The sequence below is a fragment of the Ascaphus truei genome, chromosome 9 (genome assembly GCF_040206685.1).
Source record: "Ascaphus truei isolate aAscTru1 chromosome 9, aAscTru1.hap1, whole genome shotgun sequence".
Classification (NCBI taxonomy): Eukaryota; Metazoa; Chordata; class Amphibia; order Anura; family Ascaphidae; genus Ascaphus; species Ascaphus truei.
In genome coordinates, this window is record NC_134491.1 from 26,778,113 (window position 1) to 26,900,008 (window position 121,896).

A 121,896-nucleotide genomic window follows, 5' to 3' on the forward strand; every position below is an offset into this window, starting at 1 on the left:
ATAGACAGCTTCCATCTCAAGGATGGTTCCCGTTTAGGAAACAAGGCAGGGAGAGAGGGGCTATATAGTGTAAAATCGTTTAATAACAATGATAGTAAAATACCTTACAGGTAAAGCACTCACACTTTGTAAGTGGGAAATCTGCAGTTGAGAGTATTATAACTGAGTCTCTCACACGCAGTGCTATACCGAATCCAGCACCGGCGTTCACCCGCGATCACTTCCTCATCACGTGGTCATCGCGTAGTCTCGCGGGATCTCAGCTCTAATGCAGACTCCGGCTCCGTGGTGGAAATTCAGTCTCTCACTGGATCTTTCACTGCTAGCGTACACCCTACGCGTTTCTCCAATGCGGCTTCGTCAGGGGCTATATATATATATATATATGATGTGCGGCTGGAGACCGGCCGCAATGATGGGCAGTCTGCCAGTCAAGATGACAATAAAGAATGTCCAAGTTGAAAGAACCTTCTTGCCTGAGAGTGGAGTCATTCAGAGACTCCTCCCTGCTGTCATGGGGACCTGGAAGAGATGGAGGCGCTGTACCAGAAGTTTTCCTCACGTAAGGGGCCAATATGAGATTGGGGGGGGGGGGAAACGCTGTTACATATATATATATATATATATATATATATATATATACAGTGGTCGACAAATCACCAAAAAGTCTACTCGCCGAACAAAAAAATCTACTTGCCACCTAGTACCAAACGTGTATATATATAGCCCCTGACGAAGCCGCATTGGAGAAACGCGTAGGGGTAATCTTTTAACTGAAAAATAGCCAGACTCATTTTTCAAAATGACTTGTATATGAATGAAATACTGTGTGTGTGTGTATGTATATATATATATATATATATATATATATATATGTAACAGCGTTTCCCGCGCCCCCCCCCCCCCCCCCCCCAATCTCATATTGGCCCCTTACGTGAGGAAAACTTCTGGTACAGCGCCTCCATCTCTTCCAGGTCCCCACGACAGCAGGGAGGAGTCTCTGCATGACTCCACTCTCAGGCAAGAAGGTTCTTTCAACTTGGACATTCTTTATTGTCATCTTTACTGGCAGACTGCCCATCATTGCGGCCGGTCTCTAGCCGCACATCATCAAGGTTGCCCACCTCAAGGAAGTCCCTGGACACCACTCCTAGTCAGGGCCCTAGAAGCTGTCCTTGCTCTTCCCTTACTCTCTAATAGAGTAAGGGGAATAGTCTGCCCACCTCTCCCCTAAGGGAGGGCCACAATCCTTGCCAGAGCCCTGGCACTGTGTTGGGTCAGACAGTCTCATTCAAGTGGGATGAGACACTCACACACTTCAACACTAAATTCAGGAAGTGATGCGTACTATATAGCTCCAGTAGGCACCACCCCTGTATCACTGTAAGTGGACACAGAGCATGATGTCACTTCCTTCACTACACAATACACATCACAGGGGATGAGGGCAAACCTCATGATTACTCCTGGCAAACCTGCCCTTTTAACAGGAATTATTGCACAGGAGGAGAGAGGCATGTAACCCCAAAATTACACAGGGCTACATATATATATATACACACAGTATTTCATTAATATACAAGTCATTTTGAAAAATGAGTCTGGCTATTTTTCAGTTAAAAGATTACAGTTCTCCTGCTCTCAGTATATAGACAGAACATTCTATAGCAGCCTGTGAAATGTAATATACCGTTATGGGCTATCGAAATCTCTGCTTTCTCAGCTCCCCCTGGCTCTGCTTCTGTAAACCAGCTGCAAATTATAAATGGGACATTTTCTTTTCCAAATTATTCTCCATTCAAATCACTTCGGGGGAAAATGAGTTGGCGTTCAGTGAGCGAGGTTTCCCGGGGTGATAAATTGATTTATTCGGATAGGAGAGTTATATTCTTGGCTCACTGTAAGGTGTGGTGCTGTTACATTCAATGAACATGCTGCACTGTGGCGAGTATCTCTATAAACTGATAATGAACGCATGTTGCGCTGTATGATGATGCAGAGTATCTACTGTATGCACTGATAATGAACACTGCTCTATAATGCTGCTAAGCATCTATACACTATACATGTATGATTAACACTCTGCGCTGTATAATGATGCCGAGTGTCTATACACTGGTAAAGAACACGTTGCACTGTATAATGATGATGAGTATCTATACACTAGTAATAAACATGCTGTGTTGTATTATGATGCTGAGTATTTATACACAGTTGTATAATGCATCTACACACATTCACAGTGACGGATTTCATATTAGGCCCAATAGACCCGGCCCTAGGGCGGCGATATTTTTTGGGGAAATGTTTCATTTTTCCCCCCTCTTTTTCCCCCTATACCGAGGTCTCTTACCGTCTCCTTCGCGCCGCCCTCCTCCTTCTGTAGCATGCTGCGACTTCCCACGGTGACGCGTTTTCATGGAAACGCGTCGTCACGTGACGTCGCGGTGTCATCTGACGGTGCGACGCTGCAGGAGGAGGAAGCCCGGGCGACAAAAAAGTAAGTGCCTATGGACGGCAACATTTTAAATCTGCGACTGCACATTAAGGATGACTACACCAGATCAAGTAATCAAATAAAGCTAGCAAGTGGCTTACTGTATAAGTGTATTTGTTTGCAAAGCTGTCTGTGAGTAGATTTACTGACTATGCACATCTTTGACCCGGCTATGCCACGTGTGCTTATTTGCATGTTATTTCCCAGAATCCCTTGCGGCAGTGGAAGCACTGCATGCTAGGAGATGCTGGTGAAAAGCAGGGTGGCAGACCTGTCTGCGACATGTGAATGTGCTCACAAGTGCTATTTTTATGGGAAGGGGCTGACGCTTTAAAATGTCATTCCTTTCCTGCTCGTACAGGGGGACATGAAGATGAAGGAGATCTTGAAATACACGCACCATTTCCTGCAAAAATTCTGCGCGGGGAACCCAGAGAACCAGACCCTTCTGCACAAGCACCTGTCCTTGTTCCTCTCTCCGGGAGTAAGAGAAGCAGCAGAACCGTACCAATCCCACTCTTTCAATGCAAATGTGCTTCCAGAACGCAGGCGTCCCCTCCCACTCCCTCTGCAAGCTTCTTCTTGTTAAAGTTGGTGGCAGGGTGGGATTTTCAAAACAGTTGCACAATTTCATGTTTGATTTTCCACACTCCCTAAGGCTATAGCACTCTGCATCTTGTCAATTCCCTTCTTGTATTTTATTTATGCTGCATTCATTGGCTGGTTGATATAGGTGATGTGTTGATAATAAACAGGCATACCCCGCATTAACGTACGCAATGGGACCGGAGCATGTACGTAAAGCGAAAATGTACTTAAAGTGAAACACTACCTTTTTCCCACTTATCGGTGCATGTACTGTACTGCAAACGTTATATACGTGCATAACTGATATAAATAACGTGTTTGTAACAGGCTCTATAGTCTCCCCGCTTGCGCACAGCTTCGGTACAGGTAGGGAGCCGGTATTGCTGTTCAGGATGTGCTGACTGGCGCATGCGTGAGCTGCCGTTTGCCTATTGAGCGAGATGTACTTACTCGCGAGTGTACTTAAAGTGAGTGTACTTAAACCGGGGTATGCCTGTAATACCAGGGACGTGGGTAGATGTGTCCACACTTGAAATTCCACCCTCTCTATGGGTACATCCCTCCAACTCCTTTGTTTGAGTGGTGGCAGTGTGGGATACTTGGAATTGGTGGATCGATCTCCCTGTTTCCCTCTGCAGCTCCAGGAGGCAGAGACCATGCAGCACATCTTCCTGAACAACTACCAGCTGTGCACAGAGATCAATGAGGCTGTTTTGCAACATTTCATCCACTGCCTGGCCACCCATGGGAGGCACGTTCAGTATTTGGACTTCCTGCACACCATCATCAAAGCCGAGGGCAAATACATCAAGAAGTGCCAGGACATGATCATGACAGAGGTAGGGTCTGAGCTCCATTACCCAGCATTATATTTGTATATGTGTTCACTGTAAGCCTGGACTTTCCTCTCCATATTAAACCTATTGACCATTATATTGAATTATTTGTCTAAGTGGGTCTGCATCTTTTACTGGGGAAGTAACAAGGCATGGGGGCAGGGGGAGGTGGATGCTAGGGACGAGGAGGCAAAGGAGCGGGGTTGCAAGAGAGAAAGGTGGGGAAGGGGAGGTGAAAGACAAAGAAGGGAAAGGAGAGGGAGACAAAGGAGGGAGAAGAGGAAGGTGAGAGAATGGGAGAAACGTGAGGAAGTCCTTGAATAAAGGGGTAGTGGGTGCATGGAGGAAGTCCACTGCAATGGGAGTAAAATGTGCCCCAACTTCCGCAGCTGACCAACGCCGGAGATGATGTGGTGGTTTTCTACAATGACAAAGCTTCGTTTGCATCCATGCTGGAGATGATGGCAGCTGCCCGCGAGGGGGTGGAGGAGAATAGCCCACTCATGTACCACATCTCGCTTGTTGATCTTCTGGCGGCCTGCGCTGAGGGAAAGAATGTCTATACCGAGATCAAGTGCACCTCCCTCCTACCTCTGGAGGATGTGGTGCGGATGGTGACTCACGAAGACTGCATCACGGAGGTCAGTGTCCCAACCCAGAGATGGCTGCACTAATATCAGGATTCCAGCCCAAAGGGGGCTGCCCTGATGTCAGGTTCCCACCCCAGAAGTGGCTGGACCACTTTTAGGACCCACCCCAGAAGTGAATGCACTGGTGTCTGGATCCCACCCCAAAGGTGGCTGCCATGATGTCAGGATCCCACCCCAGAAGTAACTGCACTAATATCAGGATCCCACCCAAAGGTGGCTGCCCTGATATCAGGATCCCACCGCAAAGGTGGCTGCCCTGATGGCAGGATCCCACCCCAGAGGTGGCTGCCCTGATGGCAGGATCCCACCCTAGAGGTGGTTGCCCTGATGGTAGGATCCCACCCCAGAGGTAGCTGCACTGGTGTCTGGATCCCACCCCAAAGAGGACTGTCATGATCCCACCCCAGAGGTAGCTGCACTAATATCAGGATCCCACCCCAAAGGTGGCTGCCCTGATTTCGTATCCGACCCCAGAGGTAGCTGCACTTGTGTCAGGATCCTACCCCAGAGGTGGCTGCACTGGTGTCAGGATCCCACCCAGAGGTGGCTTCCCTGATTTCAGGATCCCACTCCAGAGGTGGCTGCACTAATGTCAGGATTCCACCCCAAAGGTGGCTGACCTTATGTCAGGATCCGACCCCAGAAGTGTCTGGAGCACTTTTAGGACCCACCCCAGAAATGAATGCACTGGGGTCAGGATCCCACCCCAAAGGTGACTGCCCTGATGTCAGGATCCCACCCCAGAGGTGGCTGCACTGGTGTCAGGATGCCACCCCAAATGCGGCTGCACTTGTGTCAGGATCCCACCCGAGAGGTGGCTGGACCACTTTTAGGACCCACCCCAGAGGTGGCTGCACTCATGTCTTCTTTTTCTCAATGTTACAAAAGTGCTTTATCCCACAGGTGAAGATGTCCTATGTGAACTTTGTGAATCACTGCTATGTGGACACAGAGGTGGAAATGAAGGAGATATACACCAGCAACCACATCTGGACTCTGTTTGAGAACTTCACCCTGGATATTGCTCGTGTAGGTGTGAGGGAGAGCGGGGAAGCCACAGTATTCCCTGCATAGGGGTATAACTTGCCTGCGGGAGGTTAGAGGGCATACGGGATGGGCAGGGGGGCAACAGCTTTCATTTTTAGTGCGGCTTCAGTAAAGTTTTAGTGAAGTAAATGTATATTTTCTGTGCATGTGTGTGTACTACATGTGTGTGTGTGCGTGTGCAGCAGTGTGTCTGTGTGTATATCAGTGTTAATGTGTGTGCATTAGTATTTTGTATGTATCAATATTAGTGTGAGTGTATCAGTGTGCTAATGTGTGTGTATATCAGTAATAACGGCACTTATTCTATAAATTGCAATAGCTCTGCACGAACAGTTTACAGAATAAGAGCCAGTGTGTATGTATCAGTGTATAAATGTGTGTATATGTGAGTATTAATTTGAGGAAAGCAGTAATAATGTGTAAGTATCAGTGTGTTAATGTGTATCTATCAGTATTAAGGTGGTTGCCTCAGTGTGTTAATGTGTGTGTATCAGGGTGGTTATTATTACACTGCAGTATGTTGCGTGCCCCTTTTGGTTCAGCTCTTTACTTGCTAAACGGTTTCTCCACGTTCCCCATCTCACCTCATACCGTTCATTCCCCTCTCCCAGGTATGTAACAAGCGAGAGAAACGCTTGCCGGATCCGACCCTGGAGAAATACGTCCTGACCGTGGTCCTGGAAACCATAAGGTCCTTCTTCAACTCCCCGTTCTCTGAGAACAGCACCTCCCTGCAGGTAAGGAACCATCCACACCTAAAGCAGGAACTATCTGTGACTAGCTAAAAAACCAAGAAATATACTGGGCCGTATTTACTAAACCGTGTCAAGCCATTAGGCTCATGTTTGAATGGGCGATAAGGCGCCTTGCAATTTAACACTGTTTAGTAAATATGGCCCTTTGTCATAATCAAACATTGAAGGATTATGTCTACCCAACTGGTGATGTTTCTTTACCGGAAGTCAGCTTAGGGCTTGTTCACCTGAAGAGGCTGTAATGTGTTTTCCGGGAAGGTGTTTTAAGGCAGGAGTACAAAATTTTCCCTGTGCGCACCCTGCCTGCTCTCCTCTGCGACTCGCGCGTCCCCCTCCCCCCCGTCACCACTCGGCCCCGGTGTCAAAGGACACGCGGGGTCATGTGACGTCACGTTGCCATGGTAATGTGATGTCACGTGACCCCGCGTTGTCATTTGACGCCGGGTTACCATGATGACACGTCGCTGGATAGTAAGGTAAGTGTGTTATAGAGGCCTCGCGCGGTCCCCATGCATTTAATTTAGATGCCTTGGAGGAGAGTGCGGGACCTCTATAACTGCCGCGCCCCCCTCTCCCCCATAAAATCTTGCATCCCCCAGTTTGCGCACTCCTGTCTTAAGGAATAGCATCGCTTAGTAAATATGAGCTAATGTCTCTCACTATCCAATGAAGAATGATCTCTTACCAACCAATGAAGAGATCATCGTTAGCCAGCCTTTGAATAATCATCTCTACTCAACCAGTGACCATATCATCTATTCAGGACTAATGAAGTTTATCTCTATAATAAGGAATCCTCTCCTCCAAACTGTTAATGGATCATCTCCATTCAACCAATAAATAGATCATTTCTAGTCTACCAAAAATCAGATCATCTTTACTCAACCACTAAACAGATCATCTTTACTCAACTAATGAACAGATCATCCTACTCAACCAAAAAACAGATCATCCTACTCAACCAAAAAACAGATCATCACTACCCAACCAATGAACAGACCATCTCTATTTAACAAATTAACAGTACATTTCTACCCAACCAATAAACAGGTAATCTTTACTCAATTTTTAACCAGGTAATCTCTACTCAGCCAATAAAGAGATAATTTTAAACAACCAATGAAGAATAATTTTTACACATCAAGACAAATTTCCCTAGCCAATTCCAATCTGGCTCTCGCCCCAAACACTCCACGGTAACTACCGTGCTAAAGGTTTGCAATGAGATCCAGTGTGGAATGGAACTGGGACAACTCACTGGTGCAATATTCCTAGATTTTGCAAAGGCTTTTAATACTGTTGATCATGGTATCATGTTTAACAAACTCCAGAGCTCTGGAATAGGGCAGCATGCTTTAAACTGGTTTAATTCCTAACTATCAGGTAGATCCCAACAAGTGTCTATCTCAGGCTCTAACTCCAACCCCCTGGATATCACCTGTGGTGTCCCGCAAGGCTCTGTTCTGGGGCCCCTACTCTTCTCAGTGTTCATCAATGATCTTCCTATTGCTTGTAAGGGAGCTTCAATACACATGTATGCAGATGACACAATCTTATATGCACACAGCCATAGCCTCTCTGACCTTGAACATACGTCAATCTGACTTTTTGAGACTTGAAAATTGGATTTCCCAAAAACAAACTGTTTTTAAACACCGACACATCTATAACAATGGTATTTAGGACCAAGGCTACATTTTTAAAGCTTTCAATGACTGAGCTCCAAATCCGAACCAACGCTAATACCACCCTAGCTCCTGTTACTAGTTTTAAATACTTGGGCATATGGTTTGACTCCCATTTAACATTTGGGATGCACATTGATACCCTGACATCCAAAACCTATGCCAAACTAGGTGTACTTTATAGGAACAAATCCTCCCTAAGCCTGCTGGTCAGAAAGCGTATCGCACAGCAGATGCCAATGCCAATTATCGACTATGGGGACATAGTATACGGCTCAGCACCCCAAACCCACCTTCGCAAACTTGATACCCTCTACAATTCAATATACCGTTTTGTTCTCGAATGTAACTACAACACACATCACTGCGAAATGCTCAAAGAACTAGATTGGTCATCACTTGAATCTAGGCGCAAAGTTCATCTTTCCTGTCATGCCTTCAAATACTTTCGGGCAATCTACCTGTCTATCTGAACAAGCTCCTCACCCCTACCACATGCAGCACTTATCATCTGAGATCTGACTCCAAAAGACTGTTCATGGTCCCAAGGTTCAGCAAAAGTATCTGGCTGCTCCTCCTTCTCTTACTGTGCACCCCAAAACTGTAAAAATCTACCGAAGTCTCTCACAGCCACCACCAGTCTAAGTCCTTTCAAAACTAAAGCTATCTCACATTTTAATCTGGTCTGTAACTGTTACATACGCCTATAATATATATTATCTTTAAATGTGTATGCAATATCTTGAATATAATGTATACCCAGTTCACTTATGTAAGTATGTATATGTAACCATGTATTATTTGTCATCATAACTTTATGCCCAGGGCATACTTGAAAACGAGAGGTAACTCTCAATGTATTACTTTCTGGTGAAACATTTGATAAATAAATAAACAATGAAGAATAATTTTTACCCACCCAATGAAGAATCATCTCTACCAACCCAATAAACAGATACTCTCTACTCAACTAATAAATAGATAATCATTACCCAACTAATAAAGCATCATCTCTAAACAGATTATGTTTACCCAACCAACAAAGACTCATCTTTTCCCAACCAATAAATACATAATCTCTTCACAATCAATGAACAGATCTCTTCACAACAAATGAAGGATCATCTCTACCCAAACTTTGAAAGCGCAATCTCTACTCAACCAATGAACAGATAATCTCTACCTAACCGATAAACAGATCTATACTCAACCAATAAAGAAACCTCGACTCAACTAATGACCAGATTATCTCAACTCAATTGATGAACAGATTATCTCTATGCAACCAATAAACAAATGCTCTTTATTCAACCAATAAACAGATAATCTATATCTAATCAATACACAGATCTTCTCCACTCACCCGATAAATAGATCATCTATATCCAACAAATGAGGGAGCAATATCTACTTACAACAATAACCAGATCAACTTTACCAAGAAATAAATAAATATCTGAATCAAACCTAAAGTGATTATCTTGATAGAAGACACAGCGGTAAATCACGCTATTGTCACTCACTCTGACGGTTCTATCTCCCACAGACTCATCAGACGATCGTGGTTCAGCTTCTCCAGTCCACCACACGGCTCCTGGAGTGTCTGTGGCTTCAACAACAGCACAAGGGATCGGTGGAGGCCTGTATACGGGCTCTGGCCATGGTCGGTAAGAAATCTCGACTAGAGTTTTGTAACCGTGATGAACCAGAATCCTAAAACACTGGGGACCATGTTTACTAAGTGATAAGATATTTTCCAGTCCCTTTACTGCTCCCTCACAACTAATGTCTGCATTAACAGTGTCTGCCGCCAGTGCTCACAATCTTATTTTGGTTCCTGGGGCACATGGTTCACCCACTTCAAAGACAAGGGGCGGTACCAAAGACAGAGAAGCCATGAGTATATCTGCATCTCTTCCACAGCTCCCCAGACCTGCTTCATTCACCCCATTGCCACGTGTAACACAGCACTTGGGACGCAGGCAAGGATTCTGGATAGGCACATGCAAATGAGCACACTGGGCGCATCACTTTTATCGGAGTGTTTCCCAAGAACTTCCACCTGCTGCACTACACAGCTTGTACAGCGCAACCTGGGTCAAAAAGTGTCTGTTCTATGCGTCTGGACTTCTGGAGCCTGGTCACTGATGCTGCGTTGTGAAGCTGGTAGTGGTGATTCCAAAATGGTGGAATGGCTGTCTCTGAGTGGGTGCTCTAACTCTGAATCGTTTTTGACCCAGGCTGAGTTGGACAAGCTGTGCAATACTACAGGCGAAAGCTCTAGGGCAACACCCATGGTTTAAATAAATAGGAAACTAAAAGTGACGCCCCCAGTGTGCTCATTTACATGTTACTACCCAGATTCCTTGTCGGCAGTTTAGTCAGTATGTGACACATAGCAATGGGCTGAACGAAAAAGGTTTAGGGACGTGTGAAAGACTTGGAAATACACTCATGGCTTCTCTGTTTTCGCTCCTCTCCCAGCCAAAAGTCGAAGCATTTCCCTCCCAATGGACTTAGACACGCACGTCAGTTCTCTGCTGAACTGCTCCACTAGCGCCCTGCAGAGGAACCTGTCTACATACAAGACCACGTCCACTCGGGCCTTCCCCCGTGTGCCCGCCACGCCAAACCAGTGGGACTACAAGAATATCGTAGAGAAGCTGCAGGTGGGTACTGTGAGAAGGGAAGTCCTGGAGGTCCCTGCCATGGAGGGAAGGCTGTGGGGAAGTGATGGAGATGCCATTTACCTATTAATAGTATCGCCATCTTCCTGTGTGCTTCTGGACATGGGACCTCTAAGAGTTGACACCGAGGTCTGACCAATGCTCTGTGAAGTGGTATCATCACTTTCCTGTATCCTTCTGGAGATGAGACAACTAGGACTGGATTAGTGGTCAGATCTCATCTAGAGTCCAGTGTTCCATCTTAAAAGTCAAATATCCAAAAGATCATAGGGAAGGTGGGGATACCATTTTACAGACCTCACGTAGAATCCTGTGTCCAGTCATAGGGGTCACATCACCAGAAGGACATAAGAATTTACAGATCTCCAGTCAGACCTCAGTGTCCAGTGCTAGAGGTCTTTTTTTCAGAAGGTCATAGGCGAAGGTGGTGATACCAGTTTAGATACCTCACCTAGGTTCATGTGTTTAGCTCTAGAAGTCATATCTAGAGGTCACATGTACAGTCCTGATCACATCACCTCTTTGCGTATACTAGTCAGACCTTATCTAGAATCCTGTGTCCAGCCCTTGGGGTCACATCCTACTATCTAAAATTGATGCTGCGGGGGCTCAATAAATCTTCTAACATTCCTTTCTCTCTCTTCCCTTAGGACATCATAAATGTCCTAGAAGAACGGCTGAAGCCCCTCGTAGAAGCGGAGCTGTCCGTTCTCGTAGATGTTCTCCACCATCCTGAGTTACTTTTCGTTGAGGGAACTGACGCCCGGTTGCGCTGTGAGAGTGGGGGCTTCATTTCCAAGTAAGGAAACCGACTATGGAGTCTGCACAGGGGGCGGGAGTCTGGGACTCTGCCATTACACCCCCAGTCCATCTTCGTAACACAGATAGGATTTAGAATGTGAAAATGCCATATAACCGCTTCCCTGTCATGTTTAATGCCTGCCTCGTAGTTCAGGATGTTTAAGCTCAGCCCCGAAAATCAGAAACCTCAATACGCTGGAAAGACGAATCCCAAAGAACATACAGTGCAGGCTGTTCTCGTTGGGGATTAGCCCTAAATGGGCTAATCTCAAAATTGGCTGAATTATAGGACAGTTTCTTATGGGAAATTCACAACTGAGTCCATGTTTAAGAGGCTCTGCGACAGAAGATTATTTTACGGGGATGTTTCTCTGGGGTTGGAAACTACTGGCAGTGGAGTTTGAGATTAGGGTGAAGAAAGGGACTGTGGGCAAAGGGAAAGTAAATGAATTTCCATAGGGCTAACAGTGAGTAAAAAGGATTTCTATGGGGACTGGGGAACTCACTGGAATTTAAATAGGGACTAAGGGGGCTATGCACTAAGCAGTGATAAGTCGTTTTAAGAGCGCAAAGTGCTTTTAGAACGTGAAGTTCCGCCGAGCGCTATTCACTAAGCCGCGCAAATAGGCACTTTGCGCTCTAAAACTGACTTTTTCCTGGAAATTTTTCAAAGTCCAACTTTGCTCGTACGATCAGCTGTTTGCGCTGAATCCTGCCCTTCTGCGGGATTCACTAAGCAACGCAAACTGATCGTACGTTAAAGTTGCGCTGAATAAAGCTCACCAGCTAAAGGCTGGTGATAAAAAAAGCTGGACTTAGAAAAAAAAATTTGTTTACCTTTTTGCAGGCGCAAAACCTATACAACAGGCCGGCGGGTGTCCCCAGCTGACCCCGCGGGGGTCCCCGAGGGAGGCCAGGGGTCGCGCGGGTGTCCCCGGCTTACCCCGCGGCCGTCCCAGGGTCCCCGCGGGCCTGCGGTATCAATGTTGTGCCTACAAAAATACTAAACATTATTTCTAACTAAATACACCCCCCTAACACATACAGTACAATAATGTGCAAAATAACTATTATCCAGATATGGATAATAGATTATTTGCCCATTATTAAACTCTGCATTAGCATACCTAAATAAAGTCAATAAAAACAGCAGCCAGCTAATCCAATGAATACAAGCAGTAACAACATCAACAATGAATGAATGAAACCATTAACCAATGAAACCAATTAATTCCTAAACCAACTCAAAATGAATAGTAACACTAACCAATCAAACCAATGAATTACTACAACATTAATGAATGTAAACATTAAATGACAAAGAAATACATTCAAACAATCTCTGAAAGAACCATAAAACGCATTTGCTAACATAATACAACATTAACTACAAACGAAAACCACTCGCAAACATTTTATTACCATTAAGCAGGAAAAATACAAACAATTACATCCACATAAGAAACTGACATTAAAAAATCCAACAGCAATACCAAGCCAGAAATGCCCCAAATATTGTAATAATAATGTATTAATCTGTACCCTAAAGTGGTACAGATTAATATATTATCAGTCAATGTGCCTCCCCCAAAAAATCAAAAAACACATCCAATGAAGAAACCTGTAAAAAGAGACATTTACAAACATTGAATATCTTACTTACCGTTAGAAGCGGTGGCCCTCCGACTCCCGGGGAAACAGGAAGCTCACGTACCTTGAAGGCCTCCAACAGCATCCGATGCCATCCGCCATGAAGATCCGGCTCAGGTACCCAAATCTTCTTTTTTCTTTCTTTAATCACCTTCTTCTATCTTTATCTGTCACCATTTCTTGATCTTCTTGATCTTCTTTATCTTCTATCTTCATCTGTCAATCCAAAAAACACCATGGTAAATCCCAACCGATGTTGTCTCGTTGTCTTCTTGGGCTCAAATGAGGCGTCACGGCCTTAAATAGGGCTTGTGACGTCACATTTAGCCTCAAAATGGTTAACAGCCACCTGATTGGCTGTTCAAACCATGTTCCGACTTAATTTTTTTATTTTTTACATGACGTCACTTAAAGGGAATGATGCCAGCCAATCAGAATGGCTGTGCTTCATTTGCCTTTAAGATGACTTCACTAAATCCAAGATGGCCGGCGTCACATGGTATTTCAGCCAATCAGAGTGTGGAATTGGTTCCCACGATCTGATTGGCTGAAATATACCATGTGACGCCGGCTTCGTCACGTCATCTTAAAGACAAATGAAGCACAGCCATTCTGATTGGCTGGCATAATTCCCCATAAGTGACGTCATGTAAAAAAAAAAAATTAAAGTCGGAACATGCTTTGAACAGCCAATCAGGTGGCTGTTAACCATTTTGAGGCTAAATGTGACGCCATAAGCCCTATTTAAGGCCGTGACGCCTCATTTGAGCCCAAGAAGACGACAAGACAACATCGGTTGGGATTTAACATGGGGTATTTTGGATTGACAGATGAAGATAGAAGATAAAGAAGATCAAGAAATGGTGACAGATGAAGATAGAAGAAGGTGATTAAAGAAAGAAAAAAGAAGATTTGGGTACCTTTGCTGGATCTTCATGGCGGATGGCATCGGATGCTGTCGGAGGGCTTCAAGGTACGTGAGCTTCCTGTTTCCCCGGGAGTCGGAGGGCCACCGCTTCTAATGGGAAGTAATATATTCAATGTTTGTAAATGTCTCTTTTCACAGGTTTCTTCATTGGATGTGTTTTTTGATTTTTTTGGGGGGGGCACATTGACTGATAATATATTAATCTGTACCACTTTAGGGTACAGATTAATACATTATTATGACAATATTTGGGGCATTTCTGGCTTGGTATTGCTGTTGGTTTTTTTAATGTCAGTTTCTTATGTGGATGTGATTGTTTGTTTTTTTCCTGCTTAATGTAATAAACTGTTTGCGATTGGTTAATGTTGTATTATGTTGGCTAATGCGTTTTATGGTTCTTTCAGAGATTGTTTGAATGTATTTCTTTGTCTTTTAATTTTTACATTCATTAATGTTGTAGTAATTCATTGGTTTGATTGGTTAGTGTTACTATTCATTTTGAGTTGGTTTAGGAATTAATTGGTTTCATTAGTTAATGGTTTAATTAATTCATTGTTGATGTTGTTACTGCTTTAGGTATGCTAATGCAGTGTTTAATAATGGACAAATAATCTATTATCCATATCTGGATAATAGAATTTTGCACATTATTGTACTGTATGTGTTAGGGCGGAGGGGGGTGGGGGTGGTGGCGTGTATTTATGTTTGTTAAATCTTTTTTTAATATACATGTGTTTCATAGTGTAGATGTGCAGGGGGTCTCCGGAGCTGAACCGCATTGGTTTCAGGTCCGAGGACCCCCTATTTCAGGAGATACTGGCCCCGTTATGGGGTGCCGGTATCCCCTGCACTTTCAAGCGTCTGCGTCACGTGACCGGGACATTGGAATTCTGCAGGGGATACCGGCACCCCATAACAGGGCCTGTATCTCCTGAAGTAGGGGGTCCTCGGACCTGAAACCAATGCTGTTCAGCTCCGGAGACCCCCTGCTCATGTACACTATAATTAAAATGTATTTATTTCGTGTACGATCGCCTGTAACAGCCTTGCATGGAGATGCAGAATCTCCATGCAAATGTCACAGGCGGCTTATTTTTTTTATCAGCTAGCGTACGGGAAGTTTCAGTGCGCTAGCAGAGGGAAAAAACCTTGCACGCACGATAAGCCAGATTTGGGCACGTCTGATAGAAAATAGGCTGAGGGCCTTAGTGAATCGCGCCGCCGGCTTCATTTTTTATCGGACGTGATAATTTTTTTCAGACCGACGCGAAAGCTCGGAGCTTAGTGCATAGCCCCCTAAGTCTAAAAGGGTAGTAAAGGGTATTTCTAAAGTGACTGAAGCTATAGGGGAAGTAAAGGAGATTTCTTGAAGGGGGGGGGTTATGCAAGGCAATGTACACAAATACTCACCATTAGTATACAACATTGTATGTTTATGCGTGCTCAGGATATGAAGGGACTTTGACGAATTCTGTAATGCTTTCTTTTCTAGGCTCATCCAGCATACGAAAAATCTAATGTCCAGTGAAGAGAAGCTGTGTATCAAAGTCTTACGGACCCTTCAGCAGATGCTGATGAAGAAAAATAGCTACGGGGAACGGGTGAGATGAAAAGATATGGCCAAAGTGACCTAATAACAGTGATGCGTTGAATGGATTCAATGTTACTTGATTACAGTGATGTTTAATGGGTTAAAGGGTCGGTTCCACCTAGGAGCAATGTGACCTAATGACAGTGATGTATTTAATGGGTTAAAGGGACTGAGTTATATGCATTGTATATTCTGCAGAGGAGATAGGTGTTACGAGTTCTGTCCCTTTTATTGCAAATTCTATATATGTTGCTAAATGAGTTTGTGGATTTATGTATATTGAAGCAGCAGGGGAATCAATATTATTATAAACGGCCCATGGCTGTGTGTGTGTGTGTGTGTGTGTGTTTGTGTGTGTGTGTGTGTTTGTGTGTGTGTGTGGGTGTGTGATCGGCAACCCATGCTGGCAGAGGATGTGACATTAAAATAAATCTTTCCCAAAACTCCCATTCTTGCGTTCCGGCAACCACCAAATCTCAAACAGAAATTAGTCAACAGAAAACTTCTCAACGAACTTAAAGACACTGATAACGGCACAAAACCGTGCAACAACACACGTTGCAAACTCTGCAAACATATAGGCCAGGATCCCACAGCCAGTCACAACCATGGAACACTCAATGTTAAAGGATCATACTGCTGCACATCCAGGAATGTGGTGTATATGATTCAATGCAACAAATGTGGCCAAGGATGCTACATTGGGGAAACCAGACAAAAACTTCAAGGCAGAATGAATATGCACAGACACTCTATACTACAGCACGAAGAAGGAAGATACTGCTCATCTGTGGGACATCATTTATCACTACTAGATCATTCCATAAATGATTTAAAAAACAATATAATCAATGGAATGTTCAAACGCACCCAAGAACGGAAAACATTTGAACTCAGAATGATAAGACTCTTTGACACCAAAACAAGTGGACTTAATGCAGACATGGGGTTTCTCACACACTATCATAATTTGTTGTAATGGTCCTCCCTGCTATTGTGCCATCCTATAACTTCCCGCCCATCCCCACAAGCATCCCCCCCCCCCCAGCATCCTCTTCCCCCTCTGTGCTGCTGTGTATGTACTGTACACATGAATCCCTAATTCTCACCTTCTTTATCTCTGTTTTACCACCCTTCCAGTGCCTCTCTGTTCTTTATTCTTCCTTTTTTTTCCAATACCTGTCTAAGTCGTAGGAAGAGAGGAAGAGAGGAAAAGAGAAAAGAGAGGAAAACTCTTGAAAGCTTGTCCTATGACATAAATTGTTAGTCCAAATAAAAAAGGTATCACTTAATACTGAAGAACTCATTTATTCTGCACTATATATATATATATTCTTCTGGCATATATATATAAATTAAAAAATGAATATACGATACCGTTCTGTGACTAACGAAATGCTTTTATTTGTGCGAGATTTCGAGATACACTGAGCTCTTCTTCCGGCGATGTTACAATGAATAAAGCATGCAAGGTTTAACTTACAAACAGTGCATCTTGGAATGTTATCTGTGACTGAAACCTATCACTCCCCCCTGTGCAGTGTGCGATTTATGACTTGAAGTGTTAAATAGTCCCTGATTGTTAGTGATGTAAGAGTGTGTATTTGGGTGTGTGTATGTATGTATGTAAATATAAATTTATACAGCTCCCACAGTGTATACAGCGCCTTACAAAAGGTGTGTGTGGAGTGGGAGTGTATACCAATGATGTGGGTATGTGTGGAAATGTAAGGCTGCGCTTATAGTGCCGGCGACGCAAACGTCACGGCGAAACAAATGTATTGCCGCCGTCTCGTGCGCTTATAGTAGAAACGGCGCGATGGAGTGACGGCTTGGTCGCGATCGCTGTAAACCAAGTCAATTAGATTTTTCCAGCAACCGCAGCGTGATGTCACCATCGCCGGCACTATAAGCGCAGCCTAAGAGAGTGTTGCATTACTAAAAGTGTGTGTATATACTATGTGGTCCCTATTGATATATAGGGATGGAATTACATAGAGTATATGTATGTGTAAGAGATAGCTGTGTGTGTATCCATATAGCGCAGTATGTATAGACATGGCCTTAAGCACTCATGGGAAGAGAGTTCACTTGTGTCAGTAGTGACTCATGAAACTGCGGTCTCGGTTTAGTGTCCCGAACTGCTAAGTGTCCCGAACAGTTGCATACATTTGTATTAGTATTGTACATAGGCCATGTCAATACATACTGCGCTACATATGTATATATATATATATACACACACACACACACACACATCTGACTTAGTATAGGGGTGAAATCAAGAAATGTTGATTTCAGCGGTCAGCAAATGTATTGTGTAGAATGATATCTATCCTGCAATAAGATCTGCTCGCTAACCTTACTGCAGCATTAGTATGCAGGGCAGCATGTTCATTATCAGTGTATAGAGATACCCTGATCATTATATCATTATATAGCATAGCATGTTCATTATTAGTGTATAGATACTCACATCACTATACAGTGCAGCGTGTACATGATCAGCATATATAGAATCCCAGCATCATTATACAGAGCAGCATGTTCATTATCATTGTATAGAGATACTCAACATCATTATACAGCGAGGCATGTTTATTATCATGTGTATAGATACTCATCACCATTCCACAGCGCAGCCTGTTCATTATTAGTGTACTGTATAGATGCTCAGCATTGTAGAGCGCAGCGTGTTCAGTCTCAGTATATAAATATCCATCATTAATATACAATGCTGCCTACAATTCCCATGATCTCACTCCCTTCCTTTCTCTCTCCCTACATCTCCACAGGGAAATTTGCTAAGGAGAACCCTTCTGAGTAATTACCTGCAAAGCAAGAAGTCAAACTCTAAAGGCGAAATAGCTGACAACTTTGCCACTGGTAATAATCGCTTCCCCTCTTAATAAATCAATACCTTTTCAGACCCTCTTAAACTGTGCGCTGCCAAAGAGCCATGACTCTGATGTATATACCCTGGCGTACAGCCACTAATGAACGGTAGGATCATAACCGGTATACACTGTGTTCAGGAAAAAAGCAACCTCTTTCGTTTATCATCATATCGTATATATTTCTCACTCAATCCCCATGAACATGTGCACAATTGTAGGTCTGTTATGTGCAGTAGATTCACACTATACAAGAAGCACAATGGAGTCAATCAATTAATGTCACTGTATTATGTCACAAGTACGAGTTACACTGCAGGAGGTTCATGTTCATTGAACGAGAAATAGGAGTTTTTCCGTTGTAGCTCTTAAATGTGTTAAACTGCTGTAATCTTAACCCGAAACACTAAGATTACTATAAAGTTTGAGTGCAAATTTGTGTTCAAAATGTCCTCCTTCTGCTGAAACGTGCGCCCGAAGACGAGAACGCCACTGTCTGATTGTGTAATCGATAACGCGCTGATCCAGTTGCTCCCACTACTGAATGATACAAATCAGTCCTCCTAGCGACCATCCCTTCATTAGGAAACATTTTATCAAAGCGTTTTGGGCCGTAGTTCCTGCTCTGCCTCGGGCACCTTATAACGTGCGTATCTTCTTCGCTAAACACCATTTTGTAACTATACACTTGATGAGGTCATCATACCGTGACCAATTCCAAAGCATATTTATTCAATTATCAAATCATTCTTAAATGTAATAATCTACTGTGACAGACCTATAATGGTCAAATTTTCATGAAAAGGAGTGATTATTCTGCAAGATATAGTAATGACCCAAATTATTGAGGAATCAACCAGGAGAGGGGCAATATTGGATTTGGTCATATCAAACAATGTAGAAATAATAACAAATATTCAAGTCCTGGAACATTTGGGTAATAGTGATCATAACATGGTCTCATTTGAAATAAATGATCAAAAAACAGATTACTTGGGTTCAACAAAGACCTTAAACTTTAGAAAGGCAGATTTTAATAAACTGAGGTCTAATCTACAAGTAATACATTGGGATGATGCTTTTGCAGGGAAAAATGTAGAATATAACTGGGCAGTCTTTAAAACATTGTTAGAAAAGCACACTTATCAGTGTATACCCTTGGGTAATAAGTATAAAAGAAATAAGTCAAAACCAATGTGTCTAAATAAACAGGTAGGGGAGGAAATGGACAAGAAGAGGAAGGCGTTTAGATTCTTTAAGTCAGAAGGGACGGAGACATCGTATCAGAATTATAAGGAATGTAACAAAAATTGCAAAAGGGCAATCAAATTAGTAAAAATGGATAATGAAAAAAGTATTGCAATAGAAAGTAAGGTCAACCCTAAAAAGTTCTTTAAGTACCTTAATAACCAAAAAATGAGAAAAGAAAATATAGGACCCTTTCAGTGTGAGATGGGCAGATATTGGAGATAAGGAAAAAGCAGGGGTATTAAACAAGTTATTTGCCTCTGTGTTTACCAGGGACGAATCAATTTCAATAGTAGTGCAGCAAGAGGAAGCCACAACCTCCATATTAATGAACAATTGGTTAACTGAGGAAGAAGTTCATAAGCGGCTTGAAAAAATTAAAGTAAATAAGGCACCTGGCCCCGATGGCATACATCCAAGAGTTCTCAATGAGTTAAGCTCAGTAATAGACTAACCATTACATTTAATATTCAAGGACTCCATTTCCACAGGCTCAGTACCACAAGATTGGCGTAAAGCAGATGTGGTGTCTATATTTAAAAAAGGAGCTAGATCACAACCGGGGAATTACAGACCTGTAAGCCTGACTTCAATAGTGGGGAAACTACTTGAAGGTGTTGGCTGACAGGTCCATAGGGGGCTTACTGGAATGTCACCATGTTATGATGTTCTCCTTGCAGGTCAGGACCAGGACTGGTCCATGATAGCAGCCATCCAGTGCAAGCTGGACCGAGAGGGAGCCACCAAACTTGTGTCAGACCTCATTATGAGCTCAAAGAACGATAAGATCTTCCAAGAGAGCATCCTGCTGGCCATCAGACTGCTGGACGGAGGCAACACAGAGATACAGGTACCCCACCCAAGAGACTGAGAGGGCAGGGACACTACCACTGATGGGATAAGATGGCATCTGATGCAGGGGATTCCAAAGGTCAGGGACACTATTGACCCTATCAACTTTTAGGAATCCTTTCTGTGAGATTCCCACCTATCACATTAGAGGGAGGTACCACTGACCCTATTAACTTATCAGAATCCCACTTTAAAACCCCAACTCTCTCTCCCCAGAATTCCTTTTACAATTTAATGAAGGGTGACAATAAATCAGAGAAGTTCTTTAAGGTTCTGAATGAAAGGATTAAACGTGCCCAGCAAGAAATAAAATCCACCATGTCCGTGAATATGAGCGATCTCGGGGCCAATGAGACCGGAGAGGCGAATGAGGAACTCGCCCCGAAAGGTAACGAGGGAGAGAAGAGGGATCCAGACTTCACCTAGATCCCGGTGCCGTGTTCTAGAAAGACATACCAAACATGAAAACGGGGCAGTGGGAGAGAAAGGAGAGCAAGAGGGGGAGAAGGGGAGATAAGAGAGAAAGGTGGGAGGTGCTTGAGGAAGGAGGGAGGAGAGAATTTGTGAGGAAAGGGGGAGAGGAGGTGGTGAGAGTGGTAAAGGCTGATCCTCTCACTTTATTTCTAGGCCGCAGCCCTCACTTTGTGGTGCCCGGAGCCCACTCGCGGGCCCTCACTGGGGGACCCTTTCGGAAGGGGCATGAAGGGGCAGAGCACGGGGAGAGTAATGAGGTGGGGCCCGTGGTGCTGATCATGGAGCCGATCTTAAGATTCCTGCAGCTGCTGTGTGAAAACCACAACTCGGACCTGCAGGTGAGCGACCTTTCCCTATAGAAACCCCCAACACTTCCTCCAAAGCCCCACGCCATATAGACATCCACTTTACTTCACCTCAAGCTCCAGGCCCTATAGAAATCTATTTTACTTGCCCTTTAGCCAAAGTCTATATATAGATATAGATTTCTATAGGGACTGGGGCTCCAGTCCTTCTTTTGCCTGAAATTCTGCTAAGTTGATAAACTAACTAAAATGTTGACATCCCCCCCACCCCCACCCCCCAGAATTTCCTGCGAAATCAGAGCAACAAATCTAATTACAACCTGGTGTGCGAGACCCTACAGTTCCTGGACATTATGTGCGGCAGCACCACAGGGGGTCTCGGCCTTCTGGGACTTTACATCAACGAGAAGAATGTGGCGCTCATTATTCAGACCCTGGAGACCCTTACGGAGTATTGCCAAGGACCTTGCCACGAAAATCAGGTACCACCCACCGGAAAAACAAAGACAACGGGGCGAAACCCAAATGAGACTTATCCGATGTCGATCATGAATACTGCAGAATGAATACTCCCACTTTTTGACTAAACATATAAAATAGTGAAAATATCACTACACTAATTGTTTGAAAAAAAAAAAATATATATGGATGGGTCGTACATATATTCTTTAAAGAACCCCAGTAGATGGGTGCAGCTCAGTCTGCCCAGTCTAATCTTCACAATATCCTAACAGAAGGGCCACAACCCAAATGGGAGAGGGGTTGTTTTGTGGTAGAAAGGGAAAAGAAAAATACTAATAATGTAATAGTTCACAGTGTTTTCGACCAATTATAAATCTCTATGCACACATACTGTATATACCAGGTTCTGTTTGTGTCCAAGAATATTCTCTCTCTCTCCTCTGTCCTATATATTCTACATCGATATAGGTGCAATCCGTGTAGCCTAATCTGATTGTTTTTGGTAAAGTAATCCAACAGAGATCTGCCTTTTGTTTCTCTGGAAATGAATTAAACGTTTCAGTAAATTCAAGTTACACCCCGATTTTTTAAATCCCACACCTGAATGTTTCCATGTCGGGTCATAACGTTTGCTTCTTTAATATATAAAGGAAGCATTAAACACGCATACAATAATCCTAATAAATGATTCCATATAACAGGCCCCATGGTGTCCCTCGGTGTGATACCACGGTCAGTGCATGGTCAGTGCATGGTCAGTGCATGGTCAGTGTTCTGCATCCCTCTGCTGCCACCTCCAGTGATGTCATTGATGACTCTGCCTATGAAAAGACCAGCAGGCGGGGGGTATTTGAAATTAGCGCTACATATTAAAGCAGTAGGACATGTGTTTGTTTTTTCTAATAGGTGGGACGCAGAGGGTCTCCGGAACGGAACCACGTTAATTTCAGCTCTGGCGAGCCGCTGCTTCCCGAGACACTAACCTCCGTAGTGGGTGCCAGTAGCCACTCTGGAGGTTTAAAGCCCCGGTCACAGGGGCCCAAAAGGAAGCCGCAAGGGATGACATCATGGCTTCCTATTGGCCCGTGTGATGCGGGGTCTTTAAATCCACCATTGTGACACACAGCTGGAGCTGCTACTGACACCCCCTACGGAGGTACGTATCTCAGAAAGCAGGGGGTCCCCGGAGCGGAGAGTAACACGGCTCAGACACTGCTTCAAACCTAGAATGCTAGAAAGAATTTAAAAAAGGAAAGCAGGATTGCCGCTTTCTGATCCTGCTCTTTCCATCCTGTTTCTTTAGCAGTGATATATCCCCAGTGATATATCCCCACTGTTAGAAGTCCTGTATCTTGTTGTTGTATAGAAGCACATAGAAGTACTGTACTGCTGCTATATCATCTAGTTACAGTACATCTCACCCTGCTGTTCTATAGGCAGAGCTGAAAGTTATGGGATATTACATGCACTTCTATGACACCTGGAACTCCCTGTTATCAAAGTGGCAACATCACTTTCTATTCGACTTATTTTTTTTAAGGTGTATTGTAAAAGGAATATAACATCTGGAATTGTATTTTTAATTAATTGTTTTTGTCACCTGTTTTTGTTGGTAGAGCTGCATAGTGACGCATGAGTCTAATGGGATTGACATCATAACCGCCCTCATTTTGAATGACATCAGTCCTCTGTGTAAATACAGGATGGATCTGGTGTTACAGCTAAAGGTAAGTTACAGTGAGAGGTTATATGAAGCAATACAATGAGTTGTATGGCGCAGTTGGGCAGCAGTAATATGGAACTAGTAAATCCTACCCTATGTGAGTCTTAAGACTTCTCGTTCTGACTCTGTTACAGGACAATGCCTCGAAGCTGCTCCTCGGCTTAATGGAAAGCCGTCACGACAATGAGAATGCGGAACGGATCCTTCTCAGCCTCCGACCCCAGGAACTGGTGGGTAGGACACAAAGCCGGAAACCTCAGCACAACCCTGCACATCTTTCCTCACTTCACATCTCACGCTTTGTTTCTGCTTGGTCGGCAGGTGGACGTCATCAAGAAGGCGTATCTTCAGGAGGACGAGGGTGACAGCTCTGACGTGTCACCGCGTGAAGTTGGACACAACATTTACATCCTGGCTCTGCAGGTCAGATCTCCCAAAGTTGTAACACATTCTTTGTAGGAGCCCAACTTGTAGTTTGAAGACATGGGGCTGTATTTGCTGTTGGAGGGATATCATCTTGTGTGACTCCACACATGCCTCTTTTCTAATGCACTTTTTCAGTCTGCTGCACTGTTTATGTTCCACGCTCTTTCCCTCTCTCACTTCCCTGGGTGGGTATTAGCAAGGATCAACCCTCGTGTTATAACCTTTCTTTCGTCCCCCAGCTGTCCCGTCACAACAGGCATCTCCAGCATCTTATGAGGCCGGTCCGACGGATCCAGGAAGAAGAAGAGAGTATTTCCACCATGGTACCTACTTCTGGCATTGTTCCTCAATCCAACCGTTAATTATCTTTCTTTGTATCTCTCCATTTGTGTGTATCTATGTATTCACTATTGATGCCCTCGCATCATCCTATGATAGCATTGTATGTCATCTCTGTCACTGTCTCCTCTGCTTCTTCTTACTGCGAGTGTCCCATTTTTCTGCCCCTGTCCCTTTTCCACCACACTCATTAGACCATCAAACAGCAGAACCTGAAAGACTGCCTGAATCCTCACATTTCTCCCTGAATTTCCAGCTCGCTTGACAGCTGTGAATAATTGGAAGAGACAAAGTTCATTTCATTTATTAACTTAAACTGTGAAACAGTCTGAGCGTAAGGCAGGCCTAATTGCCAACATTTATCAGGGCTCTGAAATTCACAGGAATGTTGGATTTCTTTATGTTGATTTATTTCTCCTTGGATAATCACAGCTATAAATAAAATATTAATCTCCCTGCTACTGACTTGGCCTGTAATGCACCTTACATGTCAAAATTAACTATTTCCCTGCTCCATAAAACTTCTCCCTATAGGTCCTCCCATTGCTCCATATAACTGCGCCCTATAACTCCTCCTATTGCACCATATAACCTGCCCCTATAACTCTTCCTATTGCTTCATATAATCGCTTTCTATGTCTCCTCCTAATGCTCCATATAACAGCTACCTATAAATGCTCCTTATTACACTGATGCCAAGATACACATTATGGAATGTCCTCTCTTGGGGTTATTTTGACCTTGATCAGTTCTCAATATACAGACACTGTTCTACATTGGATTGAATACATGGCATTGTTTTCCAGCTGAGTCTGAACAATAAACAACTGACCCAGATGTTAAAATCCACAACGGCCCCTGTGCAGGAGGAGGAAGAAGATCCTTTAGAGTATTATGCCAAACATACTGCACAGATTGAGGTGGGTATTTTATCACTCATTCCCCCAAAAATCGCTCCCTATAACGGTCTAGGACATTTGGTCACGGCCGTTTCACCGCGGCCATATGATTGCTGGCGTTTAGCCGCTGCTCACCTCGCCGTCGGGACACTCATGCGCCACACCACTAAGGTAAGTCACTAACCTTACCCGTTACCCTAAAACCCCCTATAATTAAACGCTACTCCCACCCCTAAAAACCTAAGCCCCTTACCCTAAAACCCTTTCCCTTAAGCCCTTATCCTAACCACTAAAACCCCTAAAGTTAAACCCCTAACTTAAAATGTACCTTCTCATTGAAGCGGCGGAGGGTCGCCCTGTGGGGAAATGGTTACGGCGGGACGATGGCGACCAAATGTCTCTTTCCGCCCTATAGCTCCATCTGTTGCTCCATATAACCGCTCTGTAGGAATTATACATAACATCTTGTGTGATGATAAATGTGTGACTGTAAATATATATGCACACGCTTTCACACACATGGAAGGAGAGAGATCTCGAAAATCAATGTGCTTTCTTGTGCTGATAGGGATCCCATCTGGTCAAAGTTAATTGATAGCAGCAACATGTCCAAAGCGCAAACTTTATCAGGATGTTACATGAGAAACAGAAAAGATATATTAATGTTTTTTGCACTATATATATATATATATATATATATATATATATATATATATATATATATATATATATATATATATAGTGCAAAAAACATTAATTGATACCACATATGGGAATGTGGTCTGCCTCATACATATAGATCACGTCCATATACAGTATAGCCATGAATAACACGAACACCTTCCTGCATTCCATTTAATCTAACTGTAGAATGCCAGCTATATGAGGAAATCTGCAGAGCCACATGTACTTATATTGTACATAGATATTTGTAACATCACACGCTCTCTATAACTCCTCCTGTTGCACCATATAGTCGCCCCCTTTAACTTTATGTATGGGAGGTTATGTCCCATTATGACATTAAGTTGACAATGAGACATCCAATCATAATCTACATTTTTGGACAACTTGAGTTCCAAGAAGGCCTCTGGTTTGTCTCTCATTATGCATACGAGTACCTATAGGTGATTTACATTGTTTCCCTCAGATTGTCCGTTTGGACAGGAGCATGGAGCAGATTGTGTTCCCAGTCCCGTACATCTGCAAGTTCCTGACGGAAGAGACCAAGCACCGAGTTTTTACCACCACGGAGCAGGACGATCAGGGCAGCAAAGTTAGCGACTTCTTTGACCAGTCGTGTTTCCTCCACAACGAAATGGAATGGCAGCGAAAACTGCGCAGTAAGAAGCTAACAGCTGGACGCTTAACATGGCCAGAATCTGTCGCTGCCCCATAAGGAGAAGGACCCAACAATGATATGGCTCCCAAACCTAGAGTCTATGTGGAGCACTCGTACACCCAAAAGGGGGACTTGATAGGGTCTAGAAGTTCTCGGGAGACCAGCCATAGTCTAGAAGTTTTCGCATTCCAAAATGAGATGTTATTAGGGGCACCATCCAGAGTCTAGAAATGGTCCTTCTACTCCAAAATGAGATGTTGCTATGGATACCAATCAGAGCCTACAGGGAGTTATAATTTTCCAAAATAAGCGTTCTAGCTGTGGGTTTTCTGCTCCAAAATGGGATGTCGATAAATGGACCCACCAGAATCCAGATGTTGTTTGTTTCGTTTTAGACAGGTGTTGGTGAAAGGCACAGTCAGAAATCAGCAAGGTTCTTCTATTTCAGTATAATGTGTTGAAAAAGAGGTAATTAATGAAGGAGTTATTGTGCATGTCACCTCCTCATTTTCCATTAGGTATAACAGGTTTCATGATCCATCGTGTTTGTTAAAAAGCCATCTGCCTGCCATCTTGAATTGGAAATGTAACTTCATAGTTTGGTTTCGAAGAGGGGGGGGGGGTGCTCTGGAATCCCCATCAACTTACTCCCAAGCCACCAGTACCAGATGTCATTGTAGGAACTTCCGCTCTTCCCTTTTAAAGCTCACCTCTTCAAGGAAGCCATTTTTATCACCCATGCAATATTGTTTTGAGGACTTGGAACTGTTGAGTTGCATATTATAATAATGTACTTTAGATTTGCAAGCCATGTCTGCCTCTCCCCTCAGGTATGCCGCTGTTGTATTGGTTCTCTGGCAGGATGACACTCTGGGGATCCATTTCCTTCAACCTGGCTGTCTTTATCAACCTGATCATAGCTTTCTTCTACCCATACGTGGAGGGCACATCCATGGGTAAGATATCAATGCAAACCTGTAGCACTAGTCCCTGAACAAATTCCCTTTCCATTCCCCTATAGCTCAAGACCCTATAAAATTCCCCTTTTCCCCCCTGTAGCCACAGTCCCTATAAAAATTCTCTTTATTACTCCTGTAGCCCGAAGTACCTATTTAAATTGCCTTTAGCCCCAGTCCCCTTTATTTCCCTTATAGTCCCACACACTATAGAATTCCCCTTTACTTTCCCCTCTAGCCCCAGTCCCTATCAAAATCCCATTTTACTTTCCCTATAGTTAGAGTCCCTCCAACGGTTTCCAATCCCAGAGAAACATCCACAGAGAATGGCCACCACAGTTAATTTCTGACGTGCTCCCCCTCTTCCCTCCCCAGGAGTTCTGGATTCTCCTCTGATCTCCCTCCTTTTCTGGGCCATGGTCTGTTTCTCAGTTATGTCACTGTTCACAAAGCGTTATGGCCTCAGGCCGCTGATTGTGGCTCTGATCCTGCGCTCCGTCTATTACCTGGGGATCGGCCCGACACTCTATTTACTGGGAGCGCTGAACGTAAGATGTCTATCTATAAAAAGTCCAGAGTCCTGTGTCCTGTTCTGGATCTCAAGTCTCTATAGGGACATGGGAATGTGGTGATAACTCTGTGCAGATCATAGAGGGCGATTATAAGTGAGAATGGAGGCAGAACCTCTCCTGCTTCCTCTCCCCCCTGCTCCCCTCTCTCTCCCCCCCCCCCTCCCCACCCTTTGTGTTCCTCCTTCTCTTTCTGTCTCTCTTCATCATATACTGGGGATGCTGAACGAAATATATTTATCTAAAAGTCCTTGGAGCCCTGTGTCCTGTTCTGGAGCTCATGTCTCAACAAGGATATGGTAAGGTGGTGATACCTCTGTACAGATCATGGCAACATGACAGATAAGAGCATGACTTTCTTTTCCTCGCTCCCTCTCTCTTCTCCCTTTCTCTCCACCTTCCTCTCTGCCCCTCTCACCCTACCTCTTTCTCTACATCTCAAACTCTTCCTCCCTCCCTCTCTCCTCTCTCTCACCATTGCAACCATTGTTTCCACAGCTGACCAACAAGATTGTGTTTGTGGTGAGTTTCGTGGGCAACCGTGGCACCTTCATCCGTGGGTACAAGGCCATGGTCATGGATGTGGAATTCTTGTACCATGTGGGCTACATCCTAACCAGCGTTCTGGGTGTCTTCGCGCATGAGCTGTTCTATAGCATCCTGGTACGTAGTATGATATATATATATATATATATATATATATATATATATATATACCAATTGTAAAAAGGAGATCGGTGAAACAAGAAATACAATGTCAGATTAGCAGATCCTTTGGAGCACATTAAAGAAGCTGCAGTGGTATAACCAACCACAAGGATACCTACAGAAAAAAAGACAAAAGGAAGTGCAGGCTCCATAGCATAAATCAGTATTAATCTGAGGCAGGAACCGACGGACTACACAATCCATTCCCCAGGTGCCCAGCTGCACGGCTCTGGACTCCCACTCCTATCTGGTGACGTCACCCGCACAGAGATTTTCTCTGACATGTTATTTGCACTCTCTTGTGAGTGCAGGTCCTAAAGATCGCGGTTCTCTCCTTTCTTAATATTAAGTCCCATTTTTTACATAGAGTTATGCTATGGAGCTTGTGCTTCCTTTTGTATCTGGATCTTTTTGTAACTTTGCGTGTGTGCATTATGTATACTTTTGACACTGCTATTGGCTGGATGAATTTGCACCAAATTTGACACAAAACATCTCATACCTCCCGAGATGTACCAAGTTTGGTGCAAATGCATCCAGCCAATCACAAGATATGAGCGTGTGTTTGGTAGGTGACCTTTTCTAAAAAAAAAGGGTAATGTATGGGCTACTCGCCTATAACTATGTATAATATAAATATATATATATATTTTTTTTTTTTTAAACACCTGTGACCTTCCACCCACCAGCTGTTTGACCTGATATACCGGGAGGAGACCCTGTTTAACGTGATAAAGAGTGTGACGCGTAACGGACGCTCCATCCTCCTGACTGCGCTGCTAGCCCTCATCCTGGTCTACCTCTTCTCCATCGTGGGCTTCCTGTTCCTCAAAGATGACTTCATCATGGAGGTGGACCGGCTGCCCAGTGGTAAGGGGAGCCGACCAGACAAGCCAGGAGCTGTTCATGACAATTTTAGGAAGAAGGCAAACTGATTTTTTCCCCCCCCTAATATATCAGGGTGCCCCGTTCAGGACACTCAGGCGGGAAGATATCTGATTAGTTCTCATATTTCGAAGCATCAGCTATCAGGACGTTCCATTAATGGAACTTTTAGGCAGGAGAGATCTGATTGCCTGGGGGAACACTCTGTTATGAAGGATTGGTTTGACGGTGGCCAATCAAAATGCTCTGTTTATGGAATGCGATTCATATAAGTTTAAACAGTCACTGACACCCCCCTTTGATGGGATAAAGTGTCTCACGCAGGGGATCCTATAAGTTAATAGGGTCAGAGGTTCCTCCATCTGATGGGATAAGAGGGTGTGTGATGCACAGGATTCCAATGAACTAATTGGGTCAGTGACACCTCCCTCTAGTAGTATTATTTGGGCATGATACATAGGGGATTCCTATAAATGTATGGAGTTAGTGACAAATCCCTCTGATATGATAGGTGGGCGTCTCACGCAAGGGATGCCTATAAGTGGGATAAGGGGGTATCCCACACTGGGGATCTTATAAGTTAATAAGGTCAGTGACACTTCCCTCTGATGGAATAATAGTGTCACACAAAGGGGGTCATATAAGTTAATAGGGTCTGTTTCTTCACAGCTCCCCGCACTTTAGCACAGTCTATGCAATCAAACCCTTTTGCAGAATCCTGCAGCAGCGACCAGACAGACTGCGCTTCTGGAGTTACGACACTTGCTTCCCCAGAGAGTAAATATTGTAGGGATCATTCAAAAAGGTGTCTTTTTGGGCAACTTTAAAAGAAAAATCTGATTCTCCCTGTCTTTTCTTCTCTCTTCCTCTTTTCTCACTCTCCTCTCCCCTCCTCTTTCATTCTTTCAAACATCTCTCTTCATCACTACCTCTCTTCCTATCAGCCCCCTCTCTCCCTTACTTTCTCTCTCTCCCCCAGTCCCTTCACCCCTCTATTTTTCTTTCTCTCCCGCGCTCTATTTTAACTTGCTTCTCCTTCCCCTCTAAACTATTCCCCTTTCTGTTCTCCTATTTAGATGACGACGATAACACAGAGAGAGCGTGTGACACTTTACTCCTGTGCATCGTCACTGTACTTAACCACGGGCTGAGGAATGGAGGCGGCGTGGGGGACATCCTGCGAAAACCCTCCAAAGATGTAAGGGAACCCTAAATCTGTCCCACTGAGATACCGAGCCCTGGAAACCAGGGGGCATGTACAAGTTAGTAGTAAGGAACAGATCCCATATCAGTGCATTCAAAACCCTTTGTGGTATTTATGAAATAGTATAAATGTTCTTGTGTTGTTTCTAAGGCTCCTCCTCATGTTAGAAATCAAGGATTTCAATTGTATAAAATCAATCAATAAAACATTACTCCGATATACACTGTGACTGCAAGAGATAAATGACTGCACACTAACAAGTGGATAAGTCACATGACGGATTAAGCCTATTGTCACAGATGGCTTGAAGGTGCATTAAATGCATATAGTGCCGTTAGTGAGCAGGTATGAAAATGAAAATCAGTGGTACTGTGACAGACAGCTATTTTTTCTCTGCAGCATGTATAAGTTAAAATGGCTGCCAGCGAGGTGAACAGGAACTGACCTCAGAGGGCACTTTCCTCTGATACAATGATCAGGCGTCTAACGCACCGGAATCCTACAATTTAATAGGGCTAGCGTTGCCTCCCTCTGATGGGATAAGAGGATGAGTGTTTCTGTATGTTTTGTCCCGCAGGAGTCCCTGTTTCCAGCCCGTGTGGTGTACGATCTGCTCTTCTTCTTCATCGTCATCATCATTGTCTTGAACCTGATTTTCGGTGTCATCATTGACACGTTCGCAGATCTGAGGAGCGAGAAACAGAAGAAAGAAGAGGTGCTGAAAACCACCTGTTTTATCTGCGGTGAGAACTGACCCTGTAACTCTCCTCTTTTGCCCCATATAAATGTTCCCTATAACTCCTATTGCTCCATATAACTGCTCCTTATAACTCCTCCTATTACTCCTTATAATGGCTCACTAGAACTCCTCCTATTGCTCCATATAACCACTCCCTGTAACTCCTCCCATTACTCCCTATAACTCCTCCTATTACTCCCTATAACTCCTCCTTATAACTCCCCTCCTTATAACTCCTCCTTGCCCTATAACAACTCCTATTACTCCTTATATTGGCTCACTAGAACTCCTCCTGTAAGACCGGCATTAAACATGACAGGGAAGATTTCTATTGCTAATACTTTCAGTTAATGGGACACTTGTTGCTTTATAAGATTGTTCTTTTCTTGTTTGTTTTTCTTAAAGGGGCTGCAGTGTTTCCTCTTAAAGTTCGGGCTCTGTATATAGCACTTTCTTCCTGTGGGTTTTTTAAGAGGAAACCGGAACTGTTCGGTTTATTTTTAGAGCTCTGGGTAAAGAGATTAACTCGCTTAGTGCTGGAGGGACCTGCGGCGAGCTGCAGATTAGAGTGTGAGCTTGGTGGGCGAGAGAGTCATTGTCTGGGCGTAGATGGACCAAGAAATAGGAGAGATATTTAATGAATGGTGTATAATGACATATCTTTATTTAGATAATAATAAATACAGAGACAGACAGATAGTGTAAACAGGTACAGATAGATACAGACAGACACACCAATAGAAGGATATATACTGTAGATAGATAGATACATAGATACACAGATGGATGAATAGTTCGATATTTATATAGATATACATATCTATTTATCACTGTGTCTATATCTGTATATCTAATGTTTGTGTATCTATCCAATCTAATTAATAATCATCAGTCTAACAGTTATATTATATTAATACATTTTAGGTCCTAATAAGACAATATTATATATATTAAAATACAATATATAACTCCCTAGGCTCATTTGACTTCCATTCAGCAACTAATTACATTTATCTCATACTATAAACCTCATTGGATGGCATTTTACACTTTATTACAAGAATATACTGGGAATCTGTACCAGAACTGTTACGGAAGCCTATGGGGCATACTCCTAACATCCACCCACCAATCCTATTGGTGCCAGCTGTGCGGCTGGACCAAACTCCACGCTATCTAATACCCCTAACATCCACACCCCCAAACCGGACCAAACTCCACGCTATCTAACACCCCTAACATCCACACCCCCAAACCGGACCAAACTCCACGCTATCTAACACCCCTAACATCCACACCCCCAAACCGGACCAAACTCCACGCTATCTAACACCCCTAACATCCACACCCCCAAACCGGACCAAACTCCACGCTATCTAACACCCCTAACATCCACACCTCCAAACCGGACCAAACTCCACGCTATCTAACACCCCTAACATCCACACCCCCAAACCGAACCAAACTCCACGCTATCTAACACCCCTAACACCCACACCCCCAAACCGGACCAAACTCCACGCTATCTAACACCCCTAACATCCACACCCCCAAACCGGACCAAACTCCACGCTATCTAACACCCCTAACATCCACACCCCCAAACCGGACCAAACTCCACGCTATCTAACACCCCTAACATCCACACCCCCAAACCGGACCAAACTCCACGCTATCTAACACCCCTAACATCCACACCCCCAAACCGGACCAAACTCCACGCTATCTAACACCCCTAACATCCACACCCCCAAACCTAATGGGACAAGTTGTGCGGCTGGACCATACCCTGAGGCACACTCTCTCCCACAATGAGCAGCCGCTTTACCTTTTGTTTCAACCTTGCCTGTTACTCCCTGTACGCTCTCGGGAGCAGGGCCCTCATTCCCTTCTTGTTTGTCCTTATTTGTATGTCATTCAGTTTATGTAATTGATGTCACCCTGCATCCCCCCCCTCCTCCTACCCCCCCCCCCCCACTGTACCGCACTGTGGACAGTGGCAGGCAGATTTCTTTTTTGCACAAAATTAAATACAATTCTAAGTTTTATTTTTATTTTTAAACAACACAATATTTATCAAATATATTTTAATATTTAATATTCCAATTTCCCCTGGTTGGAATACATCTTTATTTTCTAACGCTGCACCCCTATACATGCTGCTAGTATATATACATATGATGTGTAGGAGATGTGCAGTACACACACGGATGTGATGTTTTTTTATCCCGTTGATGTGGTATATTCCCGCAGGGCTGGAGAGGGATAAGTTTGATAATAAGACGGTGTCCTTTGAGGAACATATAAAGGAGGAGCACAATATCTGGAATTATCTGTCTTTCATCGTACTGGTCAGAGTGAAGAACAAGACAGATTATACCGGGCCGGAGAGCTACGTGGCACAGATGATAAAGGTCAGGACCAGCCGTATTATATCATTAGAACACGCTTATTCTATGTAATATTGTCAGAACACGCTTATTCTATGTAATATAGTCAGAACACGCATATTCTATGTAATATTTTCAGAACATGCTTATTCTATGTAATAAAGTAAGAACACGCTTATTCTATGTAATATATTCATAGCACATGTATTCCATGTAATATAGTAAGAACACGCATATTCTATGAAATATAGACAGAACACGCTTATTCTTTGTAACATTGTAAGAACACGCTTAATCTATGTACTATAGTCAGAACATACTTATTGTATCTAATATTGTAAGAACGCTTATTCTATGTAATATAGTCAGAACATGCTTATTCTTTGTAATATTGTAAGAACACGCTTAGTCTATGTAATATAGTCAGAACACGTTTATTCTATGTAATATTTAAGAACACGCTTATTCTATGTAATATAGTAAGAACACGCTTATTCTATGTAATATAGTAAGAACACGCTTATTCTATGTAATATAGTAAAAGTACTGAAGATTGAGCATTTTATTTACAATAGTGAAGAGGTTAACTGTATTATCTGTATGTTTGCGCTTGTTTGGTATGTCATTTATATCACTCTGTACCCCCATTGTACCGCGCTGCAGAATGTGTTGGCGCTTTACAAATAAGCTATTATATAAATATATATATATATATATACACACACACATTACCATCCAGCAGGGCAGGAGAACAGCAAAGGAAAGACAGCACTCAGAGGTAAGTATGCAGAAAAAAATGTATTTAGAACAGACACGTAAGACCGATGTTTCGATCCCACAGAGGGATCTTCTTCTTGGGGATGTGCAGTGAAGCCTGTGCCTTACCGTGACTATATACTCTATACCAACTTGCACCCATCCCCTGGAATCAATGAAATCATTCATTAGAACTGCGTGATGTCTCTCCTGCTCTCCAAATTGCTTTCGTCTGCCATTTTGGATTAGCCGTGTCTGCGGTGTGTGCTCCGGAGCGCGCGTCAGCTGTTGAATGTGGTAGTGGATCGGGCGCTGCGTCCTCCGTTGCCAAGGCAACCTGGAATACTTCGTATACACCGCGCAACACAGTCTCAGTGCGGCCAGCAGCTTCTGTGGAAAGACGTCATAAAGCATACAGCCCGCAGTTCTATGCGAAGTACAGCACGTGCATACGAAGTATTTCAGGTTGCCTTGGCAACGGAGGACGCAGCGCTCGATCCACTACCACATTCAACAGCTGACGCGCGCTCCGGAGCACTCACCGCAGACACGGCTAATCCAAAATGGCAGACGAAAGCAATTTGGAGAGCAGGAGAGACATCACGCGGTTCTAATGAATGATTTCATTGATTCCAGGGGATGGGTGCAAGTTGGTATAGAGTATATAGTCACGGTAAGGCACAGGCTTCACTGCACATCCCCAAGAAGAAGATCCCTCTGTGGGATCGAAACATCGGTCTTAGGTGTCTGTTCTAAATAAAAAAAAATCCGCATACTTACCTCTGAGTGCTGTCTTTCCTTTGCTGTTCTGCTGGATGGTAATGTACTCTTTGTACATTTTTTATGGGATTAGCACCAGGCCTTTTGGATTTCTACATTGGAGTGCTTGCCCTCCTGTCAACAGTCGTCCCGTCCCCGCCTGTCCACTGTCCCCGTCCCCTCCTGTCCACTGCCCCCCCTCCTGTCCCGTCCCCCCTCCTGTCCACTGTCCCCTGTCCCCCCCTCCTGTCCACTGTCGTCCCCCTCCTGTCCACTGTCCCGTCCCCCTCCTGTCCACTGTCCCGTCCCCCTCCTGTCCACTGTCCCGTCCCCCTCCTGTCCACTGTCCCGTCCCCCACCTGTCCACTGTCCCGTCCCCCTCCTGTCCACTGTCCCGTCCCCTCCTGTCCACTGTCCCCGTCCCCTCCTGTCCACTGTCCCCTGTCCCCGTGCCCTCCTGTCCACTGTCCCATCCCCTCCTGTCCACTGTCCCGTCCCCTCCTGTCCACTGTCCCGTCCCCTCCTGTCCACTGTCCCGTCCCCTCCTGTCCAATGTCCCCTCCTGTCCACTGTCCCGTCCCCTCCTGTCTACTGTCTCCCCCACCCTCCTGTCCACTGTCTCCCCCCCTCCTGTCCACTGCCCCCCCACCCTCCTGTCCACTGCCCCCCCACCCTCCACTGTCCCCCCCCCCTTTTCCCCCACTCTCCCCCCCCCCCCCCCCTTTCCTAGCGGGAAATTTAACTCACGGGCAACGCCGGGTCTCTCAGCTAGTATGTATATATATTTTATGCATGTGTTTATTTTAATATATTGATATATGAAGCTACACATAGATGTGTTTCTCTCTATCTATAAATCTATATAGTGCGCATATAGATAAGTGTGTTTATACATCTATATGAATTTGTGTATCTTTTTATCTATATAGTGCCCCAGGGATGTAGCCCATCACAGCAGTAACACACTTGACATACTGTATAGCACATAGTGGGTATAAGAGCTTCAGACATGAAAGTAACAATAGGAAAGGGAGCCCCTGCCCTGAAGAGTTTGTGTGTATATAGATTTACATGATCGGCAGAGAATGTCTGTATATGAGTCTCGTGTCCTCTCCTGCAGAGTATGTCTGTGTACAAGTCACCTGTCCTCTCCTGCAGAGTATGTCTGTGTACAAGTCACCTGTCTTCTCCTGCAGAGTATGTCTGTGTACAAGTCACCTGTCCTCTCCTGCAGAGTATGTCTGTGTACAAGTCACCTGTCCTCTCCTGCAGAGTATGTCTGTGTACAAGTCACCTGTCCTCTCCTGCAGAGTATGTCTGTGTACAAGTCACGTGTCTCCTGCAGAGTATGTCTGTGTACAAGTCACCTGTCCTCTCCTGCAGAGTATGTCTGTGTACAAGTCACCTGTCCTCTCCTGCAGAGTATGTCTGTGTACAAGTCACCTGTCCTCTCCTGCAGAGTATGTCTGTGTACAAGTCACGTGTCTCCTGCAGAGTATGTCTGTGTACAAGTCACCTGTCCTCTCCTGCAGAGTATGTCTGTGTACAAGTCACGTGTCTCCTGCAGAGTATGTCTGTGTACAGTCACGTGTCTCCTGCAGAGTATGTCTGTGTACAAGTCACGTGTCTCCTGCAGAGTATGTCTGTGTACAAGTCACGTGTCTCCTGCAGAGTATGTCGGTGTACAAGTAACGTGTCTCCTGCAGAGTATGTCTGTGTACAAGTCACGTGTCTCCTGCAGAGTATGTCGGTGTACAAGTAACGTGTCTCCTGCAGAGTATGTCTGTGTACAAGTCACGTGTCTCCTGCAGAGTATGTCTGTGTACAGTCACGTGTCTCCTGCAGAGTATGTCTGTGTACAGTCATGTGTCTCCTGCAGAGTATGTCTGTGTACAAGTCACGTGTCTCCTGCAGAGTATGTCTGTGTACAAGTCACGTGTCTCCTGCAGAGTATGTCTGTGTACAAGTCACGTGTCTCCTGCAGAGTATGTCTGTGTACAAGTCACGTGTCTCCTGCAGAGTATGTCTGTGTACAAGTCACGTGTCCTCTCCTGCAGAGTATGTCTGTGTACAAGTAACGTGTCTCCTGCAGAGTATGTCTGTGTACAAGTCACGTGTCCTCTCCTGCAGAGTATGTCTGTGTACAAGTCACGTGTCTCCTGCAGAGTATGTCTGTGTACAAGTCATGTGTCTCCTGCAGAGTATGTCTGTGTACAGTCACGTGTCTCCTGCAGAGTATGTCTGTGTACAGTCACGTGTCTCCTGCAGAGTATGTCTGTGTACAGTCACGTGTCTCCTGCAGAGTATGTCTGTGTACAGTCACGTGTCTCCTGCAGAGTATGTCTGTGTACAAGTCACGTGTCCTCTCCTGCAGACTATGTCTGTGTACAAGTCACGTGTCTCCTGCAGAGTATGTCTGTGTACAGTCACGTGTCTCCTGCAGAGTATGTCTGTGTACAAGTCACGTGTCTACTGCAGAGTATGTCTGTGTACAAGTCACGTGTCCTCTCCTGCAGAGTATGTCTGTGTACAAGTCACGTGTCTCCTGCAGAGTATGTCTGTGTACAAGTCACGTGTCCCCTGCAGAGTATGTCTGTGTACAGTGACGTGTCTCCTGCAGAGTATGTCTGTGTACAGTCACGTGTCTCCTGCAGAGTATGTCTGTGTACAAGTCACGTGTCTCCTGCAGAGTATGTCTGTGTACAGTCACGTGTCTCCTGCAGAGTATGTCTGTGTACAGTGACGTGTCTCCTGCAGAGTATGTCTGTGTACAAGTCTTGCGTTCCCTCCTGCAGAGTATGAACCTGGACTGGTTTCCTCGTATGAGAGCAATGTCACTGGTCAGTAAAGAGGGGGAGGGCGAGCAGAACGAGATCCGTGGCCTGCAGGACAAGCTCAACTGTACCATGCGCCTGGTAACACATCTTACGTCTCAGCTCAACGAACTCAAGGAACAGGTACAGCTCCTATATGACCTATAATAGGCTCATAAATTTGCTACCTAGAACACATGCTGCTCTATATAACTAACCATATAACTCCTCCTATTGCCCCATATAAGCGCTCCCTATAAGTCCTCGTATTGTCCCATATAACTGCTCGCTATAAGTCCTCGTATTGCCCCATATAACCACTCCCTATAATTCCTCCTCTTGCTCCATTTAACTAATCTGTGTAACTCCTGCTTTAAGTGTGAAGCCCAACAACAAATGAAGGGCCAGATGTTTAATTCTACTGTACATTTGCTGTTCCCAGATGACAGAGCAGCGGAAGAGACGTCAGCGCATGGGGTTTGTTGACGTCCAAAATAACACGGGACACACCACAGCCAGCAGCCAGATAGCACAGAGCCAGTGACAACAGTGATACTGGTACACTGGTAGTGAACACACCGCACTGTTTAATGATGCATAGTAACTCCATACACTGATAATGAACACGCCGTACTGTATAATAATGATGAGCATCTATACACTGATGACGAACAAACCGTGCTGTATAATGAGGCTGAGAGTGTGTGTTTGTGTGTGTGTGTGTGTGTGTGTGTGTGTGTATATATATATATATATATATACTTAGTTAGTTAAGTTATGGTGGGTAAAAAAAGTGACAAAAACCCTCCACAGTAAAGCATATAGCAAATGGACATATTACTGTATACTCATTTGCATGTCTTAGACAGGTGTGCAACCCCGCCTTTCACCATTACCCACCATAACTTAACGAAGTATGGTGAAACCTATCCCTGCTTCATTTTGCAAAGCCAGTATAACCAACCCCACACTGATGAGACCCATTTAGGTTGAAACGGTTGTCTGTGGGTGGATTTACTGGCTATGCATCTTAACCCTGGCTGTGCTGAAAGCTGTGATATGCAACAAGCATTAGCTTACAGGGGACCGTGTCATATGGTTTTGAAGCAAAGGGTGGCACTGTGTGCTCATTTGCATGTCATTTCCCAGAATTCCTTGCTGCAGTGGAAGCACTGTGTGCTGGGTGATAATGGTGAAAGGCAGGGTTTACCTGTCTAAGACATGCAAATGAACACACAGTAATATTTCATATATATATATAATATATATATATATATACACACCGATAATGAACATGCTGCACTGTATAATGATACTAAGTATCGCTATAAATTGATAATGAATACTCTACGCAAGGCCTGCACAACTCTAGTCCTCGAGGGCCGCAAACAGGCCAGGTTTTCAGGATCTCTACTTCAGCACAGCTGGCTCAATTAAGGGCTCAGTCATACTGAGCCACTAATTGAGCCAGCTGTGCTTAAGTAGGGATATCCTGAAAACCTGGTCTGTTTGCGGCCCTCTGGGACTGGAGTTGTGCAGGCCTGCTCTACACTATATAATGATACTGAGTATTTATACACTGCTAATGAGCATGCCGCACTGTATGTTGATGAGTATGTCTATATAAATTCCCTATAGACAGGATTTTGGCATTGGAAAAATATATATTAGGATGTTAGAAAACTGTATTTTTCATATTCCGCTTGGATACAATGTTTTTTCAAGTATATTTTGTTTTACAGAGAGTATATAGATCATTTACACTACAGAAGTAATGGGAATATACAGCTGTTGATGTTTTTATTGTATAGGGTGCAAATAAGTTATTTTTGCTGGTAGGAATTTGAATTGTATATTTAACTCATCCTATTGCTCCATATAACCGCTCCCTATAACCGTTAAATTCACGTCTCCAAACATATCAAAGTCCTAGGTAAAGAATTTTAACCTAGTTAAAGTGATGTCTTTCACCAAATATTTACTGTTTTAATTGTCAATTTCTGTGTCTTTATGCACCATCATTTCAGATTTTTACTGTAGAAAAGATGTTTTCATTAAATAAAAAACTGTTGCTGTTTAGCCCGAATTTTTTAAAACCTGCAATAAAATTTTGTCTGTAGAATCGTTGGAAACAATGCTGAAACGGTCTTTTTCGGATTATGCAATAGCAATAAATGTGATTTTTTTTTTGTTATTCAATTAACCCAGAATAATTTTCAGAGTTTTTAAATTTTTCAAGGTAAAGTTTAGATCATCCGTGTTCGAGAAATAAAAAATTTAGATCAGGGGTAGCCAACGGCTGGCTACCCCGAGGGGGGGGAGGGGGCTTGAGGACTGGAGTTGAGCACCCCGGCACTGTGGGACATTCCCCGCCCTTATTAACGTTCTATAGTTGACCGAAACATTGGATTTTGTGCTATGGACAATATACTTTTTGATCCCCACTGGTACTGTCTTCTTCATCGCATCATTCTTTGGGTGAAGTATTTCTTATGACGTGTGAGATATATATACTGTATACAGGCATACCCCAGTGTGTGTGTGTGTGTGTATATATATATATATATATATATATATATATATATATATATATATATATATATATATATATACACAAAAGAAACACACAGCGCAATTCTAAACAATTTGTTCCTGTGGGGGTAATTAATCACACCACTATTAAAAGAGCCAATATTACAAAATGAGCTACATACCCTGGTTAACACCTAACCCTACACACTGCAGCCGATTTAGGTCTGCGGCTCCACGACGCCGCCTTTTGAATCTGGAGAAGAGTGACCTAAGCGCAAATATGACAGGGAAAGAAGAAAACACAAGAAAAGATCATAGGGCAGTATATCTATAATTATATGGACTAAAATTGGTAAGCTATATGCTTACACAGCTGCGACACGTAAAAGCATGTAATCCTCTCTGGGACTCGCCACCGTAGCTTTAGGGATCTTGTTGTTGGACTGCTGGATCTCCAGATTCTTCTCCACAAGAAGTCAATTACAGCTGCTGCAGGAGCTCCTTGTCTGGGCACTTCTGTGTCTCTGCGGATGGATCTCACACAAGAGGGGAAGGGGGGGGAGGGAAATAATGGAAGGGAACAAGATATGTGTAAAACCTATTTAATATATTAAAAAAAACAATAAAATATGACTGATCCACTCACATTGTGTGAGTAAATAGCAAGCAGTTGAGAGTGTTTTGCGAGTCTCTCACACTCGTGTAGATTCGCCGGTTGCCAGTCCTCTCCGCGATCTCCGTTACTTCCGTACCACGTGATCGGCCGTGGCGTGTGACGCGGCTAGTGACGCGGCTCGGCACTCGCGAGATTTGGTGTCTGTCAATACAGTGGAACACTGCCGGAGCTCCTCGCGAATGTCTCTCCACTCAGACCTCCTGGCGTGTCTCTCTCTCTGCTGCAGGTGAAAGCAGAGGGGGCTTGAGGACTGGAGTTGAGCACCCCGGCACTGTGGGACATTCCCCGCCCTTATTAACGTTCTATAGTTGACCGAAACATTGGATTTTGTGCTATCGACAATATACTTTTTGATCCCCACTGGTACTGTCTTCTTCATCGCATCATTCTTTGGGTGAAGTATTTCTTATGACGTGTGAGATATATATACTGTATACAGGCATACCCCAGTTTAAGTACACTCGATGCATGTACTGTACTGCAATCGTCATATACGTGCATAACTGATGTAAATAAGGCATTTGTAACAGGCTCTATAGTCTCCCCGCTTGCTCACACCTTCGGTACAGGTAGGGAGCCGGTATGGCTGTTCAGGACATGCTGACTGGCGCATGCGTGAGCTGGCGTTTGCCTATTGAGCGAGATGTACTTACTCGCGAGTGCACTTTAAGTACACTCGCGAGTAAGTACATCTCGCTCAATAGGCAAACGCCAGCTCACGCATGCGCCAGTCAGCATGTCCTGAACAGCCATACCGGCTCCCTACCTGTACCGAAGGTGTGAGCAAGCGGGGAGACTATAGAGCCTGTTACAAATGCCTTATTTACATCAGTTATGCACGTATATGACGATTGCAGTACAGTACATGCATCGATAAGTGGGAAAAGGGAGTGCTTCACTTTAAGTACATTTTCGCTTTACATACATGCTCCGGTCCCATTGCGTACGTTAATGTGGGGTATGCCTGTATATATATATATATATATATACATATACATATACATATATACATATATACATATATACATATATATACAGTGGTCGACAAATCACCAAAAAATCTACTCGCCAAACAAAAAAATCTACTCGCCACCTAGTACCACACGTGTGCTGCTTGGGCCAATAGGAGCTCGGCACGATGTTAAATGCACTCGCCCGGGGCGTGCAAACGTATAGGTTTGTCGAACACATATATATATATATATATATATATATATATATACAATGTCAATAGCGTGGTAGTTTGCACTCACGGTTTGTCAATGGAGGCAGATGCTCGTCCCATAAATGAATGTAGACATATGGTGGCCAGGGGGATCCTGATGACAAAGAGACAGCGCACCGCAGCATAAGTGAAAAAACAAAGTGTATTGTAAACACGGGGCAGCCGACGTTTCGGTAAATAAATCATGACACGGTGTAATATGCCATGTGTTGTTGTTCACCTGAGGTTGTATTTACCTAATTTTTAGACCTGCTAAGGAACAGATGATTGTTATTATGTCCTGATATGTAAAACCATGGAATTCAAAGAGGGTGTACTTTCTTTTTCACATGACTGTATACATGCGTGTATATGCACGGAAATATGTATATAGATAGATATGTATATAAAATGGAAATAGCCGTGTTAGTCCAGTTGCGAAAGTGCAGAATAAATGAGTTCTTCGGTATTAGGTGATACCTTTTTTATTTGGACTAATTTTATTTGTTAGTCCAAATAAAAAAGGTATCACCTAATACTGAAGTACTCATTTATTGTGCACTATGCAGTATATGTGTGTGTGGGTGTGTGCTTTTTGGTCCCAGTTTAAATGCCTGCCCCCGGACTGTATATATTACCATCTTTTACATTGTGGGGTTATCATTATCAGGCAACTGGTGTTAACCTGAGTTATATATATGTAGTTTTTGCTGCCGACGGTTACCGTGGATTACACCCAGAATTAACCCTTTGTGATATGCTTATCAACATTACCTTGGACACTATACTGTACTGTACACGTATCTTTATGCTTATCAACATTACCTTGGACACTATACTGTACTGTACACGTATCTTTATGCCTCACATGTTTTTGGGAGCATTATTCTCTCTCCAATCTATGATACTATTTACCATGGGACTGTTTGCTGTTGATTCAATTTAGGTCTGGAATTTTTAGGGGTTTTTCTACTCCCATCTTTACCATCTTTTGCCCTACAGGCTTTTTGGGTGATTATATTCCCATGTCGCATGTTCCCACCATATACTTTGCTAGGTCGGAATATTATTTGACCGGCCGGTCTCATTTACATGGGGGGGGGGGGGGTGGGTGTGGGTGTGGGTGTGGGTGTGTGTAAATAGATATATATATATATATATATATATATATATATATATATATATATATACACACACACACACACACATATAGATATATATATACACACACACACCATCATCACGCAATCCTAGGCGTGACCTGTGTGTTGAAGGGACTCTTTTCCAAACAAGTTGCTGCTAGTGAGAGAGGAACGGAACGCCCTGCTTCTACTCTTCTGTTGAACACGGCGGAGTATACATACACATACATACACACACACACACACACACAAATGTTATAGATATATATATATATATATATATACACACACACTATTAAACTTTCCGGGTGTTTGAATATTTTCAGTGAATAATTCATCGGTTTCCTTAAAAACACTAAATATAGTTATTACTTATTAAACTAATTGTGCGGCAGTCATTAGCCATAGTCATTAGCCATAGCATCAACAGGGTGAAAACTCCAGTGTCTATATATACAGTATACAGCCTGATCACAGAAAAGATTAGGTACAGTAACTATTCTGCAAAGGGAATAGAGACATCAAAAGTTGAACTTTGTCTGGAGAAAACCAAACAGACTTGCTTTACTTACCGAATTCCAAAAACAGGTTAAACAGTGGGAGCTGGTGCTTAACCAACGTAAAGAATATGGCTAACTAGGTCCATTACCACAGTAACTGCAAGAGATCCAATAAAGGATCATGGAGAACAGCTAGGGCAAAAATATGCTATATAAAAGCAGGCTGCTGTCCTGAAACGTTAAGTCCTGTTTTATCTTTTTGCGGGCGATTTATATAGAATTAAAATGGACATTTAAGCATAGTTTTGCTTTGATTGTGTGCTCCATGCTCCTTTTTGGGGATCTTTTAAGTGTGTGTGTTTGCCTTCTATTGAAGAATCCAGTTATGGATTTTGTATAATACACATCTTTTGGCAATCTATGGTCTTCGTGTGCAGTGTCTATCCCTCTCAGCCTGTGTTCTGAGTGAACACACACACACACACACACACATTGTGCTGGCAACAGTTCAAAGGGTTAAAGTGAAAACCTTTTGGATGCAAAACCCAGACGGAGGGTATAGGAAGCAGCTGTTTAATAGGACATTGTGCATACACAGCAGACAGTGTGTACATATACAGGAAAGGGAGTGGAATTGTATTGTTCTAATAACAATAGCGTCATTCTTTCGCACCGTCCTGCTGGGTTTTCGGATTAAATCTCTCTCGGAATCGTTTCCACATTCCCTTCTTCATGTCTTCCAACTCTTTCAGGCTATCTGCCGGCACAAAAAGGGAAATGGTAAAATGTATATTAAAAATCCCACCTCAATTTCATTCAAGGAATTGTTCCTAAATTCTGCACTCAGGCCAGAGGGAGGAGTGAGTGAAAATTCTGCGTGCAACCTTTATTTAAACAGGATTCTGGTTAAAATAATATTATGTTTATGGAGAGATTATATATATATATATACACACACACATACACACGTGTGTATATGCACAGATATATGTATCTAGATAGATATGTATATAAAATGGAAATATCCATGTTAGTCCAGTTGCGATAGTGCAGAATAAATCAGTTCTTCAGTATTAGGTGATACCTGTTTTATTTTGACTAATGCCAATGCGATTCCCCCCATGTATAGGCCTGATAACCTGTTCTATGGCTTGAAATGTTAGTTGTATTGTTTGTCTTTATTTATATAGCGCCATTAATGTACATAGCGCTTCACAGTAGTAATACGCGACAATCACATAAATAACAAATATAAATAACAGGTCATGGGAATAAGTGCTTCAGACATAAAAGTAACATTTAGAAAGAGGAGCCCCTGCTCCGAGGAGCTTACAATCTAATTGGTAGGTAGGAAGAAGGTACAGAGACAGTGGGAGGGCATTCTGGTAAGTGTGTCTGCAGGGGGCAAAGCTTGATGTATCATGTGTATAGTATTAGCTACGGTGCTACTCATATGCTTCTATAAGCAAGTGTGTCTTAAGTTGGGTCTTAAAGGTGGAGAGAGAGGGTGCTAGTTGGGTATTGAGGGGAAGGGCATTCCAGAGGTGCGGGGCAGTCAGTGAGAAAGGTTTAAGGCGGGATAGGGCTTTAGATACAAAGGGGCTAGAGAGAAGACATACTTGAGAAGAACGCAAGAGTCGGGATGGTGCATAGCGAGAAATTAGGGCTGAGATGTAAGGAGGAGCAGAAGAGTGTCAAGCTTTAAAAGTGAAGAGGAGAATTGAGTGCGAGATGCGGGATTTGATGGGAAGCCAGGAGAGTGATTTCAGCAGGGGAGACGCTGAGATAGATTTAGGAAAGAGTAGAGTGATTCTGGCAGCAACGTTTAGGATTGATTGTAGGGGAGACAGGCGAGAGGCGGGAAGGCCGGACAGCAAGAGGTTACAGTAATAAAGACGTGAGAGAATGAGGGCCTGAGTCAGAGTTTTAGCAGTCGAGCAACAGCGGAAAGGGCGTATCTTAGTTATATTGCGGAGGAAAAAGCGACAGGTTTTAGAAACGTTTTGAATGCGAGAGGAGAATGTGAGAGAGGAGTCGAGTGTGACCCCCTAGGCAGCGTGCTTGGGCTACTGGGTGAATTATCGTACTTCCAACAGTAACGTGGAAGGATGTAGTAGGGTAAAGAGAATAGTCCAGGCACACGGTTTTATCACAAAGAAGAAAATTTAATCCAGCATAAATCCAACGTTTCGGCTGTGTGCAGCCAAAACGTTGGATTTATGCTGGATTAAATTTTCTACTTTGTGATAAGACCGTGTGCCTGGACTATTCCCTTTACCCTGATACCACTTGGGGACCTGGTAGGACGACCCCCCTTCGTCCGTGGGCACCGGCAGGTGACATTATAGTGCTTCATTGATTGTGTGCCAGATCACCTCTTTCTATTGAAGGAGGTAGTAGGGCCAGGTTTGGGAGGAAGTATGAGGAGCTCTGTTGTTGCCATGTTAAGTTTAAGGCGGCGGAGGGCCATCCAGGATGATATAGCAGAGACATTCAGAAACTTTGGTTTGTACAGCAGGTGTAAGGTCGGGGGTTGAAAAGTAGATTTGTGTGTAGTCAGCATAGAGGGGATATTTAAACCCAAGAGATGTGATTAGATCACCTAGAGAAAGTGTATACAGAGAAAAGAGAAGAGGTCCCAGGACAGAGCCCTGGCGTACCCCCACAGAGAGATCAATAGAGGAGGAGGAGGTGTTAGCAGAAGAGACACTGAAAGCACGATGGGAGAGGTAGGAGGAGATACAGGATAGAGCTTTGTTCCGAATACCAAGAATATGGAGAATGTGAAGGAGAAGAGGGTGGTCCACGGTGTCAAATGCTGCAGAGAGGTCGAGTAATATGAGCAGATTGTAATGACCTCTGTCTTTGGCAGCATGGAGGTCATTAGTTATTTTAGTGAGGGCTGTTTCAGCCGAGTGAGCAGTGCGGAACCGAGATTGAAGAGGGTCTAGGAGAGAATAGCTGTTGAGAAAGTGGAGCAAGCGAGTGAATATAAGACATTCAAGGAGTTTAGAGGCAAAAGGCAGGAGGAAGACAGGTCGATAGTTAGAAAGACAGGTAGGGTCAAGCTTGCTGTTTTTGAGTAATGGTATAACTGTTGCATGCTTGAAGGAGGATGGAAAGGTACCAGAGTAGAGGGAGGATTTAAAAATGTGTATGAGCGTAGGGATTACAGTAGGAGCAAGAGGTTTTTAGGAGATGGGAGGGAATGGGGTCAAGAGGGCAAGTGGTAGAGGGAGAAGAGGAGATCAACAGTGACACATCCTCCTCTGAGAGTGGAAAAAGAGTCAAGGAAGGCAGGAGGAGAGTTAGGAAGCGGTGTAGGATGGGAGGAGGAAACAAAGGGGATGTTCTGACGTATGGATTCCACCTTTTCCTTAAAATAGTCAGCAAAGTCTTGAGGTTAGATGGAGGAAGAAGAGGCATTTGTGAGTGGTTTGCGTAGAGAGTCAAAGACAGAGAAGAGTCGGCATGGGTTAGACTTGTGCGTGTCGATTAATGAAGAAAAGTAGGTTTGTTTACATTGAGAGATGGTAGAGTTGAAACAAGATAGCATAAATTTGTAGTGAAGGAAGTCGGCGAGAATGTGAGATTTCCTCCAGAGGCGTTCAGAGGAACGAGTGGAGGAACGCAGCACGCGCGTGTGGGAATTTAGCCAGGGTCTGGGGTTAGGAGGGCGAATACGGCAGAGAGAAAGTGGGGCATGTAGATCAAGAGAGGAGAATAAGGCAGAGTTGTAGTTCCTGACCAGGTTGTCAGGGTCTGTATTCAGAACTGAGAGAGGAGAGGGTGGAGCATAAAGTGGAATCAAAAGGCTGGTAGGTTAATAGAGCACAGGTTTCTGCAGAACCAAGCGGTAGATGGAGGTGGAGAAGGGGAGAAGCGAGAGAGAGAAAATGAGATGAGGTGATGGTCAGAGAGAGGAAAGGGGAAAAGGAGAAATCGGAGAGAGAAACGTTTTTAGTGAAAACCGGTCTAGGTAGTGGCCATCCTTGTGGGTGCTGGCTGCAGTCCACTGTTCAAGGCCAAAAGAAGAAGAGGTTAGAGAGAGAAAGCGGGAAGCCCAAGGGAGAGAGGGGTCATCAATGTGGCAGTTGAAGTTCCCAAGGAGTAGAAAAGAAGAGTCTAAGGAGAGAAAAAAAGAGAGCCAGGATTCAAAGTGAGAGGGAAAGGCAGAAGGGGGATGAGTAGAGATAGGTGGGCGAAAAATGACTGCCACGTGGACAGGGAGAGGAGAGAAGATCTGGACAGTGTGAGCCTCAAAGGAGGGAAAAGAAAGAGGGAGGAATAGGAAGGGTACAGTAGCGGCAGAGAGAGGAGTAGCCCCACGCCTCCACCCCCGTCATCAGGGCGCGGAGTGTGGGAGAAGGAAAGGCCACCATAAGAGAGGGCAGCTTCCAGAGCAGTGTCAGACTGAGTGAGACTGTTCTCAGTTATAGCAAATAGGAGCAGAGAGTGAGAGAGAAAGAAGTCATGCACAGAGAGGAACTTGTTAGAAAGGGAGTGAGCATTCCAAAGGGCACAGGAGAATGGGAGAGAGGAGGGAGGGTGGCAGGGGATGGGTATGAGGTTGGAGGGGTTGACACCAGAAGGAGTAGATGTTGCATTTGGCAGGCGAGGACAAGAGCATGTAGGAATAATACAGCCTCACCTGTTGCCAGCACCATGCGATATTCTTCCACGGTAACCTCAGTGAAGCTTGTATCTCGGAGACGTGGGTACTTAATAGTGAAGAGACATAAAGAGCGCATCGGTTGTTATTAAGATGGTCACCGTGGTGCAGGCCTCTGGCAGTGAACAGCTAAAATGCTTTACAATATTTTCTATTTACAATCTCCCTCTGGTGGCCATTGATGTGAAGACATGTGTTACAGATCCCTTCTGTGTCACCCTTTGTTGGGAAGGACAGACACCATGTCCCATAGGTCCCCTCTGTGTATCACCCTGAGGGGGAAAGACAGAATCAATGTCCCATAACTTCCCTCTGTCACTGTCTCTGAGGGGGAAGGTGAGAATCCATGTTCCATATGTCCCTTTTGTCTGTGTCACCGTCACCCTGTGGTGAGGGACAAATTCTCTGAGTCACCCTGTGGTAGAAGGGACAAACTCCCTGATTTACCCTGTAGTTGGAGTGACAGACAACCTGTGTCACTGTTACCTTGTCTCTGTAGTAGCTGCTGTTAATCCTGCTCAGACTCTCATACATTTGGTCACAGGCGTCTGGATCAGAAACCTGCAGAATAAAATATATATTATGTTTGGACGTGTGCACGTATAGAGGGAATTACTAACTCACCCAAGGCAGCAACCGGGATAATCATTACAGAGGTGAATGCAGTGAGGAGAAACATTACCACACAGGTAAGAAGCATCAAAAAAAGTGTATTCAAGTCCACATAATCCAATGTTTCTGTCCTCTCAAGGGACCTATATTAGGCCATTTTGCTGCCCTGGGTGATGTATGAGTGTATATGAGAATAAATGCAAACAAAAATGTGAAAAAGGTAGGCACACCTTAATCAAAATACATAAAGTTAATGTGAGCATGTATGATGGATTAACCAAATATACATCACCCAAACAGGAACTCTGGTAAGAAGGCCCCGCACACTGGGTATCCATGAGGAAAATAAAAAAAGTTTCCATCCGCTACGGGACATTTATTAGGGACCAGCAGGGCCACTGGCAACATTCCCGCAGCCCAGACCTAGTCTCCACCTGGGCACCTCCTCCCACCATCAGCAATCCCACAAGTTACCATTCTCCTACACTCCCCACACTCACTCCCCCCCTCCCCGATCATTTTACCTGAAGGGCTCCACGGCGGAGTGGAGCAGGTCGGTGCCCTGCAGCCGGAATGCAGACGTTGGACCCGAGTTCCGGGCGGAGACAACTTCCGGCACTAAATAACAATCTATGATATCAAGGCTCAAAAGAAACCATTGCTCAAAGTCTTTGCTAGTTCCGAGACAAATAAAGCTGTTGAACAATGCCGTACCCAAATAAGACTAAATTAGAGCAGCTAGACAATGTCTTGTACGGACGGTTTTCGTTGAAACAATCGGAGGGGAGTCCCTGACTTGGCACCAATGCTCATTGAAAAGGCGAAATATTTTTATAAGCAAATTAAATTGACTGAACCATGTGCATTTTCAGATGGATGGCTTGCATGTTTAAAACGTCTCATGGCATTAGAAGGCTAGATGTGTCCTGTGAACAAAAATCGTTCGACCACGAAGCTGCAGAAAAATATTGTGTAATTTGTAATAAATTAATTGCTGAATATGAGCTATCCCCCTGACCAAATGTATAATCCAGGTGAAACTGGCCTATGTCAGCAACGTTGCCTAATTCTACCACAGCCGGTGCGAGCGGATCTAAGGCTGCTGGTTTTAAGCAGAATAAAGGTCGAATAACTGTGTTTACATGTGCTAATGCTACAGGCACGCATAAAGGGAAGCTTTTGGTGATTGGGAAATATAATCGTCCTAGAGCTTTGAAAGGTTTTGCACATTTACCTATTGTTTACAAAGCGCAAAGTAATTCATGGATGGACAAAGACTTTTTATGAATGGTTTCATTATGTTTTTGCACCCTCAGAGAAAGAAAATGTTCGACAAAATACGGAAATCTGAAGATAGCAAAGCTATTCTTTTATTAGACAAGTGTCGCGCTCACCCTCATGAATCCGAGTTGGTGACCGGTAATATTTTTACCATCTTCCTGTATGCCAATTTTACCTCATTGATCCAACCTATGGACCATGGACCTACGGTTATCCAGAATATGGAATGTTATTACAGAAGAGATTTTCTGAGAAAGTTAATCAATCATGAAGACCCTATCCAGAACTTGTAATCTCTTTATAAGATAAAAGATGCCAGGGCTTGGAGAAAATTGTGGTCCAGTGTTATGTTTGCAGGAGTTTTCTATGATGGAGAATTTGTAGGCTTTAACAAAAGACCTAGAAAAAATATATTAGCACACATTCTTGATACGGTGAAGGATATTCCTTCTACAAACTTCGAGAATGTGAGATAGAAGAGTGGGTTCAAGCCGATAATGAGTTGGGAGTGACATGTTAGTGATGCATTGTGAATTAAAGTGAAAAAAGGCGCTAGCTACTTAACATTAAGTGACAATAAATGCAGTGTAATAAAATAGTGAGCTAAATAAAATAAAACCAAAAAATGGTATACAGATAATATAAAACCCTGCTCAAACCCTCTGGTGGAACTCCGGAACGGCGAGGGGAGGCGGTGAGAGCTGCACAGTACCCACAGATTTCACACTGATTGTGATAAATGCTTACTTTTAATTAGCACATTGTAAGTGCACATTTTATATGCTTATCAATTTTTACATAAAGTTTATATCAGATCGCGCTATGTAGTGCTGTTTTTCTCCTCTACATATACCATCTCCCAACTGACGAGACGTGCCTGGAGGGAATCCCACACACCAGTATATCCTTATGGGTAGCAGCCCTATCTGCTAACTGCATTTAAAACCACAACCATCTTGTGAGTATATTCACCTTTAGAGCCAAGAATATCAACACATCATTGGTCTCCTCATTCAAAACGTCTGCACTTAAATTGTTTTTTATTTGTCTTTTGTTCCCCACATGTGCTCCCCCTGGATTGTCTGAAAAATGTTAGTGATGCAGAAATAATAGTGTGAATCCTGAAAAGCCTAAGGACACTGGGGAAAAACGCTGAAGATTTTATTGAAGAACAGAGACTAACTTGGGCTAATGCTGCTTCAGCTTTTGATACAATAACTAAAGTTGCAGAAAGTCCGACTTGTTATTCTGCACAAAAGGTTATACAATTACTCTACTTTCATGCAAAAAATAAAAGTATGTAGGCAAGCTGATATCAGGGAGTTATTCAGAAAAGCTTCCAGGGCTTGTCATGGGGCCAGTGAACATTCAGCCCCCTCAGCATCACTTTCTACAGCTATACTTGGCCCTGAGGCACTGCCTCCTGCATCTCCAACTAAACAGTACATGGTGTACAGCAGTGTAAATAGTTATAGTGTATACTGGGTGTATGACGTGCTACCCCATACTAAGTGCAAGATTTCTCTCCACTGCATGTTTATACAGCACCTCAGCAAAGATTACAAGGAACATTACAGTTGTACTTGATTGGCGAGTACCTGTATACTATGTTATACTTTATATGTTATAATGTATTGTAATTCTTTGAAAACGTGTAATATAGTACAGTATGTATAACTCTGAGTTAGAATTTTTGCTTATCCGGCACATGCCAGATAAAGATTTTACTGCATCATCATCAGCCCTTATCGACCAGTGCTAGATGGAGAGAGAGTGCGATGGAGAGAGGGGGAGATACTCTCTGTCAGAGAGGAATGTGTAGCACTAAATAGACTCCACTTCAACCATTTTCACCGTATTGTTAAACAAAAATCCCATTCCCCCACCCCCTCCTTCCTCTCAACCAATCACCGCACAGCTCCATCAGCCAATCGGAGGAGCCGCCAGCACCCTGCTACCAATCATTGCGCGATATTGGTGCCTTTCCCGCGAAGCGATGGACAAATGGGAGGTTGCCGTTCACCGACCTGCGTGTTCTCGCCTTCCCGGAAAGCCTGAGCCACCCTCTGCCGCAGAAAGGCGCCCAGGTCCCTGCCCCGCTTTGTCTCATCCAGCGGCCATTCTTCGCACAGCTTCAGGAAGCGCCGATATCGCGAAGCCGCCATCTTGTCCCCGATCCTGTCAACCCTGACAGGACGGCCAATGGCGAGGAGGCGGGGCCAGCAGACATCCAATCAGGGGAGATGAGGCCCAGTAAGCGGTGCTGACCGAAGGCGTGTCGTCACCTCCATGGGTGGGGTTATGTCAATGAGATTGCTTAATATTAAGTAGGGCCTTAAAGGCGAAAGCAATGCATTTATTGCCCTTAGTTGGGGAATTCTATAGTTAGGTGAAATTTATTTTCTCCTTCCAGTTATTACCCTTGAGCCCTTTTTAAGATGCTACGTCCCTATATATCCATATAATTGCACATATCTGTTATTAATTCAATAACAAATAATTATCAAAAATGAGGACCAATCCCTGAGTCTTCCCTATAGAAATCCCATTTACTTCCTCTATATAAATCTCCTTTACTTTCCCTCTAGGGCCGCACTTATAGTGCTGGCGACAGCGACGACGCGTGCGCTTATAGTAAGCGCGACACGGCGACTTGGTCGCGATCGCTGGAAGTCACTTCAATTTGATTTTTCCAGTGACGTCAGCGTCTATATGCGCGGCTTAACTCCAGTCTACATAGACATCCCCTGTACTTGCCTTATCACCCAAGTCCCCAAATAAATCCCCTATAGTTGCCATCCCTATGAAAATCCATTGCACTTCCCCATCAGCTCCAGTCCACGTGGAAAAACCATTTGCTTTAATTATAGCATCACCCTACAAAACCCCCCATTTATTTCCCCTATAGCACACGTGTGTGTGTGCGCGTGCGTGCGTGCGTGTCCGCAACTGGCCACCTAGTTGCCTTGCCTCCCCGCAGTGCACTATAAATGATCACTCACACATCCCAAAACCTTGGCACTATGCCCTAAATACGCTGGCACAGCCAGGTTAAAATGGAAGGTTTATACTTCGAGAGTACCATGTCTCCCAGAAGAATATACAAATTAACAACAATATTGCAAAATGTGTCTAAAAATGAAAAGTAGTAAGTTCAATAAGAGCGCAAAGACAGTACTTTTCGATTTAATACAACAAAAGGCATTACAGTGCTTGTGCAGGAAAAAGTTTTACAAAATGACAATGAATACGATCAGACCGTTTATAAAATAAAAGGGCGCAAAGCAGAAGACATATACATTACCAGCGATAGTTCTGTAGTAGGCTCCTTCACCTCCACAGTGTACCCCCAATATGAGTCTTAGAATCTGATTCTCAGACCTGAATCTTCTTACTCAAAAACTCTTTGATCTAAGAGAAAGTCCAGATCCCATGACAGGCCCGTAGGGTTGTGTTTTGACAGTCATTTGTCACTTTCCTTTGACCAGGGACACGTTTATGACTGGATAAACGGGATAGTCCAATTCTTTAATGTCCAATGTAGTCAGGGACTATAACATACTGTACTTAATAACTCTCTCCCAGTAGTTAACAGATTAATGGTACCCATACTCAGGGGAACCCCATGGATGAATACATATTACATGTAATAAATACCCTTGCTCCCGTGAGAGTGAAATAGATCTTTTACTATTTGTCATAGTGTAATTCTATTCATTTGATTAACTTGTACAGAACTTGAATTGTTTGAATTTATGTTAATTTGTAATGGTAAATAATAATAATAATACCCTTTGGTCTCTAGTTTCAGTGAGGTTTTATGACTGGTCTTTGAAGCTTACTGAGCATTTGATAGGATCTTTCAAATTAGCACCTCGGGGTACCTGCAGCCCATCCTATCGGCCCCTCCTGCACTCGCGATCACGTGAACGCTCCGTTAATGATGAGTGAATCGAAGGGATTAGTCCTTCCGTTCCACTTACTGATAGATCTCAACCTAGAAAAACGGGCAGACCATTAGGACGTAGCAACTATGTCATGGGGCCCCTGGAGTACCAGACCCTGTGACCATTTGCGTCTAACGGTCACCTGAAAGGTTAATATACAAAGTTAGGGAAAGTTTGTCCCTGATCAAGCACACAGCATTTCCTTAATTGTTTGATTACCGGACCAACAAATTAAACAATGAAACCGTAACTTTTTATAGCACTGCTAGGCTGGTGTATGACAAAAAGTACATAAAGTAAGATGCTTGGAAGCCATACGGAACCTAAAATTAAATATTAACATGGCTCAATCGTGACACTTCCCATATAGCCAAAAAACAGGGTTCTGCAGGCACGCTTCCTAAGGCTTGTAATATTGACCAGAGTCAATGCACTCACTTGGCGTTGTCTGATTAGGATGGGAAATGGTGGTAATACAAAAACTACTCACACGGCCACGTGGAAGTAAAAAGTCCTCAGAGGTTTCTTTACTCTGTCCCTCTGTCTGTGGGGGCCTGCGCTGAGTCTCCGATTGAATATTCCCACAGGTGGAAGCCGTCTCAGGATGGTCTCCCAGGATTAAGCAAGATGCATAGAGAGCGTGTTTTAAAAATCAAACATATAATATTTATTTACAAAGCACAAATACACACTCACATGTAAGAATCACCGCGCTGGCCGCAGCAAAGTCCGTGCGAGTTGCGGCACCAGACGTTCCCGCGTCCGGTCTGCAATCTTAGGCTGCGGTCCCAGTCACCGCCACAGCGCCAGGTTTTCAGGTCTTCACTGTGACATGCGCGCCCGGCGGGGGGGGGGCGGCGCGTGCACCGCGCTACACCGCGATCTGGGGGGAGAGGGAAGGTTTACGACGGGAGGGGGCGTGGCTGTGGGTTTGCGGGGGCGTGGCCATGACGTCCCGCGGCTGGTTCGCCCTTATTGGCTGAACCGCCGGCGGGGGCGTGGCCACGCCCCAGTCGCAGATGTCGAGGTCAAATTCGCCTGCCTCCCTGAAAACCTGGCGCGCACCGCTGGGGAAAGGTGCGCGACAAGGTAGGGACTGGGACCGGCCGGACTGGAGGGGCGGGGCTTGATAGCACAGCGCACGCCGAGCTGTGCGCTGTGGCGGTGACTGGGACCGCAGCCTAAGAATGCAAAGCTGGAACGCAATCAGGATGGACACCTACGGCGGCCTCCGAGGATCAAAACAGTCCCACAAATTCAAGCAACGCGTTTCGCTGATTGGTTCAGCTTTCTCAGACTCAGTAGATCTGAATGACGTCCCTCTGTCGGTTTAAATACCCTCACGTTGTACTCAGAAGGACGCCAAAGCTGCAGCCAATCTTCTAATGTCACATTTTGGCTGATAGTCTCTCCACAGAGGACGAGTGATAATTATTTAATAATTAACGAACCAAATGTCTTGGCCACAGGCTAGAATGTCTTAGTACATAAATGATTCATAATGCACAATTTTAAAATGGCTAAATAAGCACCCTAAAACATAGAATAGGAGGAGTTACAAGAAGTGGTTATATGCAGTAATATGAGGCGTTATTGTACGATTTTTTTTTGGGGGGGGGGGGTAATAGGGGCAGTTATAGGTAGTGTTATATGGAGCAACAGGAGGTATAGGGTGCAATGGGAGGAGTTAATAAGCGGGTAGATTGGGCAATAGGGCAGTTATAGGGAGCAATAGGAGGAGTTATTAGGGAGCGATTATATGGAGTAGTTGGATGAGTTAGAAGTAGTAGGTATATTGGGCAATAGGAGCAGTTATAGGTAGTGGTTATGTGGAGCAAAAGGAGGAGTTAAAGGACGTTATTATATGGAGTTGTAGGAGGAGTTATGGGGAAACGATCAGAAAATGTAAAAGAGTGGTAATATAATAGAAACGCATAAAAATGCTATGTGATAGGTCTGGATTGACCCAATGTGGTTAAATTGTGTAGACAATATATAAATGTTAGTGCAAAGTAAAGCACAACAAATACATGACAAACCACAGTGCATAGACCAAAAATCGTGAAATATATTTACCCAAAATCGTGATATGTAATACAAACTTCCCTATGGACACAATGGGTCTGCTGCTGGTCATATAGGGATGTCAAGGCATCACCATCTACATAAGCAAAGAAGAGAAAGAAAGTGCAGGAACTCTCACCAATACAATACATATCTTATCAAAATACTACATGTAGCGCACTTTCCCCCACCCCATGGGAGATATGGTGGCTACGGTGTGTGTGGTGCGTTACCTGTGGCTCACAGGAAGGCAGAACCTCCGCTTCTGGGAGCCTGGGGTGTGTATGATCCGTCTGGTGACAGCGCCTCCACCTGTACTGGATCCTACTATGTTGGATAACCCTGTGACAGGACCCAATACAATAATACACATACTGAATAAAATAACAGTTTACTGTATGCATAAGAATAATAATATACCGTCCCCACCAACTAGGCCTTGTACGACCGTACCCTCACAGTGTCCTCCAACTCAATGTCCACACCTGATGGATTATCCCCCAAAGTACTGAAGGCCCTTGGGCACCCAACCACCCTGGTGTCCACAAGCAGCAACCCACCCAAATGTCTGAGACAGCGCTGCCCACAAGTACTGTGTGTAAAGTTGGTGCACTTGTTGATACCTGCCGGGTACTCCAGCATCCGGTAGCGCCACAACGGAAAGATAGGATCCACTGATCCAGCGATGGTTGCTGTCAACGACGACGTCCGCATCCACGTGGGGTGACCTCCCACGTGGATGGTATCACCATTGAAGATAATCTCTGATCTGCAGAGTGATCTGGTCCCAGACCACCGGATCATCAGTTCGCCGTCTCGTCTTGGCTGTGTCACTCACATTGGTCCTACAGGGGCAGTGTCCCTAAATACTGGGCCTGTCCCTGCAGCGACCACAAACTGAGGGGAGTCAGGCCTAAGGGGGTCTCTGGCCTAGTGCAGGGGTCACAGACGCCCTGCACCTACACACCCTACCCCTTCCTCGTCCCAGATCCAACTGGCGTGCTTCTAGCGCGCGCAAAGTATCAATATGTAGAAGCAGGGGATTCTGGCAGTCCTATTGGCTAAGCGTAGCCATCTGACTTGCAATCCCCAGTGCATTCTGGGGCTTGTAGGCCCCGCGGACCCTTCTATTGTAATGGCCGCCTCGCGCGCCTGACACTGCACATGCGTGGCATCTTGTGCATGCGCAATCAAACCCAAGATCGCGGTGCTCTGCAAAGGGAGCTGCAGTGAGCCTCTGGCGACTGGGTCGCCTGCCGCAACCTCCCCACGCTCCCCCCCCCCCCCAGCCTCTGCTGCCAGATACAGCTGCAGCCAGAGGTAAGGGGCAGAGGGGGCACCAGGGGTGACCCAGGCTATATACAAAATGAGAGGTCCTGCGCTTTCTTTCTCTTTTCTTTGTTTATGGCGAAGCATTGACTGCATAGACTTAGGGTTGTCATATTATTAACCCCGTAGATATCAGGGTCTCCTATCAGTATTTGGGGATTTGTTAGAATACTGTGCCTATAAAGTGGCTAACAGTGCAGTGTGCCGCAGCCTCAAAACCCAGACCTAGTAGATTTAGGGTCAGCAGGCATTAGAATTCACAGCCGGACTCAAACGAGTTCGTCAATGTAACAGGATCAGCCGTCTTACAGATGCTATAAGCTGCCATCACACTTGCTGAAGAGTCAGAAGGCTGGTACATCTCACTCAAGCCAAACAGCCACCGCAGAACTCGTAAAAAAAACCCCAGCTGATCCCCCATCAATCTTCCAGCCAGCAGGGAATCAATATCCTAAGAAGCAGACCTCATAGCCCAAGTTCTGCGTGTATGGGATTTTAAATATATATATGATTTTTATGGGATGGGGTCGGCAGACGGCAGGTATCCTGGCTCTGCTGTACGGGGTCTGATTTGGGATGAAATGAATAATCTAAGATTCAGCTCTGCTCAGCAGCTGTGGTGGGGAGGAAAGTGAAATATAGGACTGGGCAGAAATACGTAGCAGCTGGAAACTGAGGGAATCAACAACAATACTTTCTAACTCTCTCTCTCTCTCTCTCTCTCTCTCTCTCTCTCTCTATATATATATATATATATATATATATATATATATATATAGCAAATGGAAATATATATATATATATATAGCAGAATAAATGAGTTCTTCAGTATTAGGTGATACTTTTTTTATTTGGAATAACAATTTATGCCATAGGACAAGCTTTCGAGAGTTCTCCTCTCTTCCTCAGGTCAACAATACTGATTAACACAGGAATCTATGGCTAAAACAGTGTTTGGGAGAGCAGGGGGGGGGGGGGAACAACAGAGATGTACTGTAGATAAGGTAGGTTTGAAGATATGGAAGGGTGACAAGGAACAGCATGGAGGGGGAAGGGGATGCTGTGGGGGGGGGGGGGTGGATAAGAAGAGAGGCAGTTAGGATGATTACAAACAGTTGTGATAGTGTGTGAGAAACCCCATATCCGCATTAAGTCCTTTTGTTTTGGTGTCAAAGAGTGCTCTCCCAAACACAGTTTTAGCCATAGATCCCTGTGTTAATCAGTATTGACGACCTGAGGAAGAGAGGAGAACTCTCGAAAGCTTGTCTTATGACATAAATTGTTAGTCGAAATAAAAAAGGTATCAACTAATACTGAAGAACTCATTTATCCTGCACTATCGCAACTGGACTAACACGGATATTTCCGTTTTATATATATATATATATATATACATACAGGCAGTCCTCGGTTATCCAACGGAATCCGTTCTGGAAGTAGTATTGAATGGTGAAACCATTGTAAAGTGAGTCCCATGTTAATCAGTGGCAGTGAGCGTTGGATAACGCATTCCGGCGTTGGATAACGCATTCCGGCGTCGAAAAACGGCCCAAAGGGTTGCATTGTATTTTTGCTTCAAAACCATTTTAAACATGGTTCCCTATAGGCTTAAGCTTGCTGCATGGTTACAGCTTTAAGCACAGCCAGAGTTAAGATGCATAGCCAGTAAAACAGACAGACCCACCCACAGACAGCCGTTTCGACCTTAATGGGTCTCATCAGTGTGGGGTTGGTTACACTGGCTATGCAAAAATGAAGCAATGAGGATGGGTTTTACCATACTTAGTTAAGTTATGGTGAGTAAAAAAAGTGACAAAAACCCTCCACAGCATTGTCATTTCCCAAAATCCCTTGTGGAAGTGCTGAGTGATAATGGTGAAAGGCGGGGTTGCAGACCTGTCTAAGACATGCAAATGAGCATACAGTGATATTTCCATTTGCTATATGCTTTGCTGTGGAGGGTTTTCGTCGCTTTTTTTACCCAACATAACTTAACTAAGTATATATATTGATCCATTGATCTATTGATCACTATTGATCCATATACCTCCTTTTTCCTCCATATAACCACTCCCTAAAATGTTGTTTTATGTGTATGTCTGTGTGTGTATATGCATATATATATATGGAGTGGTTATATGGAGGAAAAAGGAGGTATATGGATCAATAGTTATAGGGAGTGGGTATATTGGCTAATTGGAGTAGTTATATGGGGAGTTTTTGGGATGTGGTTATAGGGGAAGTTACAGAGTGTTTATATGGGGATAAATTATAGAAAGTGAATATATGGAGAGATAAGAGTTATAGGGAGTCTAAGACCGTACTTTAAAGGTTATTTTAGTACATTAAACAAGTGTTAATTTTTTTTATTCCCAAACACCTATATGTCCCATTTTGTGCATCCTAAATACTTATACTGTATATGATCATGTATTGTTCATTCATTTTAACAATCGATTCTGGATGTTACAATGGATTAATCACCGATTTCTTTAATACACATTCTAGTGGGAAAAGATACAGAGTCCTGTGATCTGTTAATCCAGTTAGTCTATTAATCCACATTGGTAAAGGGTTCAATCACATAGTCTATAAATCCAGATTCCAAAGGGGATACAATGTAGTTCTTTAATTAAGATTTTAAAAAGGATAAATCCCAGAGTCTATAAATCCAGATTCCAAAATGGACAATTCCAGTGTCCTTTAATCCAGATTGATAAAGGGTTAAAGGGGATACATTGTCAGTCTCCAATCCAGATTTTAAAGAATGTAATTCCAGAGACAATTAACCGAGATTCAAAATGTGGGGAAAAGATCTGCTGTCCTTCATCCCAAGGCCTGACCCATGTAAAATGCAAGGGGGTGAGGAGGAGGCGGGGGTTACACCGTCTTTCGAACCCTTTGTCATTTTTCCCCTCTGATGCCATGGAAGATCCTCACCAGGTTCTCCAGGCCAAAGATATATCCCTGGTCCGGTCCCTCATGGGCAACTGGACTGTTTCTGGACCCCTCGAAGGTCGTGTGAGCGAAGTCAATCATCCTCACATCCACCTTGTGAGGGCTGGGCCCCTGACACGCCAGCGGGGCCTCTACCTTCTGAAGGCAGCCGTGACCACCTCTGGTGTTGGCATCTTCTTTTCCGTCATAGACAATGAGAAGAGAGCTAGAGTAAAATCGGTAGGATCCTTGACCTTCTATTACAGACTTGAGAGATATCAACTGGAAGATGATGGAGTCCAGAAGTTCTGTCCTGAGACGGGATCCATTGTGTAGATATCGGTACAGAGCCTGCCGGAAACCTTCCGTGGACAACGTTCTACCGTAATACTTATCCTTGCAGAGGAACTGGCCAGTGCCTGCTTGATAGACCTAGGAAATTACAGAGAACCTGCTAATTAAAGAAGATTAAGGGACAATCCCTCTTATCAAGAGAAAGATTCAGGGTTATATGTAGTAGGAAGTGCTACTTTATAAGACACATTGTGGGTCGTAAAGAACCTTATGGCCTCATTTACAAGAAAGGCCGTAAGAGCCATAGTTACGAAACCATATTGCGTAGTGAATATTGCCCTCAAATTCTGCTAAAATGTCAATCATCTGAATATATTTTCAGTGGGTTCTGTGAAATGTATTGTTATCAGATAATTATTGACTCAAGTGTTTAGCTAGTTGTTCTGTGGTGTCTATGGAATTACTTTGTATGTCACTAGGTTGTTTTGGTCCTATGTTGGACTGACCTTAACCCATCAAATGTTACTGTCATTTGGTCACTGTGCTCCTACATGGGACTGACCCTTTAACCCATTAAACACCTCACTACAATTAGGTCACTTTGCTTGTGGGACTAACCCTTTAACCCATTAAACATTTCACTACCATTTGGTCACTTTACTCCTACGAAGGACTAACCCTTAAAATAACATGTTCATGGTCATTACAGTAACATCCTTAATCAAATGAGAATCTGAGAGAATTTCGAGTGATAAAAGGATGTATTGAATTTAAAAAAACTGACCCTACAAAAGACTACTTGGGGGGTGGGGGGATCTAGAAATACTACCCAGTAGTCAGGGGGAAATGGGGGTATTTTAAATGACTCCAAATTCTCATTCCTATTTAATACATTTACAAGAGTGCCTGGTTTTTACTTCATACCAAAAATACATAAAGACAGTGGCGTTGTTAGACATGCGCAGGTTCCTGGGCCAAAAAAATTCAGGGCCCCATTATAAGCTCTCTCCCCCTCCTCCAGCTCTCCGACTTCCCGACTCTCCCCATCCTCCTCCTCCAAGCTTACCTCTCAGACAGGGTGGTAATAGAGGCAGGCGGGGGAAGATAATGGTACGTGGTGGCAGCGGGCCGCCAGCATTAAGCATTAGACCAGCCGGCTGCTCTTCTGGCTAACGCTGGCGGTTAAGTATTAGACCAGCCAGCAGCTCTTCTGCCTAACGCTGGCGGTTAAGCATTAGACCAGCCGGCTGCTCTTCTGGCTAACGCTGGCGGTTAAGTATTAGACCAGCCGGCAGCTCTTCTGCCTAACGCTGGCGGTTAAGTATTAGACCAGCCGGCTGCTCTTCTGGCTAACGCTGGCGGTTAAGTATTAGACCAGCCGGCTGCTCTTCTGCCTAACGCTGGCGGTTAAGTATTAGACCAGCCGGCTGCTCTTCTGGCTAACGCTGGCGGTTAAGTATTAGACCAGCCGGCTGCTCTTCTGGCTAACGCTGGCGGTTAAGTATTAGACCAGCCGGCTGCTCTTCTGCCTAACGCTGGCGGTTAAGTATTAGACCAGCTGGCTGCTCTTCTGGCTAACGCTGGCGGTTAAGCATTAGACCAGTCGGCTGCTCTTCTGCCTAACGCTGGCGGTTAAGTATTAGACCAGTCGGCAGCTCTTCTGGCTAACGCTGGCGGTTAAGCATTAGACCAGCGGCTGCTCTTCTGCCTAACGCTGGCGGTTAAGCATTAGACCAGCCGGCTGCTCTTCTGCCGAACGCTGGCGGTTAAGTATTAGACCAGCCGGCTGCTCTTCTGGCTAACGCTGGCGGTTAAGCATTAGACCAGCCGGCTGCTCTTCTGCCGAACGCTGGCGGTTAAGTATTAGACCAGCCGGCTGCTCTTCTGGCTAACGCTGGCGGTTAAGTATTAGACCAGCCGGCTGCTCTTCTGGCTAACGCTGGCGGTTAAGCATTAGACCAGCCGGCTGCTCTTCTGCCGAACGCTGGCGGTTAAGCATTAGACCAGCCGGCTGCTCTTCTGCCGAACGCTGGCGGTTAAGTATTAGACCAGCCGGCTGCTCTTCTGGCTAACGCTGGCGGTTAAGCATTAGACCAGCCGGCTGCTCTTCTGCCGAACGCTGGCGGTTAAGCATTAGACCAGCCGGCTGCTCTTCTGCCGAACGCTGGCGGTTAAGTATTAGACCAGCCGGCTGCTCTTCTGCCTAACGCTGGCGGTTAAGTATTAGACCAGCCGGCTGCTCTTCTGGCTAACGCTGGCGGCCTTCTGCCACCGTTTACCATCATCTCCCCCCACCTGCCCCTATCTGGGGGAGAAGAGAGATGGATCGCCAAGAGCGCAGGCCCCGGGCTTAGCCCGGGCTATAGCAACCCCCCTACATAAAGACAAAGTTTCCTCCAGGAAGACCAATAGTTTCAGGTACCAATTCAGTCGGTCTATGACATTTGGTCGTGGCCATTATGCTGCGACCAAATCTCCGCCGGCATTTAGCCGCCACTTACCTTGCTGCGGGGACATTTTTCCAGCGGCCGCTTTGCCACCACTGTAAGACTCTAACCGTACCCTAAAAACCACTAATCTTAACCCCAAATACAAACGCTGCCCCCTACCCTAAAAATCTTAACCCCTTACCCTAATACCCTACACTAAAAACCTTAACTCCTTACCCTATTCCCCTACCCTAAAAACCTAACCCCTTTCCCTAAAATCCCTATCCTTAACCCCCTACCCTGTGAAAAAAACAGTTAAATTAATTTATCTTACTGGCGAAGCGGCCAGCGGCTGAGTGTCCAGCGGTGGCGGCGATAGGGTCCCTTGGCGGTCAGAAATCGGCGTAGACTAGGTTGCAGCGAGACAGCCACGACAAAATGTCCCATTCCGCAACTCAGTAACCTCCAATTTATCTCCTATAGATTATTTTATTCAAGAACATGTCATCACACTTCCATCCTATTTGAAAGATTCAACCCCAGTTTTCAATTTATTTATTTTTTTGAAACATCCCTGGGAAATAGAGTTCTATTTAGGAGACTTGTGATGCACATTCACAATATACAATCATAGAACACGAATAAGGTTGCGCAGCGATTAAGAAGGTCCTTTAAAAAAAAATTGAACTGGTGTATGAGCTTCTACGAACTCACGCAGGTCCCCGTGGTCACACACAGTGCCCCGCAGCATTAGGAAGAAGTTACTCCTCCAAGACGCCCACCGGTGACGAGCAATCGATCAAGGAAGGGCTACAGCGTCAGGGTGGTGTTTGAATTTGCCCGACGCCACCGGAGGACAAGCGGATATCCTCAAAAGACTGCAGCACGCTGCGATTTTACTCTGAAGTTCTTGTGAGTAGGGTTTTGGTTTTACACCAACCGGACCAGTGGCTTGTTAATGTTCTTATTTGTAATTTTAAATTCATTGTTGTATTAAATTAGCTCTATTTTAGTCAGCCGTATTTGTTCTTTGTTACTTGTTGTTTGTTTTTATGTTTGCGATATATAGTCATCATGTAGTAGTTTGCACAATGATATGTTTTCTTTTCATTTTTTCACATATGAGATACCATCGGGCTGTGGAAAATCTACTTTTCTGGAAGTGCAAATATTGAAGCTATCCTCTTTCATCTTACTCCAATTGGACTTAATATTGACTGTCTTTGGACATTTTTTTGGCGCCGGTTTGTATTTTGTTTTTGTCTGTCATCTACTGATTTTGTTTTGGGTCAGTAATTCCTGGCAGCCTTGCCTTAGTATTGTTAAGGTATTTTTTGAGTGTTTCCCAATTGTTTTTCACTGTTGTTTTTATTTATTAATTTGATGTCATTATTTAGCTTCTAGCGCTAATCACACCATCTTTCTTCTTCTTGTATTATCTCCTGGAATGCCTGTATGGTCTGCAATATGTAGGTCGCACAGTAAGACTGTTACGTGTTAGAATCTTGCAAAACAAGAAATATCACAATAAGTCTGATATCACACACTGTCTTTTTACATTTTAAGAAGAAACATAACTCGGACCCCACAGGACTTAATTTGATAGGTATTGACTATGGTCATTCTAACTGGAGAGGGGGTAACAGAACTAGAGATCTGTCACAGAGAGACGGTACCCAACTGGAAGAACCAAAAGATCGTATTGGAATGAACATAGATATTGATTTAAATTAATTTTAAGAGCAGTAGGGTTGTATTATATTGATAGTATACTTTTAAGTCTCTAAGAGAGTCAGTATTTCATACATATTGTTCTCTTCTCCCGAGTCTGAGTTATGTGCCAATTGAAGTTTGGTTGTGAAGTTTTTCCTATGGCAGATTTCTCTTTGATAATATAGATTTTAATAAACAATATAGTATATATTTTGTAGGGCATTTTTTTTTTCAATCAAATCATTAAAAAGTATACATTTTGTGAATAAAGATTTTTAATATATTTTTGTGAATAAATATTTTGTTAACAATAGAAATTTCATTTTAAAAAGATGTATAAATATATCAACTTATTAACTATAATATACAATTATTTTTTATATAATAAAAAAATATTCCTATATAATAGTTGTTTTAGCAAGGAACAAATCTGCTTATGGATATATATTATATATAACAGAAGTTACATTTATTTTTAAATTTGTGTTTTCCCAGTGATTCTTTTTATTTTTTTAGTATAGTTATATGATTATGTTTTATAGACACTTCTGTACTTTATATATTCATGTGAAGTATGTATATTTTTGTTACTGAACATTTTTTATATGGTATACATTACTTAGATATATTTACGAACAGTGATACAATAGAACATTTTATACATGCATATATACATGTGGATAGCGTTGACACTGTCGTCGGGTCTAATGAAAGATTGACAGAGACTGCTCTAGTTGGTAATCAGTGAAACGCGTAGGGTGGATCATCACCCTACCCAAACTCAGTGAGACTGTGCCAGCCTCACAACAGTCGAACCGGAAGTGATGGGAATGATGTAGGACATGACGGAAGGAGTGCGGAGAGGGTGAACTACAGCAGACGTCTCGGCTGGGACCTAGGAGATTAACTTTGTTCAGAACACATTTGCCAATGATGTTTGTGTGTGTCTCTGATTTAATCTTCTAAAGGAGTAAAACAGAGTTATGGTATGTCTGTTTTTTTAATTGCTCTTTTGGAAGCATAGAAGATAATAATTTCATGAAGAAATATCTTTATGAAGAGCCTGCAATCGAATTTCGTACGTGGGAGTGTATCACTTTTTCAACGGAATCCAATATAATTTGATCGCACTATATATTATCTGTTTTATCTTTATATATTCTACGGGCGAATTGCGCTCCAGTTTCATGACCATCCTACAAAAAGTATTCCTATATAACATGATATAATTACATGTGAAACATCTATTGAAAAATATTTCTAGGGGACTTCTGGGACACAGCCGGCTAAGATGGCTATTATGTAGACGTGCTCTTGAGTGGGTTTATTGAATCCTTGCTCAATCTATGGTTTTGATCGCCATCTACTTCAGCCTTATATCGCAAGAACGAGCTAAATATGTACTCTTTCAGATCATATCTATATTGTGAGAGTTGAACAGCTCTATTCAGAGAAGCACTTTGACATTTTATGACCTACAGAGACCTATGCCAATTTGAAATACTCATCCAAGTGATCTTCCTTTTTTGACAACCCTCTTTTCTGTAGATCCTAACAAAAGTAAAGGCTTAACCTTGAGCAGCCTACACTGAGTACCTGTCACCTCTCCAGTGTAACTATTAGATATACTATGATCTACGGAGTTTATTATTGCATTATTACCCCTCCTTGCTGCTGTAGCTCTATCAAGCAAAAACATTTATATTGCTGTTATTTCTCCTGCAACTTCAATACCTGGTGAACATAAGGACTCTCAGTTTCAGCCGGGCAACGTATCTTCTGAAGAGTTTCTGAGTGGTGAACCCCTAATCCAGCATATTGTTAAGAAATACTTAGGGGAATTCAGCCTCAACAATAAAGATACAGCAGATGGGAGGAGTCTCTGTGGATTGAAGGGACTATAAATATAGGCATTTGGAAATAGGAAAATATTCCCTGATAAAGCTAATTACATTGGCAAAATGCATTGGAAGGAAATAGGCAACAGAGAGCCGATCAGATGACCGCTTGAGAAATATACAGCTCGGATATCCGACAGAGAGGCTTGGAACTCAGGTCTGGTGAGGTGCAGACTACACATCCTCAGTTGGAGGGGACAGAATGAACAGTTATGCTGCTGGAGAGCGTACGAGAAGAGACGCCATGAGGAATACGAAACTGCAGTTTGGAGCACTCGATTCATGTTCCACCCAGCACACTTGAGTACGAAAAGGGGATTTGCAATCCCACAAGGCTCATCATTGCCATGCCTTGACATCAAGTTTGTTTGTGAATGAGATCTATTTTTGCTACCAATATACTATTTGTATATTACATATTACATTATTTTTCTTCCCCCCCCCCCTCTTTTCTCCCATTTATTTTGTATTTTATATGTGCACCATATAGCGCACTCTATGGGACTTTTCAGCTCTACTTTGAATGACAGGGCTTGGCTGTCGGGGCAAACTCTTCTGCTCCAGAGGAACGGCTGGCCCAAAATGCACCAGGTCAGCATCAGCTGAATAATCGGGTAAAGCCTATCTCTTCTCCTGTGAGAATAAATAACTTGCACAGTATCAAAGCATTTCTCTGGAGCGGATTTGAGAATCCTGCCAGCAAGCATGACGGAGCCAATCTATGTTATACAAAGCCTCCGGAAGGAGGACACGTTCCAAGTCTGCCCACCCCTACAGCCATAAAGCAATAACAGCCATTATATACAGTAGGAAAACCTATTTGCTGGAGCTATTCGCTGGATCAGGCCTTCAATATAAGCCGGGCAGAGATCAGTCTCATAATGAAACACAGTCTTGCTGAGGGGTTTGATTCTCTGAGGAGGGTGTTACCCCCTTTTTTTTTTTTAAATGACAGTGTCCCAAACACCTCAACTGCTATCTGCTCCATTTTCAGAACTTCGCCGATGATCTTTTTAAAAGAAGGACAAATTGGGACCTACACCTTTTCAGCTTGGCCAGGAGTTGATTCCAACTTTCACTCACCTAATGTTTTGTTTACTCTTTGTGCGTGATGGCCTGGCATACATTTACTGATTTCCTCTTAAGAAATCATATTTCAATAGTGGTCACTAAATAGGGTTGCCAGCTGGCTTCTCCAGAAATACTGGACACAATGGTGAAAGGTGTGACGCGCTCAAGAAAAACACACACACCCGCTCGTCTGTCCATGCTGTTTCCTCCACCCTTGGCTCCTGACACCTCTTTCTGATTGGCTACAATACCCAGCAGCAGCCAATCAGAATGGAGGAAGCTGCCTAGATCCCTAAAAACAGCCCTGCTCTCTCCCACGCCCCCCCAAGCAGGTCAGCTCACTATGCCCAGAGAGGTAATACCGGACACATACATGTCCAGTATTACCCCGAATTCTTTATGTTGGGCGTCACTTCTCTGGGAGGTTAAGCCTGATCTGTACGCTTTCATATTACGGTTTAAATCTCCTGCATATCCACTCTTTTTAGATAGGTAAAATCTCTAACTATATGCTCAAAGCAGTTACAAGTTGTGCATTCAATGTACTTCTCCTGAACTCAATATCTATCCCAGAGCATACTTGAAAACAAGAGGTAAAACTTTTTATAAATAAATAAATTAACATTAGCAGTGCCTAAGAAATTATGCAGAAACCTGTCATATTGGATTTACTCTCTTTTCGGTTATATACAATTATACAATGTATAAATATAGCTCATGTGTTTGTTTCCAAAATGTTTGTATACTCTGTCTGTTAAAATCCATGTCAGAATATTTGTTTGAAGAACCAAATCTTTTATGAGATCACCTGTTTTAGATCACTGGCCTACTTTAGGGGAATATTTAAGTAATAATCCCCGAAGAACAGGGCATTACTGGCCAATAATGCCCTGGCTGGAAGAGTTGAAGGCCCGAGGCAAAGCCGAGGGACTTTAACCAAGCCAGGCCATTATTGGCCTGTAATGCCCTGTTCTGAGGGGATTATTACTATTATAGGCTAAATGTAGGCTTATTTCATAAATAATAGACACTTTTGTATAGTTAAATAGATTTTTTTATTAAAATAAAATGGTAAAGACATGAAACCACTTCTATATACGCTTACACTGCAGATATCTATATCCACATACTACCGCCCCCTCTGTGTACACACACACACACACAGCACCTCTACACGCACACAGCAGCTCAACACACAACACAGCAGATCTACACACACAAACTGCTGCCACACTGCCACACACACTGCCACACACACACTGCCACACACACACACACACACACACACACACACACACACACACACACACACACACACACACACACACACACACACACACACACACACACACATACAGTACCTCTACACACACACCACAGCAGCTCTACACACACACACACACACACACACACACAACACAACACAGCAGCTCTACATACAACAGCTCTATACTCAAACTCTGCTGCTACACACACATGCTACACCCATAAACACTGCTGCTGACACACACACACACACACACACACACACAGCTGCTCTACACACACAACACAGCTGCTCTACACACACACACAAACTGCTGCTACACACACATACAACAACACTGCTGCTATACCCATAAACACTGCTACTGACACACACAAACACTGCAGCCACAATAAAAAATGCAGCCACTCACTAAACTTTGCAGACTCCCTCCCCCCCAATTCAACTGAATCTGCTCAGAAAATCTCAGTCAGCTCGGGAGGGGGAAGAGTCAACCCGTGCTGATACTTCCTGCCAATCCCCTGCCCTGTCTCAGAGCTGTTACTTCATTCTGACCAATCCCCTGTCCAGTCTCAGCTGTTCTGAAAGCTGATTGGCTGGAAATAAACACATTGAAAACTGCACTTTGCAAGCAGCTAAAATTCCGGGCATTACTGATTAGATATTTTAACCAATCAGAGAGCAGGGTTTTCAATAATGCCCGGAATTTTACTGCTTTAGCCTATAATAGTAATAATCCCTGAAGAACAGGGCATTACTGGCCAATAATGCCCTGTTCTGAGGGGATTATTACTATTATATGCTAAATGTAGGCTTATTTCATAAATAATAGACACTTTTGTATAGTTAAATAGATTTTTTATTAAAATAAAATGGTAAATACATGAAACCACCTCTATATACGCTTACACTGCAGATATCTATATCCACACACTGCCGCCTCCTCTGTGTACACACACACACACACACACACACACACACACACACACAGCAGCTCACACACAGCAGCTCACACACAAACTGCTGCTACACACACACACACACAAAACAGCACATCACACACAACACAGTGCCTCTACACACATACACACACACTGGAGCTCTAGACACAACACAGCACCTCCTCTACACTCACTACACAGCACCTCTACACACAGAGCAGCAGCTCTACACACACAGCAGATCTACACGCACAGCAGCTCTACACACACACACAAACTCTGCTGCTACACACACATGCTACACCCATAAACACTGCTACTGACACACACACACACACAGTAGCTCTATACACACACACACACACACACACACACACACACACACACACACACACACACACATCAGCTCTACACTCACACAAACTGCTGCTACACATACAAAAGCACAACACACACACACACTGCAGCCACAATCAAAAATGCAGCCACTTACTAAACTTTGCACTCTCCCCCCCAGCTCTACACACAACACAGCACAACACAGCACCTCTACACCCCCCACCCCCCATCCCCACACACACACATACAACACTGCACCTCTATACACAACCCACTTACTTCTTTGCAGTCTCTCTCCTCCCCCCCCCAATTCAACTGAATCTGCTCAGAAAATCTCAGTCAGCTCGGGAGGGGGAGGAGTCAAACCGTGGTTGATACTTTTTGACCAATCCCCTGCCATGTCTCAGAGCTTTTACTTAATTCAAACCAATCCCCTGCCCTGTCTCAGCTGTTCTGAAAGCTGATTGGCTGGAAATAAACATTAAAAACTGCATTTTGCAAACTGCTGAAATTCAGGGCATTACTGTGGATAAAGCCTGGAATTTTAACCAATCAGAGAGCAGGGTTTTCAATAATGCCCGGAATTTTACTGCTTTAGCCTATAATTGGTTTTAATATGTTTATTACCAGCTATTATCTTGTTTTCCCTTCTTTCTTATGTTTGGTGTGGTTTTGTATTCGGGTACAATTAAGCAAATCCTCTCCTGACAGCTTCAAGAGTTCCAATGTGATCTTTTCATTGAGTGACATACGATTTGTGTTGCAGCATTATGTAATCTCTAGTCTGCATTTTCTGTACCCTCTATACCATATGCATAAATCGGTGGAACTGTATGTACTCTCTAACCAAGTTTGAATAAAGGAGAGAAAAAATAAATCCAAAATGAATATCTAATAAAATATGTATGTGCTAATAGTGTTCTGAATATTTCAGCAAATATGATTATTCGGTAATTTAATTAATTAGAATTACATTATAAATAAAAGTATTACTGTACGTGTATACTATGCAGAATTTTACCTTGCACGTTATTAAAAACAGGCTACAGAAAAATATAGAACAGGAAGTCGCCATTTTGTCACTTGATAATGTCATATATGGCCTGCAAGTGTCCAGTATCATAGACATCAATGTCATTTCCCATAACTTTCAGCTGTGTCCATAAAACAGCTGGGTGCAATGTAACTAAGTGATGTAGGATCAGAGATACTTTTAACACTGGGGACACATCACTGCTAAAGAATTCAGTCTGCAATGAGAACATCCTATTAAAATCCCGCTCTTTTTAAACGCCCCCCTCCTACTGTCCCTGCCACAGTCCGTCATAAATAACATAACAGGAGCTGACAGTTGGACAGCAGAGAGACGCAGAACGCTGACCACGGAGTCCCTTATATGTGGTGATTTAAAAGGATTATTTTATAGGTGTTTAGCACTTTCTATAGGATTGTCTTAATAGGATGAAGGCAGAATGTAACAACTTGAGTGCCAGAGGATCATTAACTATGAATAGTGTATGGGTATTTAACCCTATCTTGATATATTAACGGCACAGAGTTATAACCAAACATGCAAGTGTGCCAGCTAACCCTTTGCCTGCCAATTCACTCCAATTGAAGTAAATCCCTGCAGCAGGGGAGATCCCCCGCACTGCCACGTGATAAATGTGATCCTAAAAGTCTGCCAGCGAAAGGGACTTCACTGTTTTCTTTGTGTTTCTAATTTTCTTCATATTTAAAAGAAAGTAATCAAAACACGTACAGTAGCATTAAGAACTTGGCCGGTATGAAACTGACATTAGTCTCAAAATAACCAAATCTAAGACTGAGTCCATAGACATTTCTCCCGTGCGGAGGCGCGCGATGGCTGACCGCTTTCCCTGGCCTTACTATGCGCGCCATCCGGGGGCGTGTCTATGGGCGGGCCAGTGACGTCACGGAGCTGGTTCGCCCTCATTGGGCGAACCGCTCACGTGACCGGCCCTCCGCTCCCCTCAGCGCGTAAACTAACATTTTTTTTGACTGCTACGCCTCTGCGGACGCGTGCGCGAGCCCCTGCTAAAGCCTGCTCTCATTGCGGCTGCAGGGGCTCACTGGCAAGCGTGGGGGCTAAGCGCTGACCATGCCCGCGGCCTAATGAGAATGTGTATGAAACTAAAGGATATTACAAAGAGGGAACTTTAATGGATACAATTCCAAACACGCGAAGTAATACTTTTCCATATTATTATGATTTACGTCCAGATAACCTATTTAATGATGCCAGATCTACCAGGAACACAGTTATTTCATTAAGAGTAGGGATTATTTGAGATGTTTTTGGGATGTAGCTTGAGTTTAGGGGTTTAATATATATAATAAAAAGTTTGCGTAATTAGAGTTTAGAGAAGTGCGGGGAAGTGCGGATTTAGTGCTATGCCAAGTCTCTCTTCGTTTAGCCTAAGACTTTTTTAAACACTGCCCAGCGCTAGATTCTCTTTTATAAAAAACAAAACTGTTTATAACTCAGACACAGGGCCTGCAGTGAAAACGTGATCGATATCCTACAAAGTAAACGAGTGGAAACAGACAGGGCCTTGGCACAGCCGATCGATGAGAAAACCTCAGCCGCCTTCCAAAAACCTTCCCGAGAAGCAAATTTATCGGCTCAGCCTTTAGGGACAGAATTTTCAATTAAAGGGAGCTGTAAAGGATCAACATCAACTCGCCAACCCCGTTTATTCTGGGCAGCTCCTGTAAGCCAGAGTTGAAGGGTTGATGGACTGCTGAGGTTGACGGATGAAAAGCAGTAAGGGGCGGGAGTCCTGTAGGGTTTTAACTCCTTAGCGAGTGCTATTTAGCAACCCAACAGGGAGTCTGGCATTGATAATTATTAGGGCAGTTTTGACAGTGAAAAACAATTTTATCCTACTTTACTGTTTATAGAGCGACAGGGGAAGCTATAGGGGGCGGTTATATGGAGCAATAGGAGACGTTATAGGGAACAGTTATTTGGCGCAACAGGAGGAGTTGTAGGGAGAAGTTATATGGAGCAGGAAGAGGAGTTATATGGAGCAGTTATATGGAGCAATAGGATGAGTTATCATAGAGAGAGGTTATAAGAGAGCTAGGAGGAGTTATAGGGAGAGGTTATATGGAGCAATTGCAGGTGTTATAGAGGGGTGGTTAAATGAAACCATAGGAGGCGTTTTAGGGAGGGGTTATATAAAGCAATAGGAGGAGGTATAAGGAGGGGTTATATAAAGCAATAGGAGGAGGTATAAGGAGGGGTTATATAAAGCAATAGGAGGAGTTTTAGGCAGCAGTTATATGGGCTATTGGAGGATTTATAGTGCGGCAGTATATGAAATAATAGGAGGGGTTATATGTAGGATTGGAGGAGTTTTAAGGAGTGGGTATATAGCACAGTGGATTGAGTTATATTGAGCAGGTATATAAAGCAATAGGAGACATTATTGGTCGCGGTTATATGGAGCAATAGGATGAGTTAAAGGGACCCATTGTATGGAGCAGTTGCAGGTTTAGGGAGCAGGTATAGGGGGCAAAAGGAGGAGATTATATGGTTATGTGGTTATATGGGGCAATAGGAGGAGTCATATGCAGCAGCTGGATGAAGCAATAGGATGAGTTAAAGGGAGCGGTTATATAAAGCAAAATAAGTTATTAGGAGCAGTTAGATAGGGCAATTGGAGGAGATATATGGGGTGGTTATATAGGGCAATAGGAGGAGTTATAGAGAGCAATACAAAACAATATAGGGGCAGTTATAGGGAGAGGTTATAGGGAGCAAGCGGAGGAGTTAGGGCTGCATCTCTTACCTGCATGCCGCAGATTCTCACCCCCAAACTCGCCGACGTGCTCTGCGCACACTTTTCCATGTGCCGCGCTTTCTTCTCATCAGACGCATCATCCCCGTGCTGCCTGGTCCCCATCTTCAGGTCCAGGACACACGGGATAGAGAACTTGGAAGCCACATTCTCCAGCAGAAGGTATCCTGATTGCAGAGTCAAGGTAAGGTACCGTGCACCACTATATGCCATCTTATGTAAAGCACGGTAATACAAGATCTGTCTCACTGATTGGAGGAAAATCTCGCTCATTGGAGGGAGGACACACTTATTATCAGTCTCACTCACTGAAAATAAGTTTCATTCATCATAAGGCAGTCTTGCTTATTGGAGGGCGATCTTACTCGTTAGAAATCAACCTCACTACCTAGAAAGGTAATCTTACTTAGAAGGGAGTCTCACTCACTGGAGATCAGTTTAACTCACTGGAGATCAGTTTTACTCACTGGAGATTGTCTCACTCGCTGAAAGACACCTTTCTCACCCATTAAAATGCAGTCCCACAAACGACACGTCAACAGAATCCGACTCATTAAAGACACTATTTTCCAATTAAGATATCTAATTAACCCCACATCTCCTTCACTAAATCCGGGATCCTATAAAATCTTGCTGCCGCAACACAAAATATTAAAAAGGCATGCACAATATTCTCTTTTTTTTTAATGGATTTATCCTGCACTGTAGATGTCGAATTAACTTTAGGAAAGGATTTCTAACACCCACCCGGTAAATATGTGCAAATATTCTGAATACAGCAGTGTGGCCCAAAATATTCAGCTGCCAGACAATAAGAGCCTGTGAATACATACAAGAGACGCCCACTGGAAACTCTCTGACCGCGTACGGCTGTCTTATGCTAACAGTACGGAAATACATAATTCATAGTATAATTACAAGACGCTTCACTGCTTCCCCTGCCGTTCAGTATAAAAAAAATAAAAAAAAACTAGAGCATTTTAAATCCCCCGTTAATGGAAATTCAGATACATTCTTCACAGGCAATTGAGCCAAAGGTTTGATTTTTTTTGTCGCAGGCAAAGAATCCTGATTTTCTTTTGATATTAAAAAAAGAATGATCTGTATATGTTTATGTAGCGGACGTTTTTTGCTCCTGTTAATATGAGGCGTTGTGTTAACACTAATGCGATATTTAAAACGCACGCTGTTTAAAACAATGGGAACGTGTGTATTATCTCCGTAACGCACAGTTGCATTGAAGCATTTTTGGCGCGTTATTCTGTGTTAACCTGGGCAATAACGTCTGCTACACTTATATATATATATATATATATATAATTCCCCAGCGTATGTCCATCTGTCTTGCTGTGTATCTCCTACATTTCTTATGGCTGCTCATATTATATGTCGATGGAAAAGTCTTGGTGGGGACTTTCTGGAGAAAATAGTGGGACATTTGAATTTTGACCCTGAAATTTCAATATCTTGGTAAAGGTTCCAAGAGACGACCAAAACGCTAAAATAAAGCCTGCTGTACCTCAACGAGCCCTGTGAGTGCCTTCAATATACTTTTTGTCCACACCACAGGCCTTAGGATGTGCGGGGCCCAAGGCGGCACGCTGGCCTGGAGGCCCCTATGGTGGAAGAGCGGCCCTCCTCCTGCAGCATTTTGGCGTCATGACATCACCGCGACTGGTGATGTGTTGTCATGGCAGCATGTTGTCATGTAACATCAGGTCGTCCTGACAACGTGACACTGCAGGAGGAGGGCCACTCCGGAGAAGGTAAGGCCCCCTACAAAAAAAACACACACACTTTGTGGTGAGAGGCATTCCTGCTGGTCTAGGGGACCCGCACTCCCACCTCCAGCTCCCTCCACCGGTGGGGCAGAAGTTGGATCCCAGGAAGAGGGAGAGGAGGGAGTCTGGGGCCCGCTGAAGGCCCTGGACAACCACCTTGCCCTAAGACCGTCTCTGCCTTCAGTTGCTGAGCACCCAGGCATTCTAGTAGCTTGGATAAGTAACTCATCGAGCATTTTGAGCACTTCTCGAATGAGTTTGCATGTGTAGCTATTCGGAAAGCTTCGATAGCATGTCAAACACACTAGAGAAGTGCTTCTTCCCGGTCGGTATTGCTACCACACAGACAAACCATGCGGGAGCTCAAAAAATGCTCAAACTCGCATTTTTTGAGATATCAAGCAATTCAGGGAGCTTTGATAAGCACATCACAGCTTCAACTGGCAAGCAACTGGCAGGTTCTTATCTTGCCACCTCAAGGATGGCGAGATGGATTCCACGATGTGACTTAGAAGAAAAAAATAAATGTTGACAGCATCGGATTGAAGCCGGGAGTTTCCGGAGCGGACCCTGCATTCATTTCAGCCTCGGGGACCCCCTGCGTCCCGAGTTACAGGCCCCAGTATGGGGTGCAGGTATCTCCCTGCATTGTTTAAATGTCCCAATCACGTGACGTAGGAGATTTAAACATTGCGGGGATACCGGCAACCCATACTGGGGCCTGTAACCCTGGAAGCACTGGGTCCCCGGGGCTGAAATTAATGCGGCTCAGCTCCAGAAACCCCCTGCTTGAATACTGTGTTATTAAAATGAACATTAAAACTGCGCGTTCGCCTGTAAGAGCTGTGCACGGAGATGCAGCTCTCTCCGTGCAGCTCCTCCAGACTGCAGTTTAAGCAAACACAAGTAGTGCGATAAGTTTTGGGGGGGAAAACCACACCAAGTAGTGCGATGTTGCATTTTTTTACCGCACTATAAAAAACTTGTGATTTTTCTTAGTGAATACCGTTTTGACACACATTTCTTATAGTGCGGTAAGAGCATGCAAACCCGCTCGGCAATGCCCTGAAATTATCAAAGTTTAGTGAATAGGCCCCTAAGACTAATAACAAAGGATATTTTGGTTGCATCTTTTGATCAATAAAGGTATTGCATGATGTAGTGTTGCTCATACATTCCGTTATAGGGGTAGGTTTCGGCTCACCCAATTCTGTTTTGTTAAATAGTTTTTTTTGAGGTGTCTAGCCCCTACTTTCAGGTTCTGAGCGCCTTACTAATTCTCCAATTAGCAAATAGCTATAAATACATTTCTGCGGCAGTCGGAAGTTCTCTCTCTACTGAGGTGGTGGCGAGTGTCTATGACTGACATAAATAAGAGAAACGTGTATATATTTTTACTTTTCACTAAGGAACTTGTGCACCCACAGTGTTCCTTCCTAATGCTAAGGGAACCTTGTTTCAGACTAGGCAGTTTTTAGTTGCACTGAATCACAGATAGCATTATGCGTCATCCATGTAACTCTTTAGGCACTTTCACATATTTCATTAAGTTTAGTCCATAGGACAATAAGAAGTAACATACCAGCTCTCAGCCACTGAACTATATACAGTATATCTTATCTATCAAAAGCAGAAAAGATACAGCACACCAAGGGTTAGCTAAAGTAGGAAAATATAAAACAAGAATATCGAGAAGTTACGATTCCAAATGCGACAAGCCACTGAAAAGGTCCCGCTTAGAGGAGAGGTGATGCAACGGAGACCCTGTGCACTGGGTCCCCAGATCAACCAACAGTTCTCTGGTCCCATAGCGGATACCTTCAGTTCGAACGTAAAACGTAAGCCTCTATGGTCTACGCATATTGTACGTGACCATCTTAATCAGGTACTTCTGATGAAGAACGGTTGTTTCATATATATGAACAGCGGAACATTTGCTTATAAGTGTTCCATGTAAAAATGGATTTCAGGCAAAAGGTGACACATTGTGTGCCCATTTGCATGTAATTTCCCAGAATCCCTTGCTGCAGTGGAAGCACTGTATGCTAGGTGATAATGGTTGAAAGGCAGGGTTGCAGACCTGTCAAAGACATGTGAATGTGCTCACAAGTGATATTCTTTATTGGCTATATGCCAACAGTGGAGGTTTTTTGTCGCCTTTTTAACCCACCATAACTTAAAATGTGTGTGTGTGTATATATATATCCCAATTGTGTTCCAAAATACCAGCACAGCACAGGAGCAAAAAAATGCTTACCAGCTGTTCCGACTATCCCCTCAAGCGGCATTCAGACATCATACCTACTTCGGTATCGGCTTATGTCCCACAATGCTGCTTTACTCTGCCAGATTGTAAGTGGCATTTTATTCTTGCGTACTAAAATTTATAATACAGTACTTCACTATTTTGTGCCTCTATTCATTTCCAGGATCGTTTTCTTATCTGGATCAACCAAATTGGACTTTCCTATTCTATTACTGGAAAACACTCTGTCTCTCTCTGTCTCTCTCTGTCTCTCTCTGTCTCTCTCTGTCTCTCTCTGTCTCTCTCTCTCTCTCTCTCTATATATATATATATATATACACATCACAATTGTGATCCAAAATACCAGCATAGCACAGGAGTAGAAAAGAAAAATAAAGTATTTATTAAGTCCAACAAACAAACATTAAGCCCTAAATAAATGTAGGGTTAAATATTTGCTGATTGGACTTAAAAAATGCTTTATTTGGCACGTCTGCCAGATGGAACAGTTGACTAGTTGAGTCAACAACTCTGACTCAAACTTTCTAAAAGTGTGGGCCCCTTGGTTAGCCCAAACAGACATCCCGGGAATAGACGCCGATACAATCTTGCACTAATAAATCCAGATACATTCTCCTTCAACAAAGCAGGATAGACGATGACATAGAAACAGGTAGAGTAGGAAAAACCACTTGGCCGAGCGGGTACGATAGGTTAGCCAAGAGCCGAAAATGCGACACATACACAAAGGAGAAGCTCCACACTTTGAAGAGGTGACCTCCGTCCCCTTTCCCCCCCCCCCCACCCATCCGGTCCGGTCTCCCTCATGTGTCCCGCCTGTGTCCAGTGAGTCTTGTCTGTCTTTTGTCGTACATAAACATCTTAAGTCAAGTTAGTCAAGTGTTTATGTACCAGCCCTCGTTTATTGGGGCGTGATGTCTAATTCTTTGTCATTGGTATATGACATTTGGTTGTGATGCAATGTACAATTTGTAAAACCAAATAAAAATGAAAGTTATAAAAAATAAAAATAAATGCTTTATTTATTTTTTCTACTCCCGTGCTGGTATTTTGGATCCCAATGGTGATCCGTACAGACATGTATACATACATTGCATGCACCTGCAGGGTGCTTTACCCTTGTGTACATGAGGGTAGATATCACCCCTAGGTCTGGACATTGACCTCTAGGTGAGATGTGACCAGTGATCCCAGGACTGAACACTGACCTGCAACGTCTCCTGCACCTCATTAAGGATACGGTACAGATGGTTTTGGTGGCACTCCGAGGACATGCGTGACAGGTGCTGCTGGTGACAGTGAAGTCCCCAGGGATTGTAGATGACCTTTTCGGAATGGAAGCAGTGCTCAGCTCTGTATTGAGATGACTCAGGTAGGCTGTCAGGTGCCACAGTTCAGAGGTCAGAGTCTGTGTGTCTGTGTGTGTGTGTGTATCTGCGTCCATGTGTTCTGTGTATCATTATATGTGTATATGAGTCAGTCTGCTCTGTTTGTATTGGGGTGTGTGTGTATCTGTCAGCCTGCTTTGTGTGTATCGGTGTGTGTATCTGAGTCGGTCTGTTCTCTGTGGGTATGTGTAATTCTGCTACAGTATATGCGTATCTGAAGTTAGTCTGCTCTGTGTGTATCAAGGGTGTATTTCTGAGTCAGTGTGATGTGTGTATCAGTTTGTGTGTGTATCTAATCAGTCAGCAACTATGTATGTTTCCATTGTGTAAAAATAAAATAAAAATAGGGGCCAAAAAAAGAACCACGAGTAGGAGGGATTGCTGCTTTGAGTTCAATTACATGTACTGTATACTGTGTGTGATGAGATAGTGAGTAAACACAGCAGGACTTTGGGTTTAAAAGCTCTCTTCTTTTCAGCTGACAGTGGGATCAATTATATATGAGCGTGTGTGTACAAATTACAAATTATTACATGAATCTGTATTGCTGCTGCTGCTCCTCTCTCTATATTATGTTGTTAGCTCTGCTGCTACTTTCTCTGTATTGTGTCTGTATTAGATTGTCAGCTCTGCTGCTCCTCTCTGTATTGTCTGTATTAAATTATCATCTCTGCTGCTCCTCTCTGCATTAGATTGTCAGCTCTGCTGCTCCTCTCCCTGTATTGTGTCTGTATTAGATTGTCAGCTCTGCTGTTCCGCTGTATTGTCTGTATTAGATTGTAAGCTCTGCTGCTCTTCTCCCTGTATTGTGTCTGTATTAGATTGTCAGCTCTGCTGCTCCTCTCCCTGTATTGTCTGTATTAGATTGTCAGCTCTGCTCTTCTCCTGTATTGTGTCTGTATTAGATTGTCAGCTCTGCTGCTCCTCTCCCTGTATTGTGTCTGTATTAGATTGTCAGCTCTGCTGTTCCGCTGTATTGTCTGTATTAGATTGTCAGCTCTGATGCTCCTCTTACTATAACAAATGACAGTCTCACCTGTCGGTGACAGTTGTCTTGATCTGACTCTGTTTGCTGGTCACCTCACCTCGCTCGGCTCCTGGACCCCTCCTCTGTTTGACCTGATGCCACATTGCCATAGAAGAATCTCTTGTGACGTCAAAGGGAGAATGGGCATGAGGACTTGCAATTAAACTCAGATGCCCCCAGCTGTCCCTTCGTAGTGACACTAATATGATGCCTGGAAAGAACGAAAATAAACCAAAGCATTATAAATCAGTGCTGTGCCCATTCCTTAACCCCAAGGCAATATACAGTATTAGACATGTAGCTAACTGTTCCCTTTAACTCCTCGTATTGCCCCATATAACCATTTCCTATAACTCCTCTTATTGCCCCACATAACCACTCCCTATAACTCCTCCCATTGCCCCATATAAGGCTCCCTATAACTCCTCTTATTGCTCCATAAACCCGCTCCTTATAACTCCTCATATTACTCCATATAACTGTTCATTTAACTTCTCATCAGCTCCCTACAACCACTCGTTTTAACTCCTCCTATTGCTCCATATAATTGCTCCCTATACCTTCTCCAATTGCGCATGTAACTCCTTCTATTGCCCCATATAACTGCTCCCACTCCTATTACTCTATATAACTCACTATAATTCCTCCTATCGCTCCATATAACTGCTAACCAGAAAAGATAGATACACAGTTGAACAAAGTAACATTATATTTAATAACTTCTCATATTCTTTCCCCTGAAAACCGTTCTCTTCACAGGAATATTCCAGGGAAGAATTGCGAGCGGGACGGCGGAGTGAGACCACAGAGAGTGTAAAGAGGCAGCGATATGAGAAGCAGTTTAGAGAATATTCCCCCAGGAACCCATCTTTAATGAGACCAGCAGAAAATCTGCTTCCTGGCAATTTTTCTCAAAAAAGGATGAGACCCACAGGGCAGATCTATAATACAGAGGAAGAGGATGGAAAGGAGAGGGATAGAGAGAACAAAAATATACAATATATATATCAAGCTATCTATAGAAATGTATATATATATTGAAATGTATATGTATGTATATATATATATATATATATATATATATATATACACACACACATACATATACAGTACACACACACATACATACACAATGGGACTTTTACAGGGTCTATTTAACACACACACACACACTTTCCATTTTTGTTTTATACATACATACATACATACATACATACATACATACATACATACATACATACAGGTGTGTGTGTGTGTGTGTGTGTGTGTGTGTGTATACAGTATAACACTCCCCCATTCTCTCTCCCTCTCCCTCTTTCTTTTGCTCTCTCTCTCTCACTTTATTTCTTCCATTTTCTCTCTCCTCCTCCTCTCTCTCCCCAGCTCTCATTTTCTCTCTCCCTCTCTTTTTCTCTCCCATTTTAGTCATCTCTCTCTACCTATCTCTCGCATTCTTCCTCTTAACTCCCTCCTTATCTCCCCTTCACTCTGCAAAATATCCTTTGGTATCACAGGGCTGCACTAATAGAAAATTCAGTCTGTTCACACGGATGCATTGTAACCCTTTCATTGCGCTGCCATTGAGGGGCAGCCATGCCACGTGACCATGCTCAGTATGAAAGAACCAAACAGTCGCTGTGTTCCAGAAGCAGGTCCTGCGTGGGATTGCCTGGGCAGTAATAGGATCTGGGTTTGCTTCTCCCCTAAGAGTCGGAGTCTCATGTCAGCTGCTGTTAACACATCACAGAGTAGAACAGGGATACAGGACAATCTGTACCAGAAGCTAATGGGAGGAGGATCCACCCTATAAACTGAGACGCAATCCTACTGTATAAATGAGATCTACTATACGAGGGAAGCTCCGTCTTAAAAACTTAGACCCAAACCTTTCCTATATTCCATTTATTCAATAGAAGTGTTATAGGGTCTGTGTCTCGGTTAATATGGTGGAGAAATGCTTTGCAGGTTAATACATTATTTACACATTGCCCTTTCTAAATAAGGTGCATACTGCACATACAACATATAGAATAAATATCCGGACATTGCACGAAGAGGAATTTAAATCTCACTATTTATTTCTTCCCTATATATGGTAGCTGTTAGGGGGGGGGGGGGGGGGGTTTGACGTCAGAATCCTGCCCTGGTTTCCAGTTTCAGAGGTTTCACTCTGAAATAATTTCTCAGCTGTACCCAGAAGAGGTCAAGGGCTGGCCCTGGCACCCCAAGCCCAAACTGATTAAATTACCAGCTTAGGGCCTGTGCTGGCATGTCACATAGAAACATGTTTACTGAACAGAGGCCAGCTTCTCAAAGCCTCATTCCTACCATTAGATATAATATATATTCCATTTAGAAATCTACTTTACTTCCTTCATAGCCCCTGTCCCTATAGTAATCCCTTTCACTTCCTCTATAGCTGTTGTCCCTATTGAAGATATCCCCTTTAGTCCTGTTCTTACGTCATAGAGGGATGACCGGGGCATGATCCCATGGAAGTTTATTTTTTTGTTTCAATTTTTTTTATTGTTTTGGAGAGACACAACAAATATTCAACATTGGTACACATATATTGTTCAAGTATTACCAGTTGTGTTTAAAACAAAAAAAAACCTCTACAATTCGTTATCAGTGCTTAAATAAAATATTCGTTTTAACATAGTTTTTGTGTTAATATGATCTGTTTCCACATCTTAGTCTGTGCTAGGGAAGCAGCCGCTTCCTTGCGTGACTCTCGTAGAATTTAGAAAAGAATAGAGAAGAACAGAGAAAAGAAGAGAAAGAAAGGGGGGGGAGGGTGGAGAAGCCCATTTATCTAGTTTCTCTATAGTTATGTCTATGTGTTCCTAATTGCCCGGCCAAATTTCCCAGATTTTGTGAAATTTGTCAAGTTTTTGGCTCAATTGCGCTGAAAGGAGCTCCATCATTTTTATTTCCCTTAGTCTCCGTAACACCGTCTGTCTAGAGGGCGCGTTCACCTTTTTCCAGGCTGCTGCAATAGCACAGCGGGCTGCCGTAAACACGTGAATTGTCATTTTACTTTCCGCCGTTTCCAGATCTTCGATTGGTTTGGCCAGCACCATGGTCAGCGGTTCCACCTCCACCTCCACCCCCAGGTACTCTCGGATCAATGTTTGAATCATGACCCAGAATACCTGAATTTTTGGACAATTCCACCAAATATGAGCCATATCTCCTTTTTGCCCGCATCCCCTCCAGCACAAATCCGGGAACCCGGGGAAAATCTGGCTCAGCCTGCTTGGGGTTAGGTACCAATGAAACAATGTTCTTACCAGAGGTAGACAGTAGGGTGACCCCTTTGTAATTTCTACACTCAGACTTGTCTCCTTTCTTAGGTTATCACAATCATGGCATAACTAATGTCACTTGGGATTTCATCGTAATCCCAGATCTTCACGATAATGGTGTAGAGCTGTGGGTTCGTGAGCACCTCTCGTTCTGTCTGAAAATTTTGGCAGGGATTCCATTGCTCCAGATGCCTTGTTGTTCTTCATCTGTTTGATGGCTCTCCTCACCTTCGCCATGGTTGGAGGGATTCCAAGCTCGTCTTTGACTGGTTGTTGTGTCATGTACCAATAGTTGAGAACACCCTTGTCAAAAATAGTGGGGCCTATGTTATAAGCGTTCATAAGCCACTTATAGAGCACTTAACGGCCAAAATGCCTACTACGATTCTGTAAGTGTCGATAAGTGGGCGATAAATGACTGAATCGACAAAATTTTGAGCATTCAAAAAAAAAATCACAGACCGAGCGATAAGCCACTTATCGGCAGGTTCTGAAACTTGCGTAATTCTAGTAGCCATGATTAGCTTATCGAGGCTATTGCTGCTCTAGAATGGCGAGTTTCTCCCAAAATCCTATCGCCAGGAAAAGTTGGGGTGAATTTGGTGAGAACCTGCTGAGAGGTGGTGAGACAGGACTTAGAAAAAAAAATGCTTTTTTTCTGCATCGGATTGATACCGGGAGTCTCCAGAGCTGATACCCCCGGCATGAATCCTCTGCAATAAAAATGCATTTGTAGGCAACTTCATTACCTTAGCAGCTTACCACTACGGCAATGAAGGGGTTAACCCTTCCCGCTACTCACCAAGGGCCAAATACCCACTTCACCCACCCGCGCTACCCACAATAAACACCAATACCAACCTCTACCCCCACGATTGATACCAGAGGCCACAGATGTCCGGGGTTCCTCAGGTGGTCCCCGTGGGGCCTCGGGTGGTCCCCGCTGGCCTGCAGTACCAATCCTGTGTCCAACATTTTTTTTTCCAATACATTTAAATAAATGCCCCCTCCCCCCCAACACATACAGATATGGATAATGGCTCATTTGCCCATTATTAAATAAAACATTAGCCAGCCAGCATAAATAAAGTAAATAAACCTTTCTACTTACCCCTGCTGGCATGAAGGACACACTCATCAGCACACTGCAGGTCCATGTCCTCCGACGCCAGCAAGAATACATGAAAATCTACAATCTAATGGCCACTAACCCCTTAAACACCTTAGCGGTTAATAACTGCTATAGTAATTAAGGGGTTAACCCACACTTTCCCGCTACCTACCCCGATGCCTAACCACCCACCCCTGACCACTATACCCACCCTGTACCCATTAATTGGCATAGTGGTACATCATACCCATATAATATGGGCATGATAGCAGTCAATGGTCACCCTAATAAAAAAGCATGAAGGCCAAAAATACACAATAGTAAAAGATACACAAGCACCTAAACATCCCAATTAAATAAATAAAAGCACTATCCAACCAATACAATAAATAAAAACACTAGCCAACCAATTAAATAAATAAGAGCACTAGCCAACCAATGACATAAATTAAAGCACTAGCCAACCACGTCAATAAATAAAAGCACTAGCCAACCAATTAAATAAATAAAAGCACTAACCAACAAAACAATTAATGAATTTAAACCACTAGCCAACAAAGCAATTAATTAATAAAAACACTAGCCATCACATCAATTAAAACCAGTAGTCAACAAAATAAATAATTAATAAAAAACGCTAAACAATCGGAAAATGAAATAAAAACAAGCCATCCAAATTACAAACAATTTAAGCCAAACAATAAACAGAAAAATAAAAAACAACGATCAACAGAAAAAAAGCATTTGCCAAAAAATGCATTGGCTGTCACTGTATTTATCTGTACCTAACGGGCACAGATGAATACATTATCAGTCAATGGGCAATGAAAAACATAAAAATAACAAAAAAAAAATTATTATTTTTTTACATACATTCAATATTTTTCTTACTTTTAGAAGTGTTTACCCTTCGAATCCCGGCGTTTCTGCAAGCTCTCGTACTGCGACATCATCAAAGTCAATTCAAGGCCATCCACCTTGAATATCCGGAACAGGTAACAAAATTCTTGTCTCTTTTTTCTTCTATCACCTTGTATCTTCATCTGTCATTATTTTGTTTCTTATCTTTAATGTTCTATCTTCTGTCTTCATCTGTCAATCCAAACCTATGGTAAGTCCCAACGGATGTTATCTCGTCGTCTTCTTCCTGTTAAATGAGGCGTCCAGGCCTTGTATAGGGCCTGTGACATCACCTTTTCAGGTCAGATGGTACAGCTCCAATCTGATTGGACGGTGTATCATGTGCCCGTCTCTTTTAAAAAAATTTTTTTTTTAGAGGATGTGATGTCATCTCCAAGGGAGGTATGTCACATCCTTAAAACCCCATGGCTATATCACATGGTATTAGAGTAAATGAGATTGAACAAAGAGTATTAGGGTGCTCAAGAAATTAGATCTTATTCAATATTTCATTTGTATATAAACATAGAACTCATTGTGGGAAAATGAATATTGCTGTGTGACAAATATACCCGGACGGTTGAGAAAGAGTGAGGTACGCCCCACTCATCTAAAACCTCATTGGGGGTGTCTTCAATATAATCCTCAATCAGGAAGGTACTCACATTTGTCATGGAACAAATGACCCACTTCAGGAGGCCTTTCTGTGGCATGCCAGCTGCTGTAGTAACTTCAATGAAGGAAAAAAAGGGAAAAAACACAACTAGGAATCATAAGTAAAAAAAGGAGGTACACAGCTCTCCTACGCGTTTCATATACTTCTGTATTTTATCAAGGAGTGAAAAAACATTCTCCCTGAGTTCCCTTTTAAACTAGGTTCATCTGTGGTGTATTCACGCCAAAACGTCATAATGCAACGCGCGTGCACCCCATGCGCACGCGTGCGCCCTCCTCTGACGTCAGACGCCCTGCCCGCTCATCTCCACAGATATCCAGCACTGCACTTCAAACTCCTTCATGCCGCACTTCCTGGTTGCTGAACTCTCTATGGGTAGCTCGTTACTATGATCTGTTGACATATGATACAAGCCATATAGCTAGGAATGTAAGCTAGGAAGAGGGTCCCTGTTTTTTCATATTGTGTTATTACTGTATAAAATCTGAAGATGGAAGATGCAAGCCAATCACATGACACTTCCCCTATTTATGCCTTCACTTGCTGTGATAATTCCCTTAGAAAGAAGAAAGCCTTCTGGGTTTTTGACAATGTTGTGGATGGGGACTCTAGTGACGTTGCTGACTTACGTACACATTTTGAGAGACTGGAAAAACTATTGACCAACAATACAAGGGTATGGTGGGAAATAGTTACCTTGGAAAATTATATCAAATTGAAAAGGATACCAAAGGGCCTGAGAGTGAACAAATTGCCCACATTCGGCTTCCAGGATACTGATTTTGAGATACAGTGGATAGCAACACAACAACTGTTCCTTCAAATTACTGGAACTAATCATTCAACAGAAAACTAAAGAGAAAGAAGTCTTAGAGAAACAAATTAAAGACGTCCAATCAAAACCCCAACAATTTCAGGACCTGGAAGGGTTCAAGGACTTCGATCTAATTCTGGCCAAAACCATTGAAGAAATAGAGAAAGATATAATGAACAAGAAACAAAACAGATTTGGCAGAGACTGTGCAGACTATGAGAAAAAGCAAGTTTTTAGATGGCAAAGAACGAATTTGGTTCGGGAGCATTCCTTTAAAGGGGTTGCCACGGGAGACCAGGTACTTACACCTTTTTACCGGGATCATTCACTGACGCAAACGTAAAACAAATTGTGATTTATTTCGTGGAAACAGACATACACACAATGGGTTTCAAATAGCAGGAGGAAACACACTTACAAAACGAGATTTTCCTAAGTGCAGGGAATCTTCACCCGGGTAATAGCTGAAAAACAGGACAGAAAATATTCCAGGCAGCTTTTTCTCTGAAGCAGCTTTTCTGCTGGAGACTTGTAACTGGACACTTAGCATCTGAGAATCTTAAAGGACTTACTTAGACCTTGGAACACCCCCTGGGGCTGGCTACTAACTTTTTTATATCCTTTCCAAAGTCAGCCCCGCAGCATTATCCCCAACCCGCAGCGTGGGAACTTTACTGCTAGCCACACAGAGGCTTGCCAGTCTTGTGAAGCCAGGCACCTGGAGCTTCAGCAGGGCACAGGAGCATGTGCGAAAAACACCATCTTGCCTACTTGCCATGCAGAACCCCCCCTGCAAGGCTTGGTGCCTCCATGACTAGGGAAGTGACTACTTGCCATGCAGAACCCCCCCCCCCCCCGCAGGGCTTGGTGCCTCCACGTCTAGGGAAGTGACTACTTGCCATGCAGAACCCCCCCCCCCCCCCGCAGGGCTTGGTGCATCCACGTCTAGGGAAGTGATTACTTGCCGGACTGGCTTGTATTCATCCCAGGACGTGGGTACTCCACTCAGCCATCCTGCCCAGATGGCTCTCACAGCTCTGGCCAGCATGTGTGAGTTTCATGTACGGACCTAGGGCAGACTTAGAGGCACCACACCCTGGTAGCCCATAATCCCCCCCTCAGAGTTCAAACAGTGAAAGACCCAGCTTATATTTCAATGTACAAGCATACTACATTTTAAACCTATCAGTTTAATAAAATATACTTTCATATTTTGTTATTAAAATGTCCTATTGGTGTGAGGGATAGAGTGAAAAACAGCTGTTTTATCCCCACTAGCCATATCCCTTACACTCTGCAAACTTAGACTTTTTATTTTAATAAAAGCCTCACAGTCTTATACATGACTGGGGGCACCCCCTGAACCCCTATACCAGGGTTAGGGTGGTCTGGGAATGAACTGGGCATCCCCTCTTATACTAGGGACCCCTGTACTGTTCTGGGGTTACCTTACTGGTCTGTGCTGAAGCAGGACATCCTGGTGGTGAGTCGTAAGAACGTTTTCAGGGTAGGATTTTGACCCGAGCATTTGTGCTTCAATGTATCTGAGAATCTAACCTGATTCCCGGGTACATTTTTGGGGTCTCCAGTAACTTTGGAACCCCGCTACTTAGACACAATCTGAAAGAAGTTTCTCCACAAAACCCACCCTGAAACTCATAGCCTAGTAATCTCTGCTTGCTAGCACTCCTGGAAAGGCAAAAACACCACAATTCTTTATTGTCGCACATTTCACATATTTTACATAGGAGTACATGTACAACAGTCAGGTCCAAGAGCTAGCACTCTAGGACCCCGGAACATAGCTCAGGGTTAACCAAGTGGGCTTAACCTTTATTAGTGAGCCTGGTTACCCCTCTCACCGTCACAGGAGTCACTAGGGATACCACATACAGATCGACACCTCGTAAATCAATCCTTAAAGGGAGATCCACTGACTACCAAAGAGGAGATTCAGATATATCTGATGTGAAAAGTACCTCTCATTCGGTCTCAATTGTTAATTTAGATGGCCATTCAGGACATCACTCAAGAAGTTCTTTGAACACTAATGGAAAGGAAGGTCGTGTACCATGAGGACAACAAACAAAATCAGATTCTGTCTTCAGGAACCCAAAGTCCTATCAACAGCAACAGTCAAAAAACTTCCCTCTTTTCCAGAGAAACGGAAGGGAACCAGAAGGGGGAAGATGGGGAGATGGAGGCAGAATGCCAACCAATAGAAAAATGAACTCCTGATCAATAATGTAATCATTATATCTGGATTTGAATTAGCGGTTCCAGAAATGTCCCTACTTAATAAAGGCTTAAAGTATTCACCAACGATGGACTTCGACCTATTTGGACCTGTCGTCGACGTACACATTTGTACGGAAGCTGACATTAAAAAACTTTTTTCATATATCAGATAACGCTGAGGAACCAATGGGACCTGAGTTCAGTTCCGGATGAAGAGCCAGATTCCGCAACTCCCCCCCCCCCCCCCATCTCTCAGTATCCCTTCCTCCTCTGCTCTAGATTTTTCCCCTAGAGACATGTTGCATACAGATGCAGCGGCCGTTATTCGAACACTTCGCGCGTTGTATACCTCGGAATACCCATGTGATGGCGTGCAATTTCTTCCAACCGTACCGCCTTAAGACGCATGTTGACTCGGGTTTTTATCGGGTTCAAACAATTGCATTTTAGCGTTGTCTGCCAAACCGTCGATAAACTCAAATGGGCAATTGCGATTTGTTGTCTTAAAAACCCGACCTTTCTCCTTTTGAAGTTGCCATGATCAAACATACTGTAAAAATCTGGGACCACACTTCAGTACCCTCTTGTATCTCCAGCAGGAGGGACAATGCGAAGAAAAGACTGATCGGTACTTAAGGTTTTTCTTACCAAACGCTGCCACCCACGAACGTCAGGAGAAAATTTGTAAAAATCATAGTTCGAAATGAAATATTCATATATTTCTGCTACAGTCGCCATGTTATCTGCTGCAGCATTAATTGCAGAAAATATTAAAAATGCATAACTACTGTCAGGTTTTTTATACATGTACGGTGTACACATGGTGTCCAGTCCAGTCAGCAATTGTGCAAGGATACTGTAGGAATGTAGAATAAAAGCACACAGCTTCGAGTTTTATACGTTTTTATTATGAAGCGCCTAAATTTGATAACGTCTTCAAGGTCGAATCACAATGGACCACCGTGGTACTTTGGTTTTTATCTGGTTTTTAAACACCTGCAAATTGACACATTAGCACAGAACTTTACACATTACAATTCATTCATTTGTGCCACCTGGCGGATACGCGAAGAATTGCACCCAAAGAAATCCGAGACCATTAAATTAAAACAGATCAACCACGGTAAACCGTGGGTGCCTTGCAGCGTGCATGCGGGAATGTGGTGTGAATACCACGTGGAATAAAGCAGAGCACACGAAAAAGGCTCCGTGATTTGTTCGAATAATGGACGCTGCATCGGTACATTCAAAGATTTTTGCATGCTCGGGGATAAGGAAGAACTCTGGGATGATCCTACCCAGACTTCATCTACCCCTGTATTTAGTGAAGGAAATTCAAGGTTGATGGGGAAAACAATTTTTTATCCCACACATGTGATGAGACACTACCTAACAATGTTCGAAAACCAGGTCATCACAGATCTACGTTTGATGGCACAGAGTTTTTCTTACATTAATCGTAATAACCTGAGATGAAAAAATGGTGATTCATTCTTTGCAGAAGAACACTGCAATAGTTTATTAAGAATGCTGACAAAGGGGGTGCGTGGTGGTTCAGAGTAGAACTGAATATCTTAAGGAGGTTTTGCACCAACTTGGTGATGTATCCTTCTACTCTGAACTACCATCAGACCCCACCAGTGAATTTTTGAAGATGTTTATGGATCTCATTGACCTAGGTACCAAATTTAAGGTTCTGTCCAAAGAGGAAATTAGATTTATAGTTAATCCTAGTCTGGCTATCCCGATTTTCCACCATCTCCCAAAGATCCATAAAACATTGGTCGGCCCGGAGTGTCTCACGTATTGGATTTTTGGGAGATGGACTCTCCCGTTATGTCAAGTGTTACCTGCATCCTTATGTTAGTAATCTTCATTTATATTGGATTCAGGAGATTTACTTGCGCAACTTGGACATGTCCGATGGGGTAAACAATACATCTGGGTCACCCTTGATGTGACATCGCTTTATTCAATCATTCGTCATGACCTGGGGATGGCAGCTGTCCACCACTTTTTGGAGGGTCCAGATAGTTCACTGTTACACACCACTTTTATTCCTGATTCCATTCTCTTCTTACTCATGCACAATTATTTTTTGTTTGATCACAAATTTTACTTACAGCAACAAGGCACTGCAATGGGGACAAGTTTTGCCTCCTCTAATGCAAATTTGTTTATGGGGTGGTGGGAAGCACTGTGACGGTAGGGGGGAAATCAGGCTCTCAAATAAAGGTTTAAGCCCGTTTGGTTACCCCTGATCCGTAATAAGGGTTCAAGATGAGTCAGCTCTTTAGCCCAGTACTGTGTAATGCATAAAATGTGTTATGCCCCAATAAAGAATTGTATGTGTTTTTGCCTTTCCAGGGATGCCAGCAAGCAGGGATTGCTAGCGTATGAGTTTCAAGGGGGGGTTTGCGGGGAAAGTGTTGTCAGAATGTGTCTAGGTAGTCGGGGTCCAGAGTTGCTGGATACCCCTAATAGGTACCCGAGAATCATGCTTGATTCACGGATACATATAGGCACATTGTCCCGGCAATATCTCCCCTTGAAAACGCTTGCGCGACTCACCGCTAGGGTTTCCTGCTTCAGCACAGCTCAGAAAGTTAAATGCAAAGGGATGCAAAGTGTCCCTGTAACTATGAGGGGTACCTAGGTTAAGGGACATGCCCAGTTAATGCGCAGGCCACTCAGAACCGGTATAGAGGTTCTGGTGTACTCCAACCATATATAAGGTTGTGAGGGGATTTTTTAAAGTCCAGCCCAAGTCCATTGTATAGTGTGTGGGGAATATAGGCTAATAGAAAATAAATTTCAACTTTTTATTATATTCCCCATACCCAGGGACTTAGGACATGTAAAAGTATATATTTATTAACATGTGTTGGGTATAAAAGGTACTGTTGTGCACGGAATAAGAGCTGGGACTTTCAGAACCAATGTTCTGAGTGAGCCACTGGGCTACCAACTTGGTGCCAGTGAGTCTACTCAGACATCGGACATGAAAGCCACAGAGGATGCCAGAGGTGTGAAGGACATTTGGGTAGGAGGGAAAGGCTCAAGTACCCACATCCTGGGATGAATGGAAGTCTTCTGGATTACCATTTGCCCCACCAGACTTGGAGGAGGTTAACTCAGCGGTTGGCATCTGAATAGCAAGTGGCTAAGCTGGCAAACTTTTGCATGCCCTTGGCTAATTCAGAATCCTCGGTTGCCAGGCTTCACAGGACTGGCATCGCTCTGATTGGCTGGTGAGAAAGTTCCCACACTGTGATTGATTGTAGTATTTTATGAATGAACGCCAAAATACTATAAGAATCCTCTCAGCCAATCACCCATGAGATTCTCAAGCGCCAAAACAGCGGCGGGGTTTTGAATGTGGAAAAAGATGCATCTGCGCGAATAGCAGACCACCGGCCTCCGAAAAACCAACCCCAAATATTTTCTAAGTCCAGCTTTTTGGGACCAAATTCTCAAAAACAAACGTAGCGGTCGCGGCTGGAATTTCAAGCCGATTTTAGTTCTTGGATGTTTGGAGTGAAGTCCCGGTCAACGAAAAACAAGTTCTCCCGAAAGAAGGGAACGATGGCATCTGGAACTTCATGCCAATTTGGGTTCCAGGACATTTCGGGCTCAGTCCCGGTCAACTAAAGACTTGTTTAATGTGTAATTTAGCTAGGAAAGTCTATTTTTTTACCCCAGTTCCCAAGTAAGTGTGTCTCTTCTTATGTAGTTTGTGTTTATATTGTGTGTATGCCTTTTCCTGCAAATAAATTTACAATTTATTTCACTTTACCTGTTTTGCTCAATGTATGACCCTGGTAAAAAGGTGTAAATGCCTGGTCACCCGTGACCAGCACAGTTTATTTTTGGGAGCACCAATCACTTGACACAATATAATTTTTTATAAAATATTTATAGATGATTTAATTATTATCTGGGATGGTGACACTGACACGGTGTTATCCTTCTTTGATTACATTAATGATAATACTTATAATTTAGTTTTCACTCATAATTAAAATTGTCATCACATTCACTATCTGGACCTCCTATTGTACATTTATTAGAGTAGAAACATTCAAACAGATGTGTTCCCGAAAACGAATTCCAGGAACACATTCCTTAGGGCTGACAGCTGCCACCCGCAGGCTGTTATTAAAGGAATCCCCAAAGGACAATTCCTCAGACTGCGGAGAAATTGCTCCACTTCACATGATTTTGTGCAGCAGTCTGAAGAACTAATTGGGCGGTTTTTTGGAAAGGGGATATAAAAAGTAAGATCTGGAAGATGCCTCTAATGAGGCTTCAAACATAGAAAGACATACGCTTACACCAGGTCAATATTCCAAAATAAGGCCTAATAAGGGACCAATGAACAAAAATGATAACGTTGCAAACTGTAAGGGTCCAACTAATGTAACTAATCAATTTAAGGGATCAAGCTCCTTTATTTGTGTTACAATACAATCTGTGAAGCAACCAAGTTAAAACCATTATACATAAACATTGTAATCTACTTCGGATGGACCATAACTTATGTAAATATGTAGAGTCAGGGCCCAGATTTGTATACAGAAGGGCAAAAACAATTGCCTCATTTGTATCACCGAGTGTAGTTAACACTCCTAATAAGAACATTTCCTCTTTTGTGACAAAAGGATCTTACCAATGTGGCTCCTGCAAAGCTTGTTCACATATGAAACATCCACGGTTCTTTTCCCAAATTCCGCAGAAGAACTTCTTAATTAACAGTCTTATTAACTGTAATAGTGAATATGTTATCTATTTGTTAACTTGTGGGAAAAGATACGTAGGGCGAACAACAAGAACTCTTAAAGTTAGAGTAATGGAGCACTTAAGACTCATTAGGAGGGGTGATTTAACCCAGCGGTGCGCAAATTGGGAGGTGCGCCCCCCGGGGGGGGGGGGCGCGAGATTAACTGCGGGAGGCGCGGGGTTTACAGAGGCCCCCGCGGGCTTCCCGAATGCACTTAAATGAAGTGCCAGGGAAGCGGTGAAGGCCTCTGTAAACCTTCCTTACCATAGTTCAGCCGGCATCTGGAGACGCGGCGCCATGGCAACGCGGCGTCAAATGATGCCGCGGGGTCATGGGAAGTCGCATTGCTATGGCAACGAGACGTCATGACGCCCACACGCCCCACCACGGTAAGGAGGAGGGGGGCGCGCGGAGAGCAGGACAGCCGGCAGGGGGGCGCAGGGGAAAAAGATTGCGCACCCCTAATTTAACCCACCCAGTATGAAAACACTTTCCGTGGTGTAGACAGGGTGGTGTAAACAACTTTTCTTTTTTGGGGATTGAGAAAATAATTATGAACGAGCGGGGTGGTAAGAAATGAAATTTGTTAGATCGTAGAGAGGCCTTCTGGATTTTCCCTTTGAGAACACGTGTCCCAGAAGGTCTAAATGTAGAATGGAATTTGAGCCATTTTTGTTGGGTTGAGAGCATTTCTTATTCAAATTTCTACTAATTGAAATTATTTTTTGAGAATGGGGAAACCATCTACCCGAAAAAATTGGACGTAGTCTTTCTAAGAATTTTTGGACCTCTTGAGATTTATTAAGCACTAGCTGAGAGACCCGGCGTTGCCCGGGATGTAAATGCGTAATAGGTAGTATTATTTATAAATCGTGGAACAATAGGTGACTGTTTGTTGTAAAGGTTGGATAATAATATTGAAAAGAAAGATGGAAGAAAATGTAATACGATGTTGTATAAAAATGGTTTATTGTAACCACACCACAGTACAATGTATATTTTGGTGGCATAAGTGATGTAAAAATCTGAGTCGTGTGTCCTGCTAGGGTGTGAGGCGGCGGGTGGTGCGTGGGTTGTGAGTGCTGTCTGTGAGTGGGGGTCCTGCAAGGGTGTGAGGCGGCGGCTGGCGCGTGGGTTGTGAGTGCTGTCTGTGAGTGGGGGTCCTGCTAGGGTGTGAGGCGGTGGGTCAGTGATGTCGGTGCGTAGGGGCGGGAGGCAGCAGGTGTGTGTGGCGGCAGGTATGTGTCGAGTGTGGCGGGTGTCTGTTGAGTGCGTGCAGCGGCTGTGAGGCGGTGGGTGAAAGGCAGAGGCGGCCGGAGTAAGGGCGGGTGAAAGGCAGAGGCGGGGGTGGGGAGGCGGTAAGGCGGGCATGAAGGCGAAGGGCGGCGGGAAGGGGAGGAGGGGGTGGAGGAGGGGGGCAAGGGGTGGAGGAGGGGGGCAAGGGGTGGAGGAGGGGGGAAGGGTTAGAGGAGGGGGGGGAAGGGTTAGAGGAGGGGGGGGAAGGGTTAGAGGAGGGGGGGGAAGGGTTAGAGGAGGGGGGGGAAGGGTTAGAGGAGGGGGGGGAAGGGTTAGAGGAGGGGGCGGAAGGGTTAGAGGAGGGGGGGAAGGGTTAGAGGAGGGGGTGGAAGTGTGGGAGGGGGTGGGAGGGGAAAGGGGAAAAAGAGGTGGAGGGGGGGAAGAGGAGCGGAGGGGGGGGTGGAAAGGGGAGCGGAGGGGGGGTGAAGGGGAGCGGAGGGGGGGGTGAAGGGGAGCGGAGGGGGGGTGAAGGGGAGCGGAGGGGGGGAAGGGGAGCGGAGGGGGGAAAGGGAGCGGGGGGGGAAGGGGAGCGGGGGGGGGAAGGGGAGAAGTGGTGGGAAGGGGGAGGAGGGGGGAGGTGGTGGAAAGGGGGAGAAGGGGGGAGGTGGTGGAAAGGGGGAGAAGGGGGGAGGTGGTGGGAAGGGGGGAGAAGGGGGGAGGTGGTGGGAAGGGGGGAGGTGGTGGGAAGGAGGAGGAGGGGGAAGGTGGTGGAAAGGGAGAGAAGGGGGGATGTGGTGGGAAGGGGGAGGAGGGGGAAGGTGGTGGGAAGGGGGAGGAGGGGGAAGGTGGTGGGAAGGGGGAGGAGGGGGGAGGTGGTGGGAAGGGGGGTAAGGGGGAGGTGGTGGGAAGGGGGGGAGGGTGGAGGTGGTGGGAAGGGGGGGAGGTGGTGGGAAGGGGGGGGAGGTGGTGGGAAGGGGGGGAGGTGGTGGAAAGGGGGGGGAGGTGGTGGGAAGGGGGGGAGGGGTGAGGTGGTGGGAAGGGGGAGGAGGTGGGAAGGGGGAGGCGGAGGGAAGGCGGGGGGTGGGAGGCGGTGGGAAGGCGGGGGGTGGGAGGAGGTGGGAAGGCAGGGGGATGGCAGGGGGTGGGAGGCGGTGGGAAGGGGGGTAGGAGGTGGTGGGAAGGGGGTGGGAGGCGGTGGGAAGGGGGGGAGGGAGGCGGTGGGAAGGGGGGGAGGGAGGCGGTGGGAAGGGGGGGAGGCGGTGGGAAGGGGGGGGGAGGCGGTGGGAAGGGGGGGAAGGGGGGAGGCGGTGGGAAGGGGGAGGGGAGGCGGTGGGAAGGGGGGGGGCGGTGGGAAGGGGGGGGAGGCGGTGGGAAGGTGGAGGGAAGGGGGGGGGAGGCGGTGGGAAGGGGGGGGGAGGCGGTGGGAAGGGGGGGAGGCAGTGGGAAGGGGGGGGGAGGCAGTGGGAAGGGGGGGGGGGGGAGGCGGTGGGAAGGGGGGGAGGCGGTGGGAAGGGGGGGGAGGCGGTGGGAAGGGGGGGTGAAGGGGGGGTGGAGGGGAGGTGAAGGTGGGGGGTGGAGGGGGGGGGTGGAGGGGGGGGTGGAGGGGAGGTGAAGGGGGGGGAGTGGAAGGGAGGTGAAGGGGGGGGGGTGGAAGGGAGGTGAAGGGGGTGGGTGGAAGGGAGGTGAAGGGGGGGGGGGTGGAGGGGAGGTGAAGGGGGGGGGTGGAGGGGGGGTGGAGGGGGGGAGGTAAATGGGGAGGTGAAGGGGGGTGGAAGGGAGAAGTGGAGTGAGGGGAGGTGAAGGGGGGTGAGGGGAGGTGATGGGGGGTGAGGGGAGGTGAAGGCCGCTCACTCACCCGTCCGGCAGGTCCCACGTGGATCTGAGGCGGGAGGCAGCGTGTTGTGGCCGCTCTCCCGCTGTGTCCCGGGCGCTCGCTCGCTCCCCCGCTGTGTACAGGGCGCTCGCTCGCTCCCCCGCTGACTGTAGCGGCGCCGGGGGGGGTATCGGGGAGACACTGACACTGGAGGGGAGGGAGGGGGGTGGAGGGGAGGTGAAGGGGGGGTGGAGGGGAGATGAAGGCCGCTCACTCACCCATCCGGCAGGTCCCACGTGGATCTGAGGCGGGAGGCAGCGTGTTGTGGCCGCTCCCCCGCTGTGTCCCGGGCGCCGCCATCTTGGGTACTCGGCGCCGCGAGGCAGCCTGCCTGGCCACTGGCTGTTCCCCCGCCGGGGAGGGGTGAGTTGTAGCGCCAGGGAGGGGGGGGTATGTATATGTGTGGGGGGGAGAGGTGGGAGATATAGAGGGGGGGTCTCGCACGGCCGCTGACACTGGGTGGGGGGTGGGGGGGGGGGCGCTGAAGGGGTAATAATAGTGTGTGTGTGTCCCGCTGACTGTAGCGGCGCCGGGGGAGGGGGGGGTCGGGGTGAAAGCGCGGGAGACACGGGGAGAGGAGGAGGTGCGCGCGGGTGCTGCTAACACTGTGAGCCCCGCTAATGTATGTAACAGTGTGTGTGTGTGTCACTGTGTGTGTGTGTCACTGTGTGTGTGTCTGTCACTGTGTGTGTGTGTCCCTGTGTGTGTGTGTGTGTGTCCCTGTGTGTGTGTGTCCCTGTGTGTGTGTGTGTGTCCCTGTGTGTGTGTGTCCCTGTGTTCCCTGTGTGTGTGTGTGTCCCTGTGTTCCCTGTGTGTGTGTGTGTCCCTGTGTGTCCTTTGGCCCGTCACTCCGCCTCAGGCCAATGAGAGGTGTGCGGGGGCGGGCGGGCCAAGGGACCAATGAGATTTCCCCTAGGGACACCGGACATCCAGGCAGGCAAACATACAGTGCTTTCACTAATATAGTATAAAGATTTCAAATTAGTGAGAAGGCATCAATATATTTATATATTATGCATTCTTGTGTTATGCCGTGTCTTATATTATTTTGTTCTGATTTATATTGTTATCTTTCTTTGTTTCTACTCTCGGTCCTTTTTCCTTTTCCTCCCTCCTTTTCTTTTTCCCATTCCCTTCCCCCTTCCTTCCTTCTCTCCTTTCCGCCTTCCCTTTCCCCTACTTTTCTTCCTCTTCTCCTCCCTTCCTTCCCCCCTCCCCTCCCCTCTCACCCCCCCTCCTGTCCACTCTCCTCTTTCTTTCCTACCTCCCCTTCCTTTGCTTTTCTTATTTCTGTAGGGGGCACACATTGAATATATTTATTTGATATTTGGTATACAAGTTAAATGATGGATAAAGAATTTATTGGATTATTAATTTCTTATCAGGGTTGTTTAACTGTGAATGAACTTGTTCTTAATAACTTGTTCTTTTGTGTGGTACTCATTGCACCTTATTGTTTATGTGAAGTGAGGAACAAAATCAACATATTTTCACACATATGTTTTTTTATTTGAAGTGTTTATTCATCTCAGTAGTGTTGGGCCAGTTATATTGGCTAACATTTTTTATTGTAGTTTCAAGATTTTGCTTGCACTTGTATTAGTTCAAACACTGCTCTTTCTCCTTAATCTCGCTCGTTCAACGGGGTGTTTTGACGCTTGACACAGTGGGGGGTGGCTTGGGGTTGTATGCGAGCGCTTGCACGCCCAGGCGTTATGACGTCACAGCCGGCGGGGGCGCTGCATGAAGGAGTTTGAAGAGCAGTGCCGGTTCCATGTTGGACATCTGTGGAGATGAGCGGGGAGTCTGACCTAAGAGGACGGCGCATGCGTGCGGATGGGGTGCACGCGCGTTGCGTCATAACGTTTTGGCGTGAAAACACGACAGATGAACCTAGTTTAAAAGGGAACTCAGGGAGAATGTTTTTTCCTTGATAAAGTACAGACGTGTACGAAACGCGTAGGAGAGCTGTGTACCTCCTTTTTTTACTGATGATTCAATAAAACTTTTTTGTTTTGGACCCTACTCCCCTGGTTGTGTGCTACTTTCCCCCCTTTTTTCTCAAATGGGATTAAAGACAATCCCATTGGTTGCTGTACCATGCGATAGGTTACATTTGTTCAAAAGGATGTGACTTCACTTTAAGGGTTGATGTCACATCCTTTTGAACTAATGTAACCTATCACATGGTACAGAAACCAATGGGATTGTCTTCAATCCCATTGACTTTAATACCATGTGATATAGCCATGTGGTTTTAAGGAGGTGACGTACCTCCCTTGAAGATGACGACACATCCTTAAAAATAAAAAAAGAGGTGGGCACATGATACAGCGTCCAATCAGATTGGAGCTGTACCATCTGACCTGAAAATGTGACGACACAGGCCCTATATAAGGCCTGGATTCCTCATTTAACAGGAAGAAGATGACGAGAACATCCGTTGGGATTTACCATGGGGTTGGATTGACAGATGAAGACAGAAGACAGAACATTAAGAAACATTAATAAGAAAGAAATAATGACAGATGAAGATAGAAGAAGGTGATAGAATATAAAAGAAAGAAGAATTTTGTTACCTGTTCCGGATCTTCAAGGTGGATGGCGTTGGATTGACTTTGATGACGTCGTGGTACGAGAGCTTGCAGAAACGCCGGGATTCGGAGGCTCAACGCTTCTAAAGGCAAGAAAAATATTGCATGTATGTAATTTTATTTTTACAGTTTTTTTAATTGTATTTTGTTATTTTTATGTTTTTCATTGCCCGTTGACTGATAATGTATTCATCTGTGCCCGTTAGGTACAGATAAACAGTGACAGCCAATGCATTTTTTGGCAAATGCATTTTTTTCTATTGATTGTTATTTTTTTCTTTTTCTGTTTATTGTTTGGCTTAAATTGTTTTTTATTTTGGACGGCTTGTTTTTATTTCATTTTCCGATTGTTTAGCGTTTTTAATTAACTATTTATTTTGTTGGCTACTGGTTTTAATTGATGTGTTGGCAAGTGTTTTTATTAATTAATTGATTTGTTGGCTAGTTGTTTAAATTCATTATTGTTTTGTGGTGAGTGTTTTTTTTTTATTACTTGAATTTTTATTGATAATTTTTCAAAAATAAGGGAAAGGGGTACATAAAAAAAGGGAGGGAAGTACATTGATACATGTAGTCTGGTAATATCACATTGGGGAGGGATTAGGAGAAGAGTGAAGGGAACAGCATTTGTATATACAGTATAATGAACATCAGTTTAGAACAACATAAATCACAACGTTCAGATTATTTTAATCTAAGTATGCGGATATACCTGCATGGCGGAACCAAGGGGCCCAGATCTCCGAGAATTGAGAGGTAGAGTCATCCAGATAAGCTGAACGGTTTTCCATATAAACTATATATCAAATGGTATTATTTATTTGATTTAAAGAGAGGGGTGGAGGGGGGTAGATTGTTTCCAATTCTTGGCGATTGTGTACCTAGTGGCATTTAGAATTTGAGAGTTAACTTTGGCTTCCTTTTTGTTTTGGTTGGACATTGGTTTTCCCAATAATATATATATAGAGAATCATGTGGATTTTAGGGCATGACCAAAATATATGCAGTATATTCCCCATTTCACCACAGCCACGCCAACACAGTGGGGAGATGCCTGGGAGAAAAGAATGTAACCTAGTAGGGGTCATATACCATCTGAATATTAGTTTGTATATATTCTCTTTGATCACAACACATTATGAATTTTTGGAGGTGGCCTCCCATATACCTTTCCATATATCAAGATCTATGTTGGTATTTAGATCTTTCTCCCAAGAAATCATATATTCATCAGAGGTTTGGTTATTTTTAATAGGAGTCAGATTGTGGTAAATCGTGGAAATAATACCCCTTGTAGAGGTTTGGTGCATACACCAATCTTCGTATAGAGTTAGATCTTGGGATTGATGTGGTTTATAGATAGACTGGATATAATGTCTGACCTGGAGAAATCTGAAGAATTCAGAGGAGGGAATATCATGACTTTACTGTAATGACATAAATGATGGGACCTTCCCATGAATAAGAACATCGTTGACTCTTAGAAGACCTTTTTGGATCCAAGGGTTAGATTGTTGGTTAACCGTATATAGCGGCAGAGAGGGGTCTGTGAACAAGGGTTGCATAAGAGAAGGGAGGCCGGTTAATTGGAACCTGGATTTAAGGGAGCCCCAAAGATTACAGGCAAAAGACATCACTGGGTTCTTATACAGTAGATCTCGACTGGTCTGGATTTGTTGTTAAGCCAGAAAAGGTTCTTAATTTCAAATGGGGAGCAAATCAAGTTTTCTAGATCTAGAACGCCGCAGTGCTCCTTTGTTCAGGGGCAAAGCCGTTGGAAAGGAGAAATAAAAGCAATACACCATAGAGTGCGGGGTGCATTGTGTGGGTGATCATACACCTCAGAACAAGGGGGAGGAGGGGGATCAAACATTGTAAATATTTACATCACCTTTTCTTTTCACATATTTTTTTTTCCCTTTGAAATGTTGAATAGTTCAGGCTGGCAGATAGTGATCGGATTATAGCAAAACCTATATTCAACCTATAAGGAAAAAACAGAATAGAGAATATCCATAGAAAACAACCTTTAATACCTAATATAGTATGGGGTTAACTACTGAACTTATAGAAAAGCATTTCTGGAGTGGGCAACATATCCACCTGTACCTTATGTCCGAAGCACCTCTCGGACCGAGTCACTGTTTTAGGTTCGTTCCTCATATAGTATAAACTCTGGTCTTGCAGAGTATCTCAGTCTGGCATACACTCTCGAGACTCCTCAGGAACTATTTTTAGCTTGGAAAAATAATTCTGGTGTGATCAGCACGTCAATCTATAACCATTTTCAAAGCGTATCTCATCTTAACATATTGTTTTTGGTTGCTTCCTGTTTTGAAAACAGCTCTGGTCTTTCTGAGTGGTTCAGACTGGCAGGCAATCTTTGGGTATCTCAAAACTTTTAATTAACTATAGGAAATATTTCTGGAGTGGACAACGGTATCCATTTGTAACTTGGGTCCGAGACACATCCCAGCCTGCGGTGTCATATCAGATAAATTATTGGTGGGTAGTCAGCTCTTGTTCTTCAGATAGGCTTAACTTTCGCTCGCCTTGAAGTTGGAATCTTCTCCCATGCCGGGTGCTGTGTTTTTGGTGAAAGAGGATCTTGCTGGGAAGCCTCCAGGTCTTCTGGCGCAAGTAAACCCAGTGATCTCAATTTTTCCTCGCCTTCTTCTGGCGAGAGGAGGACATGCATTGTTTCCTGATAAGAGAACAGTAATTTGCACGGGAATCCCCAGCGATAGCGGATTTTATTGTTTCGCAGTGTGTTGATGATCCGCGCATACATCCTACGCTTGTTCAATGTGATTTGGGCCAAATCAGGGAAGATGAGAAGTGGGACATTATCTTGCTCGATCTTTGGGGTGGGTCTAGCAGCTTTCAATATCTCCCCTTTGGTGTGGAAATAATGTAAACGCGTGATCACATCCCATGGCTTTGCTAGATCAAGGTTCTTAGGTCTAGGGAGCATGTGAGCCCTGTCCATCTGAAGTTTATCTACCGATATTTCTGGTAGAAGAGACGTGAAAACCCGGATGAGGTATGTAACTAGTTGGGCGTTATCCACTTCTTCCGGTATACCTCTAAACCCCAGGTTATTGCATCTTGACCGGTTCTCTGTGTCCTCCAATTTCTCAAAAATTATTTTAACTTGAGTTTTCAGTTCATGAATTTCTTGGGCCTGGGTTTCTTGAGCATGGGCGGTGGTATCTACCTTCTCCTCCAAGTCCACAATATGGTCCCCTATAGATACTATTTCGTCTTTGAGACTACGGTGGATGCTCTCTATTTCAGAGTAGAATGAGCTTTTGACGTCTTGAACAAATACCAGCATTTCTTTACAAGTGAGTGGGGTGTCTACTTCCTCATCGGAATCTGGTTTTGGGTCTGCGTCTTCGCCAGCGACACACGCTTCTTGCTCTTTGGTCCCCATATTGTGTTTTTTTTTAACGAAAAGGGAGGCCTCCCGCGGGGCCACCTGTTTTCTGTGTTGCTTGTTGGATGGCATGCATGTTGTTGATCGGCGGGTTTGTATTAATGATTAGGGCTGATTTTGTTTGGGTGATGCTTGTTTTAAAATTGAATTACAAGAGGTCGTGGATGGCGGTGCAACTGCCTTGGAAAAAACGTTGGACCAAAAATTGCAAAGTACTGGGCACAAAAGTTTATTGGCACATAAAAAACAGCACATAAAAAGAGGCATCGGAGGCATCGGAGGACATGGACCTGCAGTATGCTGACGATGTCAATGTTGTAAAGCCTCAGTTCTCAGGCCATGATTACGGTGCTGCACTGTAGACTTCACTATTCACAAGTTGTCCACAAGAGTCTTGATATTCCAGCTGCCAAATCACACTCCTGTTTCATCCAAGTGCTAATCAACCCTCTTGTAACTGCTGCCTTCATGCTGGTTTATGGCTAGTAGATTATCAACCTCACAATTATGCTCCCATCATCACTAGCTGCTCACCAAAGAGTTTGAATTTCATGGAATATGTTGTTTCCATGAAAAATGCTTATGTATGACATATTTTATTGTGGAGAAGCCTTGGCTTACCAGCTTCCATAAGATGCTTGACAAAGTGGGACCGTGATCCAGTAGCAAGGAAACCAAGACAATTAGAGGTTTTGTTTTGTGTGTCTTCCCAGCTGTTGAGATCCTGACATCTTCTTTCACCTGCTACTGCCGTTGAGAACTTTATTATAGTGAGGACCAGTACTCACCATATAAAAAAACACTGTCAGAGGATATATTTGGATTTTCAAGAGGGAAAGCATAGCATAAAAAAACAGGAGCAAGTGTAGAACTTCACAATCTGGACATGTAATGTTTTTGGCTACACCGAGCCCTTTGTGAAGCCTAGCACATCCTGCGGGTGCTGCCATTGTTTGGTCCGGGACTGCTCATTCGTCAGCTAACTTGCAATGAAAGACATTCCACTATTCGCCACCTGTGGATTCACTGGGTAGCAGTACACAAGGCTCCATATAACTCCAATTACCCCATATAACTGCTCCCTGCAACACCTCAGTTCTATTTCAGATGCACGGAATGTTCTGCGGGATATTTAGGGTTGAGATATACATAGCATTGGCATCTGAGCACTGCATGCACGGGATCCCGTTATAACCATAAGTATTTTCCCTCCCCTTTTCCTTCCTGTCCCTCCCACCATTCTCTCTCTCTCACATCCCACTCTCCCACATTTCTCTGTCTCCCTGTCTCCTTCTTTCCTCTCACATCTCCCTCCTTTCTCTCACATACACACTCTCCCCCTCCTTTCTCTCTCACACCCCCTCCTTTCACACGCTCCTCTTCCTCCTCTCCCTCTCATCTCCCTCCACTCACCTCTCCATCCTTTCTGTCCCCTCCCCCCTTTCTCACTCACATTCTCTCTCCCTTCTTACTCTCCCCCTTCCCATCCCCTTTCCCTCTCACCTCCCCCTCGCTCTCTTTTTTCTCTCAACTCCGCCACGCTCTCCTTTCTCTCTCATCTTCTTTTCTACCCACCTCTCCCTTTCTCCTCTTTCATACTCATCATGCCCTTCACCCATTGCCCCTAGGTGGCAGTGCCCCTCACCTTTGTACTGGGGGGTGAATCTCCTCATCTCCCTCGGCAGCGTTTCGTAGACCCTCTGCTCCTGGGACACCAGCGGTTTGCACACGGTGTCATTGTCATAGCGCAGCATGCTGGTGTGACCTCCCACCTGGTGACTAAAGGGCAGTAACGGGACAGGGATTCTGGACTCCATGCCACCAAGTACCCCCATCCTTGGGTGACCCAGGACACCGCCTGCTGCTCTCCTACATAAACAACATGAGCCAACAGTTTGTTAGGATTGGACATAAAAACCCCGTTCCCACCCAATATTTAAAGCTGCAGTTCAGTCTTTTTTTTTTTTTTTTTTTTTTACATTTATTTTTTTACTTCAATAGTTTTATGTGTGCAATCTCTAATTAGCTAAAGAACAGTATAGCTGCAGGTCAATTCGTTCTCCATGTATTGATAGGTCGAAATTTGGTGACATATTAAAAGCTGGGATTTGTTTATATTCTGCTTGTCAGTCAGTGGAAGCTCATGAATATTCATGAGCACTCCTGTACTGACATGTGCAGAGGGAGGGCAGGGCTGACAAAGGGGTGTGCCAGGGCTTGTGACAGGACATGAAGGGGCAGTGTATTAGCAAAGGGCTGTTAAAATAGAATACAAGAAAATTGGTCTTTCAAATTTGTTTTTTTTAAAACAGAAAATGCTAAAAGTATTTTTTCTTACTACAGAACTGATTTATTACAAAAAACACACATGCAGGATATTGACTGAACTGCAGCTTTAAATCCCTCAACAATAGTGGGATGCTCTAAATGAGGTCAGGGTGCAAGGCTAAGCTGTTGGGGTTGGTGGTAGCTGCCATATTTAAAGTCAAAGTCATTCCCTGCGGTTTCCTATATGGCCCTGTGATGCAGGACCTTTAAACATGCAAGAGATACTGGCATCAACTTCCGATGTAGGTATCTTGGGGGGCAGAGGGACCCCGGAGCTGGAATGAATGCGGTTCAGCTAAGCAGACTCAGTGCTTCGCCTCTAGGGGGGGATTTTAAATAAAAAATGTTAATGGTTCTCTGTGGATTTATGTTGGGTTTGATGGTGATGTTTGGGATTATGGAGGGGAAAAGGGTATTTCTTTAGGGACTGGGGTTATAGGGGCAGTAAAGGAGATGCCTAAAGTAAAGGGGAATTCTACAGGGACTGAGGCTCTAGGAAAACTCAAGAGAATTTCTATAGGAACTTTATTTATTGGGGATAAAGTGGATTTATATAGTGAGTGGGGTATATGGGATTATTATAGGGATTGGGTCTATACAGAAAGTAAAGGGGATTTATATAGGGACTGGTGTTTTTGAGGAAGTAAAGGGTAAAGGAACGGGGTGTAATTGCCACAGCCCCCCTACAAGCTTCATATCAGGATACTCTCCATCTTACTAGCACCTGCCATTAACAAGGACGCTTCCCAGAATCCTTAGCATCTCTCGCTTTCCTTGCATCAACTGTCAGATGTCCCCAGTGCAGCCATAATTCCTCCCACTTAATAAACCCTGCCAGGGATAAATCCTGCAGATAGTGTGACAGGCCGAAGATTACATGTACGCGAAGACACTTTATTTTCATTACAGATCCCACAGTCGCAAACAAAGCTCTGCCCTCTCGCCACAAACTTCTCATTCCTCTCTACACCCGTCTTCCCATAAAAGCTCCAGCCCGATCCGTCTGCATTTAACCTGCACTCCGGGGCTGGGGGCAGTGACATAGAATTGTTCAGACATTAAACACCTCCAGTGTCACTTCTGATAACATCACCCCTTCACTGCGATGATAAATATGTATGTATATACTTGTGTGTGTATATATATATGTGACCCTCCTTGCCCCGGCTCTAAAAGAGTTTACATCAAATTGGATATACAGTATACAGTAGACATGGCTGTGCTCAGTCTCATACTTTATCAGGGTGCTGGGTCTGGGTGTGGATATGCAGATAAAATAATGATGGGTGTCATGAACTTTTATAGTACAAACAAAAGCTTTATTCACAGCTTTTCAAAATGCGCCCCATACAACAGGCAGGCTTCACTTCAGACATTAACTGGTATCAAGCAAACTCTGTGCTTCTTTCCCTGGTAGCTCTCACTCCTATGCTGGGGAGGTACTTATGTTTGTTTCCCTTAGTATTGTTTAGATTGGCAATCTCCTGCATAGCTTCAATAATGACCTATCTCAGGGGGACCCTTGTTGGGGGACACACACTATTTTCTGGGATCATTGTCCTGTTTCGGTGCACGGATTCTTAGTCTATACTTGTCAGATCGGGAGTTTACTTAGGATCATCCAGTGGGGGCGATCCGATTATGCTCTGGAGCGTCTACTCTGATAACTCCATGCTGAGCACATGCTTTCTCCTCTTCTGGCCAGAGAACAATCTTGGCCCATTACTATGGGCTCTAACTATGTAGGGCGCATTCCTTAACTGAAAACAATAAATGGTGATAGGACATCCTGAGAACTTGACTTTCTAAATGTTCTATCAATTTGTCCACATCTATAGACTTAGTTTCTAAGCTGCTGCTTAATCTTCAGGGCTACACTGTTGCTGCCAGGCCTGATTTATACACCTTCTCTTTCATCTCCTATGCTTATCCTCTATTACCAGGGAACCCTCTCCTCCTACCTCTCTCCCTGTCTCTCATTATGCCCTCTCTATTTGCTGTTTTCTCACTCCTTTGTAAACTTTTCTCTTCTCACCCACCTCTCCACTCCCCTCTCCCCTCCTAACCACATTTCTTCATCTCTCCTCCCCTAAACCTATGCCTGTGCCCATACACTGCACCACTATTTACACACCTCTTTCCCAACAACTTCTACACCCCTAAATAAAAAGCACCCCAGAACTCCTCTATTCACCTCTTCTCTCTCTCTTGCTGCTGGGGATATCTCTCCTAATCCTGGACACAGCCATATACACATCTGCTCTCACCCACGCCACCTCTTTCCCTGATAATGGTATTAACCCATCTAATTTAATACAGACCAATCTTAAAACTCACATCACAAAAGAAGCATCACAATAGCCTGCACTCATGGCTACTGTCCTACACTCGGTCACTCCTACCAACAATTGTGGCCAAGCACTGCCATCTACTACACTTATTCCCTCAGCCGCTATCTCTGTAAGTCTCTCATCATACCACTTAGATGGTAAGCTCTCCGGGGCAGGGATTTCCTTTCCTATTTTCTGATTTTGCTGCGCTTATTGTATTATTATAATTCCCTGTACTGTATTGTCTTTGTGAAACGCTGAGTACACTGTTGGCACTATATTATTAATAATAATAGCATGTTCTTGTGTAGCGCTGCTAATTTTACATGACGCTTTACAGAGACATTTTGCCGGCACAGGTCCCTGCCCCATGGAGCTTACAATCTATGTTTTTGGTTCCTGAGGCACAGAGAGATAAAATGACTTGCCCATGGTCACAAGCAGCCGACACCAGGAATTGAACCAGGTTCCCCTGCTTCAAACTCAGTGCCAGTCAGTGTCTTTACTCACTGAGCCTCTCCTACATACACATACACACAAACCTATTTACAGGACTCATGGTGAGGCCTCAGTCTGAACTCTGGGGAACCTATGTCTAGAACATCGGGCGGAGCTATATATACCCCTCTATCTCCTTATATTGACATCACTGGTCACAAGGCATGAATAGTCATCCTTCATCACATGACAGGAAGGGGAGTAACCTGTGTGATCCCACACAGTTAACCCATTAAGGCTGTTAACACTTTATACTAGCTAGTAGCTATATATACACACACTTTCCCAGCAAGCTCAAACCCCAACACTCACCACATCAAATATATATATTTATGCCAAAAGGAGTGCTACTGAGCGTAGCAAATGTATACAACAAAAGACAGGGGAGCCCAATGATACATCAAATTGACAAAACATATATGGTAATAAGTATAAAGTTAAATACTTCAATAATAATATTTTCTTGGTTATTTTGTTAAACCCTTTGGCCAAAGCACTATAAGTCGGCATACCAACGTCAAGGTATAGCCAAATTAATGCAGGTCCTACACTACACTGTGAACCCTTCCTTTTACCTCTGTATGAGGGGAAACAACCATAGTAGTCCTGTTCATACAGCAAAATGTAAAAACCTCCCAAGTTTAAAAGGTGGGGAGGGGTGATCTCTGGGAGGAGGGGCCACCTACCTCCAAACGACTGTTACCAGTTAGACATTGAATTAACACACACATTCCCAGCACGCTCAAACCCCAATACCCACCACCTGGGTTTAACTAAATAACCAAGAAAATATTATTATTGAAGAAGTATTTAACTTTATACTTATTACCATATATGTTTTGTCAATTGGATGTAGCATTGGGTTCCCCTGTCTTTTGTTATAATGCTACATCCAATTGACAAAACATATATGGTAATAAGTATAAAGTTAAATACTAAGGTTGCTAATTGGGCAGTGTCCCTATCTAAGGGGCCTGTCCCTTTAGCAGCCACAATCTTACAGGGGAGTTGGGGGCTAGCTGGTGCCTTTCGGGGGGTCTCTGGTCTATTGCAGGGGCCACAGACACCCTGCACATACACCCTCACCCTACCGTGACCCAGCTCCGACTGATGTGGCCTCTCGCGTGACAAATGTATCCACTGTGAGAGCAGGGGAATCTGGCCGCGCAATTTGCTAAGCTTAGCCACCTGGTCCTGCAGCACCTAGGGCTGCTGGGGATTGTAGTTCCCCTGCGGAGTTTCCCTGACATGGCCGCTGCTTTTCCAGGGCACTACGCATGCGCAAAAGCCCTATTACTGGCTGCCGCAACTCTGAGACCAATGCGCATGCGCGAGACCTTACTGCGCATGCTTGGGGAGTCCCAAGATGGCTGCCACCTGCACTGAGGAGCTCCGGCAACCGGATCGCCCCTGCTACTGCCCGCAGCACTCCCGGCACAACTCCCCGACTGACCAGCAGGTCCTCCAGACGCAGTCTCCCATGCTGCAGCGGAAGTAGGAGGACAGCCAAAAGGGACACCGGGGGAACCTGCCTACATATATGAATGTGTATCTGTCTGTGTGTATGGTGTGTCTATGTATGAGTTTATGTAATTAGGGTAATAAAAGAGCCGGTGTGTCTGTCTGTCAGAGCCATAGCTTCAAGACCATGAAACCTCTATATACTGTATACACACAATACATAAAATCCTGCTGAATTTGGTTAAAATCATTGCAGTTTTAAAGGTTCAGTCCGCCATCTTCATTCAAAATGGCGTTTAATTGTATCCAAACAGACAAAAACCTGCTCACTGATCTCCGGATCCATTGTGCAAAATGTGGTTACTACAGCTTAAAAGGTGTCCAAATGCATAGCAAACAGACAAACAGCTTCCCAACATATATAGTACTGTAGATGTGTGTGTGTTTGTATGCAAGTCTATACAGCCCCCCTCTAGGGACTATAGTCAGTCCTCGGTTATCCGACACAATGCGTTACTCAAAATGGCGTTGGATAGCGAAACGTTGTAAAGCGAAACACGTTTTCCCATAGGAACACTGTTTAAATGAAAGGTTCCGTTCCTGAAGGCATTTTTAATGCTAAAATACACAAAATATTTTACGCAGACAATAAGATATGCAGCACACACATAAATTATATAGTGTATATACTGTATTATATATATATAATATAACATAATAAATAATATATTATCTTATATACTATATTAGTGAAAGCACTGTATGCCTGCCTGCCTGCTGGATGTCCGGTGTCCCTAGGGGAAATCTCATTGGTCCCTTGGGCCGCCCCCGCACACCTCTCATTGGCCTGAGGCGGAGTGACGGCCCAAAGGACACACAGGGACACAAACACACACACAGGGACACACACACACACACACACAGGGACACACACACACACACACAGACACACACACACACACACACAGTAGGGGGGGGGTGTACATTAGCAGCATGTATAACCGGGGGGGGGGGGGGGCTCACATACCCGCCGGAGCCTCCGCCTCTTCCTCCCCGAAATCAGCCTCCACACCCGCGCGCACCTCCTCCTCTCCCCGTGTCTCCCGCGCTTTCAAACCCCCCCCCCCCCCCCGGCGCCGCTACAGTCAGTGGAGGAGCGAGTGCCCGGGACACAGCGGGGGAGCGGCAACAACAAGCTGCCTCCCGCCTCAGTTCCACGTGGGAGCGGCCGGACGGGTGAGTGAGCGGCCTTCACCCACCCCTCACCCCCCCTCAAATCACCTCCCCTCCACCCCCCCCCCCCCCCCCGGCGACGCTACAGTCAGCGGAGCGAGCGAGCGCCCGGGACACAGCGGGGGAGCGGCCACAACAAGCTGCCTCCCGCCTCAGATACACGTGGGAGCGGCCGGACGGGTGAGGGAGCTGCCGGACGGGTGAGGGAGCTGCCGGACGGGTGAGTGAGCGGCCGGACGGGTGAGGGAGCGCCCTTCACCCCCCTTCACCTCCCCTCACCCCCCTTCACCTCCCCTCACCCCCTTCACCTCACCTCCCTCACCCACCCCTCACTCCACTTCCCTTCCCCCTCCCTCCACCCCCCCTTCACCTCCCCTCCACCCCCCCTTCACCTCCCCTCCACCCCCCTTCACCTCCCCTTCACCCCCCCCCCCACCTCCCCTTCACCCCCCCCCCCCACCTCCCCTTCACCCCCCCCACCTCCCCTTCACCCCCCCCCCCACCTCCCCTTCACCCCCCCACCTCCCCTTCACCCCCCCCACCTCCCCTTCACCCCCCCCACCTCCCCTCCACCCCCCCCCTTCACCTCCCCTCCACCCCCCCTTCACCTCCCCTCCACCCCCCCCTTCACCTCCCCTCCACCCCCCCCTTCACCTCCCCTCCACCCCCCCCTCACCTCCCCTCCACCCCCCCCCTTCACCTCCCCTCCACCCCCCCCCTTCACCTCCCCTCCACCCCCCCCCCCTTCACCTCCCCTCCACCCCCCCCCCCTTCACCTCCCCTCCACCCCCCCCTTCACCTCCCCTCCACCCCCCCCCTTCACCTCCCCTCCACCCCCCCCCTTCACCTCCCCTCCACCCCCACCCTTCACCTCCCCTCCACCCCCACCCTTCACCTCCCCTCCACCCCCACCCTTCACCTCCCCTCCACCCCCACCTTCACCCCCCCTTCACCTTCCCTTCACTCCCCCCTTACAACCTCCCACCACCTCCTCACCACCTCCACCCCCCTTCCCACCTCCCCCACCCCCCTTCCCAACTCCCCACCACCTCCCCCCCCTTCCCACCACCTCCCCCCCACCCCCCCCTTCCCACCACCTCCCCCCCACCTCCCCTTCCCCCCAACCCCCCCCCCCCTTCCCACCACCTCCCCCCCACCCCCCCCCCCCCTTCCCACCACCTCCCCCCCCACCCCCCCCCTTCCCTGAGGCAGAGTCACGGGCCAAAGGACACACAGGGACACAGACACACACACGTAGACACACACACACACACACACAGACGTAGACACACACACACGTATACACACACACACACACACGTATACACACACACACACGTAGACACAAACACACACACGTATACACAAACACACACACGTAGACACACACACATAGACACACACGTAGACACACACGTACACACACACGTACACACACACGTACACACACGCACGTAGACACACACACACGTACACGTAGACACACACACATGTACACGTAGACACACACACACACACACATGTACACGTAGACACGTACACACACACACGTACACGTACACACACACACACATGTACACGTAGACACGTACACACACACACATGTACACGTATACTCACACACATGTACACGTACACACACACATGGAGACATACACACACACATGGAGACATACACACACACACATGGAGACATACACACACACATGTACACATACACACACACGTATACACTCACACACGTATACATACACATAATGTATACACACACACACATGTATACACACACATGTATACACACACACACATGTATACACACACACACACACACATGTATACACACACACACGTGTATACACACACACATGTGTATACACACACACATGTGTATACACACACACACATGTGTATACACACACACATGTGTATACACACACACATGTGTATACACACACACATGTGTACACACACACATGTGTATACACACACACATGTGTACACACACACACGTGTACACACACACACGTGTACACACACACACGTGTACACACACACGTATACACACACACACGTATACACAAACACACACACGTAGACACAAACACACACACGTATACACAAACACACACACGTAGACACACACACACATACACACACACGTAGACACACACGTACACACACACACACACGTACACACACGCACATAGACACACACACGTACACGTAGACACACACACATGTACACGTAGACACACACACACATGTACACGTAGACACGTACACACACACACACACATACATGTACACGTACACACACACACACACACACGTACACGTACACACACACACACACATGTACACGTAGACACGTACACACACACACACATGTACACGTATACTCACACACATGTACACGTACACACACACATGGAGACATACACACACACACATGGAGACATACACACACACACATGGAGACATACACACACAAACATGGAGACATACACACACACACGTATACACTCACACACGTATACACACAGGTATACATACACATAATGTATACACACACACACATGTATACACACACATGTATACACACACACATGTATACACACACACACATGTATACACACACACACACACACACATGTATACACACACACACACACGTGTATACACACACACATGTGTATACACACACACACATGTGTATACACACACATGTGTACACACACACATGTATACACACACACATGTATACACACGCACACACATGTATACACACACACACATGTATACACACACACGTATACACACACACACACACATGTGTATACACACACATGTGTATACACACACAAACATGTGTACACACACACAAATGTACACACACACACACACACACACACATACAATGTATACACACAAACATGTATACACACACACAAACATGTATACACGTGTATACACACATGTGTATACACACACACACGTATACACACACACAATATATACATACACACAATGTATACACACACACATGTGTATACACACACGTGTATACACACACACACACACACACGTGTATACACACGTGTATACACACACACACGTGTATACACACACACACGTGTATACACACACACGTGTATACACACACACGTGTATACACACACACACACGTGTATACACACACACACGTGTATACACACACACGTACACATACACACACACACACACATGTATACACACACACACACATACAATGTATACACACAAACATGTATACACACACACACCACAGCACCACCACATCAGCACACCGGTATCCCATGCCCCCCCAGCACACTGGCATTCTCGGCTCCCCACCATTCCCAGCCCCCATCAACACCATCAGCACCCACACATCGCCACCTTTGCACCTCCCCCATCGGCACACCCACATCCGCACCCCCACATCAGCACCAAACCCTCAGAAATCAGCACACCAATACAATCACCATCAGTACAGCCACAGCAGCACTACCACCGCACATGGGCCGCGTGGACCACTCCCCACCCAAATGCCACACCCACACCACAAACATCCCGGGCAACGCCGGGGCTCTCAGCTAGTATAGTATAATATAATATTGTATAGTATAATATTATATATATATACGCTCTTACGACGCTTTGCAACGTTGTTTATGTGAATATGTATATATATACACACATACACAACGTTGCAAAGCGTCGTAAAAGCGTTGGATAAGCCATTTTGGCGTTGTAAAAATGAATATAGGTATGCATTGCATAGCGTTGGATAAGCCATTCGTTGTAAAGCGAAGCGTTGTAAAACGAGGACTGCCTGTACTAATTAGTGTAAAGGATTAATAGCCTTAATAGGTTAAGTGGGTTGGATCACCCTGATATTGCCTCTCCCCACCACACTGATGTAGGATGTCTTGTGACTAGTGATGACACCATAAGGAGATTGAGGACTCTTATAACTCTTCAAAGTAGGCAATAGACAGATCAAGAGAGACCCCTTAGAACAGAGCACACTTGTGGAGGACACCCAAGGGGCATATACAACATTACTTTTATTTACACATAATTAAAAAATAGAAAGGAATTGAGCTAATTAAATAACACTTGAAAAATAAAGCATAAAAAAGGCTCTAGTGACCTACCTGTATTTGAATTACAACCAGGCGTGCATCTGCAGAGTTAGATAAATCAATATATGCACACCGTGGTGAGTGATAAAAGCACTCCCGAGAAAGAGGGTTTGCCAAATAATGGTATATCTGCACAGTCCAAGTTGCAATCAATATAATTATCCTCAGTAATAAGCTCCTCAACAGCAGATAGCTACCTGGGATAGTATTACTGCACTTACCCCTGCCATTCAGCAATACTAACCCTGCGTCTTTATCTCACTCTCTGCAAAGCACTATCCTGAATGACGTCACAGCGTCATTACACCCTACGCGTTTCGCTCACTAACCAAGCTTCGTCAGGGACAGTGCAAACCGAGGTGTCCCTGGTTCCTAGGTTAAGTAGTGTATCATCGTCATGGTAACTAGTTGCAGGAAACAGATAAGCCCTTCCCTGCCTGAACGTGATAACTAGAAATTTGGTACTGCACAGAAAATCCATGTTTATCGCCCAGATGTAAGCAAGGAGGGACCGTGCACACCAAACAGCGATGCAAACAAATTCATGCAAAAGAGTCACTTAATGACTGGACACAGTCATAAAGATCCAACGTTTCGGTGCAAGCACCTTCAAAAATTCCTCAGATCCTCATATTATCAATAATAGATACATAATAATTATTAACAGAGCTCAACTTTGATTTATCAATACCTTCTACATCTAAGATACATTAATATTTACATAGGTTAGATGTGGACATCAACCAGTAATGAAGAGTAAATCCTTCGGTACAATTAGGTTTCCTGGGATGATTGTGAATCAAATTTTTTTTATAATCATCAGTTACCAAGCATCAATATTTAGGACAGGTAATACCGAGAGCCTACATTAGAAAGCGATTCATATGTATACTATGATAGAGGGGGAAGAAAAATATGCTTTAAATCCGATGAAGGGGTAAATGTGAAGCCTTCACTGAGACCTTGTGGTCTTAATGTTTTTAACCTATAAATCCATTCAGATTTCTTACATAGCAATCTGGTGTCCTTATCCTACCCCCCTCTCCACCTTCCCCCCGCCCCCTCCCTCATAGTCCTTGTGGGGAGATTAATGCACATAAAAAATAGGCATCCAACGTCGCCTTTGTGTCCAGAGTTCACATAGTGAGTCACCGGAGTGTCGAGTTTGTTGGTGACAGAATTGACATGTTCTAATATGCGTCTGCGTCATTATCGTAGCATCTTACCAGTGTATCTTAGGCCACATCCACACGTAATCAAATAAATAACATTGATAGCGTTACTATTAATAAAGTGTTTAAAGTTTACTAAGGAGTAGGAGTGACTCAGTGAGAAAAGACACTGACTGGCATTGAGAGTTTGAAGCAGGGGAGCCTGGTTCAATTCCCGGTGTTGGCTCCTTGTGAACTCGGGCAAGTCACCTTATCTCCCTGTGCCTCAGGCACCAAAAACATAGATTGTAAGCTCTATGGGGCAGGACCAGTGCCTGAAAAATGTCTCTGTAAACGCTACGTATAACTAGCAGCGCTATACAAGAACATGCTATTATTATTATTATTAATTGCAAAGCGGTTTGTGTCGTCTGAATTAGTCAATCATATATATAGTTTCACCCAATGTTCTAGAAGCAGGTTCCTCGAAGTGCAGGTACTCCTGTACAGGCATACGGTTTAAGGACACTCACTTTAAGTACACTCGCGAGTAAGTACATATCGCCCAATAGGCAAACGGCAGCTCACGCATGCGCCTGTCAGTACGTCCTGAACAGCAATACCGGCTCCCTACCTGTACCGAAGCTGTGCGCAAGCGGGGAGACTATAGAGCCTGTTACACATGCGTTATTTACATCAGTTATGCACGTATATGACGATTGCAGTACAGTACATGCATCGATAAGTGGGGAAATGGGAGTGCTTCACTTTAAGTACATTTTTGCTTTACATACATGCTCCGGTCCCATTGCGTACGTTAATGCGGGGTATGCCTCGCGTATAGTTATGTATATTAAGGATATCCTGTCACCACTTAGCCCCCATGGTACTGGCCCAAGATTGTCCTCATGCAGGAATTCTCAGAGTAGTAGCTCCAGAACATAAATCGGATCGGCCCCAGCGGCAGCTCCTTCGTAAACTCCCAACTCAATGCGTATGGACTATGCATGCGGAACCCTGCAATGGGATACCGATACCAGAGAGAGCAGTGTGTATTCCCAACATGCGCACCACCCGAGATGGTGCCCACTGTCAGGAGAAGGCCAATCCAGCCTAATACTAATGGGAACACGCCTAAGCACCTCCCCAGTGTCGGACCAGGGGAAGAAGCACAGAGTAACCATATTGATTGTTACCATTAATGTCTGAAGTGAAGTCTGTCTCTTGTACGGCGAGCGTCATAAATGGATTTGAATAAAGCTCTTGTTTGTACTATAAAAGTTTCTGGCGCCCATCGTTATTCTATCTGCATATTCACACCCAGACTGCACTGACCCAGCACCCGCAAAAGGTACGGGAGACTGAGCATCGCCATGTATATATATAAACTCAACGTAAACTCTTTTAGAGCCGGGCAAGGAGGGTTACATGTTTGTGTGTATCGTTAGCCTATAAAGAATGTTACTTGTGAGCACATTCTCTGTCACTTTGTCATGCCTGTATCCTTCTCTCTGTCACTGTGCCACTCTGTCACAGTGTCTCTTCTCTCTGTCACTGTGCCCCATATCTCTTTCACTATCTCCTGCCTGTGTGCTTTCTCTCTGCCACTGTGCCTGTCTTTCTGTCATGGTGTCTCTTCTCTGTCACTGTGCCTCTCTCTCGCTCTATCACTGTCCCATGTCTGTTTCTATTTTCGATCTCTGTCCATGTCTGTGTCTCTACTCCCTTTCACTGTGCCTCTGTCACTGTCCCACGTGCCTCTCTGTGTCTTTTCTCTCGGTCACTGTGCCTCTGTCACTGTCCCACGTGCCTCTCTGTGTCTTTTCTCTCGGTCACTGTGCCTCTCTCTGCCCCACGTGCCTCTCTCTGTGTCTCTTCTCTCGGTCACTGTGCGTCTCTGTCACTGTCCCACGTTTCTCTCTGTGTCTCTTCTCTCGGTCACTGTGCCTCTCTCGCCCCACATGCCTCTCTCTCTGTGTCTCTTCTCTCGGTCACTGTGCCTCTCTCTGCCCCACGTGCCTCTCTCTGTGTCTCTTCTCTCGGTCACTGTGCCTCTCTCGCCCCACGTGCCTCTCTCTGTGTCTCTTCTCTCGGTCACTGTGCCTCTCTCTGTCCCACGTGCCTCTTTCTGTGTCTCTTCTCTCAGTCACTGTGCCTCTCTCTGCCCCACGTGCCTATCTCTGTGTCTTTTATCTCGGTCACTGTGCCTCTGTCATTGTCCCACGTGCCTCTCTCTCTGTGTCTCTTCTCTCGGTCACTGTGCCTCTCTCTGCCCCACGTGCCTATCTCTGTGTCTCTTCTCTCGGTCACTGTGCGTCTCTGTCACTGTCCCACGTTTCTCTCTGTGTCTCTTCTCTCTGTCACTGTGCCTCTGTCATTGTCCCACGTGCCTCTCTCTCTCTGTGTCTCTTCTCTCGGTCACTGTGCCTCTCTCTGCCCCACGTGCCTATCTCTGTGTCTCTTCTCTCGGTCACTGTGCGTCTCTGTCACTGTCCCACGTTTCTCTCTGTGTCTCTTCTCTCGGTCACTGTGCCTCTCTCGTCTTACGTGCCTCTCTCTCTGTGTCTCTTCTCTCAGTCACTGTGCCTCTCTCTGCCCCACGTGCATATCTCTGTGTCTCTTCTCTCGGTCACTGTGCCTCTCTCTGCCCCACGTGCATATCTCTGTGTCTCTTCTCTCGGTCACTGTGCCTCTCTCTGCCCCACGTGCATATCTCTGTGTCTCTTCTCTCGGTCACTGTGCCTCTCTCTGTCCCACGTGCCTCTCTTTGTGTCTCTTCTCTCGGTCACTGTGCGTCTCCCTGTCACTGTCCCATGTCTGCATCTTCTCTCTGTCCCATGTTTGTGTCCCTTCTCCCTGTCACTGTCCCATGTCTGCGTCTTCTCTCTGTCCTACAGTATGTCTGTATCCCTTCTCTCTGTCCCATGTTTGTGTCCCTTCTCCCTGTCACTGTGCCTGTCATTGTCCCATGTCTGCCTCTTCTCTCTGTCCCATGTTTGTGTCCCTTCTCCCTGTCACTGTCCCATGTCTGCGTCTTCTCTCTGTCCTACAGTATGTCTGTATCCCTTCTCTCTGTCCTATGTCTGTGTCCCTTCTCCCTGTCACTATGGGTCTCTCTCACCTTTTCTTGCTCCTGATCCTCTGCTTCTTGTCTCATTTATTCTCACGTTCCATGCACTGCCCGTGTTGTGTCTGCACTGTGACACGCTCGTCTGTGTGACAGCTGTGTTCCCTGCCACCACGGACGGGGGACAGCTGCAGACAACGTGGAGGAAAGAGGGTTGTACTAGGCTGAAATTAGACACTAACCCTGATAGAGGGTAATTTATGGCATGCTGCGCTGTATTATGATGCTAAATATCTCTATACACTGATAGTGCAAATGCTGCGCTGTATAATGATTGTGAGTATCTTTATACACTGATAATGTATAAACACAAGATGCTGAACAATGATGCTGAGTATTTCTATACACTAATAATAAACACAACACACTGTATAGTAATAATGAGTATCTCTATATATTGATAATGGACACAATGGCATGCACAAAGAGAACTTAAGGAGTTAAGTTCCGTCATAACCAAACCGTTACCTTTAATATTCAAGGACTCCATTTCTACAGGCTCAGTACCACAAGCAGACATGGTGCCTATATTTAAACGGGCGCTAGATCACAACCGGGGAATTACAGACCTGTAAGCCTGGCATCAATAGCGGGGAAGCTACTTGAAGGTTTAGGCTGTGTTTATAGTGGCGGCGCGCCACCGGAACAGACGAATGGAGAGCAATGAAGGTGCACATAGTGCTCGTGTCCAAGCGTGCGATTCTTGAAAATACATTTGGAATTATTCTTGCCGCGCGGTGGCCACGTCACGTGAGAGGTTCAGCCAATGAGGGCGAACCGCTCACGTGACATCACGGCCACGCCTCCCTGTTGCCTTCCGATCACCTCCAGCCCTGTTCATGTTTCGAATTCTCACAACACGCGGGTGACGTCACGCGACCACTATAATCGCGGCCTAAGTGTGGGATAATATTCAGGAATACCTAAAGGAAAACAAAATTATTAGTAATAGTCGGCATGGATTTATGAAGGATAGATCATGCCAAACTAACCTTATTAGTTTCTTTGAGGAGATAAGTAGAAATTTAGACCAGGGTA

At 44.6% G+C, this 121,896-nt stretch overlaps 3 protein-coding genes across 6 annotated transcripts in view; 1 reads left to right on the forward strand and 2 right to left on the reverse strand.

The window, feature by feature from the left end:
* ITPR3 (inositol 1,4,5-trisphosphate receptor type 3) overlaps positions 1–39,866 on the forward strand; it is an 84,273-nt gene extending 44,407 nt beyond the window's left edge. The window contains exons 24-53 of the mRNA XM_075615390.1: positions 2,859–2,981; positions 3,724–3,924; positions 4,311–4,562; positions 5,475–5,600; positions 6,230–6,355; positions 9,605–9,725; positions 10,543–10,727; positions 11,396–11,544; positions 15,617–15,725; positions 18,511–18,601; positions 20,538–20,707; positions 20,926–21,097; positions 21,337–21,521; positions 21,770–21,970; positions 23,567–23,677; positions 23,808–23,903; positions 23,995–24,096; positions 24,339–24,422; positions 25,245–25,358; positions 26,488–26,680; positions 27,510–27,635; positions 28,011–28,183; positions 28,703–28,867; positions 29,602–29,782; positions 30,467–30,574; positions 30,874–30,995; positions 31,579–31,744; positions 33,994–34,154; positions 38,441–38,602; positions 38,901–39,866. Of these exons, the coding sequence (XP_075471505.1) occupies positions 2,859–2,981; positions 3,724–3,924; positions 4,311–4,562; positions 5,475–5,600; positions 6,230–6,355; positions 9,605–9,725; positions 10,543–10,727; positions 11,396–11,544; positions 15,617–15,725; positions 18,511–18,601; positions 20,538–20,707; positions 20,926–21,097; positions 21,337–21,521; positions 21,770–21,970; positions 23,567–23,677; positions 23,808–23,903; positions 23,995–24,096; positions 24,339–24,422; positions 25,245–25,358; positions 26,488–26,680; positions 27,510–27,635; positions 28,011–28,183; positions 28,703–28,867; positions 29,602–29,782; positions 30,467–30,574; positions 30,874–30,995; positions 31,579–31,744; positions 33,994–34,154; positions 38,441–38,602; positions 38,901–39,002 (4,377 nt within the window). The 3' untranslated portion in view covers positions 39,003–39,866. The remainder of the gene's footprint in view (positions 1–2,858; positions 2,982–3,723; positions 3,925–4,310; positions 4,563–5,474; positions 5,601–6,229; positions 6,356–9,604; positions 9,726–10,542; positions 10,728–11,395; positions 11,545–15,616; positions 15,726–18,510; positions 18,602–20,537; positions 20,708–20,925; positions 21,098–21,336; positions 21,522–21,769; positions 21,971–23,566; positions 23,678–23,807; positions 23,904–23,994; positions 24,097–24,338; positions 24,423–25,244; positions 25,359–26,487; positions 26,681–27,509; positions 27,636–28,010; positions 28,184–28,702; positions 28,868–29,601; positions 29,783–30,466; positions 30,575–30,873; positions 30,996–31,578; positions 31,745–33,993; positions 34,155–38,440; positions 38,603–38,900) is intronic.
* A 5,203-nt stretch (positions 39,867–45,069) lies between these two features.
* UQCC2 (ubiquinol-cytochrome c reductase complex assembly factor 2) lies at positions 45,070–53,307 on the reverse strand. The gene is made up of 4 exons (XM_075614024.1): positions 53,105–53,307; positions 49,671–49,745; positions 49,164–49,233; positions 45,070–45,269 (listed from the first exon to the last, which is right to left on the reverse strand). The coding sequence occupies exons 1-4, from the start codon at positions 53,240–53,242 to the stop codon at positions 45,172–45,174; spliced, it is 381 nt and encodes a 126-aa protein (XP_075470139.1). The 5' UTR covers positions 53,243–53,307; the 3' UTR covers positions 45,070–45,171.
* A 7,586-nt stretch (positions 53,308–60,893) lies between these two features.
* Positions 60,894–120,995, reverse strand: IP6K3 (inositol hexakisphosphate kinase 3). Of its 4 annotated transcripts, XM_075614027.1 has the most exons (9): positions 120,853–120,995; positions 106,210–106,433; positions 103,017–103,109; positions 101,111–101,208; positions 87,580–87,644; positions 81,605–81,806; positions 80,421–80,557; positions 75,125–75,300; positions 60,894–61,786 (listed from the first exon to the last, which is right to left on the reverse strand). In XM_075614027.1, exons 6-9 carry the CDS (start codon positions 81,703–81,705, stop codon positions 61,322–61,324), a joined length of 879 nt encoding a protein of 292 aa, XP_075470142.1. In that variant the 5' UTR covers positions 81,706–81,806; positions 87,580–87,644; positions 101,111–101,208; positions 103,017–103,109; positions 106,210–106,433; positions 120,853–120,995; the 3' UTR covers positions 60,894–61,321. The 4 variants fall into 4 exon arrangements, with proteins under 4 accessions (XP_075470142.1, XP_075470143.1, XP_075470141.1 ...); XM_075614028.1 differs by lacking the exon at positions 103,017–103,109; XM_075614026.1 differs by lacking the exons at positions 87,580–87,644; positions 101,111–101,208; positions 103,017–103,109 and having other exon boundaries at positions 80,421–80,533.
* Between the last annotated feature and the right edge of the window lie 901 nt (positions 120,996–121,896).

Coding starts and splice junctions, on each gene's coding strand:
- IP6K3 (XM_075614025.1), bottom strand. CDS start 106,399: ATGGGGGTACTTGGTGGCATGGAGTCCAGAATCCCTGTCCCGTTACTG. Junction 80,558..81,604: donor AAGACAACTGTCACCGACAG/GTGAGACTGTCA, acceptor GGCACCTGACAG/CCTACCTGAGTCATCTCAAT. Junction 61,787..75,124: donor TGAGAATCTGCGGCATGCAG/GTAAGAGATGCA, acceptor GTAATTTCCTAG/GTCTATCAAGCAGGCACTGG.
- UQCC2 (XM_075614024.1), bottom strand. CDS start 53,242: ATGGCGGCTTCGCGATATCGGCGCTTCCTGAAGCTGTGCGAAGAATGG. Junction 49,234..49,670: donor GCAGCTACTACAGAGACAAG/GTAACAGTGACA, acceptor TTCACTATTAAG/TACCCACGTCTCCGAGATAC. Junction 45,270..49,163: donor TCGCATGGTGCTGGCAACAG/GTGAGGCTGTAT, acceptor TTGTGCCGGCAG/ATAGCCTGAAAGAGTTGGAA.